This window comes from Neofelis nebulosa, chromosome 13 (genome assembly GCF_028018385.1).
Source record: "Neofelis nebulosa isolate mNeoNeb1 chromosome 13, mNeoNeb1.pri, whole genome shotgun sequence".
NCBI lineage: Eukaryota > Metazoa > Chordata > Mammalia > Carnivora > Felidae > Neofelis > Neofelis nebulosa.
Window position 1 is genome coordinate 24,320,821 of NC_080794.1, and position 144,179 is coordinate 24,464,999.

Genomic DNA, 144,179 nt, shown 5'->3' on the forward strand with positions numbered 1-144,179 from the left:
ATATTCTCAGCAATGTCAGTAACATTTATTGAAAGACCCCATGGTGATTACTTTGAAAATTATAAGCATTCTAAAAGTTCTGGTCTGTGGTAATAATATTAGGTGTTTGACAATGGTCAATCTTGCCATGTTAAGCACCCGTTCTCTTGAAGAAACCACTCTATCCTGTGAGAACAAAAATGAACAATAAGCAGCCTTAGTTTTCCTCCCTGATACATATGTTTTGAGAATTAAAGTGAAAAAATGATACACCTGAAACACTTTTAACTATCCAAAAAATAGGGGAAGTAATAGGAATATTTTAATCACAATGACAAACTCAACTGGCTTAAACAAACAAAAAAGTAAAGGAATTATTGACTGATGCAATTGAAGTCCAGGAATCTTTAGCTTCAGGAATGGCTAGATCACATGCTCAAGTGTTAACATAATCAGTGTGTGTACATGTGTATGTGTGTACTCCATTCTAGCATGCTTTCTGTATCAGTTTCTTTTTCAGACAGGTCTTCCTTTATGCTAATAAGAGCCTCAGATTCATGTTCTCACAGTTCAGCAACTGTAGTAGAGAGCTTCTCTTTCCTGTTAGTTACAACAAAAATCCCAGATTGCATCTCAGCCCAGTAAGGACCATGTAACTCTCCATGAACCAATTACTGAGGTCCACTAGATGGAATGTTATGATTGGTGAGACACAGCTCATACACTCTTCCCTGAAGTTGGGAGACTATCTCATCTAATCACATGGACACATATAGTAAAATTAGGGTGGTGTTTCCTGAAGGAACAAGAAATATATACTGAAAGTGCAAAAACACTATAGGGTGTATTGGTTAAAATTTTTTTGGAATGTGAGTGCAAGAACAACCCAAAATTATAGTGGTTTAAACAAAAATAGAAGTTTATTTCTCTCCTACTTTCAAGAATCCCAGTGGTGGTCTCATTAGAACTAAGATATTCAAAGGTGTAAGATATCCAGATCAGTTACCTCGTCATTGCACCGTATAGTTCCTCTGTTCTAAAGGTCACCTCATAGTCTAATATGGATGCTGCAGCTCCAGCTATTACATCTTGGAAATTATGACCAAATGACAACACAGCCATTTGGTCGTATCTAGCTAATATATGGCCTGGAGTCTTGGAATATACGGCCTTTGAGTTACCATGCACAAGCCAAAAATAGGGGGTTAAAATACGTGGTTTTCAGATGAGAAAGATGAATAATAGGGAAAATCTAAAAGTCCTTACTACACATATTTAAATAAACAGTACAAAATAAGGAATAAGTGCTAAGACAAAATAAGATAATGATGGGTTTGGCTTTATATTTTGGGAACATTAAGCAGCTATAATTCCTGCTTATGATATTCCATGATTTAATAATTGCTTTTATCTTTTTAATAATTTTCACACTGAAAACAAAAAAAACCTTATTAAGCTCCTTGCATGCTGTGACAAAATTTTTAATACTCTTCTGTATCAAGAACACAATCTCTGGTAAATGAATGAGCATTTGACAAATCAATTAATGGCTTAAATGAACACAGAGTATTTTCTTTATGGTAAAAGACTCTTTCCATTTGATTTTAAGCGGCATAATTTCTTCTCACAGATTACTTCCAGATATTTTTTAAGAAGCAGGATGACCCAGAGGTACCTGGGTAGCTCAGTTGGTTAAACGTCAGACTCACAACTCATGAGTTTGAGGCCCACATTGGGCTCTCTGTTGTCCACATGGAGCCTGCTTTGGATTCTCTGTCCCCCTTTCTCTCTGCCCCTCCTTTGCTCATTCTCTCTATATCACTCTCTCTCTCCCTCTCAAAAATAAACATTAAAAAAAATTTAAGTTTTTTTAATGCCTCACCCAACTATATGTGAGAAAAAGAAACTCTTCTTTCTTTAATGGCCTGACTAATGGGAGAACAGATGGAAATAAAAAAGGGAAGTACCACTGGCCAATACTCTGAAAGTGACTGGTTGGGTACCTATGACCCAGAAAGGATCACAAAAGAGACTGATATGATTCATTGCCATCATAACTAAAAGTAATAATAATGACAGCATTTGTATTCATGCAGGGTCTCCTTTCAAATTCATGATTCACCTACAAGACCTCAATTCTCATGCCACCTCCTATCAAAGCAGAGAATGAGGGCAACAAGGAGGTGATGGTCTTTGAGAGCTGTTTGTCAGAGTTCACTCAGTGAGTCATTTCCTGGAAGGTGAGTTCAGTGTTTGGAGGCAGGGTCACTGGCTGGCTTAGCAACTTATCCACTATGCTGATTTTAGCATCTTGCTTCTCATTGTCCTCATAGGGAGTCCAGGACAGGTCATGCTGTAGCTTATAGGTACCAAGAAAGTCATGTGGACAATTTGTCCCTTATCCCTTTAGATAATAATAATAAATAGAAAATAGATATAAATAGGGGCGACTCGGTGGCTCAGTTAAGCCTCCAACTTTGGCTCAGGTGATGATCTCGCAGTTCATAAGTTTGAGCCCTGCTTCAGGCTCTGTGCTGACAGCTCAGAGCCTGAAGCCTGCTTCATATTCTGTGTCTCCCTCTCTCTGCCTCTCCCCCACTCATGCTCTGTCTCTCTCTCTCAAAAAATATAAACATTTTTTTAAAAAGAGATATAAATATAAATTTATATTTATATAAATAAGAATATATAAGTATATTTATATATGTTTATGTTTATATAAAATATATATAAATAGAAAAATACTGCTGACTTCTCTCTAATTTATAAAGGTAGTAAATGTTGCCAGATTTTTTTCCCCTCTATATCATGAGCTACATGGTGCAAGTCAGCATCTGTTCAAGCATCTTCCAATACCTTCCTGGTTTATTCTTTTTTTTCAATTTCTTTTAATGTTTATTCATTTTCTGAGAGAGAAAGAGACAGATTGTGAGCAGGGGAGGGGCAGAGATAGATGAATACACAGAATCTGAAGCAGACTCCAGGTTCTGAGCTGTCAGCACAGGGCCCAAGGTGGGGTCTAACTCACCAACCGTGAGATCATGACCTGAGTGGTAGTCAGTTGCTAAACCGACTGAGCCACCCGGGCGCCCCTGTTTATTCTTGTCAATATTGGATTTGCTCAGCTATGACCATCAGCTTGTCGGTGTCATTTGCTTGGATGAATTCATCAGCCTTCTGCACATGGTCTGCTAGTGCTAGGATGTAAAAGGGGTCTCTGGCCCGTGGGTGTAGTGGGGGCTCACTAAGGCCAGGCTACTGGGGTTGGTGTGAGCTCCACCAGTGCCCCTGTCACCTGCTGAACTCTTTGTTTTGGGGGACTCCCTCCATCAGCCCCAGCATTGCAGCATCCTCCATTATAACACATGATCCTCCTGATCACTCCAGCAGCACGAGGCAGAAGACCATCAAGCCTAATTTCTTTATTCAGAAATATAGTCTCCAACCTTCAAGGCAAAATCTTAAGATTCTGTTAAACACTGAAAAACTCAGAAGATCTATTGAAATCTATGATTCATGATAGATAGAAGAAACCAGGAAAATAACAAATGGGGAGAAAAGTTAAAGCCAGGAGAGGGAGAATTTTGACACAAGACAAAAAGCTGTTACTCTTCAGGGACCACTATTAGGATCCAAGATCATTGAAATCACCTCAGAATTCATCATTTCAACACAGCAACTGAACAGGTTAAATACCACTTTTGGTTATAACTTCCTCTCCATTCTCCCCCCACCCCATTCAAAGAAATGTATATACATGACTAAAATTTACAATTGTTCAGAAATATACATAAAAGGGAGAAGAATATAGGAAGGGGCATTACTATTTCTTTTTTTTCTTTTTCTTTTTTTTTTTACATTTATTTATTTTTGAGAGACAGAGAGAGCGTGAACAGGGGAGGGGTATGGAGAGAGGGAGACACAGAATCAGAAGCAGGCTCCAGGTTCTGAGCTGTCAGCACAGAGTCCAACATGGGGATCGAACCCACGAACCGTGAGATCATGACCTGAGCCAAAGTCAGACGCTTAACCGACTGAGCCACCCAGGTACCCCAACACTATTTTTTACCGGGGTGCCACTGACTGTCAGAGTCAATGACCAATACCAGGTAAGGGATTTATTATACCCTATGGTTGGATCTAATTGTAGCCATTAGAAATTAGCTTCTTTCAGATGACAGGTATACTTTCTTATGTCCCAAGTTTTGAAACGTGTTTGTGTTCTTGTGTTTGTCCCCTTGCCTACTCCAGAAGTCTTGGGAGAGGTTTGTCAGGAATGAGCAAGTAAACAAGATGTACAAAAATGGAAAGTGATTAATAGGGCCTATGAGGAAAAAAAAAAGAGGAGCTATGAGCACCGAGTGGACAAAAAAGGCGTAGTGAATTGAACTCTGTCCCACAAAAAGAATTGTTCACAGGATGCAGGCAAAAGATGGCAAGATACAAGGAGCTGAAATACAGATAGCAGTGCTCAGGAAATAAAAACTAAAATAAAAAAGAAGGTGTTTTCTGCGATCAAAGGGTTTTCTGTGAAATAAATAGGATGAAGGATACACAAGGACTTCTAAAAAATTAAGATTTCTAGTAAGACTTAGCACTTTAATCTATGTGAATGTATAATTTGATTTAAAAGTAAACAATTATTTAAAAACTAAAAAAGAGAAAGATATTTAAGTCCTAGCTCTTAGTATCTGTATATGTAACCTTATTTGGATAGAGAACCTTGCAAATGTAATCAAGGTTAAATGAAGTTATATGGATTAGGATAAGCCTTAAATCCAATGACTCATGTCTTTATAAGGAGGGAAAGATTTAGAAACACAGATACAGAGATACAGATATACATAGGGGAGAAAAGGCCATGAGCAGACAGGAGCAGAGACTGGAATAACACAGATATAGGCCAAAGAATGCCAATGATGGCCAGGAACTATGAGAAGCCAGAAAGAGGAAAGGAAGGATTCCATGAGCCTTAGAGGGAGTATGGCCTTGCCAATATCCTTGTTTTCAGAATTTTAGCCTCCAGAACTGTGAGATGATAAATATCTCTTATTTTAGGTTCATAACTTGTTACAGTAGCCCCAGGAAACTAATACAAGTGAAAACTATATGTCTGGGTCAAATTTTTGTTACATCACCAGGAGCAGGCAGTAGACTCTCCAGAAAATGAAAAATATGTCATTGATCATTTAACCTGAAGGCAGTGAAAATCAGGTTAATAGAAATGAGACTTTGCAGTCCATAGCATACTGTAGTGAATCACCTGATTAAACAACTCCCTGGGATCATCTGGAATAAATTGACTTTGGGGGGCACCTGGGTGGCTCAGTCAGTTGAGCATCCAACTTCGGCCCAGGTCATGAGCTCACAGTGAGTTCGAGCACTGTTTCAGGCTCTGTGCTTACAGCTCAGCACTTGGAGTCTGCTTCAGATTCTGTGTCTCCCTCTCTCTCTGACCTTGCCTTGCTCATGCTCTCTCTCTCTCTCAAATAAATAATAAACTTTTTTTAATTAAAAAAGAACTGACGTTTGAAGGACATTTAGGGGGAACTGAGCTCCTCTCTGGCCATATAAAGAGCATGAGAAATTCAAAATGTGGGGTGGATATTTCTGATGAAAACAGAAATTTTAAATAGAAGTTCAAATCCTTAAATTATCTGGACTAGGATGAACTAAAGAGTATTATTGTTTAAGCTAACTGGGGACCAAACTCCTTCAGGTTATTGAGTTGACAGTCCTGATTTCTTCTTATGTGGTTAATTACAGCATTGGTAAAAAAAGAGTGTGATATCAAGAATTTGAGGATTCATGGCAAGATTTAGAAGATGCTCCCCCAAATGCTCCCCTCCACCCTCTGCCATGAACTTTTCAGACAAATGAATCAGCCTCTATGCCCATGCCTGATGAGGCTACTCCCACCTTCTTAGACACTAACTCTCTTATGTGAATGAATCCTTTTGCCAAAGAAATTCACTTTCAGTGCCTGTCCCGAATCCTTTCTTCTCACCACTGTTCACAGTATTTGGATATAAACTGGAGGAAGTTACAGTCTAAATTTTTAATTGTAGTATGTGGTGGAAATTGCAGAAAAGATACTATATATATCATGGTGGTTAAGAATATAGGCACTAGTGCCAGACTGCCTGGGTTCAAATCTCCTCTGTGCACTGTGTGACCTTAGTCAAGGTCCTTTAGTTTCCTTATCTGTAAAATTGCAATAACAGTTTTACACATTATGGTTTTTGTCATAGAATGAGTTAACATATATAACATGCTTAGAAGAGCTGACATGTGCTCTTTAGTGCTATGTTAGTCTTAGTAATTATTGCATGCCATATTAAACTACCATTAGGATACAGTCCCTGAGAGCTCCAACCAAGAAACATTTCTTCGTGCAGTTAGACTTTTCTTGCACTGTTTCCAACCTGATGTTTTTCACACCTTTGGATCACTGTCACCCTCAGCACAGTCAATCCACACATCTATGTTGAGCCCACACATGTGGCTAAAGAAACAAAGACAACAACAAAGCCGTATGTGCTGCTACTAGATTCATCTTATGTGATCTGCAACATGGAAAGAAGTAGAGTTATATAGTGACACCCAAGTAGTAAGTCTCAGGTTAAAGCTTCCCTTTTATGTGTAACTACCATTTACTGAAGACCTTTGGTATGACAGACTATGTGCTTCCCACTTATAAGCTGTTATGCACTGAATGTTCCCCCCCCAAAATTCATATGTTGAAGCTCTGACTCCAATGTGATGGTCTTTGGAGGTAGAGTTGGCTTAGTGTCCTTATAAGAATAGACACCAGAAAGCTCTCTCTCCTTCCCTCCCTTCCTCTCTCCCCTTTCCCCTGCCCCGGCTTCTGCCTCCCTTTTCATTCCCCTCACCTCTCCACTTTTCTCTCTTCTGTGTGAGGACACAGCAAAAGACCAACTATGCTGGTACCCTGATCTCAAACTTCAGCTTCCAGAATTGTGAAAAATTCCTATTGTTTAAGCCACTCCATCTATGGCATTGTCTTATGACAGCCTGATCTAAGACACAGGGATTTATCTACTGTCCTTACAAGGGTGCAAGACACAGTCCCTGCCCTCAGGAAAACTTGAAGTTTAGTGGTTAGGTACTAATCTCAGTGTGAAGATACTCTAGTAGGGAAGTACACCAAAGATAGCTTGAAGAAGAAATATATAAGCTGCCCCCTAGACACACATAACTTTCTGCCAAATACAGAGTTTTTTCCTTTCTTGATGACACTAAGCCATGTAATTTGAAAACAATGTCAAACACTGTTTCTTCCCACCCACTCAAAACTAGGCCAACTTCTCAGGATCTATGCCTTTCTCCTTCTCTCTGTCTCTGCGCATGTGTGTGTGTTGGTGTGTACATGTGAAAATGCACATCTCCCTTCACTTGTGCTCCCACTTGCTTCAAAATTCTTGGAAGAAGTTGGACCAAGAATCACCAATGTCCTGGAGTTTTGAAATAGTCTTACCCTGGTTAAGTGATAGTGGTTTCAGAACCAAGGACAGCAGTTGTTGCCCCATCTCTTCTATCCTGTATTTTGTTTCTATCTACACCTGTAGTAGTGCTGTATTCGGATTTCCCCAGACACAGCTTAAGTCACACCACTCTAAGAAAATAATGCTACTAGTACAATAATAGTAGCAATACATAGCATTGATTTTAGAGCTTAATATATAGTAAACATGTATTATTTAATTTAATTCCCATAACAGCCCTGTAAGGTATTTTTATTATCCCGTTTAGGGTTGGGAAACAAATTCAGGAAAACAAGGTCAAGTGTCTTGCCCAAGGTTACAAAGATAGTATGAATTGGAGCCAGAATTGGAATAGAAATTAAGTATTTATTACTATTCAACTTGACATCTCTAATTACATAACTCTTTGCCAAAACTGTTTCCCTGAATAACTTTTTTTACAATACTGTAATATTTTGTTTACAATAAAATAACTGTTTTCTAGTAACACTATCATAATCATGAATATTTCACTATAATAACTCTGTTGATCATGATTTAATTAATCTTGGAATATGGAGCTCCCATGAAGCCAGGTAACATGTGGAGTCCCCATTAAGGAGTCATACTGAAATGTTGAGGCAAGAACTCCATAGTTAACTATTGCTTTCAGTCTCAACCTGTGAATGATGCAGTTACTGACACCTGTAGAGAGGAATCAAGAAAGGAAATGGTTATGAAAAAGTAGTGTCTTTCAGGGACTTTACTAGGCATTTTTGCAATATGTTGAAATTTAATGTTCACTTTCAAAAATAGAGCTTATTACAGTTTTTTTCAATTATAAATACATACGCAAAAGAAAAAATCAAAAGGAAAAATTAACTCATTTTCAAATATTTCAATATAACAATTCTATTTTTTGTGTATTTCTTCACAGTCTTTTCTTTATAAAGTAAATTGTATCAAGTCAGGGAGTAAGTGGGTTAGGATCCTGCCCCTCACAGTCCTGCCTCAAACAAAGCTGTTAAGTATTTTTCAATTAAACATATTGGGGCCCCAATTAAGTCTCATTTGAAGAAAATATATAAAAATTTAGTAAGAATTTTAGATAAGATTGTGGATATTTTCTAGTTGAGTTTCAATTATAAACCACAAATATTTGTAGCTAATGTCGTGACCCCATAGAGAAATCTCAAATCTGAAAGTTTCTAGAACTCTAATATCAACTTGCTATCTATGTAAACACCACTAGGTAGTACTAAGTGACTTTTCTTTTCTCTCCAAGTAGTAAAATTGTGTGTGTGTGTTTGTGTGTGTTTCCTTCTGCAGAATTGTTAAAAAACAGTGAAAAAAAGTGCAAATGGACTTGAAGAACAGTTTGGGGGTGATGGAAAATTCTAAAACTGGATTGTAGTGATGGCTCAGAAATTTAAATTGCAAATTTACTAAGAAGTTTTGAATTCTACCTCAATAAAATGGTTAAAAGCTAAGATAAAATTTTCCATATATAGTATATCTTGATAGCATTCATATACTTTGTCTATATACTCATGAGAAAGCTCTCTGCTTAGCTACAAGTAAAATTTTAAATTCATTTATATAATGTGAACATGTTTCCACCATAGTACTTTTAACTCCTTTAATCTGCATTCTTTAAAAATTGCTTAACAACACCAGAAGGCCATCATAATCCTGCAAATAACTAACCAGTGTAATTAAATACATATTTAAAACTTCTGTTCCTGGGTTATATCATACACTAAAATAGAAACCATTCAATTTTTAGTTCTGGCCTTTTAACATCAGCACAAGATGCAGGGCTTGATTCTGTGACCCATGAGATCATGACCTGAGCCGAAATCAAGAGTCAGAGCCCAGTCAACTGAGCCACACAGGTGTCCTTGCTTTTCAATTTCTTTGTGTCCTCTTCCATTTCTTTTCTAAGTGTTCTATAGTTTTCTGAGGCAGGTTTTTTACTTCTTTAGTTAGGTTTATTCTGAGGTATCTAATTGTTTTGGGTGCAATTGCAAATAGCATTGACTCTTTGTTTTCTCTTTCTGCTACTTTGTTATTGGTGTATAGAAATGCAACATATTTAGGTATACTGATTTTCTGCCCTGAGACTTTCCTGAATTTGTGTATCAGTTCTAACATTTTTTTGATGGGGTCTTTTGGGTCTTCTATATAGGGTATCGTGCCATCTGCAAATAGTGAAAGTTTGACTTCTTCCTTGCTATTTGTATGCCATTTATTTCTTTTTGTTGTCTGATTGCTGAGACTAAGACTTCCAACACTATGTTAAATAGCAATGGTGAGAGTGGACATCCTTGTCTTGTTCCTGACCATAACAGAAAGGCTCTCAGTTTTTCCTGATTGAGGATGATACTACCTGTGGGTCTTTTGTATGTGACTTTTATGATCTTATGATAGGTTCTATCTATCCCTACTTTGTTGAGGGTTTTTATCAAGAATGGATGCTGTGTTTTGTGAAGTGTTCTTTTTCTGCATCGAGAGGATCATATGGTCCCTATTCTTTTATTAATGTGGTGTATCATGTTGATTGATTTGCAAATATTGAACCAGCTCTGAAGCCCAGAAATAAATCCCACTTGATCATGATGAATAATTCTTTTAATGTACTATCGAATTTTATTTGCTAGTATCTTGTTGAGAATTTTTGCATCCATGTTCATTAAGAATATTGGCCTGTATTTCTCCTTTTTAGTGGAATCTTTGTCAGGTTTTGGAATTTAAGTACTGCTGGTCTGGTAGAATGAGTTGGGAAGTTCTCCTCCCATTTCTACATTTTGGAACAGTTTGAGAAGAAAGGGTATTAATTAACTCTTCTTTATCTGGTAGAGGTCTGAAAGGTGACAGGATATTTCAACATCCTGAATGGGAAAAATGCAGTCAAGCATTCTTTATTCAGCAAGTTTTTCAATCAGAACAGGAGGAGTGATAAAGAGTTTCCCAGACAAACAAAAACTAAAGGAGTAGTAACCGCTAAACAAGCACTACAAGAAATTTTAAGGGGGATTCTTTGAGTGGAGGAAAAAACCAAACAAAAGACCAAAAGTAACAAAGACTAGAAAAGACCAGAGAACATCACCATATTTTCAGATCCCAACATTATGAAACCTGAATCACCCACAAGAAAAAATTTGCAAGTCCCTCAAATACAAGGAGGTTCAAGAACATGCTACAAAAGAAAGAATAGGTTAACCAAAAAATTAAATAAGAAATAAAAATAAACATGGAAACAAATGAATATGAAAACATGACAGTCCAAACCTTTTGGGTGCAGCAAAGGCAGTCATAAGAACCAAGTATATTGCAAGTCAGGCCTATCTCAAGAAACAAGAAAGTCCTAAATATACAATCTAACCTTACACCTACAGGAGCTAGAAAAGAAACAGCAAATAAAGCTTAAGGCCAGCCATAGAAGAGAAATAATAAAGAGTAGAGTAGAAGTAAATTATACAGAAACAAACAAACAAAAACACAGAGAACAGATCAAGAAACAAGAGCTGGTTCTTTGAAAGAATAAACAAAATGATAACTCCCTAGCCAGACTTATCAAAAAGAAAAGAAAAAAGACCCAAAAAGATAAAATCATGAATGAAAGATGAAAGATCACAACCAGCACTACTGAAATACAAACAAATATAAGCAATTATATGCCAAAAAAACTGGGCAAGTTGGAAGAAATGGACAATTTCCTAGAAACACACAAAATACCAAAACTGAAACAGGAAGAAATAGAAAATTTGATCAAAGAAATTGAATCAGTAATTAAAAATCTCCCCCAAAACAAGAGTCCTCCAGATAGCTTCCTAGGGGAATTCTACCAGACATTTAAAAAAGAGTTAATACCTATTTTTCTCAAACTGTTCCAAAAAATAGAAATGGGGGGAAAACTTCCTCACTCATTCTATGAGGCTAGCAGTAGCTTGATTCCAAAACTAGACAAAGACTCCACTAAAAAGAAGTACAGGCCAATATTCCTGATGAACATGGATGCGAAAATTCTAAACAAGATACTAGCAAATCAAATTCAACAGTACATTAAAGGAATTATTCACTACAATCAAGTATGATTTATTCCTGAGCTGCAGGCCTGGTTCAATATTTATAAATCAATGTAATATTCCACATTAATAAAAGAAAGGTTGAGAACCATATGATCCTCTCATAGATGCAGAAAAAGCATTTGACAGCAAACAGCATCCATTCTTTTTTTTTTTTAATTTTTTTTTCAACGTTTTTTAATTTATTTTTGGGACAGAGAGAGACAGAGCATGAACGGGGGAGGGGCAGAGAGAGAGGGAGACACAGAATCGAAAACAGGCTCCAGGCTCCGAGCCATCAGCCCAGAGCCTGACGCGGGGCTCGAACTCACGGACCGCAAGATCGTGACCTGGCTGAAGTCGGACGCTTAACCGACTGCGCCACCCAGGCGCCCCAGCATCCATTCTTGATAAAAAAAAAAATCCTCAACAAAGTAGGGATAGATGGAACATATCTCAACATCATACAGGCCATATATGAATGGTCTACAGGTAATATCATCCTCAATGGAGAAAAACTTTCCCTTATGGTTAAGAAAAAGATAGGGATACCTACTCTCACCATTCATTAATATAATACTGGAAGACTCAGCTTCAGTAATCAGACAACAAAAAGAAATAAAAGGCATAGAAAATGGCAAGAAAGAGGTCAAACTTTCACTATTTGCAGATGACATAATACTCTAGGTAGAAAACCTGAAATACTCCATCAAAATTTGCTAGAATTTTGAATTGAGCAAAGTCACAGGATATAAAATCAACATTCAGAAATCTGTTGCATTTCTATACACCAATAATGAAGCAGCCAGAAAAGAAATCAAGGAATCAATCCCATTCACTATTGAACCAAAACAATAAGATACCTAGGAATAAACCTAAATAAAGAGGTAAAAGATCTGTACTCTGAAAACTATAGAAGACTTACAAATGATATTGAAGAGAACACAAAGAAAAGGAAAAGCATTCCATAGTTATGGATTACCCAAAGCAATCTACACACTTAATGCAATACCTATCAAAATACCACCAGCATTCTTTGCAGAGATAGAAAAAACAATCCTAAAATTGGTATGGAACCACAAAAGACCTCAAAAAGCCAAAGCAATCTTGAAAAAGAAAAACAAGGCTGGAGACATCATGATTCCTAATTTTAATTAGGAACATATAGTATATATACAGTATATATATATATATATATATATATATATATATATATATATATATATACAGTATATAAGCTGTAGTCATCAAGACAGTATGGTACTGACACAAAAACAGACACATACATCAATGGAACATAATAGAAAACCCAGAAATGGACCCATAACTATGTGGTCAACTCATCTTCGACAAAGCAGGAAAGAATATCCGATGGAAAAAAAGATAGTCTCTTCAACAAATGGTACTGGGAAAACTGGATGGCGACATGCAGAAGAAGGAAACTGGACCACTTTCTTACACCAAACAAAAATAAATTCAAAATGGATGAAAGACCTAAATGTGAGACAGAAAACCATTAAAATCCCAAAGAATAACACAAGCAGCAACCTCTTTGACCTCAGCCACAACAACCTCTTACTAGACACTTCAATGGTTTCAAGGGAAACCAAAAGCAAAAATGAACTATTGAGATCTCATCAAGATAAAAGGCTTTTGCACAGTGAAAACATCAACAACACTAAAAGCCTATGGAATGGGAAAAGATATTTGCAAATGACATATCTGATAAAGGGTTAGTTTTCAAAATCTCTGAAGAACTTATCAAACTCAATACCCAAAAAACAAATACTCCAGTTAAGAAATTGATAGAAGACATAAATAGACATTTTCTCAAAGGCATCCAGATGGCTAACAGACACATGAAAAGATGCTCAACATCAGGGAAATACAAATCAAAACTATAATGAGACACCACCTCACACTTGTGAGAATGGTTGAAATCAACAACAAAAGAAACAAGTGTTGAAAGGATGCGGAGAGAGGGTTGCACTGTTGGTGGGAATGAAAACTGGTGCAGCCACTCTGTAGAACAGTATGGAGGTTTCTCAAAAAACTAAACATAGAACTACCTTACTATCCAGCAATTACACTATTAGTTATTTATCCAAAGAATTTAAAAATACAGATTCAAATGAGTACATGCATCCTGATTATTATAGCAGTATTATCAACAATAGCCAAACATAGAAAGAGCCCAAATGTTAATCAACTGTTAAATGTATAAAGAAGATGTGGTGGATAGATAGATAGATAGATAGATAGATAGATAGATAGATAGATAGATAGATAGATAGATGATAGAGACAGAGAGATAGAGATAGAGATAGATATATAATAGAATATTACTCAGCCATCAAAAATAATGAAATCCGGGGCGCCTGGGTGGCGCAGTCGGTTAAGCGTCTGACTTCAGCCAGGTCACGATCTCACGGCCCGTGAGTTCGAGCCCCGCGTCAGGCCCTGGGCTGATGGCTCGGAGCCTGGAGCCTGTTTCCGATTCTGTGTCTCCCTCTCTCTCTGCCCCTCCCCCGTTCATGCTCTGTCTCTCTCTGTCCCAAAAATAAAAAAATAAAAAGCGTTGAAAAAAAAAAAAAAAAATAATGAAATCCTGCCATTAGCAATGACATGGATGGAGCTAGAATGTATTATGCTAAGTGAAATAAGTCAATGAGAGAAAGACAAATACCATATGATTTCACTTATAAGTGGAATTTAAGAAACAAAACAGATGAACACACGGGAAGGTGGGGGGGAGAGAAGAGAGGGAAACAAACCACAAGAGACTCTTAATGATAGAGAATCAACTGACAGTTGATGGAGGGAGGTGGGTGGGGAATGGGCTAAATGAGTGATGAGTGTTAAGGAGGGACTTTTTATGATGAGCACTTAATGTTGTATGTAAGTGATGAATCACTGAATTCTACTACTGAAACCAATATTGCACTGTATGTTTACTGAAATTTAAATTAAAAAAAAAAAAATGCCTGGTAGAATGCCCCTGGGAAGCCTTCTGGCCCTGGACTTGTGTTTGTTGGGAGATTTTTAATTACTGATTCGATTTCTTTGCTGGTTATTGGTCTGTTCTAATTTTCTATTTCTTCCTATTTCAACTTTGTTAGTTTGTATGTTTCTAGGAATTTATCCATTTCTTACAGATTGTCCTGTCTGCTGGCATATAATTTTTCTTAATATTCTCCTATAATTGTATTTATGTGCTGTTGGTTGTGATCTGTCCTCTTTAATTTTGATTTTATTTTTTTCAGTCCTTTCTCTTTTCTTTTGATAAGCCTGGCTAGGGGGTTATCAATATTATTAATTCTTTCAAAGATGTAGCTCTTAGCTGTTCATCTAGTCTACTGGGTTTTTTGTTGTTATTTCTATATTGTTTATTTCTGCTCCAGTCTATATTATTTCCTTTCTTCTGTTGGTGTTTAGGCTTTATTTGCTCTTTCTTTTCTAGCTCCTTTAGGTGTCATTAGGTTGTGTATTTGGGTCGTTTCTTGCTTCTTGATGTAGGCCTGTGTTGCAATATACCTCCCTCTTAGGACTGCCTTTTCTTCATCCCAAAGGGTTTGGACTGTCGTGTATTCATTTTCATTTGTGTCCATGTACTTTTTTATTACTTCTTTAATTTCCTGGTTAACCCATTCTTTCTTTAGTAGCACGTTCTTTAACCTCCATTATTTATGGTCTTTTCAAATTTTTTCTTGTGGTTGATTTCAAATTTCATAGAGTTATGGTTTGCAAATGCACATGGTATGATCTCAATCCTTTTGTACTTGTTGAGGGCTGATATGTGACCCACTATGTGATCTATTTTGGAGAATGTTCAATGTGGACTCAAAAAGAATGTGCATGGATTCTGCTGCTTTAGGATGAAATGTTCTGAATATATCTGTTAAGTGCCTCAGGTCCAGTGTGTCATTCAAAGCCATTGTTTCCTTGTGATTTCCTGCTTAGATGATCTGTCCATTGTTGTAAGTGGGGTGTTAAAGTCCTCTACTATTATTGTGTTATTATCAATGAGTTTCTTTATGTTTGTTGTTAATTGATTTATATATTTGGGTGTTTCAAGTTTGGGGCATAAATATTTATAATTTTTAGATCTTCTTGATGGATAGACCCCTTAATTATGATATAATGCCCTTCTTCATCTCTTGTTACAGTCCTTGGTTTAAACTCTAATTTTTTTCTGATATAAGTATGGCTACTCTGGCTTTCTTTTGTTGTCCATTAGCATGATAGATGGTTCTCTATCCTCTCACTTTCAATCAGCCAATGTCTGTAGGTCTGAAATGAGTCTCCTATACGCAACATATAGATGGGTCTTGTTTTTTGGAGCGTTTTTTCGTTTGTTTGTTTTTGTTTTTAATCCATTCTGCTACCTAATGTCTTTTCATTGGAGGATTTAGTCCATTTATTTTCAGGGTGATCATTTAAAGATATGAGTTTAGTGCCATTGTGTTACCTTTAAAGTTGGTGTTTCTGGTGATGTTCTCTGGTCCTTTCTAATCTCTGTTGCTTTGGTCTTTTTTTCCCCCACTCAAGGAGTCCCCTTTAATATTTCTTGCAGGGCTGGTTTAGTGGTCATGAACTCCTTTAGTTTTTGTTCATCTGGGAAACTCTTTCTCTTTTTATTCTGAATGGCAGCCTTTCTGGGTAAAGTATTCTTGGCTGCACATGTTTCCCATTCAGCACATTGAATATATCTTGCCATTACCTTCTGGCCTGCCAAGTTTCTGTGGAAAGATCTGCTGTGAACCTGGTATGTCTTGCCTTGCATATTAATGACTTTTTTCCTTTGTTCTTTCAGGATTCTTTCTTTGTGTATTTTGGGAATTTGACTATATGTTCAATGATGCTTAACTTTTATTGAATTTAGTGGGAATTATCTCTGCTTCTTGGATATTAATCTGTGTCTTTCCCCAAATTAGATAATTTTTCAGCTAATATGCTCAAATAAAACCTCTGCCTCTTTTTCTTTCTCTTCATCTTCTGGGACTCCTGTTATATGAATGTTATTCCTCTTATATAAGTCGCTGAGTTCCCTAAATCTACCATTGTGATCCATTACCTTTGTTTCCCTCTTCTTTTCAGCTTTATTATTTTCCATAATTTTATATTCTGTATCACTAATTCGTTCCTCTACTTTATCCTCACTGTTATGCACTTGAGTGCATTTCAGTTATAGCATTTTTAATTTCAGCCTGACTAGATTTTAGCTCTTTTATGTCTGCAGTAAGGGATTCTCTAGTGTCTTGTATGCTTTTTCAATCCTTATAATTTTTGTTTTAAATCCTCAGATATTGTGTTTTAAATTATATCTGTATTGATTAAATCCTGACCATTACTTCTTGTTCTTTTTGGGGGAGTGAATTCCTCCATCATGTCATTTTGGAGGGAAAAAATAATAGAAATTTAAACTTAAAAAATAAAGGAAACTAAATACTAAATGTGTTTGGGTCTGCTTGTTAAGCTTGATAGGAGAAATAAAAAGAGATAAAAAATTAAAAACTTAAATAAAAGTTGTTCTTTCTGTATCCAAGGGAGGGTGGGGGAACCAATAAACAACAACAACAACAACAACAACAACAACAAAGGAAACAAGATTCTGTTTCCCCTAGAGCTGAAGTTTTGCAGCACTCTATGATCAGTAAACTACTGCATGGGAGGTGTTTGTGCTGGTTTTCTGGGGTTGGGGCGTGTTGCTCTGATCCTTAGGTGGATTTGCTCTAGTGGAGATGGGCCTGGAGGGCTCAGAGCTCAGGAAGGTGGGATTGGTGTAAGAAAGCTGTTTGGCTCACTGAGGTTGATCAGTGCAGATGGACTAAGGGTTAAAATGGCTTAGCTCCACTCTCTGGTCTCTGGAGGGGGAAATTCAAGTGTTAGCAGATGTGCAGTCACCCCCCCCCCCCCAATCTGACCTCTGCCTTCACCCTGTGTCTGAGCTGACTGCCAGGCAGCACAGCCCTCCTGGGGTTTATCTCAGGCATGGCTATGTTTCAAAATCCCACACTTCAGGGACCCCCACAGTATGGCCCCACTGATTCTCTAGAGGAGGATGTCACTGTGCGGTGGCCAGTGTGGACTTGTCACAGAAAATAGGTACACAACCCGCAGTGGCAGTGGATCAGAGTTTATGGTAAATTGCAATACACAGGCTACACCAGGGTTTGCTGCCCTTAGTCATTAGTAGGGCAATTCAATGGCACCCATAGGGTCTTTTGCCCATGAAGAGGCCATATCACCTCTACAAAATGCACTCCAACCAGGGCAACTACTTCTCCCCAAGGAGCCCAGGAGATCCTCAGACTGTGCTACCCATTCCTGAGGCTCTCCCCTCCTTCCTTGTTGGAACACTACCAGGCACTGACCTCCCAAACTTCAGACTTTGCACTCCACTGTTTATAAAAAACTGGTGGTATTGAAACCCTCTCCTTTTTCCCATTAATGGTTTCAGGGAACAATTTTCTTGTGCAGTTCCTTGCATGAGTTTTCACTCTTTTTCCTTAACTTTAAAAAAAAAAAAATTTTAACGTTTATTTGAGACAGAGACAGAGCATGAACAGGGGAGGGTCAGAGAGAGGGAGACACTGAATCTGAAACAGGCTCCAGGCTCTGAGCTGTCAGCACAGAGCCCGACGCGGGGTTCGGACTCATGGACCAGATCATGACCTGAGCCGATGTCGGACGCTTAACTGACTGAGCCACCCAGGTGCCCCTTTCCTTCACTCTACCTGCTTGTGATCAGGGATCCTTCCCCACCAAGCACCCATGTCTCTTTTCTCCCACAAATCAACTCTCTGTATAGTTCCTACCTTCCACAGGTCATTTTTTTCTGTTGTAAATGTGCAGCTTTGTTCTCTAAGACTTCCAATCGATTTCTTGGGAGTCAGAATGATTTGATATTTATCTAGCTGTTCGGGGGAAGGGGCAAGCCTAGGGCCTCCCTATTCTTCTGCCTCTTAACCCTCTCCACAAGAGATGTTATTATTTTTTTTAATGTTTATTTCTGAGAGAGACAGAGTGCGAGCAAGGAAGGTGGAGAGAGAGAGAGAGGGAGACACAGAATCCGAAGCAGGCTTCAGGCTCTGAGCTGTCTGCTTCCAGACAGACCTGGGGCCTGACAGTCCTTTTCAGCAATAGGAGTTCCTACAGAGATCCTCACTTGCCCTGCTCCTTCCTAGCTCCCTGCAATAAAATTGAGCCACTTTTGTTGGAAAAATAAAAATAAAAACAGAACAAAAAGTACTAGTTCAATTAAAAAAATAGTTTTAACACCAACTAGGGAACTGTATCTATAATATGCAATAGAAATTACATGTCTTTTGCATAATTTTTGTCATAGAAACATAACAATTCATATATACACTTGAAAGAAAACTGACATTTAAGTCATCTCTAAGTAAGTCCGTTAAGACAAGACTGTTTAGGATACTATTGTTTAGGATACTATACACACACTACACAGCGTCATATTATTCAGCCATAAAAAAGAATGAGTCTTGACATTTGCAACATGGATGGAACTAGAGTGTATTATGCTAAGTGAAATAAGTCAGAGAAAGACAAATACCATATGATTTCACTCATATGTAGAATTTAAGAAACAAATGAACAGAGAGGGAAAAGAGAAGAGAGGAAAACCAAGAAACAGATTTAACTATAGAGAAAAAAATTGATAGTTACTGGAGGGAAGGAAATGAAGGATGGGTTATATGAGTGATGGCTATTAAGGAGTGCACTTGTGATGAGCACCGGGTGTTGTATGTAAGTGATGAATCACTAAATTCTATACCTGAAACTAACATTACACTGTATGTTAACTAAATGGGATTTAAGTAAAAACTTGGGGGGAAAAAGATTGCTTAAGACACCAACCAACCCCCAAATGACAACATAGTACTACAAATTTAAGATGGCAACACTGTGAGACTACCCAGAGGGTTCCACCTTGGGAAAGCAATGAGAGGAAACCGGGGTGAAATTTTAAAAGAGGGAAAACAAACGAGATTTTAAAATTTGCATATACTGCTTATCTTGCTGCCCCTATTCTGATCAACACAATTAGTGCCCATATTGTCCACTTAATCTGACATTGCTGCCTGATGAAAACATAGACCATGACAAGCTAAAACTCCATATTTTTGTGCCCTATATGAATTGATCTAAGATTGGAACACATGGTTGATTGCATTGTGTCCTTCTTCCATATCTGCCCAAACTGACTCTGAATTTGGCAGTAGTAGCAAACTTGACTCAAACAAGCTTGAAACTCGTTTGCACATTTCAGCATCTTCTCTTGAAGCCTACCACCAAAAGAAAATACCAGGGCTAGCCTACTGGAAGGATGTGACATGTCATCCCAGCCATCCTAGACTAATTCACAATCCAGCCACCTTCCCAGCCCCCAACTCAGCTGACCTGCCAGCTGATTGTAAAAACATAAGTCTAGCCAAGATCAGCAGAATCACCCAACTGACTTGCAAATCCATACAAATGATAAAGGACAGTTGTTAAGCCACTTACATTTTAGGCTGTTATGCAGCAATCATTGCTGACAGAGTGGTCAGGTTAGCCCATTACTTTGATTGTTCTGTCTCTGGCATAAGCCCGATGAATTAGTCGACCATAATAGGGAGTGGCAAATGGAAGTTAAGATTCATGAGACCTAAAAGTAATGACATAGTTTCTTTACAAATTCACAAAAATAAGGATATTCTTTGAACTGGATCCAAACCCTATAAGCTATAAATTAAGCCTATTTATTTATCTTAAGCTTACAATCTTCAAAATGTCTGAAATAATACTGTTTACTCTTCCATAGACTTAACAAGTGTCTACATGATACTTCCACATTCACCATCTCTTTTGTGCTCATCCCAAAGCACTTTGTCAAATTATATTAGCTTAATAATTTTAAAGACCTACTTAACTTCTTTTAGAAACAAAGAGATTTGACTCAAAACATTTCCGAGCATCCAAACCAATTGTACCACGATTTCTGCCTTTAGCAGTACAATGTAATTAACAAGCATGTGCAGACTGTTTTCTTTAATTGGCAACGTAGGCATCATTCACACCCATGAAAAGCTAATGGCACAAATAGAAAAAGATTAGTTTATTATTAGAGAACTATTTAGACCTGTAGGAGGAAAGTTTAGTGGCCTGACATAGCTGATGAACTTTTCTTCCAATTGAGAATGGTCAGTTTTAACTTGAGCCATTGCTGGCTGCATTTTCTCACATTTCTTTTCTCAGCACTCTCTTGCCTTTCAAACAAGAAAGATGCACTTTGCTTGCATCAAAGTGATCCAAGTTCTACTGAACACTCTATGACTAAAGAACTTTTTGAAAAATCTTGCTACTAAAGAGTGTTCCATGACCCAGGAGCATCACAGACCCCATCCAGTTCTGCTGAATCCAAATCTGCATTTTTAATGAAATCCTCAAGTGATTATTTTCACTTTTATTTTATTACTATTATTTTCACTTATTTCATTTCAGCTTTTATTTAGTTCTTAACATTTTTAAATTTTTGATAGAGACAGAGCACAAGTGGGGGAGGGGCAGGGAGAGAAGGAGACACAAAATCTGAAACAGGTTCCTGGCTCCGGGCTGTCAGCACAGAGCCTGACACGGGGCTCAAACTCACCAGCCGTGAGATCATGACCTGAGCCGAAGTTGGACGCTTAACCGACTGAGCCACTCAGGCGTCCCTATTTAGTTATACTTAGCTATAACTAGGAGACTATGGCGGTGGGATTCCCTGTTATTCTCAGTAGTTAGCAGCTAATCTTAAACTACTTCCATAGTATTGCTTCTTCTCACAGTTCACAGTAGCAGGCATAAAAGAGGAATGCCATACAGTCTTCTGGAGCCATGACTCACAATTGCAACCAGGCTACAAATCACTCTTCCTCTTGCATTTTATCAGACCTGACTTCTCTTTCACAGCCCTGCTGGATATTGATAAGAATCAATTATAGTTCCAAAAATATTTTATTCCATATTTACATTTTTTTCTACCAGACAGTATATATCTTAAGAACATGTTCTGAAATCTCTTATGCAGCTTTTCAAAATCTCCAAAGGTAAATATAGTGCCTAGTACAGGATAGGTATTTGATAGTACCCTCTCTTTTTGATTAACGAATGAACATAACTAGGTCACTGATTAAGTAACTGATTTGTGAAACTTCAAATACAAGCAAAACTATCTTATCTACTTCTAAAGTTTTATAATTCTAGTATATTTTTTTCACAGCCAAGTCAACTGGTGTCTCTTATAGTCCACTTCTCCTGTAAGGTTGGTTCTAAAGATTTTAGTACATCTGATAGAAAAATAAATATTCAAGCAAAAAGTTTACATACTTTTTCATTTGCAATGAGTATGCTTTTTTCTGTTAACATCTTGTCTTAATCAGTTTTGAATCCCTAATGATTTCTGCAGTTTCTGATACATAACATGCACTCAAATATTTGTTGAGTAAATTATTTTTAAACTACCATGAGTTTGTTAGCATATTACAATTAATAAAGAAAAGCTCCAATGCAAAACATTTTAATAGGTTGTCAAATATACAGTTATTAGAATTATCTAAGTATCACTTATCAAAATCGGTATACCACATTAGATGACTCTATGAAATAAAAACACAAATCACACATTGACAATAACCCCTGCAGTCCAAGAATACTCCCATCAATAATACAAATTACAAACACATTAAAAAGAGAGACATTGTTTAGACATTTAAACCAAAGTAACTTTGACTACACTAAATACATTCACTCATCAAGTACAATAAATTTAGCATAGTCACTAATACAATTTTAGGTGCAATTTCACATGCTTTCATAAATCTTCCAGTACAGCTCCCTACAGTAAAGTGTCTTTGTGCACGCCAATTTCATTTATATGCAGGTGCATTCCACATCTTACTTGAAACTATTTCACTTCATAATTAAACTTAATATACGCTGTAAGTGAACACCAGGCCAAACTTTAACCCCATGATGACAAAGTTTAACAATTAAAAAAAAATTCTTCAAAGTACATTCTAATTTATTTAATCACATGAACACTATTTCCTCTCATTAGACACTATCAACATTAACAAGAATTTAAACATCAAAAAGCCAAAGATTCCAATCTTCCTAAAATATTAACAAGTAGTTTAAGTAATAATACAAGCATTCTGTAAATCAAAAAGTAATTTCATATTCATTGCCAAATTTAAAATACCAGTGATTTCAAGATGAAATTGAGGCCTAAAATATTTTTAACTAAATTGTAAAACACAATTTTAAAAATGTGCAGTAAGTTGCTTGTGAATACGTAATGGAATATTTTTCACAGTAACGCTATTTTAAAACACTACTCTAAATGGACGGCCTAAAAATAAACGTACCTTTACTGGCAAGAAAAGTGAAAAGAAAAATTAAGGCCTTTTTATGCTATCTATAATTGCTACCTGAACCCAAAAGTCAAATAGAGGTTATAATGATGCAACATATTATTTTTAACCTTTCTAACATATTGTCAGTTGCTTTAGCTCAGCTTAATAATTATCTTTACACAAATTCAAATGCTAGTGAACTTTATCATTAAATGCATATTTCTCTGTATCTCTATTTTAATTAAGTCCCCAACCCCACCCCATCTAGACAGAATGCTGAAAATGTTTAGGGCTTTGTCTGATTGGTTCACAACGGTATATTCAGGGGCTAAAAATGTTTGGCACATGGTAGAAATCCAGTAAATATTTTTGAATGAATTAAGAAGCCTGGCCTCCATTGGCAACTCTACTTGTCTTTCCAAAGCATCAATAGACAATTGCTACCTCTTTACGTGATAAAATTGACACTTTTTTTTTTTTTTTAAAAAGAAACTGATGCCTAGGCTATAAAAATATTACAGGATGTAGTGGAAGGATAACTGAGGCTACAAACATATCAAATCAAGGTTAAAGGCACAGGATAAGGAAGATTATTACAAAGCATTGTAAACAATTTTAAGAGCAAATCAAGTTTTAAAGTATCAAATGCCTAACTGCTAAAAGAGTACTAAAATGATGACAATGTTTTAAAAATAGTGGACAAAATTTCTGTAATATCACAAATAAAACAGTTACATACCTTCTTTCATCCCATATCTTCTCAGTATTCCCAATCCTAGAAACAAATGTTTTCAGTTGCATGAAATATGAAAATTACAACTGAAATATCTCTGAAAATTAATTCCTTTTTCTTAAGTTATATTATTATAAATTTAATATATAGACTTTACAGAGATAATATGAAGAACATCATTTTGGAAATCATAAAATAGTAAGTTATACTCAATCAAAATCATATAAAAAGTCCTTATTCAGTTGAATACAATCTAAAGCTCCACAATAGCAAATTGTAGTGTAAAGAGGCATAGTAAGTACGATCTTTCCAGACACGTAAAACAAAGAATAATGAATACTGAGTTGAAAATACAAGTTCCACGTTAGAGCCATTTAATATACACATTTTCACAACTGTTTCTTGAAAAACTATTTAGATAAAATATTTAGCATTTATCATCAATTTTTAATTTACTTGAATTTATGCAACTTCCATCCATATTAAAATATTAGTGTAAATACTTTATTATAAAACTATTACACAATTTAAATTTTTATTAGAGAAATGTATTATTCACTATCCACCATTTCTTAAAGTCCTTTTCATGAGTGCATTCCAAAAGAAATACACTAAAATCATTATTTATATTTCCTAGGGGGAATAAACTATGGTAATCCTATTAACCCAAACTATATCCTTATTATGCTTATTTATTAATCACGTACATGTTTAAACATGCTTGGTGAATAGTGATCATTCTTCCCCACAGTGGTAAATTTCAGCATAATGTTAAGTGACTGGGCTAGATAGATAGTAAAATATTCGCATGTAGATTACATAAACAGAGACTTATTCCGTGACATGTAAGTTTACTTATAAAATAACATAAAATGGGCACTGGGTAACAGTGATAAAAAATGTAAACAAACAGAATTAAATGTTAATCTCTTCCCTGAAAAATAAAAGACAAAAGCGCTTCCTGTTTTATTTAAAAAAAAAAAATATGATCTATTGTATCAAAAAGGTAAGACATTGATTTTTACAAAACTATATTTCTACATATGGATAAAGAAAATCTAGAACAGTTGATTCACACTTTATTGAGCTAAAATGTGCAAAAAATCTGGTAATATTTAAATTTATTAAATTCATTGTACATAGCCTGATACCATCCCATTCAAAACAACCCTCTTGTTAAGACTCAAAATTGTTAATTATCTGAGCTTCAGACTTATGAACCCCTGTCCAAATAACAACAACAACAACAAAAGTCTATGTTGTGGGAGAAAAAAAATTAGAATAAAAAATTTTTGACTATTAGGACTTGAAATTCATCCCCACAAAGAAAAGCTACAGCCAATACCTATTTAGGCAGTAGAGAAAAATATGCAGTCTCTATAAAAAATACTTATTCTCACTCTAAATAAAAAATTAAAACCAAATTTTGCTGTAACAAAATGTATATGAATTTTAAAGTTATTCAGGTTTACTAGAGTTACTAAGCATAGAATTCATAGAGCATTTGGTACTTCTGTTTGTGCTCAGATATTTGTGAAAAACACAGACTGGGAAGGTGAAATAAACACAAAATTGTGATACTTCACACTAAAAAAAAAAGACGTTAAGATTTAAAAGTTTAATTTGTAATTCTAGGGGAAAAAGAGGGGAGAAAGTTCAACAGCTCACAAATACAAAACATCTTCCAAGAATACAGCAAAACTGTTAACTGCTTAGATGTGTTAGTGAATCAAAGTGCAAGTAATGCTTTCATAAATATCTAACATATTTGCAAATTTAATTTCAAAGTTTTAATGTTTTCAATAACAAGTAACTACTTATTTTTTAAAGGGTAGTAGATGTGAAACACAGATAATACAGATGATAATTTTTCCACTCATTACAATTTAAATTGTTATTTCTATCTGGAATAGGATATAAAACTGTTTTGAGTAAGAGTGAAATAGAAGCATGGATTTAGATATGCACCAAACTTATAGAGGTGCACTAATTACCCATGGTACTTTTGATACAATACTGGGTGGTGTCCTTCACTGCTTATTAGAATTCTAAGAAACACTTTTTAGCAATATATACTACTGTTTAACTAAATGAAGACATATAAATACATGCATTTTAAAAGAGAAAATTCTCAAAAGGTCTTTAAAGGAAAAATAAGACAATCATCTACCTTTTGAAAAGGTAGGAAAAGGTATTATATGGTTTATAACATTTTTCACAATATAGTAAATACTTTTTCTAATTTTTGCATCAATTTAAGAGTTTAAAAGAAAACATTTTGCTCCTTGCAAATGCCCTTTTTCTTCTCCTAACCCTGGCAAGAATAATTATTAGTGAACTTAATTCCAAGAAATTTGTTGTTGTTGTTGTTCACTTCAATTATCTTTATATAATATTTTGAAATATGCAAATAAATGGAAATTAAAGAGAAAATCTGCTTTTGGAATGCAATAATTCTAAATCACTTTACTAAGAAGCACCTTTTGATATGCTGGTCTGAACTTTTAATATAACACCTAAACAGTACTTAACTTTCTGAAGTAGAATTTTCTCCAGTTTTAATAACTTCATTCATAGCAATACTAAGGACATCAACCTGTGCTTTCTAGATTTTTTAAAGTGTTCTAATAAATTAATGAGTTTAGATATGGCTCATTGTCAAGGTTGGGTGGGCAGAAATTTCATGACAAATTGGCTACAGAAAGCTAAATAAACTCTTAATGACTGAATAATGGTTTGCATTTTGCTTGAGCCAAATAGATGTTTAAGCCATGTACCACCACATTCCCTGCTTAACATTCCTAAGTTTTTTATTCTTCATAGTTTTCTAATGAACAGATAGTTTTCCTGAGTAAGATTATAAAAAAGATAACCCTTCTACCAAAAGTATAAAGCCAAAATGTAGACTCACAATATAAATTTTTTACATAGCTTTACAAGTATAGAGATATTGACTGCTGCTTTTGTTATGATTGCCCCATCCCTTAAAAAGACCACAGCAAAGGATTCAATTGTCTAAAATACTTTGCAGTACAGTAATTAAATGCTTCAGCCCATAAACATATCCTTCATCTACTGTGTTGCTAGGGAACACATGAGCAAAATCTATCATTCGCACTTCTGCTTCTGAAATCTCCTGGCAACCAGTGGGAAGATGGCAGAAAACTTTTTCCAGTTGGGAAAGTACATTTCCATTTAAACGTTCCTGTGACATGCTTTTCCACCCATTGTCTTGCTCTGTATTTTCAGCTTTCAATGAAGTATGACTGTGATGCTTTTTTGAACACATTTTTCTGTGACAAGCATACATCTTGGACAAGCTTTTGCCTACTGAAACATCTATTTTTCCATTCTCTGTGGAATTTAACACATGAAAGTTATTATTGTACTCCAGTACATCTGTGTCTGACAGTTGTCCTTTGGACAAAAACTTTTCTACCAAAGTTCTGTCATTTGATTTTGTAGTAGTTGGCCGAGATGAGCCTTCATAAACAAACAGTAATGAACTTGCATAAAAGTTAAGTTGCTTCTGATTTTCAAACCATTGCAGAATATTCTGAATCTTCTGAATGCTGGCAGCAACAGCATCTTTTCTTAAGCAGAATCCATTATGAAAAAACCTGGAGACCCCTATAAAAAGGAAAATATTAGGATTATAATGAAATTATAAACTAGTTATCCCTTGGGAAGTAAACTCATCTTAGATACAATTCTTCAAATTTCTCCCCCATTACCCCTTACAATAAACTGAACCGGCAAAATTCTAGTCAGACATAGCAACTTGGACCTCAATTTGATTTCTAGTGAAGATTCTCTTACTAGAAAAAAATGACACTTATGTAAAGTGAAATATACTATTTAGATTTAAAAAATTATTACACACAGACTGGTAGTTTAATTCTCTCTATATATGTTCTTTTAAGGAATGTGATTCCAAGATCTGCTTCATTTGCCAGTGTGAGAGATTTTTTAGTAAGATTTCTTATTTGTTAGAATCACAGTCAGGAGCTAATCTAAAACCTAGAGTCAAATCATAACCACTTGTAATGGTGTCAACAGCCCATTACCAAATACCAAATCATACTATAATACTGTTTTCTGATCTTAATAATGTTGATTAAATCAGTCTTCACAAAAGTTAAGCTCGCTTTGGGTATCAACAATACTTCAGGTTGAATATGTTATTCAAAATGGAGACTTTTACATGTTTTAACCTATCAGATTATTAGGCCTCTTTTAAAATTATTTATGCGTATTTAAGTATTTGAGAATTTCTAGGTCTATGCAATTTGATTTGTTTTTAAATAGCTTGTTCCCCCTACTTTGGAAGAGAAATTGCTAAAAAGTATATTCACATCAGCCTGTAAAATATTTTAATAAAGAGCCAATCTGAATATTATCTGTATTATATATTATTATCTGTATTATCTGTATTAATATTATCTGTATTATATGTATCTATACATATAATGAAAGTTTTTCTTCAAACTATTTACATTACACATAAGCTCCTTCCTATCTTACGCAGAGCTAAGAATAAACTTCTAATAGAATATTATTTCCAGAAATCTATTAAGATATCATTGCTTTTGTAATATTTTGGCTATAAATATTTTAGAGGCATGTTAACAGATTTTATTTAAAACACTTCTAATGCCATTTATTATGTAGTACTAGAAGCTTATAATACACAGCTCAACTATACATGGGAGATTTTGATAAAAATGCATTACATATGACAATACACATTTTAAAGTCTCTTATGTAAGAAGTAGTTTTAATATACTATACTCTGCGTATTTGGATTTTAAAGACAACCTCTAGTTCTAAGACTTGGGCTCTATGGCTGGTTCACAGATGTTCATTTTTAAAAATATATTATTAAATAAGAAATGAAATACAATGTAAAAGAAGGCATTCATGGATCCAGGGTTTTGGTGTAATACAAACCAGAAATTATGATTAGTACAATTGTGTAAATTTAAGGTTCTTTTATTTTTTTTAAGTTTATTTATTGCAGAATGAATCATTATACCAAAGAATTAAAATTGAAACTACTTTAGAATTATTTTGATAACTGTACATTGAAATATGGTTTTTCAACCCTTACCATCCTTTAGAGTTTCTTTCGTTAAGCTTCTTCCATAGTGCTGGTTTTGTGTCTCATAGCTGTCAGAATGAATTTGGTAAACCTGTGACAAAAAGCACTGAATATTAAAAACTAATAGCCCTTGACCATGTGGTGCTTATCCAGCAAAGCAAGGATAATTAAAGATGGGAAAATCTACTCATATTTCATTCTAATGGATTTAAGAAGAAAAAAGTCATTATCATCATGTCAGTGGTTGCTAAAAAGGCATTTAACAGATTTATATCTTTTATTGATGAAAATTCTTTAAAAGGACAAATGAATATTTCCAATATGAAAGAATCATATTGGTGGATCTGTATCAATCCACCAAAAGTTAGCATCAAGTTTAAAAAGGAAATTAAGGCGGCGGGGCGGGGGGGGGGGGGGGGGGGGGTGGTGCCTGGGTGGCTGAGTTGGTTGAGCATCTGACTTCAGCTCAGGTTGTGATCTCATGGATCGTTGAGTTCGAGCCCCACATCGGGCTCTGTGCTGATGGCTCAGAGCCTGGAGCCTGCTTTGGATTCTGTGTCTTTCTCTCTCTGTTCCTCACCCGCTCATTCTCTCTCTCTCTCTCTCTCTCTCTCTCTCTCTCTCTCTCAAAAATAAACATTAAAAAAAATTTTTTTAGGGGCGCCTGGGTGGCGCAGTCAGTTAAGCGTCCGACTTCAGCCAGGTCACGATCTCGCGGTCCGGGAGTTGGAGCCCCGCGTCAGGCTCTGGGCTGATGGCTCGGAGCCTGGAGCCTGTCCGATTCTGTGTCTCCCTCTCTCTCTGCCCCTCCCCCGTTCATGCTCTGTCTCTCTCTGTCCCAAAAATAAATAAATAAATAAATAAATAAATAAATAAATAATTTTTTAAAAGGAAATTAAGGAAGCAACCATCCTAAAATACAAGAAGCTTTTAGAAAAAGTATTCTACCACAATGTCTTTTATCATCATTACTATCTAATATTGTTCTTGGAATTTCTACCAAATAGAAATGGACAAGACAAAGGGGTAAAACAATTTGGAAAGGAGATAAAAAATATTACTTTTTGTAGATAATGGTTGTATACTGGGAAATCAACTGAAAAATACAAACAATAAAAACTTCAAATGGTGAGTTCAAATTGGTAAATAGAATATGTTTCCATATATATAAATAACCAGTTAGAAAATATAATGGAAGACCCCACTTACAAATGCAAAAACAAAGCATAAACTAAGTGTAAGTCTATATAAAAACACCTTTAAAACATTCCTAAGACATACACACACATACCCATGTTCTCAAAGACGAAATTCAACGACTTGGGGTGTCTGGGTAGCTCAGTCAGTTGAGCGTGTGACTCTTGATTTTGGCTTAGGTCATGATCCCAGGTTCATGGGATCAAGCCCTGAGTCAGGCTCCGTGCTGAGCATGAAGCCTGTTAAGATTCTCTCTCTCTCTCCCTCTGCTCTTCTTCCCTGCTCACTCTCTCTCTCTCAAAAATAAAAATAAAAAATAAATTTAAAAAAGATATCAATTCTACTTAATCAACAACTAAAATGAGATTATAACAAAACAATTTCTTAAATATAAGCTAAATCTGAAGTTCACATTAAAAAGAACAAGAATAGGGGCACCTGGGTGGCTCAGTCGGTTAAACGTCTGACTCGATTTCAGCTCAGGTCATGATCTCACAGTTTGTGGGACTGAGCCCCACATCAGACTCTACACTAAGCATGGAGACTGCTTGGGATTCTCACTCTTCCTCCCTCTCTTTGCCCCTTCCCTGGTTGTGCTCTCTCTCTCAAAATATATTAAAAAAAAGAAGAGGCAGGAAAAATCTAAGTAAGAATAATGAGGGAATAAACTTGCCACCCTACCAGATACTAAAACATATTTTATTTATATTTTTTTCCAACCTTATTGAGGAATAAATGACAAATTATACACACACACACACACACACACACACACATATGCTGTACATTAAATCCTCAGAACTTATTCATCCTATAGCTAAAAGTTTGTACCCTCTGACCTGTATCTCCCCACTTCTCCTCTTCCCTAAACCTCTAAGAACCACAATTCTACTGTTTCCATTAAATCGGCCTTTTATTTTTAATTTACACATTTAAGTGGTACCATACGGCATTTGTCTTTCTTTGGTTTACTCCACTTAGCAAAATGCCTTTAGGTTCCTTCATACTGTTGCACAGCAGGATTCCTTCTTTCTTGTGGCTAAATAATATTCCATTGTGTGTGTGTGTGTGTGTGTGTGTGTGTGTGTATACATACACCACATCTTCTTTATCCATTCAATTAGGTGACACTTAGGTGGTTTCCATATCTTGGCTATAGCTAATAATGCAGTAAACATGGGAGTGCAGATATCTCCAAGATAGTGATTTCATTAAAACATATTTTTAGAATCAAATACATGAGAAGTTAGTATGTGATAAGTTTGTATTTTAAATCAGTAGGAAATGGATTATTTATTAAATGGTGTTAGTATGATTAAGTACTGATAAAAAAAAAACTGTATTTATACCTTATACCAGGATAAATTCCAAATACATCAAATATCAAAATACACAAAAGGAAATGATAAAAGTGTCCCCCAAAGATGGAAGAATCCTTGAATAACTGATAACTAGAGAAGGTATTTCCAACAAAAACTCAGAATTTCCCTTCATATACAGTATGTCTTAAAAAATGTTCACAGTGTTTTTGCCATGCAGAAATCAAAAGGCAAAAAGACACAGAGAAAAGGTTTGAAAATTATATAATGAGCAAAGGGCGTGATTACTCAGGGGAAAATGAACAAAGGGTGTGAATACTTCACATAAATCAAACAGCTGTCGCACATATCAGGAGCACAGCCCTTCCCCAAATTGTAAAAAAAAAAAAAAAAAAAAAAAAAAAAAAGTGTCCTCAGATTTTGCCAAATGTCTCCCTGGAGCAAAACTGCCCCTCATTCAAAACCACTGCTCTGTATGAGGTAGATTGCCAATATCTACTAAGATTACAAATTCATAGAAGCCTAGCAATTCCCCTCCGGGAACTTATCCCTCATATAAGTATGCTAGCACATGGGTGGAATGAGGTAGGTCTCTGTTTAATCATTTATTTATTATTCTTTAAAGTTTTTAAAATTTCATTTTAACCCAAGTTAATTAACATACAGCGTAATAATGGTTTCAAGACTAGAATTTAGTGATTCACCACTTACATATAACACCCAGTGCTCATCCCAGCAAGTACCCTCCTCTTTAATGTCCATCACCCATTAGCCCATCTCCCTACCCAATACCCCTCCAGCAACCTTCAGTTTGTTCTCTGTATTGAAGAATCTCTTATAATTTGCCTCCCTCTCTGTTTTTATCTATTTTTCCTTCCCTTCCACTATGCTCATATTTTCTTAAATTCCACATATGAGTAAAGTCATATCTGTCTTTCTCTGACTTATTTTCCTTAGCATAATACCCTCTAGTTCCATCCACCTTGTTACAAATGGCAAGATTTCATTCTTTTTCATCACCGAGTAGTATTTCATTGTGTATGTATGTATATATATGTATATGGATATGCCACATTTTCTTTATCCATTCATCAGTCAATGGACATTTGGGCTCTTTCCATAACTTGGCTATTGTTGATAGTGTTGCTATGAACATTTGGGTGTATGTGCCACTTTGAATCACCATTTTTGTATCCTTTGGATAAATTCTTAGTAGTGTAATTGCTGGGTCATAGGGTAGCTCTATTTTTAATTTTTTGAGGAACTTCCACACTGTTCTCCAGAGTGGCTGCACCAGTTTGCATTCACACCAACAGTGCAAAAGGGTTCCCATCTCTCCACATCCTCGCCAGCATCTGTTGTTTCCTGAGTTGTTAATTTTAGCCATTCTGACAGGTTGAGGTGGAATTTCACTGTAGTTTTGATTTGTATTTCCCTGATGATGAGTGATGTTGAGCATCTTTTAATATGTCTGTTAGCCATCTGGCTGTCTTCTTTGTAAAAGTGTCTATTCATGTCTTCTGCTCATTTCTTCACTGGATTATCTGTTTTTTGGCTGTTGAGTTTGGTAAATTCTTTATAGATTTGGCATACTAATCCTTTATCCGATATATCATTGGCAAATATCTTTTCCCGTTCTAATGCCTTTTAGTTTTGTTATTTCCTCCGTTTATTCATTTGAAACATTATTTGTAATAGCAAATGACTGAAAACAACGGATTCATGAGAAGGAGCTGGTTAAATCATGGTACAATAACAGTGTGCACTGTGGACAGATCTCTGTGATATGTAAACTGGGAAAAAAAGCAAGATATAGAACAGTGTTCAAAGTAGGTTTTGTGATAAAAGAACACATATGTACAGTATTTGTGTATGTTAAAAATCTCCCTGAAAGGATACACTGGGGAAAAAGTATAATATAGTATGCTGTGTGGAAAGTTACTTCTCACTGCTTATGTTTCCATACTTTTTTATGTTTATTATGTTTTTCATTAAAGAGAGCACGAGTGGGGGAGGAGAGAGGGAGAGAGAGAGAGAGAGAGAGAGAGAGAGAGAGAGAGAGCAGAGAATCTCAAGCAGGCTCCACGCTATCAGCACAGAGACTGATGTGGGGCTCAATCTCACAAAGTGAGATCATGTCCTGAGCTAAAATCAAGAGTAGGTGCTTATCTGATTAAGCCACCGAGGTGCCCCTATTTCTATACTTTTTGGAGTCTGAACCTTACAACTATGTACTTTCTCAAATTTTAAATAAGTATTTTTAAAGAATGAATAAGAATATACTGATTTAGAAACTGATATTTTAAAACTTTTAGTCTGTTATAGCTAATTACCATCTACCTCAAATGCTACAATTCGCTGAAAAAGTTTAATTACAACCATGTGCTTAAACACATATTGCCTATGAAAGAAATATAGTTTATCTTGAGCAAAGTGTTACTATAAATGGAAGAAGACACTTTTATAAACATCAAAAATTACAGGTGACTACAGAAAAAATCATTTTTATAAGAACAGTTAAGTATACTCAAAATGTGTTAACAACAAAAAAACCACTCATGATCTCTATACACATAAATAATTTTTAAAAAGGATTCTCAAAATGATAGAGATGTTAGCTAACCTAATGCTTAATCATACTGCAATATATAAAGGTATTAAATCATGTTGTACACCTTAAAACTACACAATGTTATACATTAAAACCTTAGTTTGTGAGCGTAATTCATTCCAGAAACATGCTTGTAATCCAAAGCACTTGTAAATCAGAGCGAATTTAGAAATAATGGAAACTCAGATGATTTGTTCCACAACCCAAAAAATGTTCATAGAAAAATGATTATAATACTACAACATAATACAAAATAATAAAGAAAATACAAAATATAAAGAAAAATAAACAAGTTAACCTGCACTTACCTTTGAAAACCTTCGTGGCTGCTGTGAGGGAGACGAGAGAGGGTTATTGTGTAGGACTTTTACTCTCACTAACGGAATCACTGCCATCTATTGGCTCAATGGAATCTTTTTCTTTTTGCGCAACTTTAAAAAGGAAACTAACCAATGACACTTGCTGTTGCCTCCTTTTGAAGATTTTGCAGAAATGTGACAGTGCATTGTTGTTAAACAGATTCATCACTTGCACGCTTACAGCCTCATTCGGGTGGTGCTTTTCTACAAAATTTTGCATTGTTTCCCCCATTTTACAGATCTCCCTTAACCTTATGTGAAGTGAGGGATTCCACCTTTTTCTCCTCCTCCTGTGCAGACAAGATGCAGATGTAAACTTCTTATAAACTCTTGCAGTTTCAGCCACTCACTCACATACTTCATTCCTACTTCTCAATGATTTCCTTGTTAACTTCCATCGTAATGCTCTCCTTCTCACTGCCTTTCTTTTCAACCTTTTTCTGCATGGGGGCCACTGTATATGCTCGCACAGGTGTTGACTAAGTACAATATTAATAAACTCTTGTCGTATACTGTATTTAATGTAACTGGCAATAAAACAGCAGAGGAAAGGGTTGATATCTGCAGGCAGCCTGACCTAGAATGAAGTAAAGCATTCCTAAGCTTACTGTTATATGGGAAAGCAAAGGACTGTCCATAGGTGCTTTCAAGTGACAAAAAATACACTAGCACCAGATGTGGGCACCTTCCAACATTCTGAAAAATCACTGGTTTCTGCCAAACACCGTGGCCTGAGACTGAGCATCCGAGCATGGGAGATGATCACCCATGATCCCACAGCGAGAGAGAGAGAGAGAGAGCGAGAGCGATTGCCTCACTTGTGATGTGACGTTTGGCATCACATACTGCTCATATTGCAAGACATCACTTGTTTATCATGTTAAAACTTAGAAATGTTCACTCGTCTTGTGGAACACTCGCAGAACAAGTTATGCAAATACAAGGTTTTACTGTATATAAACTGTACTGCAATAAAAAGGATGAAAATGAGTAAATTAATCTGAGTAAATTAAATACAAAAATATGAGAATTTTCAAATACATAGTTATGTAAACCACAAGTTAGGAAATGTACCCAAGAAATGGGATTTTAAAAATAAAAACTATCACCATTCTATTAAATCAGGGGTGTATTATTTCATCTAAATTAAATTTCACATATGAGAATCTAAATTTCAAATACAGACTAAAACGAAGTTGTTTCTGTGGAACTCCTTTACTGATATTCTCTCTTCTATATATTTCTACTTTACTACCTAAAGCTAGAATGGGAAGAGATATGAGAACTTCTCCATCGCTACCACTGACCAGTCTTGGTCAGTAGCAAAGATCATTGTAAATCAAAGGTACACCTTAAAAACATCTAAAAATGTAGCGCGCATGTGCGCGCGCGCACACACACACTTTAATGGAAAGGAAATCTGCGAGACATGAGTAGGGCAGAATAACAAGCAAAGGCTGAGGTGCTTGGCTGGCTCTGTCAGTGGAGCACACGATTGCCTTTTTTTTCCCCTTATGATTTAAATCCAAGTTAGGTAACATATAGTGTAATAATGATTTCAGGAATATAATTTAGTAATTCATCACTTACATAACACACCCTGTGCTCATCCCAACATGTGACTTGACTCTTGATCTCAGAGTCCTGAGTTCAAGCCCCACGTTGGGCATGGGCGCCTTTGAATTGCTCATTTTATGTGAACTTATATCAGGAGCAAACAAATTCAAATATCTTTAGCAAAACACCTTTCCTAGTTAATCAATTCATGGAAAGAGATATTTGAAGAGTTACTATCATCCAGTATTATAAAGAGAAAAAAGATATACAGAGTCTTGATTTTTAGACAATATGATCAATAAAGATAAAAAAGAAGTATCTTTTTCCCCAAATAAAGAGGAATCAGTGATTAGGAAAAGGTACCTCTCTCAAAAAAAGCATTTCTTTGTAAAAACTTTAAGCTGTTGCCAACAATACACTGGAACAACTGAAAATTAAATCATTTAAATATTTTTAAATATTTATTTATTTTTAAAATTATTATTGTTTAATTTACATCCAACTCAGTTACCATATAGTGCAATGATTTCAGGAATAGATTCTAGTGATTCATCACCTATATATAACACCCAGTGCTCATCCCAACAAGTGTCCTCCTTAATGCCCCTTGCCCATTTAGTGTATACCCCCACCCAAAACCCCTTCAGCAACCCTCAGTTTGTTCTCTCTTATGTTTTGTCCCTTCCCTGTTTTTATATTATTTTTGCTTCCCTTTCCTTATATTCATCTGTTTTATATCTTAAATTCTATATATAACTTAAGTCACATATTTGTCTTTCTCTAATTTCACTTAGCATAATACACTCTAGTTGCATCCACATTGCTGCAAATGGCAAGATTCCATTCTTTTTGATCATTAATATTCTATTGTATATGCATGTATGTATACATATGTATGTGCATATATATATGTATACACACACACACACACACACACACACACACACACACACACACACCAACTCTTCTGTATCCATTCAACAGTCGATGGACATTTGGGATCATTCCATACTTTGGCTATTGTTGATGGCACTGCTATAAACATTGGGGTGCATGTGCCCCTTTGAAACAGCAGACTTGTATCCTTTGGATAAATACCTAGTAGTGCAATTGCAGGGTCATAGGGTAGTTCTATTTTTAATTTTCTGAGGAACCTCCATACTGTTTTCCAAAGTGCCTGCACCAGTTACCATTCCCACTAGCAGTGCAAAAGGATTCCTCTTTCTCCACATCCTTGCCAACAAGCCATTCTGACTGGTGTGAGGTGGTATCTTACTGTGGTTTTGATTTGTATTTCCCTGATGATGAGTGACGTTGAGCATGTTGTCATGTGATCTGTGAGCCATCTGGATGTCTTCTTTGGAAATGTGTCTATTCATGTCTTTTGTTCACTTCTTCATTGGATTGTTTGCGGGGGGGGGGGAGGTTGTTGAGTATGCAAGATTCTTTACAGATTTTGGATACTAACCCTTTATCTGATATGTCATTTGCAAATATCTTCTTCCATTCTGTTGGTTGCCTTTTAGTTCTGCTGATTCTTTGCTGTGCAGAAGCTTTTTATTTTGATGAGGTCCTTGCCTCTGCATACGTGTTGAGAAAGAAGTTACTGTGGCCGACATCAAAGGATTTTGCCTGCTTTCTCCTCTAGGATTTTGATGCCTTCCTATCTTAACTTTAGGTCTTTCATCTGTTTTGAGTTCATTTTTGTGTATGGTATAAGAAAGTGGTCCGAGTTCACTCTTCTGCATGTCACTGTCTAGTTTTCCCAACATCATTTCCTAAAGAGACTCTCTGTTCCCATTGGATATTCTTCTCTGCTTTGTCAATGATTACTTGGCCATACATTTGTGGGTCCATTTTTGGGTTCTCTATTCTCTTCCATTGATATAAGTGTCCGTTTTTGTGCCAGTACCATACTGTCCTGATGATTACAGCTTTGTAATACATCTTGAAGTCTGGGATTTTGATGTCTCCAGCCTTGGTTTTCTTTTTCAGGATTGTTTTGGCTATTTGCAGTCTTTTCTGGTTCCAAAAAAATTTTAGGATTGTTTGTTCTACCTCTGTGAAGAATGCTGGTGTTATTTTGATAGGGATTACATTGAATGTATAGATTGCTTGGGGGAGTTATCGACATTTCAACAATATTTGTCCTTCCAATCCATGAGCAAGGAATGTTTTTCCATTTCTTTGTGTCTTCTTCAATTTCTTTCAAAAGCTTTCTATAGTTTTCAGTGTATAGGTTTTTCACCACATTTGTTAGGCTTATTCCTAGGTATTTTATGGGTTTTGGTACAACTGTAAATGGGATCGATTCCTTGATTTCTCTTCTCCCTCATTATTGGTGTATAGAAATGCAACTGATTTCTGTGCATTTATTTTATATCCTTGAGACTTCACTGAATTCATGGATCAGTTCTAGTAGTTTTTTGGTGGCAAGTTTCAGGTTTCCCATGTAGAGTATCATGTTGTCTGAGAAGTGTGAAAGTTTGACTTCCTCCTTGCCAATCTGGATGCCTTTTATTTCTTTGTGTTTGTCTCATTGCTGAGGCTAGGACTTCCACCACTGTTGAATGAGTGGACATCCTTGTCGTGTTCCTGACCTTAGCAGGGAAACTCTCCGTTTTTGCCACTGAAGATATTAGCAGTGGGTCTTTCATATACAGCTTTTATGATCTTAAGGTATGATCCTTCTGTCACTACTTTCTTGAGGAGTTTTATCAAGAAAGGATGCTGCATTTTGTCAAATGCTTTCTCTGCATCTACTGTAATGATCATGTGGTTCTTATTCTTTCTTTTATTAATGTAATGTATCACATTGATCGATTTGTGGATATTGAACCAGTCCTGCATCCCAGGTAAAAATCCCACTTGATTGTGAATAATTCTTTTAATGTATTGTTGAGTCCAATTGGCTAGTATCTTGTTGAGGATTTTTGCATCCATGTTCATCTGGGAAATTGGTCTGTAGTTCTCCTTTTTAGTGGGTTCTTTGTCTGGATTTGGAATCAAGGTAATGCTGGCTTCATAGAATGAGTTTGGAAGTTTCCCTTCCATTTCTTTTTTTTTTTTTTCTTTGTTTTTGCTGTTTTGTTTTGTTTTGGAGCAGCTTCAACAGAATAGGTGTTAAGTCTTCTTTAAAAAATGTTTGGTAGAATTCCCCTGGAAAGCCATCCGGCCCTGGACTCTTGTATTTTGGGAGATTTTTGATTACTGATTCAATTTCTTTACTGGTTATGGGTCTGATTAAATTTTCTATTTCTTCCTGTTTCAGTTTTGGTAGTTTATATGTTTCTAGGAATTTGCCCATTTCTTCCAGATTGCCCAATTTATTGGCATACAATTGCTCATAATATTCTCTTATTATTGTTTGTATTTCTGCAGTGTTGGTTCTCTCCTCTTTCATTCATGGTTTTATTTATTTGCATCCATTCCTTTTTCTTCTTGAAATTGGCTAGGGGTTTATCAATTTTGTTAATTCTTTGAAAGAACCCAGTCCTGATTTCATTGATCTGTTCTGTTTATTTTAATATCATTGATTTCTGCTCTAATTTTTATTATTTCCTATCTTCTGCTGGTTTTGGTCTTTATTTGCTGTTCTTTTTCCAGTTCTTTAAGGTGTTAGGTTAGGTTGTATATCTGAGACCTTTCTTCCTTCTTTAGGAAGGTCTGGATTGCTTTATACTTCCCTCTTATGACTGCTTTCACTGTGTCCCAGAGGTTTTAGGTTATCGTGTTTTCATTTTCATTGGCTTCCATGTACTTTTTAATTTCCTCTTTAATTTCTGGGTAACCCATTCATTCTTTAGTAGGATGTTCTTTAATGTCCCAGTATTCGTGGTCTTTCCAAATATTTTGTAATTGATTTCAAGTTTCATTGTGTTGTGGTCTGAAAATATGTATGGTATGATCTTGGTATTTTTGTATTTGCTGAGGGCTGATTTGCGTCCCAGTGTGCGATCTATTCTGGAGAATGTTCCATGTGCACTCAAGAAGAATGTATATTCTGCTGCTTTAGGATGAAACGTTCTGAATGTATCTGTTAAATTCATCTGGTCCAGTGTGTCATTCAAACATTGTTTCCTTGTTGATTTTCTGCTTATATGACCTGTCCATTGCTATTAAGTGGGGTGCTAAATACACCTACTCTTATGGTATTATTACCAATGAGTTTCTTTATATTTGTGATTCACTGATTTATATATTTGGGTGCTACTATGTTGGGGGTATAAATGTTTATAATTGTTAGATTTTGGTGGATAGACCCCTTAATTATATCCTCAATTATGACACAATGCCCTTCTTCATCTCTTGTTACAGTCTATTTTAAAAATCTAGTTTGTCTGATATAAATGTGGCTACTCCAACTTTCTTTTGGTGACGATTAGCATGATACATGGTTCTCCATCCCTACTTTCAGTCTGAAGGTGTCTTTAGGCCTAAAATGGGTCTCTTGTGAACAGGATATAGATGGATCTTGTTTTCTTAACCATTCTGATACCCTAGGTCTTTTGATTGGAGCACTTTTCCAGTGACATTTAGAGTACTGAAAGACATGAATTTATTGTCCTTGTGTTGTCTGCAGAGTTGGGAATTTCTGGTGGTGTTCTCTGGTCCTTTCTAGTCTGTGTTGCTTTGGGTCTTTTTTGTTTTGTTTCATCTTTTCTCCCCTCAGAGTGTCCCCCTTAAAATTTCTTGCAAGGCTGGCTTAGTGGTCACGAACTCCTTTAGTTTTTGTTTGTCTGGGAAACTCTTTATCTTTCTATTTTGAATGACAGCCTTGCTGGATGAAGAATTCCTGGCTTCATATTTTTCTGATTCAGTACGTTGAATATATCCTGCCACTTCCTTCTGGCCTGCCAACTTTCTGTGGATAGGTCTGCTGCAAACCTGATCTGTTTTCCCATAATTATAGGTTAAGGACTTTTTTTTCCCCCTTGCTGCTTTCATAATTCTGTGTGTATTTTGTGAATTTGACTAAGATATGCCTTGCTGATGGTCGGTTTTTGTTGAATCTAATGGGAGATGTCTGTGCTTCTTAGATTTTGATGTGTGTCTTCCTCCAGATTAGGAAAGTTTTCCACTATAATTTGTTCACATAAACCTTCTGCCCGTTTTTCTCTCTCTTCATCTTCTGGGACTCCCTATGATTCAGGTATTATTCATTTTTTAAGTCACTGATTTCTGTAATTCTCAGATCATGCTCTTTTGCCTTAGTTTCCCTCTTTTTTCTGCTGCATTATTCTCCATAATTTTGTCTTCTATATCATTTTTTCTCTGCTTTGCTTTACCCATCCTTACTGCCATGGCATCCATTCAAGATTCCATCTCAGTTATAGCATTTTAAATTTCATCATGACTCGATTTGCCTTCTTTTATCTCTGTAGAAAAGGATTCTATGCTTTTTTCAACCCCAGCTAGTATTCTTAATACTATGGTTCTAAATTCTAGTTTAGACAACTTGCTTATATCTGTGTTAAGCCTCTGGCTGTCATTTTTTCCTGTTCTTTCTTTTGGGGTGAATTTCTTCATTTTGTCATTTTGGAGAAAGAAAGAATAAAAATTTTAAATTTAAAAATTAAAAAAAAAACAAAAATTACATAAAGGAAGCTAAATCCTAGGTGTTTTTGGTCTGCTTGTTGAAAGAAGTTTGGTAGAATAGAGAAAAAAGGTAAAAAAAAAAAGTTTAAAAATTAAAAAAAAGTATACAATAAAATAAAGTGAAATGAGGTGAAATAGAATTTTAAAAATTTAGGGAAAAAAACATAGTTAAAACAATAACTTTTTTAATGAAAGGAAGATAAAAATAATGTTTTTTTTTTCTGTAGCCAAGAAAAAGAATGGAAAGGAGAAAAAGGTGGACATTTGGGCTCTTTCCATAATTCAGCTATTGTTGAAAGTGCTGCTATAAACATTGAGGTACACGTGCCCCTATGCATCAGCACTCCTGTATCCTTTGGGTAAGTTCCTAGCAGTGCTATTCCTGGGTCATAGGATAGTTCTACTTTTTATTTTTTGAGGAACCTCCACACTGTTTTCCAGAGTGGATGCACCAGTTTGCATTTCCACCAACAGTGCAAGAGGGTTCCCATTTCTCCACATCCTCGCCAGCATCTGTAGTTTCGTGATTTGTTCATCTTAGCCAATCTGACTGGTGTGAGGTGGTATCTCAGTGTGGCTTTGATTTGTATTTTCCTGATGATGAATGACATTGAGCATCTTTTCATGTGTCTGTTGGCCATGTGGATGTCTTCTTTAGAGAAGTGTCTATTCATATCTTCTGCCCATTTCTTCACTGGATTATTTGTTTTTCGGGCACTGAGTTTGGTTAAGTTCTTTACAGATTTTGGATACTAGCCCTTTATCCAATATGTCATTTGCAAGCGTCTTTTCCCATTCTGTCAGTTGCCTTTTAGTTTTGTTGATTGCTTCCTTTGCAGGGCAGATTTTGATCTTGAAGAGGTTCCAATAGTTCACTTTTGCTTTTAATTCCCTTGCCTTTGGAGATGTGTTGAGTAAGAAATTGCTGCAGCTGAGATCAAAGAAGTTGTTGCCTGCTTTCTCCTCTAGGGTTTTGATGGCTTTCTGTCTCACATTTAGGTTTTTCATCCATTTTGAGTTTATTTTTGTGTATAGTATAAGAAAGTGGTCCAGTTTCATTCTTTTGCATGGTGCTGTCCAATTCTCCCAGCACCATTTGCTAAAGAGACTTTTTCCATTGGATGCTCTTTCCCGCTGTGTCAAAGATTAGTTGGCCACACATTTGTGGGTCCAATTCTGGGTTCTCTACTCTATTCCATTGGTATAAAGAAGATGTGGTTTATATATACAATGGAATACTACTTGGCAATGAGAAAGAATGAAATTACGCCATTTGCAGCAACATGGATGGAACTGGAAGGTATTACGATGAGTGAAATAAGTCAGAGAAGGACAGATATGTTTTCACTCATGTGGATCTTGAAAAACTTAATAGAAGACCATGGGGGAAAGGAAGGGCAAAAAAATAAAAGTTACAGAGAGGGAGGAAGGCAAACAACAAGAGATTCTTAATACAGAGAACAACTGAGGGTGGATGGGAGGGGTGGGGGAGAGTGGAAATGGGTGATGGGCATTGAGGAGGGCACTTGTTGGGATGAGCACTGGGTATTTTATGTAAGCTAATTTGACGATAAATTATATTCAAAAGAAAAAGAAAAAGAAAAAAGAAAGGAGAAAAAGAAAAAAAAAATTAAACAAAAGCAAAAAAAACCCCTGAACAGATGAACTAGCAAACAGAATGAAATCCAGATGAAGTTACATCCAGTTTTCCCTACAGCTCAAACTATTAAACACTCTATCATCTGTACACTAGCCAGGCAGAGAGACTTGTGGTGGTCCTTTGGGCCTTGTGCTTGGGAGGTACAGTTGGCTGGGGCTTAGTGTAATGACTCCATTTTCCACTAGGTGGCACTGCTTACCTTACTGGGATGTATCGGTGTGGCGTGTGTTGGCGCATATGAGCATGAGTAGAAGTGGCGTCACCCAGCTTCCTAGTTTCTAGAGGGCACAGGAACCCTGCCCTCTCACCAAACCGCAATCAAGCAACCCTCCTTTGTCTCTGGCTTCCGTCCACTCCCCACTTCTACACTGTCTGTATCTAAGCCATTCAGCCTTCCAGGCAGCACCCTTCCCCCTGAATCGTATCTCAGATGGGGCGGAGTTTCCAAACCCCTTGGTTCCGTGAATTCTGTGGCTTGGTCCTGCTCCGACCCTCTGGAGTAGGGTCTTGATGAGTAATGGTTGGGTGCCAGCTTGTCCTGAGAATGTTCATATGATTATGTAGCAGCAGAGGTTCAGAGATTATAGCAAATCACAACACATAGCTGGCACCAGGTTTCACTGCACTCCGTGATCTTTGTTCCAATACCAGCAAATGTGGCTATTCTCCAGGGCCCACTGGGACCTTTGCCTGTAGGGAGGCTGTATGGTCTCTACCAAAGGCACTCGAAGCAGGGGAACCCTTCTCCCCATGTGGCCCACAGACCCCCTGTACCTCATTGCCTACTCCTAGGACTCGCCCTTCTTCCCCATCAGTGCACCACCAAGTATTGAGCTCCAGAATTTCCAGCTCTGTGCTCCCCTATTTATAGAGTCCTAATGGTATTGGAACCGTCTCCTTTCTCACCATCAATGTTTTTGGGGAACAGATCTCTTGTTCAGTCCCTTGTCTGTGTATCCACTCTCTCTTTCTCTTCAGCTTTTAGGGGGAGTGCTTTTCCTGTACTCTCCTGATGTGCCATACTCTATCCCCCTTTCTCTGTCCTCTCTCCACAAAAAACAGCTCCCTGCCCTCCATGGCTTCTCTCTCCCTCAGTTCACCTCTCCACACCATCTCTCTGCCTAGTTCTATGGCTCAAGTTATACAGATTGTTGTGTTAATCCTCAGATCAATTTCCTAGGTATGGTGCTGATCTAGCTGCACTTCAGTGACCAGAGAAGCTGAGAACTTCCATGCTACTCTACCATCTTGGCCCCTCCCAAAGTACTCACCTAAATCACTTACAGTCTTGAACTACATGTTTTAAAGAAATTTCACATATATTTCTATAAATTGTATTTTAATTAATTTTGGCTAATAAATGTAATAAATCCCTGTAACTATATAGCACTTGTTTTCAGTCAGTACACAACTGGGAAATTAAACAAGAATATATAGAACAGTTAACTGGTAAGGTCACTATTTCAAAAACCAGTAAGTCCCAAAGCAAGTTGCTGATACTAACTTCTCCAGTCTGGTAGTTTAAGATAATATACACCCTACATACCTATATACGGTATGTTCCAGTCACCTTACATAAACTTGTTTCACAATATGCTTACTTCATCGTTTTCTACCTGTTACTTTCCCCTATTGTTAGTTCAAAATACAGGTATCCCCAGCTTTTCAAAAGCTTGTGTTATGCCACTTTACTTTTACAAAAGAACTACAATAATACCTGTTTTTGCTAACCAAAAGAGATCCTAAGAGGATTTTCACCTCTATGGGAAAAAAGGGGAAATTGTGTGCAGTCTTTGTTTTGTAGTAAACATTATAGACACAACATGAACACCAGCAGCAAGACTGGCACTGCCAAATTCCATCCCAGAGAACTGCTCTCAGCATTCTAGCATTAAGCCACCATAACTCTGAATTGTCTGTGAGCATCTGTGCTTTATCTTGATTTATTTTATGCATCCATTAGCAAGATGTGGCCTAAAGTATCAGAAAAGCTTAAAAGAGGTTATTGTTTGGGTCTGGGAACACTCAAAAAAATTTCCATACAAATTAATGGTAAGTGCGTTTTCACTTTACACCATTTTCAGATTACAAAAGGTTTTACATGAACATCTATCTACTTTCAGATAGCAGGGGAAACCTGTACCACCTATTTCAAAGTCACTCTATAGCCCTCCTCTCTTGACCCCCTTGCAATTACAGGCTCTACTCTGTTTCTGCCTTTTTTGTAACACATATTCCAATAAATCTTGTTATTAAATCAATGATGAGTCTTATCATCTATACCATCTTGGGATCAAGGAAATATAGTATAAGTACTGAAAGTCATTAAGAATTCCTAAATCAGCACAGAAAACTGGCAAGTTATTCAACCCACCAAACCTCTTCTACCACTGGTTGAACACAACAGAAAAATATTTAAATATATTTTAAATATTTGGTATATTTGATATATAGTAAAACCCTGGATAGCAAATAACTTGTTCTGCTAGTGTTCTGCAAGATAAACATTTCTAATAAATTTTAACGTGATAAACAAGCGATGTCTTGCAATATGAGCAGTATGTGATGCCAAACGTCACATCACAAGTGAGGCAATCGCTCTCGCTCTCTCTCTCTCTCTCGCTGTGGGATCATGGGTGATCATCTCCCATGCTCGGATGCTCAGTCTCAGGCCACGGTGTTTGGCAGAAACCAGTGATTTTTCAGAATGTTGGAAGGTGCCCACATCTGGTGCTAGTGTATTTTTTGTCACTTGAAAGCACCTATGGACAGTCCTTTGCTTTCCCATATAACAGTAAGCTTAGGAATGCTTTACTTCATTCTAGGTCAGGCTGCCTGCAGATATCAACCCTTTCCTCTGCTGTTTTATTGCCAGTTACATTAAATACAGTATACGACAAGAGTTTATTAATATTGTACTTAGTCAACACCTGTGCGAGCATATACAGTGGCCCCCATGCAGAAAAAGGTTGAAAAGAAAGGCAGTGAGAAGGAGAGCATTACGATGGAAGTTAACAAGGAAATCATTGAGAAGTAGGAATGAGGTATGTGAGTGAGTGGCTGAAACTGCAAGAGTTTATAAGAAGTTTACATCTGCATCTTGTCTGCACAGGAGGAGGAGAAAAAGGTGGAATCCCTCACTTCACATAAGGTTAAGGGAGATCTGTAAAATGGGGGAAACAATGCAAAATTTTGTAGAAAAGCACCACCCGAATGAGGCTGTAAGCGTGCGAGTGATGAATCTGTTTAACAACAATGCACTGTCACATTTCTGCAAAATCTTCAAAAGGAGGCAACAGCCAAGTGTCATTGGTTAGTTTCCTTTTTAAAGTTGCGCAAAAAGAAAAAGATTCCATTGAGCCAATAGATGGCAGTGATTCCGTTAGTGAGAGTAAAAGTCCTACACAATAACCCTCTCTCGTCTCCCTCACAGCAGCCACGAAGGTTTTCAAAGGTAAGTGCAGGTTAACTTGTTTATTTTTCTTTATATTTTGTATTTTCTTTATTATTTTGTATTATGTTGTAGTATTATAATCATTTTTCTATGAACATTTTTTGGGTTGTGGAACAAATCATCTGAGTTTCCATTATTTCTAAATTCGCTCTGATTTACAAGTGCTTTGGATTACAAGCATGTTTCTGGAATGATTTACACTCGCAAACCAAGGTTTTACTGAATTTGGTAAACTTCAGTATAGTTTAGTGATATTAAAGGAATTTTTTGTTCAAAGGCATGATTTTCCTGGAGGGGAAATTTTTTTTTTTTAAGTTTACTTATTTATTTTGAGAGACACAGAGACAGCCCAACGCAGGGCTCAAACTCACCAAACCATGACATCATGACCTGAGCTGAAACCAAGAGTGGGACGCTTAACTGACTGAGCCACCCAGGTACCCCATAGAGGGAAATTTTTAAACTTTAGAATATCAATTCTAAAATTATCCAACTCTAACCTTATTAGTCTACAAACATATTGTGACTAAAAAGTTCAATGAATTTACCACCTTCCAAAGAAATAAACTATTTGAAAATTTTAACCCAAGCATTACTTTTATTAAAATTCAATGTTTATCTCCTAATTTTAATAACCTAGATTTGTATAACTTACCTATATTCACATCATTTTCATTTATCTCATACTTCAATCATACACTTTCTCAGATTACTAAACAATATATTAAATACTATATAAAGGGAGTTCTAAGAACAAAAATAACAGGAATTCAAATTGATCTACAAATCCAATACGATCCCTACCAAAATCCAAACCAGCACGTTTTTGCAGGACTGATGATTACAACTTCATCCTAAAATTCACGTGTAAATTTAAGGAGGACCCAGAATTAGTCAAAACAATCTTGAAAAAAGAAGAACAAAATCAGAGCTGTCACAACTTCTGATTTCAAAACTTAAGGCTACATTAACAGTGTGGTTCTGAAAAAATATCTGTGAATCATGTATTTGATAAGGGATTAATATCCAAACTATATAAAGCACTCATACAATTTAATACAGAAAATCTAATTAAAATATGGGCAGTGGGACTGAATAGACATTATTCCAAAGAAAACATCTAAGCAGCCAAGAGGAACATCAAAAGGTGCTCAAGGTCACTAATCTCAGGGAAATGCAAATCAAAACCACAATGAGATACTGTGTTAGAATATCTCACACCTGTTAGAATGGCTATCATTCAAAAAGATAAGAGATAACAAACAAGGATTGGCCAGAATATGGAAAAAAGGGAAATACACTTAGCATCTTAGCATCAAACTGCCAGAGGTTTGAAGTATATAGGTCAAATGGTAGGAATATAAATTGAGTATAGTGAGTATGGAAAACAGTATGGAGATTCTGCAAAAAATCAAAAAACAGAACTATCATATGGTCTAGCAATTCTACTTCTGGGTATATATTCAAGGAAATGAAAACATCGTAGAGATATTCACATTCCAATGTACACTGCAGCATTATTCACAATAGTCAAAATACGGAAGCCAAAATGTCCATCAAAGGATGAATGAATAAAGTTATGGTGTATATATATACATATATATAAAATGGAATTATTTATTCATGAGAATAGAGAAAATCCTGCAATTTGCAATAACTAGGATGCATCTTATTGGCATCATGCTACATAAAATTAGCCAGACAAAGAAAGACAAGTACTTCATGGCATCACTCATATGAGTAATCTCAAAAAAATAAATAAAACTCATAGAAACAGAGTAGAAAAGCAGTTGCCAAGGGCTGTGAGGTGCGGGAAATAGGATAACGTGGTTAAAAAGTTACAAACTATCAGCTATAAAATGAATAAAGTCTGAGGATCTAATGTAAAACATGGTGACTATAGTTGATAACACTGTATTGCACAATAGAATTGAAATCTGCTAAGAGGGTAGAACTTAAATGTTCTCTCAGACACAAATAAATGATAAACACATGAGGTGATTGATGTGTTAATTAACTAGCTGGGGGATATTCTTTCAAATGTATATCAAATCACCATGAGGTACACTTTAATTACCTTAAAATTTTAAAGGTCAATTATACCTCAATAAAGTTTAAATTAAAAACAAAAAAGACAGTATGATACTAGCATAAAGATAGGTAATATGGATCAAGAAAACAGAACTGAGAGTCCAGAAATAAATTCTCACATTTATAGTCAACTTATTTTGAATAAGAGTGTCAAGACCATTCAATGTGGGAAAGAATGGTCTTTTCAACAAATGGTGCTGCAACCACTAGATATCCATATGCAAATTTGTTCCCTTCCTCAAACCACACCCCCAAAATCAAAATGAATCACAGATCTCAATGTAAGAACTAAAACTATAAAACGTTTTGAAGACAAATAGGAGTAAATCTTCAAGACTTTAGGTTAGGCAATGATTTCTTAGCTATAACACCAAAAGCATAAGTAACAAAAGAAAAAAATAGATTTCAAAATGAAAACTTTTGTGCTTCAAAGGAACTGTCAAGAAAGTTAAAAAGGGGAGGGGAGGGAGAAAATACCTGCAAATCATGTATCAGGGATTTGTATAAAACTCATTAGTAAAAAGAAATAAAATATCTGCAAATCATATATCAGGGATTTGTATAAAACATTAGTAAAAAGAAATATGGGGGTGCCTGGGTGGCTCAGTCAGTTAAGCGTCCCAACTTTGGCTCGGGTCATGATCTCGCGGTTTGTGAGTTCGAGCCCTGCGTCGGGCTCTGTGCTGACAGCTCAGAGCCTGGAATCTGCTTCAGATTCTGTGTCTCCCTCTCCCTCTGCCCCTCCCCTGCTCACGTTCTGTCTTTCTCCGTCTCTCAATAATAAGTAAACGTTAAAAAAAAAAAAGAAAAAAAATATGACCCAATGGGCAAAGGATCAGAATAGACACTTCTCCAAAGAAGATATACAAATGGTCAGTAAGTGCATGAAAAGAAAAGATACTTAATATCATTAGCCATTAGGGAACTGTAAATCAAAACCACTGGAGCACCTGGGTGGCTCAGTTGGTTAAGCATCGACTTCGGCTCAGGTCATGATCTCGCGGTCCGTGAGTTCGAGCCCCGTGTCAGGCTCTGTACTGTCAGCTCAGAGCCTGGAGCCTGCTTCGGATTCTGTGTCTCTCTCTCTCTCTCCTTCCCCCCCATTCCCCACACTCTGTCTGTCTCAAAAATAAATAAAAAACATTAAAAAAATAAAAAAAAAACATAATGACATACTGCTTCACACCCATTAGGATGGCAGTGGTTTAAAAAAAAAAAGACAATTAACAAGGGTTGGACAAGGATGTGGAGAAACTGGAACGCTAATACAACACTGGTAGGAATGTAAAATGGTGCAGTAACTGGAAAAAGACTTTGGCAGTTTCTTAAAAAGTTAAACAAACTTAACCACAGGAGCTGCTAATTTCAAACTTAGAAATCTACACAAAATAAGAACATATGCACATGTAAAAACCTGTACATTCATGTTCATAATAGCATTATTGATAATAGCCAAAAAATGGAAACTCAATGCCTATCAATAAATGGATAAAGAAAATGTGGCATATATATACAATGAAACATTACTTAGCAAAAAAAAGGAATACAGGGGCGCCTGGGTGGCGCAGTCGGTTAAGCGTCCGACTTCAGCCAGGTCACGATCTCACGGTCTGTGAGTTCGAGCCCCGCGTCAGGCTCTGGGCTGATGGCTCAGAGCCTGGAGCCTGTTTCCGATTCTGTGTCTCCCTCTCTCTCTCTGCCCCTCCCCCGTTCATGCTCTGTCTCTCTCTGTCCCAAAAAATAAAATAAACGTTGAAAAAAAAAAAAAAAAAAAAGGAATACAATTCTGATATATGGATGCACTTTGAAAACATTAAGTGGAAAGAATCCAGTCACCATAGACCATCCAGTGTATCACACAGTTTCATTTATATGAAATGTCCAGAAGAGGCAAATCTATAGGACAGAAAGTAGATCAGAGTTGCCTAACGCTAGGGGGCATTGAAAGACTGGAAGAAAATGAGGGGTGACTATAGGTATGGCATTTCTTTCCGGGGTGATGAAAATATTCTAAAGTTGAACATGGTGATGGTTGCCCAACTCTATAAATATACTAAAACCAATGAACCATATATTTTAAGTGAGTGAATTGAGTGATGTATAAATTATATCTCAATAAAGATTTTATTAAAAAGATACAAACACAGGGAGCCTGGGTAGCTCAGTCGGTTAAGTGTCCGACTTCAGCTCAGGTCATGACCACATGGTTCAATGAGTTAGAACCCCGTGTCAGGCTCTGTTACTGACAGCTCAGGGCCTGGAGCCTACTTCAGATTCTGTGTCTTCCTCTCTCTCTGACCCTCCCCTGCTCTCACTCTGTCTGTCTCTCTGTCTCTGTCTCTCAAAATAAAACATTAAAAAAAAAGAGAGAGATGGGAATGCAAGCTGGTGCAGCCACTCTGGAAAACAGTATAGAGGTTCCTCAAAAAACTAAAAATAGAACTACCCTACGACCCAGCAATTGCACTACTAGGCATTTATCCACAGGATACAGGTGTGCTGTTTTGAAGGGACACATGCACCCCCATGTTTATAGCAGCACTATCAACAATAGCCAAAATATGGAAAGAGCCCAAATGTCCATCAATGGATGAATGGATAAAGAAGATGTGGTATATATGTACAATGGAGTATTACTTGGCAATCAAAAAGAATGAAATCTTGCCATTTGCAACTATGTGGATGGAACTGGAGGGTATTATGCTAAGTGAAATTAGTCAGAGAAAGACAAAAATCATATGACTTCACTCATATGAGGACTTTAAAAAAACAGATGAACATAAGGGAAGGGAAACAAAAATAATATAAAAACAGGGAGGGGGACAAAACAAAAGAGACTCATAAATATGGAGAACAAACTGAGGGTTACTGGAGGGGATGTGGGGGGGGGATGGGCTAAATGGGTAAGAGGCATTAAGGAATCTACTCCTGAAATCACTGTTGCACTATATGCTAACTAATTTGGATGTAACTTTTTAAAAAAATAAAATAAAATTTAAAAAAAAAAGAGAGAGAGATACAAAAAGAAGAACCTCTATTTGTCTGGAGAAGCCACATATCCCAAGAATGCCAAATCATGCAATGCCTTATTTATCCTGTATACGTACCCTAAAGGTAATGGAAACCCACTAAAGAGTTTTTAAATAGGGACATGTGATAAATAGACCTTTTGCAATGTTTGATGAACAGACTGGAAGAGAGCAAAATTGAACTTGAGATATCAGTTAAGAGACTAGAGTCTGAGAAGAGATAACTGGACTCAAGAGGTGTTTGGGAACTAAGATCAATAGGAATGATGGATGGTTCTAAAATGTGACAGTACTACAAGCTTTCTCCTTTGTAAAACTTTGTATGGTGATGCCTTTATTGGGATAGGGAATAACAGATGTTACTATTTATGTGGTTGTAGTTTGTAAGAGGGATGTGTGTCTGTTTTTTATGTATTCATTCTAGATGTCTTTACATTATCCCAGTATCTAGCTATACAGATTAGGAGAGCAAAGAAAAACCAGAGGCAGAAGATATATATTTGGGTGTTATCAGTATAAGTGAAAAATGAATCGGTAAGAACAAAGACACTGCTTAGGAAGAAACAGAAAAAAGGAGGCAGTAAAATGGAACTGAACAAAATACCTCAATATTTAAAGAATAAATAAAAAGAAATGAGTTGGACAAGAAGACTACAAAGTGGTCTTAGGAAAAAGCCAGGAGACTACGTAGTGTCATGAACACTAAGAGGACAGTTTCAAGAAGGACTTAGCACTGAAAGCTGCTTTTCAAAGCGAAGTAAAGTGAGTAGAGGGAGGGAGCCAAAACATAAGAGACTCTTACAAACTGAGAACAAACTGAGGGTTGATGGGGGTGGGAAGGAAGGGTGCTTAGGTGATGGGTATTGAGGAGGGCACCTGTTGGGATGAGCACTGGGTGTTGTATGGAAACCAATTTGACAATAAATTTCATATTTAAGAAAAAAAAAAGAATGCCATTTGAATCTATTAACAATGGAGATGTCTTCAGGGATCTTAGGGACGTGCAAATCTGGAGGCAGGATGGAACAGAAGCCAGATTGGAATGAGTTTAAGAATACTAAATGGAAATAACTAGTTCAGTTGTAAAGGGGAGCAAGTCTCTCTGCTGGAGAGCAGAGCACAGTAATTATGGGTTTTGAGGTTTTGTTCCTGAAAAATTTGAGTAATTTGATCATATTTAAAACAAAAGTTAAAGAGTCAATAGAGAAAGACAGAGAGAAGTTGAACATATAAGAAAAACAAGTGAAAATCAACAGTATTTGGTTCCTAAAGAGGTGGAGAGGACTGAGATCCAGAGAACATAGGAAGAGTTATGCTTAGACAGAAGGATGGAAAATTCTTCAACGTGACAGGAATAAAGAGGGAATGAAAGTACTTGCAGGTTAGGTATTTATATCTGTCAGCAGAAAATTAAAGGAAATCCTGTCTGATGGCTTTTATTTATTTATTTTGAAGGCAAAGTCATCAGCTAAAAGTGGGAATGGAAAGTAGGAGAGAAAGGGATTTGACAACAGTGAAGGTTAAAAAGTTGCCCAGTTAGATTCCCATGGGATGTTTATTCCTTGTTTGTTTTAATATTATTCCATTACTCTTTTTTTCTTTACCATATACCCATATTTAATTATAGTTTTCTATTCTAATTTCTTTGGTCTTATTTACAATCAGAATACCAAATTCAACTGTGCTGTTATTACCATCACATTAACAATTCATCTATAATGCTTCCTATTAACTTTCCTGTTTAAAAGTCAAAAGGAAAACCTATATATCATCCTACATGATGATATTAACTTACCTGTTTAAAAGTCAAAAGGAAGACCTATATATCATCTTACATGATGAATTTCAAAACTACCCATTATGCTTATAAAGGTAAGCAATCATTTATCATATATACAAATTTTACCTCCACACATTTAGAAGGCATACCGTTTGCTTAGAGGATTTTATTCCACATCACTTTTTAACTGTGGCATATTATTTACAAAGATAGCCTCAACAATCCTTCCCATTCTTGTATGCACTACCATTTGTATGGCGACTTCTCTATTCCTACAATCAGAAGTGGAGTCTGTTTCTTTTCCCTATCAATACAGGCTGGCCCTGTGATATACTTTGACCTATAAAATTCCATAGACATGACAGTAAATGACTTTCTAATGTAGCTTTCAAGAGCCCTTTTAGCTCTCACTCTTGCATTCTTGGACTGTGATACATGAAGAAGCTCCAGTTAGCCTTCTGGAACATGAGAGATCACAGGGAGAAGGATCCAGCCAACAGTACCATTTCCCAGACATGAGAGTGAGGTTGTTTTAGACTGTCTAGCTCTAGCTGACCCATCAGATGAGCATAGCCATATGTGTCCCTGTGTGAGATCAGCAAATTGACCACCTGAGCCCAATTCAAACTGCCAACCCACAGAATCATGAGCAAATTTAACCATTTTAAATCACAGCTGAAGCAATAGCCTAATTTTTAATTTTCCTTTTCTATTTAAAAAAATATAGAAAAATAACTGAACATATAAACTTAGCACTTTTCTCATGGCAAAATCATAATAATATCACGTTTACTTATGATGCTATTTACTTTGCACCTAAACTTAAGCTTCCTAAAAACAAAATTACCTGAGCGAGTCTTACAGTTCAGCCATTTATTCATTTATTAATTACATACTGTGTGTCGGAATCATTCCAGACACTGATCATATATTAGTGAACAAGAGATAAAAATCTCTACCCTCATTGGGGGAAATATGGACAACCCAAATCCAAAATATATTATCTTCTAATATATAGCTATTATAATAACATCTATAATTTTCAAGGGAAGAACATGTAAAAAGAAATGTTACAAATAATCACTCTTACCCTCATGCCAAGCACCAAGAACCCAATCTCTTCCATTAATGGGTACTTGCTGACCTGTTGCTTAATCTTCTCAGATGAGGCAAAAGGATCATAACTCTTTTGCCCTATCTTTACATCCATTATACAGGGCTTATTAAATTTATGGGTCACATCTTCCAGTTTTAGGTATAAATCTGTTATTAAAGAAAAACTTTAATTAGTAATAGGCAAACATATTACTACTCAAATAACTACCAGGGGAAAACAAAATGAGGAAATCTTAAAACTGAGAAAACAGTTAAAACAAATCCAGAGTCAACAATTATTATCACTCCATCTGGGGAAAAAAAAAACTGACCAACAAATTTATAACAAGTGTAAATATCACTCAGAAACTCTTCAGGAGGTTATTAAACAATATTCATAAGCAAAGGCATGAAATAGATATAAGGACATTAAAAATAACTTATTTTAAAAGCTATTCCAGAAATGTATTCCCCTTTGAGAATACAGTTTATGTCATCTATGCCTCACTAGATCTCTCAGTATTTTAATAATTTTTAAAATTCTTCATTGAAAATTAGTAATAGGAGGGGCACCTGGGTGGCTCAGTCAGTTGAGCGTCTGACTTCAGCTCAGGTCAAGATCTTACAGTTCATGAGTTCTAGCCCCATGTCAGGCTCTTTGCTGATAGTTCTGGGCCTGGAGCCTGCTTCAGATTCTGTGTCTCCCTCTCTCTCTGCCCCTCCCCCAACTCATACTCTGTCTCTCTCTCAAAAATAAACATTAAAAAAATGTTTAATTAGTAATAGGAATAAATCCTTCGCACAGAGTATACAACAGAACTATAGCTTAAGAAAGGTAAGTCAATTTAAAATATGGTCACTGCCAAATACACATTTTAGTCTTAATACTCTAAAAAGGAAAATAAATATCTTGTTTTTTAGAATATAGGCATTCATCAAAAAGTTCATCTGTAAACCACTTTGGCATTCTGCATACATCTTCCCATAGAAAACTATTATAAATGGAGATTCAAGTAAAAGATTATAGAAGTCCCAGTTATTACATACTATAGCTGAACTAATTATAGCTTTAGCCTGAAAGTAGAGATCTAGCTACACTAAAGGAATGGAGGAAAGAAATTCTTCCCCTTTTTATTTGAAAGAATCTTCCCAAAGTTCTGAATGAGATCATAATTTTCACTTATGAACATGAGAAGCATTTCTCCTAAAAACTTTTTCTCAAAAACAGAATTTATCTGCTTTTTAAAAAATGTATATTTATTTATTTTGAGAGAGCAAGTGAGCGAGAGCACAAAGCGGGGCAGGGAAAGAGAGAGAATCCCAAGCAGACTCCATGCTGTCAGTGCAGCATCTGATGCTGGTCTGATCCCACAAACCCTGAGATCATGACCTGAGCCAGATGCTTAACTGACAATGCCACCCAGGCACACCTCTGCTTTTCACCAAAGTGACAAAGTTAGAAAAGGTATGTATTTTCGATTAATTAAATAAAAGGCCACCAGACAAAAAAGACTTCACCCTTTTTTCTTTTACCTTGACCCACCAAGACTAGCATAGTTATTAAATTATAACAAAGAAGACTGCATTGAACCAAAAAGGAGAACAACCCTGACAGGGCTTGAGAAAGTACTAAGCCCCTCAGATTTAAGAGCCATAAATCTTTTCATTGAAAGGATAAAAAATAAAGACATAAATTTTATCCCTTAGTCAAAGGAAGACTGGGGAAAGGTCAGGACTGTGTAGAAGTAGGTTAAGTCAAGCCCAAATATGATAAAAAGCTATAGCGTAAGAGACCAGCACTGGCACACAAGGAGTATGACACATTTTAAAGAAAGCCTCTCACAAACAGACTTGTTCAATAAGAGAAAACAAAAGGTCTGGACACAGACATGGATTGTTGATAGTGAAAGGTAATGGCACAGTGAGACTATCCTGTTCAAGACTGGAACCCACCCAAGCTTCTGTGCTTTAAAAAATAACCACAGTCGGGGCGCGCCTGGGTGGCTAGGTTGGTTGAGCGTCCAACTTCAGCTCAGGTCATGATCTCACGGTCTGTGAGTTCGAGCCCCGCATCGGGCTCTGTGCTGACAGCTCAGAGCCTGGAGCCTGCTTCGAATTCTGTGTCTCCCTCTCTCTCTGCCCCTCCCCTGCTCAAGCTCTTTCTCTCTGTCAAAAATAAATAAACATTAAAAAAAAAAACAAAAAAAAAAACCATAGGATGGGGTGAGAAGATGGGGGAAAAAAGCACAGAACAGGCCCCTTCTGATTCTCTCCTCCCATCTCCAGCTACCTTGAGAGAAAGTACACAGATCCATCCCTCTTTCCGTAGCTGTGTAAAAATTTTAGCAACAAGGTTTATATTTCAAATATAATACTTACATTGCTTTTAATACATTAAGCATAAAAAATTCCTATAGCAAGTTTTCTACTGCTGGAATATATTTCCAACCCTCTAAGAAAGAGGCAGAAAATTCCCAGTGTCAAAAGAGAAAAAAATAGACATATGAAATATTGTGGAAAAATTGAAAGACCTGTATTAACTAAATAGTAAAGATGAGATAATTAGTTCCTTTAAAGGAAAGACAAGGCAGAACACATTTAGGGAGCTGAAGAAAAACTTATTTAGACCCCTTACTGAATATTATTGATTGTATAAATTATGAGAATACAGATTCCAAGTTTCATCAAATTCTTCCCTGCCATATCTAGAAAATCTACTAGGTATTGATTACCATCTTCATTTCTGAACCTCTCAAAAAGGGGAAAAGGCCACATAAGGAACCCCTGGCCAACTATGAAGCCATATGGAAAATCAGAGAAGGCCTTACTTCTGCCTTCCACTTCAATCATCAGTCATTTCCAAGACCAAAATAAGCTGAAAGTAGAATTATAAGCAGAGATTTTGAGCCTCCAAATTTGATTTAAGTGTAAAGGAGAGAACAGACATGTATGCCAACTTATTTCAGTCCACGCTTCCTAAAATTTGACTAGTAGCTAGATCCAGAAACCTAATAATCAATAAGGCTGACTGAGATTACAATTGAAAACTCTCAATTTGTTCAAACCTACTTGAAGATACACTTCTCTATTTCCCTAAAGAACTATCAATAAAAGGCTTTTGACAGTACATGTACTAGGCATATGTTTATACACAGATACAAATGTAATTTAATATATATAACTAGTTCAAAATCTTTAAAGATAGTATCAGCAAAAAATGTTTTACCTTTCAAAAAAATCCCATTAGTCATGCTCTAAAATTAACTAATGGTGATGACTGTACAACTCCATAAATATACTAAAAACTACTGAATTGTATAGTTTAAATGGGTGAGTTTTATGGTACATAAATTACGTCTTGATAAAGCTATCATAAAAAATCAAAAGAAAAAAACCTTATCAATCAGCACATTCTTAGGCTTCTCTCAAAGTTACAATAATTTGCTGAGCAAACTGGCAGTACTTTCTACATTTTACTACTTTGGATTGTAAGAACTGTATCAAGTTTTATAAATCTCTACTCTGAGCACCTAAAAAAAAGATGCCCAAAGGGGGAATAAAAGGCCAGTTATTTCATATGTAAAATAAAGTAATGCTAACCACAGTATTCTACTAAAATTTTTAAAATATTTATTAATGTTTGAGAGAGAGCACCCACAATGAGTTGGGGAGGGACAGAGAGAGGGAGAGAGAGAATCCCAAGCAGGCTTCACACCAGCAATGCAGAGCCCAACATGGGGCTCGATCCCATGAACTGTTAAGACCATGACCTAAGCCAAAATCAAGAGTCGGACACTTAACCAACTGAGCTACCCAGGCGCCCCAGTATTCCACTAAAATTTAAGAGAATTTGTTTTCATGACCCTGTTGGCTAAACATGTACAAAAGTTTCCCATTTTATATTAATTTCATTTATAATCAAAAGGATAAAAACGGAAAAATGATTCCATAAACTCTATTAAAATCAAAGCTAAGCACCTGCATGGTGCAGCAGTTCTCATCTAACTGCTTCCAGAGGTAAAAAATTGAAAAGGAATAGGAAATTCCCTGAGGCAGTTGTTGCTAGTACTGAGCCACTCTGTACATATACACTTTTTATTCCTGTTCTTTTACTCCTTTTATTTGCATTTTCTCCTCTCTTCTTTCATTTTCCCTACTTCATCTTCTCATCTCAGTAGCACCAAATTTCCATTTATATTCAAATAAGAATACAGAGTTTTCAAAGCATTCTCACATAACATGCATCTTCTCAACTCTCTGTGGTATTTTCAATTTATAGTAGAAAAAGTAGAGATCAGAAAGGTTAACGAGTTAGCCAAATTTCTATTTAGTTGTTCTTTAATTCACATATTTAGCAGTTTCTTAGTTCTCAAAATTTGGACATAATCAAGGTAGAAACCAAGTGTTTGACTTCAAAGTTACTGCTCTTTCTATAGATGCATAGATGGCCATTTAGTACTGAAGATGAAAAGGCTGTTGATTGTGAGCAAGTCCTTGATTTTTAAATCATATGCTAGTAATCACAAACTATAAAATGTCATTTTTAATTAAAATATTTCTCTCACCCAAATTCTTTCTGTATACCTACTTTTCAAAATAATGATGCCATTTGCTCAGTATTCTACTCCTTCTTAATAATCTTTTTAAACTGAGTATTTACTTTCTAGATGTTGAATCTAGTCCCATCCTCAGCAACCTTTGTTAATCTTTCAATGTCACTTTACTGAAGAGTCATGATTTGCTCAAAATTAAATAGCAATTAGTAGCAAAGTTTAATGGAATCCAGATATCTTACATTACAATGGAAATCTCTATAAAGTAAAGGTGGTCATAAAGATTTGTGAAACAATTTAAGGTGCTGATCTGAATCAGGGATATATGTATGTATAACATATGTATTATATGTATATGAAATATATGTATATTGGACTAAAGACAAGAAAGAAAGAAAAAAAGAAAGGAAGGGAAGGAGTAAGGAACAAAAGAAAAAAAGAAGGGAGAAAGGAAAAAGAAAAGCTAGGCTCACTCTTTTCATATAACTGAAATACAGAATTCCCAGGGAATCATAGATTTACTATTACCTAACTTAGGATACTCACAGGGAGATACCATGATTCCCCTAAAAATGAAACATGGCACACCTAGTAAGTTAGTAGAAGGAAACCCAGTCAAGTTTAAAACTCTTCCTCCATTCATGAACCTTCTTCAATTTTTAGGCAGTCATGTTACTTGTTTAAATAAAATTTGTTCTGTCAAAGGCCTTGAAAAGGCAAACACTGCTTCAAGCATTCACTAAGAAAGAAATGTTGTAACTTTACATAGATCATTTTGTCCTCTAACCATGAAACTTAGCAGTTTTTAAAAGACTGCAATTTAGAACCTAGAGATGGGGATAGGAGATACAGAGACAAAGTCATACAAAGAAAATATTTTTTTTTCCTACTCAAAATGGGAAACTGTCCAATAAATTAGGAAAAAAGAACATCTATAAATTAATATAGTACTAAGTATGTAGATTTTTTTATTCAATTACAACAAATTGGTCATTAATGTTACATACCATTTAAGAAACTGGTTATGAAAAGCAAAAGTATTAAGTTTTCCTTAATGAAGTAGAAAAAATACTAGAAAGAAAAACACACATATATTGTTTGTATAATACTAGGCTTGATTTTATATACAGACTTTTAAAAAGCTACTCTCATGAATTAATACTAAAGGATGGATTCTTAAGAAAAGGTTACCATTTGGTGCAGTTGGAGGTGACCAGATGCCATAATATTTTGGCAAATATTTTCGTAGCTCTAAAAGAACACCATCAGTACAATCAGCAGCATAAACCTGAAATATAGATAAATAAAACATTTGCATGTTGGTTTCTTATAATGCTTTATAATTGCCCTACATATTTCTCAAAAAAAAAACAATACTGTTGAATCATAATTTATCTGGTATGAGTTTCAGCTGGAAATACATTTGGAAGCAAAAAAAGATTACTGTGTATCTCCAAGGAAAAACTGCATATTGTTTACAGCACATTCTTCTTCATCTAATTCTAGCTTTTCACTGTCCTTGAACTATTTTACAACTAAGTAAAATGTAGATAAAGCTTTACGCAAATACAAAATAATTCCTGTCCACAGAAACATAAATAAATTCTGGCCAGAGGAGGTTCAACTGACTTCCCTCCACCCTCTACCCACCATGGGAGGGGGGAATTCAGTATCCACACATATATACTTATTTTAACTTCCCTTATTCCTTATAAATTTGTTCTTCTTTGGCTTCTCTTCTGAACCAGTTTCAATATCTGCTTGGTTCCCTCATTAAATAATGAGTTCAACAAAATCTTTAACAACTATTTATTTCATGTCTACAAGGGAGTTGTGATTTTACCTTTAAAAAAATTATCCTTTAACTTAATTAAGTCCAATTATTGTGCATTTAATTCCTTGATTTATAACCAATAATAATTCTAGAAAATACTAAAATGTTCCTGTATCCTGGAACTAGATTGTTTGTTTCCTAAAAGATGAGGGAAAGAAACTATTTTTGTTTAAAACACAACTTATAAGACATTTTATCCAACAAACTCTCACAATATGGTCTACCTAATTATCCAAAACCATTAAAGTTTATGGGTGTAAAATGTTTATGAAATCTTAGTATTACAATTCTAATTATATTTGTCAAGCCATATTCATGTCAAGTAGTTACACCTACAAGCCAATTCTACAGAATGAACTCAAGTGTGGCATACACTCACCAAATATCCATGTGATCTACTGAAATGTGAGCAGAAGTGGTATTAGTCACTTCTAGGCCAAGGTAATTAAGAGAAGGGTGTACCTTATCATCTCTCTGTTCCTGGCCTAAGGAACAGAGGGCAGAGTGTTCATGATGACATAACAACAAGATGGAGGAACTAGGTATATCTCTATGTACTTAGTAGTTAAAGAAGTTGATGATATTTTTATTCATGAAAAAGATAAAAGAACTGGAAGAGTAGAGAGATAAACTTTCCCTTTTTACTTTAAATATTTTTTAAAAGTACTAGGCCTGGTATTTACTTCAACACACCGGACTAGATAACCTAAAAAACTTTTCTACTAGAGAGAGGTAGGATAAAATATAACAAATATTTTCTTAAATGCATAGCTGAGCTCCCAAGGAAAGAAAGGAAATTCATAGGGGTCTATATAAGTAAAGAGGAAATCAAAAGCAGTAAGCTAAGAAGTGATGTTTGGGCTTCATAAAGATCCACTCCAAAGACTTCAACCAAAGGATCTCTGAATTTAGGGTCTAGGCATAAAGGTGGACACAGAGGAGGTCAGAGTTACTATCCTAAAACAGGGAGAGTAAATGAAAGTCTAACTACTGAACAGTAAAAACTTTGGCATCTTCTCCCTTCCCCTACCATTGTACTCCAAAAATGCTGGGGGCAATGCTGATATAGAAAAAGATAGAAGCAACAAATAAACAACATCAGGAATAAAAAAGGAGTCATAAGTAGATTATAAAAATATAATCCAACTATATTTTACTATCACATTGACAAAAATTCAAGATATTTAAGAAACTGAATCAGTGGTTACAAATCTATCCTTTCCCAGGAAAGAGAATGAAATGAAAAAAGGATAGGAAAAAAGGAAAGGGAAAAAGAAAAGACAGAGACAGACATTTGGCTACTCTGATGAATTTAGTTAAGTTCTATCAGGACTTTAAGGAACAAAATCCTTATCTGATACAAATTCTTCCACAAAACAGAAAAATAAATGCTCCTCAACTCATATCATGAAGCTAAAAGAAACCTGATATCAAAACCAGACAAAGAAAATATGTGACAAAAATAATAGTTCAGATTGAACAGATTAAAGGAGGAAACTCATAAAATCATTTCAATAAATACAGAAAAGGTAGGTGAAAAATATTCAATACCCATTCATATTTTAAATTGTTTCTTGAAATAAAGATAGAAAAGATGCTATGTATCTTCCTCTTTTTCCAAGAAGCTAATTTGACTCAACTGTATCAATGGGGGTCCCTTGTCGCTTAATGGAGCAAGACAGTGGAGGGCAGGAAAAGAGTTGAGGTCAGGTTATTTACTTCTCTAATTCCCTCCTTCTCAGTACAAGACTTCTGCTAAAGTTAACTTCCCTGGGTTCTAGTAACCACTCCCTTTCTTTGCCCTTTTAGGCCCAGGGATAGTATAGCATTATCTCTTGCAAGTGGCCTTAAACTCTAACCACACCCTGGTAAATAAACAAAGTGTACCATTTGTTTCTTGACTCACACAACAGGCAATTTCCTTAACCTGAGAAGAAATTTGTAATCAGAAACTTAGAAAGTCATACTTAAATGGAGAAATGTTAACTGAGAGGAAGATGCATTCCCCCCTCCCATCATTGCTTCTATATAGCACAGAACTGGAACTACTTGACAGAAATATATGGATTCAGGAGTGCCTGGGTGGCTCAGTCAGTTAAGTGTCAGCTCACATTATGATCTCACAGCACTTGAGTTCAAGCCCCAAGTCAGACTCTGTGCTAACAACTCAGAGCCTGGAGCCCGCTTCAGATTCTGTGTCTCCCTCTGTCTCTCTGTCCCTCTCCCACTCATGCTCTATGCTCTGTCTCTCTCTCTCTTTCAAAAATAAACATTTAAAAAATGTATGTGTATATATATATATACAAGGAACAACAGCAACAAAAAACCCTTCCAATCACAGAACTGCTTACATAGAAAACAATTAGAACTGTTATAGTTCAACAAGATTACTAGATATAAGAAACACTGTACAAACGTTTTCATTCTTATATTAGCAATCACTGGGAAACTTACCTCAAAAAATATTATTTACAATAATAAAAAATAAGGTACCTAGAATAAATTATGTACAAGACTTTTACAGAGTGAATATAAAATACATTCTTCAAACAAGAGACAGTGTGTAGCAGTTAAAAGCACATATTCTAGAACCAGACTGCCTAAGTTCAAATCCTGGGGCCATTGTTAACTATTTAAACGATCTTGGACAAAAAAAAAGTTTTTTTTTTAAATTGAAGTTAGTTAACATATAATGTACTATTGGTTTCAGGAGTAGAACCCAGTGATTCATCACTTACATACAACTCCCAGTGTTCATCCCAACTAGTGCCATCCTTAATGCCCAAAACCCATTTAGCCCATCCCCCCACTCAACACCCCTCCAGCAACCCTCAGTTTGTTCTCTGTATTTAAGAGTCTTTCATGGTTTGCCTCCCTCTCTGCTTTTATCTTATTTTTCATTCTTTTCCCCTATGTTCATCTGTTTTGTTTCTTAAATTTCACATGAGTGAAATCATATTTTTCTCTTATTTCACTTAGCATAATACACTGTAGTTCCATCCATGTTGTTGCAAATGGCAAGATTTCATTCTTCTTCATTGCCAAGTAATATTCCTGTGTGTGTGTGTGTGTGTGTGTGTGTGTGTGTGTATACAGACATATACATGTGTGCATCTTTATCTGTCATCAGTTGATGGACATTTGGGCACTTTCCATAATTTGGTTACTGTTGATAGTGCAGCTATAAAAATTGCTTCAAATCAGCATTTTTGTATCCTTTGGATAAATTGCTAGTACTGCAATTGCTGGGTTGTAGGGTATTTGTAATTTTTTGAGGGACCGCCATACTGTTTTCCAGAGTGGCTGCACCAGTTTGCATACCCACCAGCAGAGCAAAAGGGTTCCCCTTTCTCCACATCCTTGCCAACATCTGTTGTTTCCTGGGTTAATTTTAGCCGTTTTGACAGGTGTGAGGTGGTACCTCATTGTGGTTTTCATTTGTATTTCCCTGATGAGGAGAAATGTTGAGCATCTTTTCATGTGTCTATTAGCCAACCGGCTGCCTTCTTTGGAAGGCCCCTTTATCAGATATGTCATTTGTAAATACCTTCTCCCATTCTGTCAGTTGCCTTTTACTGTTGTTTATTGTTTCCTTTGCTGTGCAGGAGCACTGTATCTCGATGAGGTCCCAATAGTTCATTTTTGCTTTTGTTTCCCTCGCATCTGAAGACATGTCTAGTAAGAAGCTACTGCGGCAGAGGTCAAAGAGGTTACTGCCTGTATTCTCCTATAGCATTCTGATGGTTTCCTATCTTACATTTGGGTCTTTTATCCATTTTGAATTTATTTTTGTGTATGGTGTAAAAAGTGGTCCAGTTTTCCCAACATTTGCTGAAGAGACTTTTTTCCATCGGGTGCACTTTCCTACTTTGTCAAAGATTAGGTGGCCATACATTAGTGGGTCCATTTCTGGGTTTTCTGTTTTGTTCCATTTATCTATGTGTCTGTTTTTGTGTCAGTACCATATTGTCTTGGTGATTACAGCTTTGTACAGCTTGAAGTCCCAAATTGTGATGCCTCCAGCTTTGGTTTTCTTTTTCAAAACTGTTTGGCCATTTGGGGGGGTCTTTTCTGGTTCCATAAAAATTTTAGGATTGTTTGCTCTAGCTCTGTGAAGAATGCTGTTACTTCAATAGGGATTGCACTGAATGTGTAAATTGCTTTGGACAGTATCAACATTTTAACAATATTTGTCCTTCCAATCCATGAGCGTGGAATGCTTTTCCATTTCCGTTTGTCTTCTTCAGTTTTTTTCATAAGCATTCTATAGTTTTCAGTGTATAAATTTTTCACCTGTTTGGTTAGATTTATTTTTAGGTATCTTACAGGTTTTGGTGTACTTATAAATGGGATCGATTCCTTGATTTTTTTCTGCTGCTTCATTATTGGTGTATACATTCGCAACAGACTTTTGTATGTTGATTTTAAACCCTGTGACTTTGAATTCATGTATCAGTTCTAGCAATTTTTCAGTGGAGTCTTTTGGGTTTTCATGTAGAGTATCATGTCATCTGCAAAGAGTGAAAGTCTGACTTCTTACTTGCTGATCTGGATGCCTTTTATTTATTTCTGTTGTCTGACTGATGAGGTTAGAACTTCCAGTACTATTTTGAACAACAGTGGTGAGAGTCGACATCCCTGTTGTGTTCCTGACCTTAGGAGGAAAGCTCTGAGATTTTCCCATTGAGGATGGTATAAGCTGTGGGTGTGTGGCTCTTTTGCACGTGGACTTTATGATGTTGAAGTATGTATGTTCCTTCTATCCCTACTCTTTTGAAGGTTTTTATCAAGAAAGGATGATGTATTTTGTCAAAAGCTTTTTCTGCATCTATTGACAGGATCATGCGGTTCTTTCTTTCATCTGTTGATTTGTGGATATTGAAACAGCCCTGCAGCCCAGGAATAAATCCCACTTGATCATGGTAAATATTTATTTTAATCTATTATTAGATTCAATTTACTAGTATCTTGTTGAGAATTTTTGCATCCATGTTCATCAGTGAAACTGGTGTGTAATTTTCCTTTTTAGGAAAGGTTTGGTTTGGTTTTGGACTCCAGGTAATGCTGGCCTCATAAAATGAGTCTGGAAGTTTTCCTTCCACTTCTATTTTTTGGAAGAGTTTCAAAGGAATAGGTATTAATTCTCATTTAAATGTTTGGTAGAATTCTCCCAGGAAGCCATCTGGCCCTAGACTCTTGTCTATTTGTCTTGTTTGATTTTTTTTTAAGTTTATTTTTTTTTTGAGAGACAGCCCCAAAGAAAGGGAGAGAGAGAGAAACCCAAGCAGGCTCTGTGCTGCCAGCGCAGAGACTGATGTGGGGCTTAAACTCATGAAACTGTGAGACCATGACCTGAGCCAAACCAGGAGTCAGATGCTTAACTGACTGCGACACCCAGGTGCCCCTTGTTAGTTTGATTTTTTATTACCGATTCAATTTCTTTAGTGGTTATTGGTCTGTTCAAATTTTCTATTTATTCCTGTTTTAGTTTTGCTAGTTTATATGCTTCTAGGAACGTACCCATTTCTTCCAGAGTGTCCAATTTGTTGGCATACAGTTGTTCATAATATTCTCTTATAGTTGTATTTCTGTGGTGTTGGTTGTGATCTCTTTCATTCATGATATTTATTTGGGTCCTTTCCTTTTTCTTTTTGATAAGTCTGGCTAGGGGTTTATCAATTTTGTTAATTCTTTCAAAGAACCAGCTCCTAGTTTCATCGATCTGTTCTGTTTTTTTGGATTTCGATATCATTGATTTCTGCTCTAAACTTTAATATTGCTGTTCTTCTGATGGTTTTCAGCTTTATTGGCTATTCTTTTTCCAGCTCCTTTAGGTATAAGGTTAGGTTGTATATTTGAGACATTTCTTCCTTCTTTCAGAAGGTCTGGATTGCTATATACTTCCCCCTTATGACTGCCTTTGCTGCATCCGAAAGGTTTTGGAATGTCTGTTTTCATTTTCATTGGCTTCCATTCATCTATTTGATATGGGACTTTTATCTATACATAAAGAACTCCTACAACTAAATAAAAAAGACAACTCAATGAAAAACTAAGCAAAGGATCTGAGTAGATAGGACTCCAAAGAAGAAATACACATGGCCAGTAAGTATATGAAAAGATGCTCAACATCATTAGCCATTAGGGAAATGCAAATCAAACAAACCGCTGAGATTAACACTTTACCACTCACTTGGATGGTCATTAAAAAAACAAACAAAACCCTAACAAATGTTGGTGAGGATAAGAGAAATTGGAAACCTCATATATTGCTGGTGAAAATATAAAATGGTAAAGCCACTCTGGGAAACACCGACAGTTCCTCAAAAAGTTTAATGTATAATTATCAAATGACCCACCAATTCCACTTATGGGTCTATATCCAAAATTGGAAACAGGTGGAAGATGGCGGCGTAGGAGGACGCTGGGCTCACTGCGCGTCCTGCTGATTGCTTAGATTCCACCTACACCTGCCTAAATAACCAAGAAGACTAGCAGAACAGAGTCTCCGGAGCCAAGCGCGGACAAGAGGCCCACGGAAGAGGGTAGGAAGGGCGGAGAGGCTGTGTGCTCTCCACGGACTGGCGGGAGGGAGCCAGGGCGGAGGGGCGGCCCGCCGGCCAAGCAGAGCCCCCGAGTCTGGCTTGCAAAAGCGGAGGGGCCGGACGGAGTGTGTTCCGACAGCAAGCGCGACTTGACATCTGGAAGGTTATAAGCTAACAGCTCTGCTCGGAGAACGGGAGGGCTGGAGGACAACGGGAGGGAGAGCTGTTGAGCACCGGACGACAGAGCTCAGCTTGGTGGGGAACAAAGGTGCTCACCAGCGCCATCTCCCTCGCCCATCCCCCAGCCAAAATCCCAGAGGGAACCAGTTCCTGCCAGGGAACTTGCTTGCACTGCGCAAACACCCAACGCTGTGCTTCTGCGGATCCATCCCTCCGGCGGGTCTGACTCCCTCCCGGTGCGGCAGGGCCCCTCCCAAAGCGGATCACCTAGGGAAAAGCGAGCTGAGCCTGCCCCTCCCGCCCCTGTGCACCTTGCTGATCCACCCTAGCTAATACGCCAGATCCCCAGCACCACAAGCCTGGCAGTGTGCAAGTAGCCCAGACGGGCCACACCACTCCACAGTGAATCCTGCCCCTAGGAGAGGGGAAGAGAAGGCACACACCAGACTGACTGTGGCCCCAGCGGTGGGCTGAGGGCAGACATCAGGTCTGGCTGCGTCCCTGCCTACCAACACAAATAATTCAAGACAGCACAGGGGAAGTGCCCCAAAGTTCCACACCACTCCAGGGACTATCCAAAATGACGAAACGGAAGAATTCCCCTCAGAAAAACGTCCAGGATATAACAACAGCTAACGAACAGATCAAAAATGATTTAAACAATATAACAGAAAGTGAATTTAGAATAGTCATAAAATTAATCGCTGGGCTTAAAAACAGTATAAAGGACAGCAGAGAATCTCTTGCTACAGAGATCAAGGGATTAAGGAATAGGAGGAGCTAAAAAATGCTATCAATGAACTGCAAAATAAAATGGAGACAACTACAGCTCGGATTGAAGAGGCAGAGGAGAGAATAGGTGAACTAGAAGATAAAATTATGGAAAAAGAGGAAGCTGAGAAAAAGAGAGATAAAAAATCCAGGAGTATGAGTGGAAAATTAGAGAACTAAGTGATGCACTAAAGAGAAATAATATACACATAATTGGTATTCCAGAGGAGGAAGAGAGAGGGAAAGGTGCTGAAGGTGTACTTGAAGAAATAATAGCTGAGAACTTCCTGATCTGGGGAAGGAAAAAGGCATTGACATCCAAGAGGAACAGAGAACTCCCTTCAGACTTAACTTGAATCGATCTTCTGCACGACATATCATAGTGAAACTGGCAAAATACAGGGATAAAGAGAAAATTCTGAAAGCAGCTAGAGATAAACGTGCTCTAACATATAAAGGCAGACCTATAAGACTCGTGCCTGATCTCTCTATTGAAGCTTGGCAGGCCAGAAAGGAATGGCAGGAGACCTTCAATGTGATGAACAGAAAAAAATATGCAGCCAAGAATCCTTTATCCAGCAAGTCTGTCATTTAGAATAGAAGGAGAGATAAAGGTCTTCCCAAACAAACCAAAACTGAAGGAATTCGTCCCACTAAACCAGCCCTACAAGAGATCCTAAGGGGGATCCTGTGAGACAAAGTACCAGAGACATCGCTACAACCATGAAACCTATGGACATCACAATGACTCTAAACCCATATCTTTCTATAATAACACTGAATGTAAATGGACTAAATGCGCCAACCAAAAGACATAGGGTATCAGAATGGATAAAAAAACAAGACCCATCTATTTGCTGTCTACAAGAGACTCATTTTAGACCTGAGAACACCTTCAGATTGAGAGTGAGGGGATGGAGAACTATTTACCATGCTACTGGAAGTCAAAAGAAAGCTGGAGTAGCCATACTTCTATCAGACAAACTAGACTTTCAATTAAAGGCTGTAACAAGAGATGAAGAAGGGCATTATATAATAATCACAGGGTCTATCCATCAGGAAGAGCTAACAATTATAAATGTCTATGCGCCGAATACAGGAGCCCCCAAATATATAAAACAATTACTCACAAACATAAGCAACCTTATTGATAAGAATGTGGTAATTGCAGGGGACTTTAACACTCCACTTACAGAAATGGATAGATCATAACCTGAACAGACCCATAACCAGCAAAGAAATTGAATCAGTCATCAAAAATCTCCCAACAAATAAGAGTCCAGGACCAGATGGCTTCCCAGGGGAGTGCTACCAGACGTTTAAAGCAGAGAATATACCTATCCTTCTCAAGCTATTCCAAAAAATAGAAAGGGAAGGAAAACTTCCAGACTCATTCTATGAAGCCAGTATTACTTTGATTCCTAAACCAGACAGAGACCCAGTAAAAAAAGAGAACTACAGGCCAATATCCCTGATGAATATGGATGCAAAAATTCTCAATAAGATACTAGCAAATCGAATTCAACAGCATATAAAAAGAATTATTCACCATGATCAAGTGGGATTCATTCCTGGGATGCAGGGCTGGTTCAACATTCGCAAATCAATGTGATACATCACATTAATAAAAGGAAAGAGAAGAACCATATGATCCTGTCAATCGATGCAGAAAAGGCCTTTGACAAATTCAGCATCCTTTCTTAATAAAAACCCTCCAGAAAGTCGGGATAGAAGGAACATACTTAAAGATCATAAAAGCCATTTATGAAAAGCCCACAGCTAACATCATCCTCAACGGGGAAAAACTGAGAGCTTTTTCCCTGAGATCAGGAACACGACAGGGATGTCCACTCTCACCGCTGTCGTTTAACATAGTGTTGGAAGTGCTAGCATCAGCAATCAGACAACAAAAGGAAATCAAAGGCATCCAAATTGGCAAAGATGAAGTCAAGCTTTCACTTTTTGCAGATGACATGATATTATACATGGAAAATCTGATAGACTTCACCAGAAGTCTGCTAGAACTGATACATGAATTCAGCAAAGTTGCAGGATACAAAATCAATGTACAGAAATCAGTTACATTCTTATACACTAATAATGAAGCAACAGAAACACAAATAAAGAAACTGATCCCATTCACAATTGCACCAAAAAGCATAAAATACCTAGGGATAAATCTAACCAAAGATGTACAAGAGCTGTCTGCTGAAAACTATAGAAAGCTCATGAAGGAAATTGAAGAAGATATAAAGAAATGGAAAAACATTCCGTGCTCATGGATTGGAAGAATAAATACTGTCAAAATGTCAATACTACCCAAAGCTATCTACACATTCAATGCAATCCCAATCAAAATTGCACCAGCATTCTTCTCGAAACTAGAACAAGCAATCCTAAAATTCATATGGAACCACAAAAGGCCCCGAATAGCCCAAGTAATTTTGAAGAAGATCAAAGCAGGAGGCATCACAATCCCAGACTTTAGCCTCTACTACAAAGCTATAATCATCAAGACAGCATGGTACTGGCACAAAAACAGACACATAGACCAATGGAATAGAATAGAAACCCCAGAACTAGACCCGCAAACGTATGGCCAACTCATCTTTGACAAAGCAGGAAAGAATATCCAATGGAAAAAAGACAGTCTCTTTAACAAATGGTGCTGGGAGAACTGGACAGCAACATGCAGAAGGTTGAAACTAGACCACTTTCTCACACCATTCACAAAAATAAACTCAAAATGGATAAAGGACCTGAATGTGAGACAGGAAACCATCAAAACCCTAGAGGATAAAGCAGGAAAAGACCTCTCTGACCTCAGCCGTAGCAATTTCTTACTTGACACATCCCCAAAGGCAAGGGAATTAAAAGCAAAAATGAACTACTGGGACCTCATGAAGATAAAAAGCTTCTGCACAGCAAACAACCAACAAAACTAAAAGGCAACCAACGGAATGGGAAAAGATATTTGCAAATGACATATCAGACAAAGGGCTAGTATCCAAAATCTATAAAGAGCTCACCAAACTCCACACCCGAAAAACAAATAATCCAGTGAAGAAATGGGCAGAAAACATGCATAGACACTTCTATAGAAGACATCCGGATGGCCAACAGGCATATGAAAAGATGCTCAACGTCGCTCCTCATCAGGGAAATACAAATCAAAACCACATTCAGATATCACCTCATGCCAGTCAGAGTGGCCAAAATGAACAAATCAGGAGACTATAGATGCTGGAGAGGATGTGGAGAAATGGGAACCCTCTTGCACTGTTGGTGGGAATGCAAATTGGTGCAGCCACTCTGGAAAACAGTGTGGAGGTTCCTCAAAAAATTAAAAATACACCTACCCTATGACCCAGCAATAGCACTGCTAGGAATTTACCCAAGGGATACAGGAGTACTGGTGCATAGGGGCACTTGTACCCCAATGTTTATAGCAGCACTCTCAACAATAGCCAAATGATGGAAAGAGCCTAAATGTCCATCAACTGATGAATGGATAAAGAAATTGTGGTTTATATACACAATGGAGTACTACATGGCAATGAGAAAGAATGAAATATGGCCCTTTGTAGCAACATGGATGGAACTGGAGAGTGTGATCCTAAGTGAAATAAGCCATACAGAGAAAGACAGATACCATATGGTTTCACTCTTAGGTGGATCCTGAGAAACTTAACAGGAACCCATGGGGGAGGGGAAGGAAAAAAAAAAAGAGGTTAGAGTGGAAGACAGCTTAACCATAAGAGACTGTTAAAAACTGAGAACAAACTGAGGGTTGATAGGGGGTGGGAGGGAGGGGAGGGTGGGTGATGGGTATTGAGGAGGGCACCTTTTGGGATGAGCACTGGGTGTTGTATGGAAACCAATATGACAATAAACTTCAAATATTGGAAAAAAAAAATTGGAAACAGGTACTCAAACAAATACTTTTACAGGAACGTTCACAGCAATACAATTTATGAAAGCCAAAAGATGAAAACAACCCAAATATCCATCAATGGGTGAATGGATAAACAAAATGTGGCATTAAGTAAAATTGAGTATTACTCAGCCATAAAAGGGAACAAAATACTAATGCATACTATAATGTAGATGAACTTTAAAAACGTTATGCTGGGGTGTCTGGATGGTCCGGTCTATTGAGCATCAGACTCTTGATTTCAGCTCCTGTCATGATCTCAAGGTCGTGAGATTAAGCCTCATGTCAGACTCCATGCTGGCCATGGATCCCGCTTAAGATTCTCTCTCTCCCTCTACCTCTGCCCCTCACCTGCTTGTGTGCACACGGTCTCTCAAAAAAAAAGTTATGCTAAACGAAACCCAGACACATATTTTATAATTCCATTTATATAAAATATCCTAAATACATAAGTCCATAAAAAACGGATTAGTGGTTGCCAGAGAAGGCTTAACATGTACAGGGTTTTCTTTTCTGTGATGAAAATGTTTTGTAATTAGACAGAGGTGGTGGTTGAAAAAATTGTGAATGCACTAAAAAGTATTTCCAGTCATAGAGTTAAGTGAATGTTAAGTATGCCCTTTTCCCCCTCCCTCACTTAGGAGATTCACAATGCACATTAGCACATTTAAGATTCTAAAAAATTCTGTAGTGAAAATAAAAACATTTAAACTCAGCATTTCTGAGAAATACAAATAGTCCCTCAGTTAAGTGTTTTTTAAAATGTAGGTCAAAACCCCATTCATTGAAATCAATCTAGTGGATCAGAATAAGGATCTTTAAAAAATGAAGTAGAGTAGGGGTGCGTAGGTGGCTCAGTCTGTTAAGCGTCCAACTTTGGCTCTGGTCATGATCCCATGGTTCGTGGGTTCGAGCCCTGCGTCGGGATCTGTGCTGACAGCTTGGAGCCTGGAGCCTGCTTCAGATTCTGGGTCTCCCTCTTTCTCTCTCTGCCCCTCCCCTCCTCACGCTCTGTCTCCCTCTCTCTCAAATATGGATAATAAAACCTTTAAAAAAAATTTAAAAAAAAGAAAAAGAAAAAATGAAGTAGAGTAGAAAATACAAGACTGTATCAGTAAAGACAAGCATTTTGCTTCTTGAAGATTTTGTTTCAGTGACATATACAATATACCAGGACATGCTGTTAAATGTATTTCTTTTTTTTTTTTTTTAATATTTATTTATTTTGTGAGAGAGAAAGAAAGCATGCATGAGGGAGAGGAGCAGAAAGAAAGGTAGAGAGAGAATCCCTAGCAGGCTGCAAGCTATCAGCACAGAACCCAATGTGGGGCTCAATCCCACAAACTGTGAGGTCATGACCTGAGCCAAAATCAAGAGTCAGATGCTTAACTGACTGAGCCACCCAGGCACTACTGTCAAATGTATTTCTTACCGAGTCATCATCAGAAAACTATGAAAAACTCTTTGAATACAACAAAACAAATCTTACCTCACTTACCATATTATAGAATTCCAGCTCTCTTGGACCCCTGGGAGGTGGCTGTAACTGTTTCAAAACTGTGCCATCCGGATGTTGCAGGATACCTATAGGACAAAATTTAGGTATTTTTTAATGCTTTGATAACAGTATACCTTGCATCACAGAATAGATATGTTCCTAAAGTTACAGATAAATCACATTCATAAAAATCAGGGGTCTGTCTTCCTTACTTCAGAAATTTTAACATTTAACCGATACATTTCAGTGCTTGTTATATGCAAAGCACCAGAACACAAATTCCAAATATTATGGTTTTATTGTCTCCAACTACTACTCCCCTTAGAGAACCTCTCAAAAATTCTAATAAATAGAATATATTCCTAAATTTTTATAGAAATTCTTCAGTAACAGTCTTTCTGGGAGATGTTAATTTATAGTTAAACAAGAAGTTAAAAGCAGTAGCATAAATTGATTATACTCTTGTAAACAGAAAAAAAATACACGTTAAATGTGGAACTATATGAAGGTTCTATTGTGTAACTTTTTAAAGTTTCTCTTGTTATAAGAAAGCAACTAAAAACTTTTCCTGATTCAGATGTACAATGCACAGATAGTATGAAGCTACCAAGCCACTGGGAAAAGTGGGGTCTGAAATCAGACACCAAGCCAGGAGCAGGAAGGGACAACTTTTCATAACCAGCTCACTCAAAGGAGCAGCCCTTACCTAAAGTCATCACATATGTACCAGCACTGGCCCTGTCTCTATACCATGAAGAATCATTCCCAAATGTATACATTAAACTCTTAAATTTTCAAATACTAAGATTTCACAAAATCATGCCTGTTAAAACACAATAGGGCTCAAATAACCTATTTATTTTGAGAAAATATGCCACTTAGGCTTCTATTTCTTTTGGCAAGTCAGGAATTTTGAATCATTACAAAAATACAGAATTTAATCAACAGAAGCAGAAAATCTGAAGAAGTACAGTTATCAAGTTTATTTAACACCTAGATATAGAATAGAAGAAAGGTAAATATTCAGCCATATGTTAAGACTGGTTGGTAAGTAGTTGAAAGATTTTGGGAATTTAAGGAGTAATCTAATATAACTATAAATTACTGAAGAGAAATTCTGTTCCTGAAGTTTGGGATGTTGAACAAAAAAGGCCTGCATTCCCTTGGCAATAAGATATTTTCTACGGGCTAATGAGGAGTGGTAGAGGCAAAGAAGCCCTGATGAACTAAATTCCACAGGGTCAGAGAATGGAGCATTCATATATGGGGAGTGAACCATGCTGCTTCCCTACCTTGGGCCAGGGACCTACTCTAGATACAGGTGAACCTACCATTAGGCAAATACATTTTATCAGGCAAACAGAAATCAGCTAGACTGTAGACAACAGTGTGGTGTAGCAAAGTGGTTTAGAGACAATAGTCCTCTAACACAAAAAAAGACTACTTGGTTCAACAATTCAACACTACTCACTCTAAAACACATACCCTCCAAGTTTTTTAAAGAAAGTAGCTGTGGAGGGGAAAATGGTAGCTCCAGACATTGCAGAATCCAAAAGTAAACCAAAACAGCCAAATCACTCCAGCTGAAAAACTGTCAAGATACAAAAGAAAGCATCTTGGAAGCCTGGGTCAATAACAGATTAACTGGTAAAAATGTCCATACTACCCAAAGCAATCTACAGATTTAATGCAATTTCTATCAAAATAACATTTTTTACAGAACTAAAATAAAGAATTCCAAAATTTGTATGAAGCCACAATAGCCAAAGCTGAATAGCCAAAGCAATCTTGAAAAAGAAGAAACCAGGAGGTATCACAATCCCAAGTTTCAAGATATATTATAAAGCTGTCATAATCAAAACAGGATGGTACTTGCACAAAAACAGACACATAGATCAATAGAACAAAACAGAAAACCCAGAAATAGGCCCATGATTATATGGTCAAAGAAGGAAAGAATATACAATGGAGAAGTCTCTTTAACAAATGGTGCTGGGAAAACTGGACAGCAACATGCAATAGAATGAAACTGGACCACTTTCTTACACCATACACAAAAATAAACTAAAAATAGACTAAAGAGCTAAATGTGGGACCTGAAACCATAAAAATCCTAGCACAGGCAGTAATTTCGCTGATATTGGCTGTAGCAACTTCTCTCTAGATATGGAAACAAAGGAAACAAAGGAAAGGCAAAGGAAACAAAGGCAGAAATAAACTATTGGGACTACATCAAAATAAAAAGCTTGTGCACAGTGAAGGAAACAACCAACAAAACTAAAAGACAAGCTAATGAATGGGAGAAGATATTTGCAAATGATATAGCCAGTAAAGGATTAGTATCTAAAATACATAACGAACACACACAACCAACATCCAAAAAACAAATAATCCAATTAAAAATTGGGCAGAAATTATGAACAGACATTTCTCCAAAGACATCTAGATGGACAGCAGACACATGAAAAGATGCCCAACATCACTAATCATTAGGGAAATGCAAATCAAAACCACAATGAGGTATCACTTTGCACCTGTCAGAATGGCTAATATCAAAAATACAAGAAGCAAGTGTTGGTGAGGATGTGGAAAAAAGGGACACTTCTGCACTGTTGGTGGGAATGTAAACTGGTGTAGCCACTGTGGAAAACAGGATGTAGTTTCCTCAAAAAGTTAAAAAAAAAAAAATTACCAGGGGCGCCTGGGTGGCTCAGTTGGTTAAAAATCCAACTTTGGCTCAGGGTATGATCTCACAGTTTGTGAATTTGAGCCCCACATGGTGCTCTCTGCTGTCAGGGCAGAGCCCATGTTGGATCCTCTGTTCTCTCTCTGCCCCTACCCCACTCACACACTCTCTCAAAAATAAATAAACATTTAAAAAAATATAGAATTACCATATGATCCAGTTCCACTAATGGGCATAAATACCCCCAAACTACAGCAACACTAATTTGGAAAGATATATACACCGCTACATTTATTGCAGTGTTATTTATAACAGCCAAATAATGGAAGCAACCCAAATGTTCACTGACAGATGAATGGATAAAAAAAAAATGTGGTATATACAAACACACACACACACACACACACACACACACACACACACACACACACATACACAGGAATATTACTCAGCAATAAAAAAGAATGAAATGTTGCCATTTGCAACAACACAGATCAAGCAGAAGAGTGTAATGCTAAGCAAAATAAGTCAGAGAAAGACAAATACCATATTATTTCACTCATATGCAGAATTTAAGAAAAAAAAAACAAAAAGACAAGCAAATAGATGGGGAGTAAATACACTTGTAATTGATCCAGGGATCAAAATTCACAAGGGGGGGCGCCTCGGTGGCGCAGTCGGTTAAGCGTCCAACTTCAGCCAGGTCACGATCTCGCGGTCCGTGAGTTCGAGCCCCGCGTCAGGCTCTGGGCTGATGGCTCGGAGCCTGGAGCCTGCTTCCGATTCTGTGTCTCCCTCTCTCTCTGCCCCTCCCCCGTTCATGCTCTGTCTCTCTCTGTCCCAAAAAAAAAAAAAAAAAAAAAAAAAAAAAAGTTGGAAAAAAATTCACAAGGGAAATTAAAACACACTTTTAATGAAATGATAATTAAAACTAACATATCAAAATTTGTGAAATGTACCTAAAATAGTACTTAGAAGAAAAATGTGTAGTTTTAAGTGCTTATATTAGAAAAGAAAAAAAAAAAGATTCCAACTTATGATGCTAGAAAAAAAGGTAGTATATTAACCCCAAATAAATAGAGCCAAAAAAACAAAACAAAAACAAACAATGAAATAAGAATGGACAACAGAAAAAATTTAAGACTCTGAGAGGCACCTGGGTGGCTCAGTCAGTTAAGCTTCCAACTCTTGGTTTTGCCTCAGGTCATGATCTCACAGTTTCCTGAGTTCATAATTTTAAATATCCTGAGACAACTGTAGGCCAAAATGAGGTGAACATTAAGTTCTATCAAACATTTACAGAAAAAAAGAATACCAATCTTATCAATTTCTTTTCAGAAAACAGAAAAGGAACAGTTCCCCACTAATTTTATGAAACCAGCATATTCTTTTTAAAAATCCCAATGAGGACTTAAAAGAAAATTGTAGACAATTATCTCAAATGAACAGTCACAGAAATCTTTAATGAAACATCAGTAAATCTAATTAATCCAGCAATATACATAGGATAATTTATCATGACCATGTGGACTTATTCCAGGAATGCAAAGTTGGTTTAAGTATTTCAAAATGAGGAAATATATTGATATTTTGGGTGAGACAGAATTCTCAATGAGAAAGAAGGGATATAAAAATATAGAACAGGTGAAGGTAAAGAACAATCCTGTGGTATTAGGTTTGAATTATAGGTATTTAAGTATGATCTCAAAATTTTTAAAATATGAAATTATGTACCTTTTAGTCCAATCTGCCAAAAGGACAAACAGCAACCACACCAAAGGAACAATGACTACACCTGGTGCCCATAGTTTGGTTTTTAAATACCATATATCCCTAAAGGAATCAAGTTCTTGAAAAAAAATTAGCTCATTCCAGGCCTGGAACAGAGAAAGTACATGATGAACATAGAACATATTTTTTATGCCAGAAAGTGAGAAAACGCTTTAAAAGGAAAATGGGAAATGTTGAAAAGACCCAGGAGCCAGCTTGAAGAAGCTTCCACTGCGCAAATTTGGGACAATCTGAGCATCAAAATAAGCAGTAACAATAATGGATAAGATCCATCTATCAAAGTTTCCAAAATCCATTAGTCTATCCTTATAATGAAAGAAAGCAAGAGAGAGAAAAGAGAAACCTACAATTCCCTAAAGAAGAATGCAACTAAACAAATTTAAGAGGAATGACAGAGTTAGAAAATTACCATTTTGCAACTACCATATAGTAGTGGGTTGGTCAAATACTGTCAATGGATGCTTATGATGCTGGGTGAAAACTGATGAGGAACAGGATTTGAACAGTCTCAGTCTCTTTATTCCTTTCAAATTACTTAATTACAATAGGAAAAATGAAAACTTTACAGTGGAAAATCCGGCAGATATCACCTAACCAGGTGATCAAAGTCACAACACCAGTAATGAAATTGACATTCTGTGCTTTATGATATGCTTCAAGAACTCAAAATAACTAATACAGTATTCTGACCAAAATGCCTTAATCTGAATCTAATCATGAAGAATTAGGCAAACTTAAAGAATATTACAAAAAGCCATGCATATACTCTTCATATATTTCAGTTATAAAAAAAACATAAAGAAAAAACTGAAAACCTGCTCCAAATGACAGGCAACTAAAGAGTCCTAATAACTAAATGCAATCTGTAGTCTTAGATGGGGGAAAATTGCTACAAAGAATATCATAGAAAAAATACCAAAAACCTAAAGTTAAATATTCTCAGTTTGATCATTTTACCATGGTTAGGTAAGAAAAGTTCTCATTTTTAGGACAGACTTAATTATTTAGAGAAAAGAGGTCCTGATGGTCTGCAATTTAATCCTAAATGGTTCTGCAAAATCATTATCAAATACAGAGAGTGATAAAGCATATGTGGCAAAATATTAATAGGTAAACCTAGATAAATGGTATACATTAGTTGATTGTACCATTCTTGCAACTTTTAAGTTTAAAATTTTTCCAAAATAAAATAAAAATTCTTTAAAAGGCAGTACAATTTACAGTAGCATCAAATACTTAGAGAAAATCTAATGAATGCTGTGTAAGATCTCTACACTGAAAACTATGACTAAGAGAAACTTAAGAAGGCCTAAATAAATGGAGAGATATACCATATTCATGTATTGAAGACTCAGTATTATAAAGAAACCAATTTTCACCCAAGCAACCTACAGACTCAAAGCAGACACAAAACCTTACCTTTTCTCGGGGAAAAATGACAAGTTGATTTAAATTTTATATGGAAATGCAAAGGACCAGAAACTGTCAAGACAATCTTGAAAAAGAAAATGGGATGTAATCAAGATTCAATACCTCACTGAATTAAAACAATGAGATATTACTGCTAGGATAAACAAATAAATCAATGAAAATAAATAAAAGTCCAAAAACAAATCCAGGAAACCTGATTGAAAAAACTGGGGTACATGCACAATGGAGTATAGCAGAGATGTAAAAGTGGATGAGGAAGCACTCTATGAACTGATACTACTGATTTCTAAGACATACTAAGTTTAAAATGTGAAGTGCAAAACAGTATATATAGCATACTACTTTTTGTGTCAGAAAGAAAAATGTGAAAATTTATACATATCTGCTTATTTTTGCAACAAGTAACTTAGAAAGGATAAATCAGAAAACAATGACATTATACCTACAAGGGATGCTAAGAAATGGGTGGAGTGACAGAGAATGGAGTGACACTGTTTTTAAAAAAATTTTTTGAACATTTATATTTATTTTTGAGAGAGAGAGTGTGTGTGTGTACATGCTAGCAAGTGGAAGAGGGGCAGAGATAAGGAGACAGAGGATCAGAACCAGTCCTCACTGCGAGTGCAGACCCCATTGCGGGGTTTGAACTCACAAACTGGGAAATCATGACCTGAGCCAAAATCAAGAGTCAGCCGCTTAACTGACTGAGCCACTCAGGCTCCCCTTGAGTGACACTTCTGATAGACCTTTCTGTAAACCTTTTGAAAGCATGTTCATTTTACAAGCATTCAAAAATACATAATTAAATAAAAAATGAAGGGAAGGAACTGAATTTAAACAGAAACAAATAAATCCAACTGTATTTCAAATAAATAATATTACCTTAAAGAAGGGGTAAAAATAACCAAAAAACAAAACAAAACAAAAACAACAAAACCCTAATCCAAAAAACTTTTACAGAGTTTCCAACCACACACCCTTGGTAAAAGGGAACTTCATTTTGAATTCTTTATTCTAGGTTTGTTTTCTACAGTAGGGTGTGTATAGAAATTCTGAAAATTATAGGATCAAGCAAAAGAACAACAACAACAGGAAAACCCAAAAAACCCACAAAAAACATTAACAATGTTGGGAGCCAGAGTTCTCACTGAGGAAGATGGGAAATATAAATTTAGAATCGGGAAAGGAAAGGAAAGGAAAGGAAAGGAAAGGAAAGGAAAGGAAAGGAAAGGAAAGGAAAGGAAAAGGAAGAACTCTGTGAAGTTGGAATGACATCGGAAGTATTAGTAGGAAATTAGAATTTCTAAAATATTTACACATTCTTTTCAGTTACGTTTACTGAAAAGGCCAGGAAGCAGTAACACTCCAATGGCACCCAGATCTTGGTTTCCAAATACGATTTCTCACTGAAAATGAACCAGGGCCCCTGAGAGAAATTGCTAGTTCTAGAACTGGGAAGGGAAAGTAGGAGATGAGTCTAAAATAACTTGTGACATAAAGAAAGGAAGTGCTCCCACTAACCAAATATGGAACAATTTGAACAGCAAAATAAATACGTTCTATAAAGGGTCATGACACTTTATAAAATAAGAATCCATGGGTCCAAACTGACAGTATAAATGACAGGGGAACCTGGGTGGCTCAGTCGGTTAAGTGTCCAACGCTTGATTTCAGCTCAGGTCATGATTTCACAGTTCATGAAATCCAGACCTATGCTGGGCTTTGCACTCAGAGCACAGAGGCTGCTTGGTTGGGATTCTCTCTCTCTTTCTCCCTGCACCCTCAATTCCTTCCACATGAGCCCTCTCTCTCAAGATAGTAAACAAACTTAGAAAAAAAAGGACATACATATACAGGAGTAAAGGGAGGGCTATTTCTCAGACTGCTGTTAAAATAGGAGTGATAGAATTGGGAAGAAAAAAAAAATCACAATTTTTCAACTCTCAGAGTAAAGATTGCTTCAGGCAAGAATCATCCATAAATGCCAAATCTAGGGCTAGAATATGATGAACATCTGGATATATCATGATCTCAAAGTGTCTCTTCACAAACAGCTTATTAGTTGCAAAGGGAAAAATATTAACTACATACTGGAGAAGCCAGACCACAACTGGACAGGATGATCAAAATTAATATTACTAATAATGGGCAGATGCACACTATGAGCCCCCAGATGTGATACCTTAAGGAGAACACACTTGTATAATGCTCAAATCAGAAATGCATCACCTGAATCTCATCCTGACAACCCATCAGAAATTCAAATTAAAGAACATTTCATAAAATAACTAGCCTGTACTCATAAAGAATGACAATGTCATAAAAGACAAAGGCTGAGGAATTGTTATAAATTAAAGGAGTCTAAGAGACAGGACAACTAAATGCAATAAATGATCTTGAACTAAATCCTGGACTGAGAAAAACAAATACGATAAATGTGATAAAAGGCATTGGAACAGTTGCCAAAATTAGATTATGGACTACAGGTAACAAATTAGATAAAACGCTGTATCACTGTTAAATTTCCCATATTTGATAAACATGCTATGGTTACAGAAATACACACTGAAGTATACTCCTAGAAAACACACACTGTTATCCAAAGGATACAAAAATACTGATTCAAAGGGGCACATGCACCCCAATGTTTGTAGCATCACCATCAACAATAGCCACATTATGGAAAGAGCCCAAGTGTCCATCAACTGATGAATGGATAAAGATGTGGTATCTACATACAATAGAATACTACTCAGTGATCAAAAAGAATGAAATCTTGCCATTTGCAAAAGCATGGATGCAACTACAGTGTATTATGCAAAGCTAAATAGATCAGTCGGAGAAAGATAAATATAGGATTTCACTCATATGTGGCATTTAAGAAACAAAACAGATGAACATAGGGGAAGGGAAATAAAAACAAGATAAAAACAGAGAGCCACAAGAGACTTAAATACAGAGAACAAACTGAGGGTTGCTGGATGGGTGTTAGGTGGAGAGATGGGCTAAATGAGTGATGGGCATTAAGGAGGACACTTACTGGGATGAGCACTGGTGTTCTATGTAAGTGATGAATAACTAAATTCTACTCCTGAAACCATTACCACACTATATGTTAACTAGCTTGGATTTAAATAAAATTTAAAAAAAGAAATAAAAACAAAAATAAAGAAAATACACACTGAAGTACTGCTGTGTAAAAGGGGCAAGATATATGCAACCTATTCTCAAATAGTTCCCCCAAAATAATGGGCATAAAGAGAGAAATTCCACAAAATGTTAAGTTCTCTGTATTGTTCTTGCAACTTTTCTCTAAGTCTGAAAGTATTTTAAGTCAATTAGTTTCAGGGCATATCTAATAAAATAGACCATAAACCAAAATAAATAACATCACTTTAAATTCTTTTACCTATAGACTACCTCATTTCTATATCCTTAGTTGGATCAAGAAACAAATACCAGATTTCAAATATTTGTTTGAAAGTTTAAGGACCTTTGAAAGAAATTAATGGTACATGTTATATGTCAAAACAAAATGAAGATTTCATGCTAACTTTGGTGAGCTCTGGGAGTTTAAATTGATCGCATTTACACTTTTGTGAAACCTCCCTATAGAAAATGTTGCACGATGTATAACATACACTATACTATAATGTACAAAATGCTTAATACATATTTATAATAGCAAAAATATAGTGAAAATATAAAAATCCACCACTAGAGGAATAGTTAAATTATGAAATACTGTAGAACACAATAGTTTTCTAAAAGAATGAAGTATATTATATATAAGCATATAATGAGGTGTATTTTTAAAAAATGAAGTGTATTATAAGTACAAAAATATGGATATACTACATAATACAGAATTAAAACAAAAAGTTGCTGATACATGTTTTCGTACAAAAAATCAGAGTTGTATTAATGTTCTTATGTATGTGCCCAGAAACAAAAACCTCAAAGGATACAGGAGGAATAGTTACCAGTGACTACCTCTGGAAGATGGAGAGGAGGGGAAAGGGTACAATTATGCTGTTTGAATTTTTTTTCCGAAAAGATCATGTACTACTTTAACAATTAAAACACACACACACACACACACACACAACTTTGTATTGTTAGAAATGACTGAAATGTTCTTCAATGAAATATGATTCATGAAATCTTATTTCATCGAAAAATATAAAATATAACTGATAACAAAACTATAACATATTCTTATTACTCAACTGTAACAAAATCTATTTTTGTGTTCAAGTGCCTTTGTGCAATTGGTTCCATGTTCTTAATTTTTAATTTAACAAAGCCAACAACTCCTTTTTGGAGATAGGTTTATCAATCCTAAACTGATAAACCTTTACTTAATGACAGTAACAAAAATTTTAAAAAGCAAAACAAATATCCACACAATGTCTTTAAGAAAGTTTATTCTGAGAATTTCAGTTGACAGGCAAACTGAAGTATGATCTACACAACGTACTTTACAACTATAAGTGATTTATGATAGTAGAGAGACACTCTTGAACTTTGAATTACTGACTATCTTGTTATCCATTTTATGAACAGGGAAGATTATCATCCTCAGGTGTCCTTCCACTAACAATATATGTTAGGTTGTGTACATAATTGAGAATTAAATACAACAAAATATTTATTAGGTTGTTAGTACAGTATGTTTGAAGCTACCCCTCGTCAAGAGAACCTTACAAAATTGAAAAAAAAAAGCTTATTTTACATTGAATGCAACAATAAATAAAATTAACAATTATTTAGAATCTCAACTACTTTAATTAGGTAATTTGGGTGACAAATTAACTCTCTCAGCCACTGTTTTGAAAGGTGGCTTAAAGTCACATTTAGAGTACATTTGTAATTAGTGAACAGGCAACAGGCTCACTATTACATACTTTGATAAGCAATGGTTACAATCTCAAATGACAATCACCATTGAGACTGTGTTTATGTTGGGATTTTTTGTTTATCCATATACTCTGTTGCACATGAGCCGATCTCTAGGGACCCTGAGGGAAACAATTATTTTTTTCAGCTTCTAAAACATTATTAGGAATATTATCATTACAATTCATTAAAATAAATCAATAAGTATGTAATATAAGCCTATTAACACTAATTCCATAATTACTCTCAAACTCTCATTACCAGAAGAGACACACACAAGAATGCATTGTTTCCTTCCATTTAGGCTAAGCATCTTGAGAACTGTATTTGTTTCCTTACCTGTGTGTACTAAAAAAAAAAAAACTGTCATTTTTCACCCTTTCAACATTTCCCAATTCTTTTTAAAGTCTTATTTTATTTTTATTTTTTTATATTTTATGTTAGAGAGAGAGGAAAAGGGAGGGGAGGGGAGAGGGAGAGAGAAAATCTTAAGCAGGCTCCTCACTCAGCAAAGAGTCCAACACTGGCCTCATCCCACCACCCTGGGATCATGCCCTGAGCAGAAACCAACAGATGCTCAAACGGACTGAGCCACCCAGTCACCCCTCAACATTTCTCAATTTAATCTCTAATACAAGACTATGAGGATAAACATATTTGGTCTCTAACTTCAAGGAACGCACAATTCAGGGGAGAAAGGCATGCAATCTACAGGATATGATCATTAATGCTTAACTTTCAACAAGAGAAAAGAAAGGTTAGGTAAAGATAAAAGCAGGAAGAAATGTTGCTCTTTGAGAAATAACATACATACATTCAAAAGAGTACTCATCCATTTTCAAATACCCTTGTTGAGTTGTTAATCTGTAAGAACAATACACAGTGGAAAAATACAGTACTGAGGCAGGACCCCTGGTTTCCCAATTCTAACACAGGGTAGCTTGTGTGCCTTCAGGCTTGTCACATAACCAGGGTTGGTCTCAGTTATCTCATCTAAAAAGGTCAGTATTATCTTACCAGCCTAAACCCGAATCATTTTACTAGCATAAACCAAAGTACCTAGTGGTTTCCAAGTCTAAGACCCCCACTACTCACATTCTCATATATCAGATTCCCCAAGTAATCATGGCACAGAGTACCAGTGTGAGTAAGCTAGGTGAATTATGGTTCCTAAATTGAACTTTTACATCACCAAGAGAATAAATTATGATAGGTCCTGTATTGTACTTCGAATGTGGTAGGCTCACAAAATGCGTTACACAGGCCATGACATAGTCTTAAAAAGATAATCAAGAATAACTGAATGTCTATAACTGTGTACCATTCTAGTACTACAGCAGGGTTTATTTCCTACCCTGAATTCGAGTTTCTGCACTACCGGAACCACGCCTCCTGAGAACCAGGGGATAGCAGAAAAACCTCTCTGCGGGGCAGGGAGAAAGATCCCGGGTAAGTCAAGACAAGCGTTCCCAAACAGTCAGTCAGTCAGTCAATCAATTAATGAAATAAGCCATATATTTTTTCTTGCCCTCAATGAATCAATGAAATAAGCCCTGTATTTTTTCTTTCCCTCCAGCTATGCAGCTGCACAAAGAAGAGAAGCACCAGATTAGCATCATCTGCATTTCATTCCTTTTCTTGTGCAATAGCTACCCGCCTATAATAAACAGACCTTGTGCGCAGGGGAGAATTTACTTCCCCGTCCAGTGAAAATGAAGTTCCTTTTTTCCCCCCCCACTAACAACGCCGTCTCCAACCAACATCCACCCTCCTGAAGAGACCAGGCACTCCTCTCCCCGCCACCTCCTGCCGCTAGTCTGACGCCCCCAACCCTAGAAATCGCCCCCCTTTCGAGTCCTTGCTGCAAGGGTCGCGAGGAGAGCTCTGGGTGACAGCGGAAGAAGCCGGCGGGGGGGGGGGGGGGGGGTAGGTGATCGCCCAGACCGCAGGGAGTCCAGCCCTGCCGGTGAGCGCCAAGCTGCCTCTGCCGGCCGGGGGTTCGCGGAGGCGGAAGGGGAGCGGCGAGCCCCGCGCTACCCACACTTACCCACTTTGTCCTTTCCGTACATGTGCCCGGCCACCTGATGCGAGAGGGGCACGCAACCATTGAGGAAGCGGAGCCTGCCGCCTGCCGGCTTCGGGATGCCCTCGGGGGGGGGCTCGCTCACGGGTGGGGTCCGCATTTCTGGGGGGCCAGGAGCCTCGAGTCGGAGGGGGGATGGCGGCTCCGTTGCCATAACACAGAGCCGAAGCGGTAGCTGCAGCGAGAGCAGGAAAAAAATAGGGCGGAGGGAGGGGGAGCCGGAGAACCCGGGGGTCGCTCAGGCTTGGCCGCGAGGAGGCCCGGGGGTTCCCGCGGCTAGTGCCCGTTGAGGCCCGGGAAGGGGGCCCATGACGCCGCGGAGGCGCAGGCGCTCCCCTGCCCAACTCTCGGCGGAGCGCAGCTCCTGACTCCCGCTGCTCTGCAGCTGCGGCCACAGTTACCGCCGCAGCCCTGGAGACGGAACCGAGACGAGGAGAGGTGGCGGCGGCGCCCCGCGCTCCCAGGGGCCCTGACGGCGACGGCAGCCCCACCTCCAGCGTTCCCGCCCCCTCCCGCCGTCCTCCAGTCCCCTCAGCTGCCGCGCGCGTCAGCGCCGCCTGCACAGCCGCCGCAGCCGCGAGCTTCCGACTGCGCGACCCGCGGCTGCCGCTGCTACTGAGCATGCCCAGAGGCTGCCCGACGGGACCCCCCGCAGCGGGGCGGGAGCTCGGCGCCACCCGGGAGAGCTGATGGATACCGGGTGGGGCGAGCGCGTTCCAGGTCTTTCTCACACACACTCCTCAGCTGGCGTTACAATGCCAGCGGAGCTGTTGTACCTTCATTCAGTCAGTGGGAGTTTCAGCGCTTATTGGGGTCCAGCTCAAGACGCCAGAGGCTCCCAATGATGAAGAGCAATCAGTCAAGTGTTGAGAGTTGGGAGGCAGTAGTTGTGCCAAGTATGGCTTCGGAGGCTACAATCAGCTCCCTCCAACTCCCACCCTGCATAGAGACAATAGGAGTTATAAACAGGCAGCTTCTTTAAAAACGTATCTCCAAAACATCCATTGAGTCAATTCCAACCCCCCTAAACTGCTTTTATAAAAAATATTTTTTAACCGACACTAATTTCAGACTGTAGAAGATAGAGAATAATCTTGGGGGGAGGGGGGCAGTACATTTTTCTGCAGAAATAAGCCGCTCCCCCCCCCCCCACTCAACCCTTAGCTCAGGTTCCAAGGTTCCCAGAGATAATTGACTCAAAAGCATTAGAAAGTGATGCACGCCAGGAGTGAGGTTTTGAAATAGCACTCCACAATTGATACCTGTGTGTCTGCCACTGGCATTTTCTACTTAGACTGGACCTGGTCTTGCAGGTGCAGAACTGAGCAAGAAAACTGTGGATAAGATCTTAGATACCTGATTATGGCAAGTGTTATTACAGCACCTGTCCTTTGCCCAGAGAAACCCGCACACCTGGAAGAGACTAAACGTCTGGCCTAGCTTGTCTATTCTCAAAGCCCTGCCCCCAGGCTCCAGGACTCCGCCCCTTAGGGTTGCGCACACTCAGTTGCTACCTCTCTAAGTCTCTTCCTGCTCCCCAGTATTGGGGCTGTCAAAATCCCGACTGAAGACTTAAGGCCGGGACGCAGCTCCGCGCATGCTCATCATCAGCCAGGGTGGCAATACACACGTGCTTACGGCCAGCCGCGGCGCCTGCGCCGTAGCGGCCTGGAGTTGGTGCACGCAGGACGTTTCTCGCACCTTGACTCCTGCCCTCCGTGGGAGCCTGTTTGTGCTTAGTGTCCTGTGCATACGCCTTGCAAGCGACGGCGCCATGAGTCTGTCTTCCAGCGTACGAGGTGAAGTGGGACCTGGGAACGGGTGAGGCTGGAGGCCTGCGCACCGATTGCAGCTTCCTCAACTCCTGTCTGGGCTGTTACCGCTGCCATGCGAGCCCGCGAGTCCTGTAACCTTGAGATGTAGAAGGGCAAGGGCTGGGCGGGCCTGCGAGCTTCCTGGGCAAGACCGGGAAAGGGGGCGATGTCAGGGTAAGGATTGGTTATCTCTCCAGGCATGGGGTCCACGGAGGCATCTACCCGTCTGGACCAAGTATTCCTAAACTAGCCAAACCCTAAAACCTAATGGTCCCGCCGCTAGCTTTTTTTTCTTATTCTCCCATGAGACACTTCTGTGTTAAGTCACAGGGCCTGGAAAAGAGGAAAGGTTAAAAAAAAAAAAAATCGGTTCCCCCTTCTCAGGTTTAAATCACCGTCAGACTGTCGATTTCCTGCATGCCTGAAGCAATGTTTGAGTAATCACATCCCAGTTTTGCATATTTCTTTTTTTTTGTTTTTGAGGAAAGAAAACCAATCCGAGTTCAGTTTTCCCAGTTTTTTTGTTTTTGTAATTATAGCCCTCTGGCATCTGGCACTCAACATCAGCAGTAGTCCAGGAGAGAGGATTGAAAACGGAGTTCTTTGAGTTTTCAGCTTTCTCAGCCATGCTTTCCTTGTGCTAGTCTAGCTTTGGAAACATAGGTCCAATTAAAATTAAGAGACTTTTCTAGCAGTCGATTAATGTAGACCTTCACATTGTAATAATCCTTAGTGGTGGTATAACTGTTAATATAATACTGTGTGCACCAGCTACGTGATACACGCGATCTCTCTGCCCAGGTATAAAATGCCATGTCTCATAGTTTGGTTGTCTGTAACAGTAGTTAAGTAAAGGTAAAGAGATTGTCCAGAAGTTAATTTAAAAGAGCCCTATTGATTCATTTAGTAAATATTGGGCATCTAGAGTCAATGCCAGGTTCTGTAAAGGCTCCTTGTTAACTTGAGACCTAATTTTGTAATCCACTCTTTAAGTTGGAGAATTCCACTTCTGTTGCCAAAAGTTACCTGGCAACCTGGCAGAGTTACGGTGGATAACCCATGACATTTTTAAGTTAGTAATGAAGTATGTAGGAGGTGATTATTTGCAAAAATTGTTTCAAAGGATGCTCATCTTGAGAGTCCTTTAAATAGAGGCACCTTGGTGCATTTAAAATAGGGATTTTTGTTTTTGATTTAAAAAAAACCCAAACCTGTATTTTCTCAGGAATAAGACTGTTGTGTAAAATAAGATACTTGTGTGACTTAAGCCACTGATAATTCTATAGGAAGACAGTTTGCACTTACGTGATATAGGCTGGAAGGTTCCAACATGGGTTTTTAAAATGTGGAGTCATTTGGTGTAAATGGGCACTAAACCATTGAGATAGCATACTATTGAAATGTGAAGTAGGTGAACTCTAGGACTTCTTAACACTATCTGCAGGCTAGTCTTTCTTGGAATCAAGACAAGTTTGTGGTTGCTTTTTTTTAATCTAACCATAGGGGAATCCAAAGGTGACTTTCCCATTAACTTTCCCTTCTCTAAGGGACAGGAAATTGCTTGGTGAAGAGGGTGATCAGCTTAAACTTGAAGTACTCAACTTTGTTAGAAGTAACTACTTTTTATTTCACCTAAAAACATAAAGGCTGTTAGGAGGACTGCCAAAAGACACAAAACCTTTGTAAAACTCTTTAACCAGCACCTTCTTACTTCCTCAAATGTAGTATAGTAATTTGGCAAGGTAGGGACAGATAATGTCTTAGGAATCCACCTTGTAATGTTTAGATTTCATTTTTTTCTGAATTTTTAAACCACACTAAAAAAATCTGCATTTTTGAGTTTGGGGAAGATGAATTAAGATACTTGTTTTCAACTAAATAGGTTAATAATTATAAAGGGCTTAGAAAAGTATTTAGCGAGGTAAGCTGTTTTTAAGTATATGTTAAATAAAAAATAAAAAGATGTGTCTATGCATGCAGAATTCTCCTTTATATTCAGAAGAAAAATAATGGGTGGTGGGTTATAAATAAAATTAATGGGGATCAGGCCAGGACATGAATCTGGGAGAGGCAGTGAAGATAAGTGGAATTAAAATCCTAAGATCCCATGCAGTGAGATGATTCTTAATACCCATTTGGTGAATGATACCAGCCTTTTTTTTTTCCTTATTGAGGCATAATCAACATACATATACCGAACTTATTTTTTATTTGATACCAGATACTAGTTTGTTATAGTCACTACTATGGAGTCCCCAGTCTAGTGACTCCTCCTCATACCCAGTATATGACTTTTAGGAAGTTTACTAAATGTCTTGCTCCTTGATACCTCCAAAACTCATTGAATCTGCTCCTTCAGGTTATAAACAATAAACAAATATTGGGGTTGTTGGGGTCTATAGATGAAATAGGACTGGTAGTGAGTTGATACTTGGTGGAGCTGGGTGAGGGTACATAGGAGTTCATTATAGTAATCCCTGTATATATGTCTGAAATGTTCCATAATACAGGTTTATATTTAATCTGAAATGTTTAAATCCCACACTTTGATACAGTAGTTAAGATGAGGCCAAAGATAAGTCATTTGGTATAAGAGCAATGTGATGGTAAGATGGACAGATGGAGTTGCAAATTCAAATTAATAATTTATTATTTCTTTTTACCCAGCTAACATTGAACACCACCTGTGTGCCAGGCCTGAGAAAAAAACATTACCAGGCACACCCTACCAATCTGGGGAAGAGACCTAGGGAGGCAAAGATTTAAACACAGCTCCCCTTCCCCTCTCCCAAGAAGAAAAGAACATTCTGATTCTGTGGCAGTTGACACTGGGCAAGAGAGGACCATTTTGGACAGAAAAGAGGTTAAAGGAACAGAAAGGGTGAGATTTCTAAGTTAAAGCAAAATTATTCCCACAGTAGAGAAAAGCTGAGGAATGGGTTATAAACAAAGGATTTGGAGACAAGTTTATGTTTTCTCAATCTCTGAATAATGCTGAAAGAAAACCAGTATTATGTTATACAATCCAGGGTTATACAGTAGTAAACCAAGGGAAGAGTAAGAATGGGAGGGATTATATAGAAAGGTATTTTCTGCATTTTGTTCTTTATATTGGCCTATCAGTTGTATTTCTTTGTGTACATAGAAAGCACTGTTAAGCAAAATTGGGCAGAGTGGAGTTTGATCTAACTGTAGAAATACTGTTACCTGTAGAGAGCTATCTATAGAGAAGGGAAGTGAGGATAAAATCCAAAGAGGCAGAAGTAGTGCTCAAGATAAAGAGTGTCTGAGAGGTGCAACTGAAATGTCTTTAAAAATTGAGTCTTGGTAAAATCTCTTTTTGCCTCTGAGATTGTGTTTATTCTTAATAGAAGATACCTGCTACCAAGAACTAAGTATCACTTGGGTTTTATTGTTTTTATTTGTTTACTATCTTGGGTTTTCAATTCTTTCTCTATTCTAATTATTGACTTTTAAATCCATTGTCATTCTTGACTATCTCTACATTGTTTCCTTTTCCTTCTTTTCTCTAGAGTTGCCAGTGGCATCCACAGCTTTTTGCCAGGAAAAAAACTGATTCAGGCTGCAATAAGGAAATGATAAAACAAATTTCTTATTCTGGAAACTTTTCCATTTGTCTCTAATGAGACAAATTAGAGAATTAGGATTTGTGAAGAGGGGAAAGGGAAATTCTTAAGAATTTATCTGGCTCTATGATTCTGAAAAATCAATTGGAGCAAACGCAAAGCCATTTTCCTAGCACACATGGTACTGTGACATTTATATAGGGTCAAAAGTGACCCTTGTTAAGGGGTAGGGTTACAGTGCATGTTTTGATTCCCCATGGGGCAGCTACTTTTCAGTAATATCTAGAGTCAGTTCCCATTTCTTTCATTTTCTATTGCCTCTTTTCTGTGTCAGTTATTCTGTCATTTATTCCACTGTCAAAAATTCCAGGGAGGTAAAGTTTTAAAAGAAAAGTCACCATTTGGATTCAGTGGCTAATATTGGATTCAGAGGAAAGAGACTACAAGAATGTTTTCATGGTTAAAGATTCTTTTAACCTATCATTAGCTTCAGACAGAAATTCCTATAGGACTCCCTCTTTATGTCGAGACAAATTAATCTTAACCAATTTTAGTTGTTCCTTGGATCTCAGGCCTTTTTGTAATATGTCAGCACCATTAAAATAAATCGTTAGTGATTACTTCATAATTCACCTAAAAAGTAAGGTGTAACTAAGATCAACAGTATCTAGGGAGTTGTGTTATTTTATTCTTTTGGGATATTTCCTCCTTTTAAGTTTATACTAATGATAAAATTTAGCCAACATAATTGAGCATATACCAAGCAAAGGAATATTTTACCCCATTTTGTGATAGGTACATTAGCTGTTCAGAGTGACTTTCCATTAGCTTAGAAGTGCATTGCTACAGCTCCTGACATAGAGAATACTTTCTCAAGAGAGTTCCATGGTAAATAATACCATGGTTGTTCCTTCCCATTACAGTTTTGTAAGAATGAGCTTGCTCCAATTTAATGTAGGGCACTATTAGGAATGGTGATTAATCATATAAGAAATTTGACTCTAGTGCAAGTAAGCCATACAGTTAATTATTCATTATATGTTTTTATTTGGCCTTGGAATATGTTTTTTGTACTTATCTCTCTAGGGCTTTATTCGATAGTCTGGGAATTTATTTGAGATACTGTAAAGATCTGACTCAGGAAGTGCTGGGAAGCAGTCCAGTGTGTTTACCCTGACCCCTGTTCAACTTCTTCCTTGCAGTCCACTCCATGCTGGGAATAGACAACTCTCCTCTGAGGCTGAGGCTAACCAGACTATGCAGAGCTTTCTTCTCTCCAGCGTTCTGTGGAATTGGGGTAGTTAAGTGCTTGGGTTTCTAAGGGCTCCTTGAAGGCAACATGAAAACATGGCCTGTTAGTCAAGCAAATAATTGAGTAGAAAAATGTCATTAAATTTAAAATGAAGTTTGTAGAGAATTCAAATCCTTATACACTGGTGGATAATGGAAATTTAGAATATATTAAGTGAGAATATTATATTCTCTGTAATTAGAGACTAATTATATTCATCTTTTATATGAAATTAATACATTCTGATTTTTATTCTAATGAGAAAGCACTTTGAAATTTAAAAACAAACACTTTTGAATGACTTTGAAGCCCAGAATCCTACTGGATATATTTCTTTGAATGTTTAGTGTTAAGGGGTGGTTTTGTTTTATTTGTCCTTTATTTGTTTTTTCTTCAGATACCAGTTATGTTTTGTTTCATTTGTCCTTTTTTTCCTTCAGATACCAGTTCTGTTTTACATTAAAAAAATTTTTATGATGTTTATTTTATTTTTGAGAGAGAGAGACAGAGAGTGAGGGGGGAGGGGCAGAGAGAAAGGGAGACACAGAATCTGAAGCAGGCTCTAGGCTCTGAGCCATCAGCACAGAGCCCAGTACAGGGCTGGAACTCACAGACCAGGAGATCATGACCTGAGCAGAAGTCAGATACTTAACTGACTGAGCCACCCAGGCACCCCTATTTTACATTTTAAAATCACTAAAGGACCTACTATTTAAATGAACTCTGATTAGTCATTTTATTAACATAATCACCTCCTGATTTTTTGGGGGAGGGGAGTCTTTGTAATCTGAATTTTTTTTTTAACATTTATTTATTTTGAGAGACAGAGAGAGGCAGAGCATGAGCAGGGGAGGTGGAGAGAGAGAGAGAGATACAAAATCTGAAGCAGGCTCCAGGCTCTGAGCCATTTGTCAGCACAGAGCCCAACGCGGGGCTTGAACTCACGAACTGCAAGACCATGACCTGAGCTGAAGTCACACACTCAACCACTGAGCTACCCAGGCACCCCGTCATCTGAATTTTTTAATGTATCAGGGTTTGTTTGTCTGTTTTTAAGCAATAGGTATCTACAGGCTTACGTGTATTTTAAATCTATTTATGAACAGTTTAAAAATTATTAAGCATGGTTTTTCCTTGTCCATCTATAAAATAATCTTTAAGTTTCCTTCTACCTTGATTTAGCCATCAGCATTCAATAGAAAATACACAATTACCTCAGTAAAGGCTGGGGAAAGTCTTAACAAGAACTATTACACCAATGTGTTGTGATCATTTTGTTAACAGTAAAAACCTTTGATTATTGGGATGCTTAACTCAAAAACTGGATTTCCTGAATATTCATGTTAGTAAAAATACACATTATTAGCATATATTTTGGTTTTGATAATTATTCCTGTTTTCCTTCCTTACTCTAGTTGAATGGATCGCAGCAGTTACTATTGCTGCTGGTACAGCTGCGATTGGTTATCTAGCTTACAAAAGATTTTATGTTAAAGATCATCGCAACAAATCTATGGTAAACCTTCACATCCAGAAAGACAACCCCAAGATAGTACATGCTTTTGACATGGAGGATTTGGGAGATAAAGCTGTGTACTGCCGTTGTTGGAGGTCCAAAAAGGTGAGGATAAACAAGTCCTTTATATTAGTGCCATCTTTAATGTTGCATTTCTTTTTAAACTATTTTATCAAACATATATCACCAGATATTGTTAGGATGTCCCCCCCGCCCTGTTTTTAAGTAATCTCTGTGCCCAACATGGGGCTTGAACTCACAACCCTGAAATCAAGAGTCCCATGCTCTGCTGACTGAGCCAGCCAGGTATCCCTTTTCCTTTTCTTTCTTTCTTTCTTTTTTAATGTTTATTTATTTTTGAGAGAGAGAGAGAAACAGAGCCTGAGTGGAGTTGGGGGACAGAAAGAGAGGGAGACACAGAATCCGAAGCAGGCTCCAGGCTCTGAGCTGACAGCACAGAGCCTGACACAGGGCTTGAACTCATGAACCACAAGATCATGACCTGAGCCAAAGTCGGATGCTTAACCAACTGAGCCACCCAGGTACCCCTCTTTCTTTTTTTTTTTAATGCATCTTATTCTTCTCTGTTTTCCATGTACTCTTCAGGAATATATTTCCTAGAACATATAACTACTGTGCAATAAAATTCTATTTTCCCTTATTGAGGTCAGGTGAATGTAACTGTATTCTTGGCCAAGAAGAGAGAAGAAACCCTTTATTTATTCTTAGGATTTCCTCCCCACATGGATCTTTACCTCCACTATACCAGGAAAGAGAGTATGCGGCCTAAAACATTAAAGAGGCACAGAAAAAGTAAATTATTTTCTTGAGCTTTCAAGCTCATGGACTCTAGGATAAGTTTTTAAAAATTCAAGAGACACTTGGAAACTGCCCTTGAAAATTCTTATCTGGGGGCACCTTGGTGGTTCAGTGGATTATCAAGCATCCAACTTTGGCTCAGGTCATGATCTCGTGGTTTGTGAGTTCGAGCTGCACATCGGGCTCCATGCTGACAGCTTGGAGCCTGGAACCTGCTTCGGATTCTGTGTCTCTGTCTCTCTCTGCCCTTCCTCTGCCTGTGTGCGTTCTCTCTCTCTCTCTCTCTCTCTCTCAAAAATAGGTAAATATTTAAAAAATAAAAGACAAAGAAAATTTCTTATCTGGTAAATACATTTGCCCTGTATCTAAGCTTGCTTTTCTTTTTTTTTTTTTTTTAAGATTTTATTGTTTTAAAGTAGTCTCTCCACCCAATATGGGGCTTGAACTTACAACCCCGAGATGAAGAGTCACATGCTCTACGGACTGGTGCCTTTAAGCTGTAGCTCCTATACTTAAATATTGAACAGGACTTTTTAAAATCTTATTTCCTTTTGTGTTAATTACATTTCACCAGGCTTCCATTTGGAACTATCATCTATAATACCTGTAGCTGTTAGGCAGCTTTTAGACAGTGATGCCAGCTAGTGACCTAAAGATAGTAAAATGCTTTCCTAAGGTCATCTTGAAAAGCTTCATATATTGAATGACTTCAGAATTTCTGATATATTCTGAGAAATATGGTGAAAAAATACTGTATGTACTGCCACTATTAGCATTTAAATTAAACAGATTTCACTAAAGATAACCCTATAACGCATAAGAAAATAGACAATAAAAAATGATATATCTGTTTCGGAAAGCACTTCTCAGGAACTACCTTTTCCCACAGTGGAAAGCCATTACACAATTAAGGAAGAAGTCCCGTACTAAGTACTGGAAAATGTATTCTAACTCCCTCCCCCAATACAATGATACTGTATAATCCAGTGACACAGTACTTAGATAATGTCATTGTATCTGAAAACTGTTTGATGAATATATGGAATGTGCACCAAAAATTAATAGTCCCACTGCAAGTTGTACCTTAAAAAGAACACTGTTCATTTGGTGTGTGGGATTATTTATAAGTACTAGTAGGGTCTCTAGAAAATAACACTCAATAATAATCTATAGACTGCACCTGGTTTGTTTTTTTTAAATTATGCTCATACTAGGTTTTATTCTGTTACTCACCAGAATATAAAAACAGTATCTTTAGAAACTCAGGAATTTATAAGTCAGAGTGTGGTCGTTCTTTAGTCAGTGATCATTTAGTGTCTTCTATATATGCATGGGAAAAGTTAAATAGTAAAATAGCAGGTATCATAGATGTGTACAGTAGACTCACAGGTGATTTAAGTGGAAGAAAGAGCTTACACTGGGCTAGAATTTTCTGGGAAGGCATAGTGATAAACATGGGAGTTAAATTGCCCCTGGAAAGATTGGTGGTATTTGAATAAACTAGCAAGTTTGGGGAACTCTTTCTCAGAATCTGTAGGAAAGGACTCAAGTGATCAAAGCTGAGATCAATGTAGAATCTAGTCTGGTCCTTGCTCTCCTGAGTAACTGTGTAAGGAGTTTGTGCCTCCAGACATTGGGGAGCTTCTTGTCAGGAATTTAAAAGTCATGATACTTACACTGGGTGCTAGCTCTAGGAAAGGAGAAAAATGGGCAGATATTGGAAACATTTTGAGGGAAGGATCAGCCAAATGCACTGACTGATTTATATGGGAGATTGGGGGAGAAAAACAAACTTATTGAAATATCTAAACCTGTAGTATTAGAAGAGATGATGCTGTTAACAGAAATAAGAATTTAAGAAGAAAAGCTGATTTTCCAGGATGATGACAAGGAGTTCAGTTCCAAAGTGAATTTTGAGGTGACATTTGAATGGAAACGTCCAGCAGACAATCTGAAATGTGGGTCTAAGGCTGAGACATCAGAGTTCGAGATAGAGATCAGCAAAACTAAGCCAAGCATAAGAATGCCAGCAGATCCTTCATGCAGATGAAAATCAAGGGCTAAGTATGAAATCTTAGGGAATTATTTGCATTTTGGAAAGAGGAATAAGAGCCAAAAAGGAAAATGAAATCTGCCAGAGTTAGAAGAAAACTAAGAATATCATGGTTTCACAGTGGAAAATGGAAGGTTTCAAAGATTTGGCTGTGAATATCAGCTTGTGCAAAGACAACTAGGTGAATATTATAGTAAGAGTTGGGTTAAACAATTAGGCAATTGACCTTTTGGTGTCATTTCAATGGAATAATGCTAGAAGTCTGAGTGTATATCAGAATTTCAATAATATGACAGTGAATGGAAAGCAGGGGAAATACAATGACTGCCTGAGTGAACTCTAAAGCATAGATTTGGGGGGGGTCAAGTAAAAGATGTTTGCTTTGGTTTGGTTTTCCCAGAGGGTAAAGAAAAGGTCGGTAAAGCAAATAGGGACTTAAAAGGACTAAGACTGTAAGTATTTCAGGAAGAATCACAAATGGACACAGTGGTTTAAATGGTTTATTTATAAGCCTTTATAATTCAACAAAACATTCCAGGATTATTTTTTCATCATGCGGTTTAGAGTTTCTAGATGGTTAAACTAGAGGTGGTTATTCCCACAGGTAGACTTCAAGGAAAGGAATGCCAGACCAGTCATTTCCCCCCCTTTTTTTTAAAGCTTATCTTTTATACTGTTAGTGATCCCCTTTGCCTTTAGGATTTGTCAGTTATGAATTTTCACTGAATCTTAGAAACTTTTTATTCCCACAGAATCAATTAAGAATTTGCCTTTAATATTATTCATGTTAATGGATGTTCTTATTCTTCAGGTATCGTTGGAAACTCCCCATCTTCCTGAGGTACCTAAGGTTATCATAGGGGTGCCAACTCACACATTTACGTGTCAGTGCACAAAAGACTTGTAATTAATACCTTTGATTAGATGACTCTGTTGATTTCATTTTCAGTAATCTTTTCCTCATACAAACCAGTTGTGTTTATAATATGACAAAATTATACCTATCTCAAGAAAAGTTACATGTGATAGAAACTTTAATTCAATTCTAATTCATTCTTAATGTACAATCACTGGTAACCTATTGTGTGGGTCTAACATTTTTAGTGGTTTTTCCAGACCTCATGAATCAGATCTCTTAGCAGTGTGCAGAAATTACATTTTGCCTCATTAGTCTTCTCTTCCCCCCAGGATTGGTATGCCCTCTGCTGTTTGAGAAACTGGCCTCTTCATAGTATTTCACAAAAGGGCTATCCATATGTGACTTGAGAAAGAAAGGAGCCAATAGAGTAGAAACGATTAAAGTGACTGTAGGGAAGTATTATTTGAGACAGTGCCTTCTTGAAAGAGGGTGGAAGGAAATGAGAGTAAGAGTACAGAGGTGAAACTCAGGAAGGAAGGGAAAGCCTTATTTTCGAAATAAGGAAATGAGAGAACTTTGATGTCAGAGGGAAGAGTATGCAACCTAGTCTTGCTAATTCCCCCTCTCCCAGTTGTATTTTGGCCATCCAGGAGGCAGGAGAGGGTGAACAAGGACAGTAGAAGGATGCACACTAAGAAATGAAAAAAAGGAGGAAAGACATGCCAGTTACTATCGGAAGCTCAATTGAAATTGAAATGCAACTGAACATACTATATAGAATCATTTTGTTTCACTTACAACTTCATGATTTGAATTGGGTTTTTTTGTTAGTGGTGGGCTTGTTTTTGTTTTAGGGTATGTGTAATAGAAAGTCCATCCTATTAATGGTTTGGAGGTGGGTGCACTGAGCCCATTTCTTCATAGAAACAAAATTCTGAGTGTTGGTTACATAGCTTGTCCAAATCACATAAGGACAGTCTTATAAAATCTTAATTTCTCTTAACAATTTTACTGTTATATCTACTATCTAAAGTAAGTACCTAAAGTAAGTACCTAAGAATGGAATAAAATGTCATATTCTCTCAGTATCAGATCTTACTGCTTTTGTTTTCTTTCTCAACCAAAGCAAGACTATTTCTGAGAGCAGTTTATGATAGTGAGTCAATATAGCCCCAGGCAACCTCCTTGGGAAATAAAATCCAAACTCATTAAAAATACAAAGTTTGGAGAAGGAAGATAAATGTTTTTTTCTTTTAATTGTTGCAGAGAGAAGAGATATGGAGGAACATTTATTTATTATTTATCTTGAAAAACCCAAAAAACAGAAACATAATTTGAGATTGGGGAGATTGAAAAGAAACAAATCTTGTATATTTTACATAAGACTGATGATGTTGCTAGCTTTCCAAATCGGAAGCAAGAATCTCTAGTTTTATTTATCCTAATCATTTATTCTAGTCCCTTTTCTAAACCTTCTCTTCCCTAATTTTAAAAATAATTTGGGATTAGTTTTCTAATTTGGTTAACAAACATAATAGGATATTTTCTGGACATACAGGAAATTCAGCCAATTTAATTTACAAACTTTTCTCCAGGATTTGTTAAATAACAAACACTGGCATCTTTGATATTAGAATCACATATGAGCTAAACTTTTTTCCATCAATTATTTGATTCTTGAGGTTTTACTTTTATGTATTGATATATTGAGAATCATGAATTAATTTCAATAAGCATATTCCATTAATATGGACAATGTATTCTTAAGAGATTGCTAATCCAATCTTGAAGTAACTCATTTTGGTCCTTGGTTGAAAAAAAAAAATTTTTTTTTTGCTTTTTTCATTAACTTAAAATGAAAACTCTCTAATGAATAAATATAATCACATGAAGTTGGAAAGAGGATTCTGACTTAAGTCAGTAATTCCTGGGATTAGGTGATAAAGAAAGTACTATTAAAAGACATCTGTGTCTCTGAACAAAATGATTTTTAACGCTTAGTTTACACTTTAAAATCATAAAAAGCTTTATATATTATAAAAGCAGGAAAGTTTATTAAAGAAATAGGATCTACTATTTGCTGCTTTTTAAAGAAATACTTGTTTTTTTTTTCTTTTAAAACAGGAAACAGTCATATTTTAGTTTTTAGGCAGAACTAGATATTATATAAAAAGCATATTCTCATTTTAGATGTATGGCTTTCTTTCATTAGATTATCTTTGTATATTTCTCTATAGATTTCTCTCCCGTTCTTCTGGCATCTAGGCATGGTAGTTATCAGTGCCCACAGTGCTTTTTTTTCTCCCCGCCTTAAGCTGTGTGCCCAACATGGGGCTTCAACTCACAGCCCCAAGATCAAGAGCCACATGCTCCAGCTATTGAGCAAGCCAGGCACCCCGTCTCCTGTTCTTGAGTCTATATAGAGAGAAAAAAAATTTTTTTAAATAAGTTATTTTTCTAGTATTTAAGATGAGATTTAAAAAATACGCATTCTATTTCAGTAAGTTCTTTGAGGCTTTTTAATTGATAAATACTTCATTTTTCAGAAATACAATTTATACCATATATGTAAAACTACAGTAACATGTTTTGTGTGTGCTGTATATAAAAAATAGTGTCTTTTACAATGTAAACCTTTATTCTCACTGTAAAATCACCTGTGTTGATAACATACATCACTTTGAAATGCTGTTCTTTGCTACAGGGTACATTTTAGTTTGATTTTTTATGGATTGTTATGGCCTTTTTCCTCATCCATACCAAGAAAACAAGCTTAAGTTGATGTTTTTGCTATAAGGACTTGTTTTTAACACGAATATACTGTGTACCATATCTTACTGACCTAAAAGAAAGAAAGAAAGAGTGAAAGTTTTATATATGTTACATTGATGATGTCATCTACCCCAAAAATAGAATTTTTACTTGGAAATATTAGATATGCTGATACCTTAGGTTTTTCTGTAATTTTTAACTAATTTACTGCCTCTTGAAATTATATATAAATAGTAAAATTAAAATGGAATTTCCTTAACATCAATCAAATATTATTTTATTATTCGACGCTTCTAATGTCAGAGTTTAAGATTATATACCTTCACTGTCTGATTTCAGGTATCTAAAACTATACACCCTTCACTGTAATGAGGCAATTTTAGTCTTTTTTTTTTTTTAATGTTTGTTTATTTTTGGGAAAGAGAGAGACAGAGCGAGTGGGGTAGGGGCCTAGAGAGAGGGAGACAGAGACACAGAATCCGAAGCAGGCTTCAGGCTCTGAGCTGTCAGCACAGAGCCCAACACAGGGTTCAGACTCATGAACTGTGAGATCATGACCTGAGCCCAAGTCGGAGGCTTAACCCACTGAGCCACTCAGGTGCCCCGAGGCAATTTTAGTCTTAAAGCTAAGCCTCCTATTACTTTACTCTTCTAAATAGGCCTCTTCAATGCAATAGTGAACATTATACTAAATAGTGACACTTTAGATTCAGAGTGTAGGTACATTTAAGAAATCAAGAACAAAACCAAGATGCTAGCTATCATTGTTTATTGTGAAATGAAAATAAATGGTATAAATATAGGAGGAAACAAAAAATTCACTGGTGTAATTGGACCTTCTAAGTGTAAAAACCTGAGGAGACACCTAAAATATTGTTGAATTCCTATTTTTATCATTTAACAGTAGGAAAGATATATGGTACTTACAAAAACCATTGATAATATGTAGTATAAGTAGTTAAGTATGAAAATATACCTAATTATGATGACTTTTATAAAACCTATATGGAAGAAATAATGTTATCAGAGTATACATGAGACCTGAAGATGAAAATTATAAGAAAATCTAAATTGTACTTGGCAAAAGAAAATCCTCATTTGTCTGGAAGAGTAAATAGGTAACGTTTAATAAAGGTAGGTAGAGACTAAACAGGGAAGGTCTAACAAGAGTAATGTGAAGGAAACCTAGCCATATCAAATAGTGAAGCATATTTTTTAAACAGTTTTTATCCCAGCAGTGTAGGCAATGTAAAGCCTATAAATAGACATTTATGGGTAGAACTTACTTTGCTAAGATTATGAATAGAGGTATAACAATAAATGTACAGCCTCTAATACTGAAGCAACAGGATCTTAGAACAGCATTTTGTAAAGTGTGCTGTATAGAACACTAGGATAATGCATATCAAAGCTAAAAGTGTCCATGGTTTAGTCAGTCTCGGAAATTTTGAGTTAAAATAGTATTTTTTAATAGCAGGATTTCTTTTAAATAATAATGTATGCTACAAATCAGGAGAATTACCTGGTATGTTTTTAAAGCAGTGAAACCAAATCAGAACATCTTTCAGGACTTCTTTGGAGCATACTCTGAGAAGCACTGTTAAAAATTTACTTCTCTCACTTTTTCTCCCACTGGACCCCAAAATATTAGTTATATCTAAAATGTGAAATCATGGAGAGTAATGAAAATACCACATCTCTAAGAGAAAGATGTCTCCATGAAGTATGTTAAAAGGGGAAGTACTGGCATATGTGTATGAAAGTGAAGAAATTAATATGAAAAACTAAGCAAAATAATAAGGGTTGAGAAAAATTGCTACAAAGGTGATCAGAAAAGGGATAATAAATACACAAATTGATTTTAAACAAATGAACTTAGGCTCTTACAAATAAATGGGAAATGGACATAGTTCACTGGAAGGGAAATGTAACTGTAACTAGCTTATAAACATGAAAAAGGTATTCAGCATCCACAAATATCACAAATGGAAATGCAAATAATGATCTGTGTTATTATTCACAAGTTGATTTCTTCCTTCTACTTGGTATATATACTTGGTATATATAGGCTCTTTATAAGAACACCTAGATAAGGTAGTCTAGGAAAATCTTTTTAAGAGTTATCATGTTCTATATGAGACTTAAGCATCACCCCTACTCTACCAAATTAATACTGATGTTGCAATTAGACATTGACATTCTCTCTTTTCCTAGTTCCCATTCTGTGATGGATCTCACACAAAACACAATGAAGAGACTGGAGACAACGTGGGACCTCTGATCATTAAGAAAAAGGAAACTTAAATGAACAGTTTTGATGCTGCAAACCAACTAGTCATGATGTTACCTGATTGTTTAATTGGAATGGCTACCACTTCTGTCTATTTCACTTCCCCTGGGTTCTAGATGTGATACATTGCAAATTGCAGCTTTCATACTCACAGCATTTGCCTTACTTGTTGAACCATTGTGGTACACATTTGTTTAAACAAAAAAAGGAAAAAGTAAAAACGAACCTTATGGCCCATGGGTTATCTTGGTCTTGTAAGGATCTGTTTCTTTACGTTTAAAATAATTATATTAGAATATAGTTGTATGTTGAAGTTAATACATTAAATTATTCTCAGAATGATGTATATGTAGATTGTACTTTCAAAGAAAAATCATCACCTTTTAATATTACTTAGTTAACCTAGAAAGTAAATTGGGTGTGATTAAGCTATATTAATCTCTTAATATAGGAAAAACCTGTTACCTTGATTCTCTTCTTGACAGAGGTAATAAGAAAATATAGCTTTATGTTTTCATAGTTTTTAATCAAAATGAACTTTGAATGTTATTCTGCTTAATTATAAGTGGTCCAGGTCTAAAATGAAAGGGCACAGTAGCTTCTTTATTCATTTGCATGGATATTTAATTGACCCATTAAAGGAGCCGATACTGGAAATTTAGATCAAAGTGGTAATAGTCTTAAAGTAGTCATGAAGAAAGTTGTAAAATGTAATGCTCCAGAATTCTAGCCCAAGAAGTGTCAAGCACTTGAAGCGGGGACATTGAAGGAATTGGAACACATGATGTCCAGTCTCTTGAACACAAAGCTGCACATCCATGACAGAAATAGTAGTCACAAAGCTAGATCAAAAGGCACGAGAAGATTTATTTCCCACTCTTGATTCAGGCACATGCTAGTAAAGAAACTATTCGGGGAAGAAAAATAATTACATTTTCTTAAATTGTATGATTTTTAAAAGCAAAAAAATTTGAAGACAAGATCTTGTTTATATAATATTCTTTGAAGACTCAGATCATTGCATTCATTTAAAAAAATGCAAAAACTGAAAATACTAGGAGCAAAAAAATATGAAGACAGGAGTAGTAATACATGTATTTTTAAAGGAGATTAGTTCTTTGGGTTTTGTGAGTCAGAAGGAAAAATCAGGACAAGATATATACATAATACAGGCATACAATTGAAATTGACAAAGGTAATGAAAATATTCCCATCATTTCTTTTAGTATACATGAATTCTCAGTAGTAGTAGGTAACACGTTTCTACTTGATAAAATTCAGAATTACCTTGGAAATCACAGGAATCAACAAACCAACTATCAGCATTCCTATATTATGTAGGATCACTGATATTTTTTAATGTACAATTTTGTGTATTACAGCACATAAAGTTTATACCAAAATTGTGTATACTGGTTTTAAGCAGCTTATAGGACTTACTTAGACATGTCTTTAAGGCACATCTTCAATACAAAATCCAAAATACTACAAACTCTGATTCTACCTATAAGTTCCTTAAGGTGATTTTCTTTCCATGCCTCTTCCTCCTGTTTTAAGTAAGTACCAGTGGGTCTGCAAAAGAAGCACCATGCTTTTGTCAGACTGTGCTGACAGCTCAGAGCCTGGAGACTGCTTTGAATTCTGTGTCTTCCTCTCTTTCTCTCCCCACCCACCCCCCCAACCTTGTGCTGTCTCTCAAAAGTAAATAAACATTAATTTGTTTTTTTAATTTATTTTGAGAGCAGGTGAGAGAACAAAGCGGCAGGGAGAGAGAATCCCAGGCAGGCTCCACACTGTCAACACAGAGCCTGACAAGGAGCTCAAATCCATGAACCATTAGATCATGACCTGAGCCAAAATCAAGAATCAGAGGCTTAACCGACTGAGCCACCCAGGCACCCCAAGAATTGTCATGCTTTTAAATGTTAATTGTTTAAAAAGTAAGTCCATGAACTCGCAGTTTCTGATACAGGGACATCCTTTTAATAGACTAAACGGTTTCCTTAACTTTGAATTTGAAATTGCATTATCAGTCATGCACTTTTATGGCTAGTGGGAGAGAGGGGGAAGAAATTAGTGCCAATTCTCAAAACTTTTTCAAAGTGATAAGACTATGTGTATGTTTATGGTGAAATGAGAAGTGATCACCTAATTGAAATGCATATCTACTGTAGCATTTTGATCATCCAAAATATTTAGATAAATGTATTCCCAGGGTCATGTTAAAATTTTGGTACATGCTTTTGAGTTAGAATTCCTTTAGAACTTTCATGTTACTTAACCTAAAAAGATAAGTGGGTGTGGTTAAATTAATGTGATGTTTTTATACAAAAGTCCTTGTGTGCAAATACTGTTCTTATTTAAGCATGCTGAAGCTTCTGATTGCTTTTTCATTTGAGAAATCAGGCAAATAGGGTTCCTCCACACCACCACCATCTTTTTGTGTCTGTACATACATGTTCCAGTGATTTCCAAAATAGAAATTTGTGCGAGGTTGAGAGTTTTTAATGTTACAAAGAAATTTGTTTTGCAGTGACTTAAAGTGGCACTCATCTGTGCAACAGACATTTATTAAGCATCTTCCATAAACCATATAATTGAGAATGAACATTTTGGAGAATTAAAAGCTTACAGATAAGATTATATCATTTGTAACATAGGTTATATAATTATGAGAACTTATGTGTTGGGGTTTTCCTTCACAAATTGTAACAAGGTACAGTTGTGTATACCAAGACTTTATACTACAAAGTACATGGATTTATTTGATTTTTTTCATTAGTTATGAAGGATTTGGGTTTGGTTTGGTTTTAAGATAAACATTGATTTTGGTTCCTAATTGGCAACATGTTTAGTGCTTGTGTACTGTGAGAGTATGTTATCTACTGGTTGTTAGAAGCTATTCTTCACAAACTGATTTCAGGCAAAGCCACTCACCTCTCAGCCCCTAAAATGGTTGAACAAAATGGCGTTTTAGGCAATTTGTTTACAAATTCTAGGCCAAGCCTAAATTTTCAGCATCCACAAAGGAAAAAAAAAGGCTGATAGGTTATCAGTTTGAATTTAATTTTTATTATAAGATTATTCCCACTTTTGTGGTATTGAACTATCCTTTTATGAAATGTTGATGTAGTATTAGTTGCTTTAAATATCTTTAATTGGCAAAATAAAAAGTTGGCAGCCCTATATTGGTCCCCACTTTTTTTTTTTTAACTACTCCATGAAATCTAAAAGTCTGGGAACCACTAAGCCAAGGTCCTGAGACTTAACTCTTTTATTAAGGTATTAATACAGTTTTATTCATTTTGATACTTTGTATATTTGAATTTTTTTAATGTTTATTTATTTTTGAGAGAGTGAGACAGAGCGTGAGTGGGGGAGGGCAGAGAGAGAGGGAGACAGAATCCGAAACAGGATCCAGGCTCTGAGTTGTCCACCCAATGCAGGGCTCGAACTCACGAACCATGAGATCATGACCTGAGTCAAAGTCAGACGCTTAACTGACTGAGCCACCTATGTACCCCAATACTTCATATATTTGAAATTTTTCATATATGATGATTAGCACAATATTGAGGTTTTCTGCAAAGTTGTTAATGTATAAGAATACATTTTTATTTCTGTTCAAATGTACTATCATGGAATGGATCCAAACTGAGAGTTAAAACTATCCATCCTAATCCTTAAAGGATTAAATAAAATACACAACACAGAGATTTAGAAAGGATGATTGTTAATTGGGTTTATGCCTTTCCTAAGAAACATCTATATTTTTAGGGATTTAGGAAGTGTTTCATAAACAAAAGAATTGCATATGTTGACTAAAGTTGCCAGGAATTATGACAAAGGGGAAAGACTGGGAATAAGATTTTGATAAATTGAGGACTATCAATCTACCCTTAATGTAGATTAAGGGTATTAATATAGTGTTATCCCTAAGGTCTCTGAACAACAGAAAAGGCATTTCAACCTCAAACATGCAACAATAGAATACCAAGCTGAAAATGTCGGCTACACATTGTGTAAACTAGATGTTCTCTTTCAGTCATACCAGTTATCTATGAGGATATTCTATTTCTTTCCAGTTCTTACAGTATTTCTTTTACAGGTCAGTAGAAGTCAATTTCTGTTAAGACCTTGTTCTCTGAGTGCTAGTTCAAAAGTTGTTTTCATTTATAAGTACACAGAGTTGTATAGATTCCCAGCCTTATGTTTAAAATAAGGCCTACCTGCCTGCATGCTCACTACTGTGGGATAATTTTTTTTTTTTTTTTGCTAGTAATATGCCTACTAACATTTCTATTATTGGGTTAGGCAGTGAGTGGCTCATCTAATCCATATTCAAGATAGACATGAGAGATGATGTCTCTTACAGACTTACCATCCATTAAACTTAGCTAAATCTATTATATTTCAAAATCTCCCAACCCTGAAAGGTAGAGTTTCATTTATGTACTCCATCTGCACAGAAATCTTTTTTCTTTATCCTAAAATTTCTTGATACAGGCTTCCTCTCCTCATTTGAGACAAGACTGTGTGTTCACTTTAATACCCTTTATTTTATACTTTTAAAATTCCTCCACCCTCATCTTTCCAACTTGTAGTCTGCCCTGTAGCCATCACATGAAACTTTTCCTTATCTCTTCATCTCCATGTCCCTTCCAATGGAGAGCATTTTGGTCATCACTTAGAATAGCCAATTATCTTTTAATACTATTGCTCTTAGGATCCACTGGGAAACTGCTAGCACAGAAGCAAAAATACACTGGCTTTCCATTGCTGGTTACTGCTTTCATTCTGACCCTGGATGCCATCTAGTATAGAGTCTCCGATAATGAAAATATTAAATCATGAATTACGTTTCATAATTTAACACTACCATCCAATGTATGCACTTAAGTTCCTGTTCCTCCAGTAGATCTGTACCCCCAAAGTCTGGTCACTTGTAGGAGTTTAAATGGTTCTGTGCTTCCTTTATGCTTTTAGCATCTTGATTACCAAAGTCATTGGTCATGCTACATGGCTCACTTTTTTTTTGAAACCCTGAGAAAGAAAAATTTTCCAGTTTTGGTCAATACAATAGACCCAGTACCCAAAACAATTATAAGCACATAGCAGGTACTCAATAAACACTTGTTTTAATTAACAATGAGATTTGAATGTAATTTTAAAAGGATACAAAAGTCACTCCCCAAAGTCAGTATTTCTTTTTTTTTTTTTTTAATTTTTTTTTTTTTCAACGTTTTTTATTTACTTTTGGGACAGAGAGAGACAGAGCATGAACGGGGGAGGGGCAGAGAGAGAGGGAGACACAGAATCGGAAACAGGCTCCAGGCTCTGAGCCATCAGCCCAGAGCCTGACGCGGGGCTCGAACTCACGGACCGCGAGATCGTGACCTGGCTGAAGTCGGACGCTTAACCGACTGCGCCACCCAGGCGCCCCAGTCAGTATTTCTTTTTAAAAAATTTTTAAAGTTTATTTATTTTGAGAAAGAGCGGGGGAGGGAGAGAGAGAATCCCAAGCAGGCTCTGCACTGTCAGCACAGAGCCCAATGCAGGGCTTGAATTCATGAACTGTGAGATCATGATGTGAGTCAAAACCAATAGTCAATGTTTAACCCACTGAGCCACCTAAGGGCCCCTGAAAGTCAATATTTCTTGTTCTCCCCCAAATCCTGATTATCTTTTTTTCCAAGTTTTTCTCCTTTACATCCAGTATTATAAACTTTTAGACATACCTATTAGGAAAATTTACTGAGTAGCTAGCTATCTTAACCTGACATGATTGGCTATAATATAGTCTAATCAATATTTCTGTCCCTAAACTTCTAGTATAAAAATCAACACACAAATACTAATATCCAGATCAGCTTGTTTAAGCCAGTATGCACACAAATGCCTTATAATCAGGGGAAAAATATATAGCACTTGGAATATTTAAAATCTGTGTACATTGCTTTGGGAGAAGAGAAACCTGCTATAAAAAAACCCAAATGTTCTGGAGTTTGTCAACCTAAAAGGCTTTCTAATTGCATTTATTACCTCTTTGAGACCATGTGCACCAGTGCAGCAATCATAAGCTTCTAAATCACACCTGTTCAAATCCATGCTCTGCCACCTGAAGAAATAATTTTCCATTGGCCTCTCTGATGGTTAGTTTTATATGTCAACTTGACCACAAAGTGCCCAGATACTGGGTCAAGTTTTGAGGGTGTTTTTGGATGAGATTAACATTTAAATCGATAGACTAAAGTAGATTGTCCACCCTAATGTGATTAGGCCTTATCCAACCAGCTGAAGGCTTGAATAAAACAAAAAAGCTAACCCTCCCCGGAGGAAGAATTCTTCCTGTTTGACTGCCTTTGAACTGAAACATCTGTTCTTCCTGAGTCTCCAAAGCCTGCCAGCCTTTGGACTAGAACTAAAACATTGGATCTCCTAGGTCTCCAGCTTGCTGACTCACCCTGCAGATACTGGGACTTGTCAGCCTTCATAATCTCATGAGCCAATTCCTTCTAATCACACAATACAAACCGTCTTGGCTTCCTTACCATAAAATCAAGTCCCCTGCTAAAAGTAGTACAAAAAACAAAGATTCAGCGTTGTTTTGTGCATAAATAACACTGAGAAATGATTGAATTTGGCATGCTTTTGTCATCACTCCCAGATGTTTTTCTAAATAGTCCTGTTTTTCTGCATGAGGGAAAAGCAGATTTTTAATTATAGGGCCTTAATAATAATATTGGGTCTTTCTAAAGCAATTGCTACAAATAATTACTCAGCACTAGCTGTTTGCCAGACTGTAAGAGACTCAAACAATCCCCACCCTCACAGTTTATCAGCCCCTAACTCTTAGAAGGGGTGAAGGTGCTCTGTTAGTGCAGAGCCAGATATGGGGCTCAAACTCACAAACTGTGAGATTATGACCGGAGCCAAAATCCAGAGTCAGATGCTTAACTGACTGAGCTACCCAGGTGCCCCCCAATAGTGATGTTTTAATTTCTTTTTTAATTTTTAATGTTTATTTTTGAGAGAGAGACACACACACAGTGTGAGCAGGGGAGGGTCAGAGAGAGAGACACACACACAGAATCTGGAGCAGGCACCAGACTCTTAGCTGTCAGCACAGAACCTGACGAGGGGCTCCAACTTAGGAGCTATGAGATCATGACCTAAACCAAAGTCAGACACTTAACCAACTGAGTCATCCAGGTGACCCAATAGAGATGTTTTAAATTAAGCTACCCCATAATGTAATTTTGAAGAGGAAAAATAAGCGGGTATTTATATCAAAACCATTCTTAGTATTCACTGCCCATCAGTGAACACCCTAAAAAGTCCCTAACAAAGCTAAGAACTAAAGACTCCTCCTTTTCCACTGTGTGACCTTAGTCTGATCACTTAACCTATTTGAGTCCCTATAAAACATGTAATAAGACTATCTCACAGCACTGTTATGAAGATAAAATGCATGTGAAATGTGTATTAAGTCTTTACATAGTACCCAACACCTAGTAAGTATGCTCAATTGTTCTGTCTGTTGTTCGCCTGTTTAACAGCATATCAGAATGCTGTAGGAATCATTACTACTGCATAGCCATGACCATTTTAATTCAAAGAAACATTTTTCTTGATCAAACACTGTAGTTTGGTCCAAACTGTAGTCAACTAAACTATAGTTGGTTTGAGTATATAAGATTGCTTTAATTAATATACTCTTTGTTTGATTGATACTGTCTAAAGACCCAGAACAAGAAACTAAAAAAGAACAGAAGCAATAAACACACCACACAAAGTTTATGAGACTGGAAATTTAAACTGAAAGAAGTAACCCAAACATTACTAAATTTTATCCTTCTCCTTTCGTCCTTTGGCCTCTTACGTTAGTATCTGCTCCATAGAATAAAAGCCTAGTGACAAATGCAAAATTCTGAAGATTTCCATGTAGTTGTTACTATGACCACCAAGGGGAGACATGGGCACACCTTGCTGGGGCAAGGCAATAGAGTGGAGTAAAGTGTCTTTTTTGTAAAAGTTTCTCATTAACATTCAGTCAAGATTAGGAAAATTGTGGTACTGTTGACTAATGGAAGTGGACTACTCGATTTCAAAAAAGCAGTTCCAACTAGCTAAATTTTTATTACTAAGAAAAAAAGAGAATGTAAACCCTGAGGGCAGAATCAAACTCCAAACTGTAAACAGATCAAATTCAGCAATTTCAGACTGTTCTTTTTATCAGTAAGCACAGAAAAAAGTACACTTGCAGGGTAAGTGCTCCAAGAAACTTCATATGTAGTATCATATTTCTTTTTTTGTTATTGTTGTTGTTTTTTGTTTGTTGAGGTTTAGGTTTTGGGGGTATTTTTGTTTTTGTTTTTAATTTTCAAGTTAGTTGACCTACAGTGTAGTCTTGGCTTCAGGAGTAGAACCTAGTGATTCACCTCATACACCCAGTGCTTATCCTGGAAAGTGATCTCCTTAAATGCCCATCACCTGTACAAACCATTCTCCTACCCCCCCACCTCCCCCACCCCCCCCACCCCGCTCCATCAACCCTCTGTTTGTTCTCTATGTGTAAGGCTCTCTTATGGTTTGCCTCCCTCTATGTTTTTATCTTATTTTTCCTTCCCTTCCCCTATGTTCATCTGTTGAGTTTCTCAAATTCTGCATAGGAGTGAAATCATATGATCTCTGTCTTTCTCTGACTGACTTATTTCGCTTAGCATAATACACTCTACTTCCAAAAACATTGTTGCAAATGACAAGATTTCATTCTTTTACATCACCAAGTAGTATTCCATTCTGTGTGTGTGTGTGTGTGTGTGTGTGTGTGTGTGTGTGTGTGCATGCCACATCTTTATCCATTTATCAGTAGATGGACCAGTAGATGGGGTATTTCCATAATTTGGCTATTTTTGATGGTGCTGCTGTAAATATTGAGGTGCATGTGTCCCTTTGAATTAGCATTTTTGTACCCTTTGGATAAATACCTAGTAGTGCAATTGCTGGGTTGTAGGGTAGTTCTATTTTTTTATTCTTTTTAATCTTTTGTTTTTAATGTTTATTTATTTTGAGGGAGAGAGACAGAATGCTAGTGGGGGAGGGGCAGAGAGGGAGGGAGACACAGAAAACAAAGCAGGCTCCAGGCTCCAAGCTGTCAGCACAGAGCCCAGTGCTCATGGACCAATGAGATCATGACCTGAACCGAAGTCAGACACTTAACCGACTGAGCCCCCCAGGTGGCCCTCTATTTTTAATTTTTTGAGGAACCTCTATACTGTTTTTCCAGAGTGGCTATAACATTTTATACTCCCACCAACAGTGCAAAGGGGTTCCCCATTCTCCACATTCTTGCCAACATCTGTTGTTTCTTGGGTTGCTAATTTTAGCCACTCTGACTGGTGTGAGTGGTATCTCAGTGTGGTTTTGATTTGTATGTCCTGGATGAGAGATGTTGAGCATCTTTTCATGTGTCTGTTTGCCATCTGGATGTCTTCTTTGGAAAAGTGTCTATTCATGACTTCTGCCCATTTCTTCACTGGATTATTTGTTTTTAATGTGTTGAGTTTGGTGAGTTCTTTATAGGTTTTTGATATTAACCCTTTATCTGATATGTCATTATCCCATTCTGTTGGTTGTCTTTTACTTTTATTGATTGTTTCCTTTGCTGTACAGAAGTTTTTTTATCTTGGTGAGGTCCCAATGGTTCATTTTTGCTTTTATTTCCCTTGCCTTTGGATACATGTTATGTAAGAAGTTGCTGTGGCTGAGATCAAAGAGGTTGCTGCCTGTTTTCTCCTGTAAGATTTTGATGGTTTCCTTTCTCACATTTAAGTCTTTCATCAGTTTTGAATTTATTTTTGTGTATGGTGTAACAAAGTGGTCCAGTTTCATTCTGCTGCATGTTGCTGTCCAGTTCTCCCAGCACCATTTGCTCAGGTGACTATCTTTTTTCCATTGGATACTCTTTCCTGGTTTGTCGAAGATTAGTTGGCCATATGTTTGTGGGTCCATTTCTGGGTTCTCGATTCTATTCCATTGATCTGTGTGTCTGTTTTTGTCCCAATACCATACTGTCTTGATGGTTACAGCTTTGTAATACAACTTAAAGTCCGGGATTGTGATGCCTTCTGCTTTGGTTTTCTTTTTCAATATTACTTTGTCTATTCTGGGTCTTTTGTGGTTCCATACAAATTTTTGGTTTGTTTGTTCTAGCTCTTTGAAGAATGCTGGTGTTATTTTGATAAGGATAGGGATGGCATTGAATGTATAGGTTACTTTTGGTAGTATCGACATTTTAACAATATTTGTTCTTCCAATCCATGAGTATAGAATGTTTTTCCATTTCTTTGTCTCTTCTTTGATTTCTTTGGTAAGCTTTCTATAGTTTTCAGCTTTTACCTCCTTGGTTAGGTTTATTCCTAGGTATTTTAGGGGTTTTGGTGCAATTGTTAATAGGATCAATTCCTTGATATCTCCTTCTGTTGCTTCTTTATTGGTGCATAGAAATGAAACCAATTTCTATATTGATTTTATTTCCTGTGACTTTGCTAAATTCATGTATCAGCTCTAGCAGATTTTTGGTTGAGTCTTTCAGGTTTTCCATGTAGAGTACAACGTCATCTGTGAACAGTCAATTTGCATGCCTTTTATTTATTTATTTTTTTATTGTCTGATTGCTGAGGCTAGGACTTCCAACACTATTTTGAATAAGAGAGGTGAGAGTGGACATACCTGTGTGCTCCTGATCTCAGGGGGAGAGTTTTCAGTTTTTCCCCATTGAGGATGATTTTAGCTGCAGGTCTTTCATTTGTGGCTATTATCAGGTTAAGGCATCTTCCTTCTATACCTACTTTCTTGAGGGCTTTTATCAAAAAAAGATGCTGTATTTTGTCAAAAGTCTTTCTACATCTATTGACAGGATCATATGGTTTTTATCCTTCCTTCTACTAATGTGGTATATCATGTTGATTGATTTGCAAGTATTGAACTAGCCCTGCAGCCCAGGAATGGATCCCACTTGATCATGGTGAATAATTTTTTAATGTACTGTTGAATTTAACTTGGTAATATCTTGGTGAGAATTTTTGCTTCCAGTTTTATCAAGGATATTGGCCTGTAATTCTCCTTTTTAGTGGGGTCTTTGTCTGGTCTTAGAATCAAGGTAATGCTAGCTTGATACAATGAGTTTGGAAGTTTTCCTTCCATTTCTATTTTTTGGAACAGTTTGAGAAGAATAGGTATTAACTCTTCATTAAGTGTCTGGTAGAATTCCCCTGGGAAGCCATCTGGCCCAGGACTCTTATTGTTGGGAGATATTTGAAATCGATTCAATTTCTTTGCTGGTTATAGGTCTTTTCAAATTTCCTCTTTCTTCCCATTTGAGTTTTGGTAGTGTGTGAGCGTCTAGAAATTTGTCCACTTCTTCCAGATTGTCCAGTTTATTGACATATAATTTTCTATAGTATTCTCTAATAATTGTTTGTATTTCTGTGGTGTTGGTTGTGATCTCTACTCTTTCATTCGTGATTTTATCTATTTGGGTCCTCTCTCTTTTCCTTTTGAGAAGTCAGGCTAGAGGGTTATCAATATTGTTTATTCTTTCAAAAAACCATGTCGTACTTTCATTGATCTGTACTACTGGTTTTTTTGGATTCTATATCATTTACTTCTGCTCCAATCTTTATTATCTCCCTTCTTCTGATGGCTTTGGGCTTTATTTGTGCTGCTTCTCCCGCTCCTTTTGATGTGAGGTTAGGTTGTATATTTGGGACCTTTCTTGCTTCTTGAGACAGGCCTGAACTGCAATGTATTTTCTTCTTAGGACTGCCTTTGCTACATCCCAAAGAGTTTGAACTGTCATGTTTTCATTTTCATTTTCTTCCATGCATTTTTTAATTTCTTATTTAATTTACTGATTAAACCATTCATTTTTTAGTAGGATGTACTTTAACTTCCATGTATTTAGGGGCTTTCCAAATTTTTTTTCTTGTAGTTGATTTTAAATTTCATAGTGCTGTAATATGAAAATATGCATGGTATCTCAATCTTTTTGTACCTGTTGAGGGCTGCTTTGTGATCTAGTATGTGATCTATTTTGGAGAACGTTCCATGTGCACTCAAGAAGAATGTGTATTCTGCTGCTTTAGCATGAAATGTTCTGAATATATCTGTTAAGTCCATCTGGCCCAAGGTGTCTTTCAGAGCTGCTGTTTCCTTATTGATTCCTGCATAGATTATCTGTCCATTGTTGTAAGTGGAATATTAAAGTCTCCTACAATTACAGTATTATTATCAATAAGTTTGTTTATGTTTGTGATTAACTGATTTATATATTTGCAATGTTCCATGTTGGGGGCATAAATATTTACAACTATTAGCTCTTCTTGATGGGTGGACCCCTTAATTATTATATAATGGTCTTCTTTGTCTCTTGATACAGTCTTTGTTTTAAAACCTAGTTTGTCTGATATAAGTATGGCTACTCCGGCTTTCTTTTGATGTCCATTAACATGATAGATGGTTCTCCACCCCCTCACCTTCAATTTACAGGCATCCTGCAGTCTAAAATGAGACTCTTGTAGGCAGAATATAGATGGATATTATTTTTTTGTTTTGTTTTGTGTGTGTATGTGTGTGTGTTGTTTGTTTTTGTTTTTAATCCATTCTCATGCCCTATGTCTTTGTTTGGGACATTTAGAGTGTTTATTGAAAGATATGAATTTAATGTCATTGTGTCATCTGTAGATATCATGTTTATGTTTATGTTCTTTGGTCTTTTGTAGTCTTTTCTACGTTCCAATCACAGAGTCCCCCTTAGGATCTCCTGCAGGGCTGGTTTAGTGGTCATGAACTCCTTTAGTTTTTGTTTGTCTGGGAAAGCCTTTATCTTGCCTTCTATTCTGAATGACAGCCTTGCTGAATAAAGGATTCCTGGCTGCAGAGTTTTCCTACTCATCCCACTGACTATTTCCTGCCACTCCTGTCTGGTCTGCCAAGTATCAGTGAACAGGTCTGCTACTAACCTTATGTGTCTACCCTTGTAGGTTAAGGACCATTTATCTCTACCTGCTTTCAGAATTCTCTTTATCTTTGTATGTTGCCAGTTTCACTCTAATAGGTCATGGTGTTGACCTGTTTTTGTTGCTTTTGAAGGGAGTTTGTTGTGCCTTTTTGACTTGGATGCCTGTTTTCTTCCTCAGATTAGGGATGTTCTTAGCTATAATTTGTTCAAATAAACCTTTTGCCCCCTTCTCTTGCTCTTCTTCTCAAACTCCTAATGATACAGATGTTGTTTTGTTTCATGGAATCACTTAGTTCTCTAATTCTCCCCTTGTGATCTAGTAAGTTCCTTTCCCTCTTTTTGTCAGCTCATCATTTTCCATAGTTTTACATTCTATTTCATTTATTCCCTCCTCGGCTTCATCCATCCTCGCTGTCACTGTATCTAGTTTATTTTGCATCTCAGTTCATCATGGGTAGTTCTTAGGTCTTTGATCTCTGCAGCAAGAGTTTCTCTGGTATCTTCTATACTTTTTTTAAAGCTCAGCTATTAGTCTGATGACACTTATTCTAAATTCTTTCTCACACGATATAGTTTATGTCTGTTTTGAGCAATTCTCAGGCTGTGATTTCTTCTTGAACTTTCTTTCAGGGAGAATTCCTCCATGTTCTTATGTTGGCTGAGTTTCTGTCTTTTGCATGTTTTAGAACTTGTTATGTGCCCTGCACCTGAGAGTAATACTATATTAAAAAGGGGCCATGTACTGTCCAGGGCCTGGCACTTCAGAGATGTTTTTGTTGTATGTCGCATGCACTCTGTTGTTGCATTTTGGCTGCTCTGTCCCACTGGTCAGTCCTCTGCAGAGCTCTTCCTTGCTTATCGTGATAAAGTGTTTGGACCTTCAACCAGGTGTGCTTTGATTTGTTTGTTGAAGTAATCCTGGGAGAAAAAAGGAATAGTTGAGCGGGGAGGGGAAGGAGGCAGAAAGCCTTATCCCATAAAAAGACAAAGGGGAGAAAAGACCAAAACAGAGAATCAAAAAAACTGTAAGGCTAAATCCAGAGAAAGAGAAAGGAAAATAAAGAAGAAAGAGAAAATATGGAAAAAGAATAGGATAAAAATGCTTGATCAAACAAAAAACTATATATATATATATATATATATATATATATATATATATACACACACACATGTGTGCACAGATACACACACACACACACACACATATGTATAATCTATATCTATATCTATCTATTTATATATAAAATAAGAATTGACTAAATTCAAACTGACCAAAAACAAATCAGAAACTATGAGTCTGATTCAAAAAGAAAAAAGAAGAGAGTAGAAAGAAAAATAAAATAGAATAAAAGAAAATAATAAAAGAAAAAAACCACAGTTGTCTGTTGGTGCCTGGGACCAGTGACTGTGCTAGTCTGGAGGAGAGGCTGACTACATTGGCTCCCAGTCTTCCTCCAGTATAAGCAGTTGCCAGGCATGGAGGAACAGGGTTTGGTGTAAGTGTGTCCTGCCTCCACTGGGGGCCGCTGTGCTGCTCTCTGAAGTCCCACCATTTTGGTGTTGGGAGGAAAGATGGTGACACCCCAATCTCTTCTCCCCAGACTTTCTCAACCCACACAGTTCAGGCAGCCCTCACAGAATAGGGAGGGCGGTCAGCTTGCCCTGCTCCACAGTTCTCCCATGCCTTCTAAGCACTTGGCTGGGATTCAAAACCCAAAGCCTTCAAGGGACCTAGCTCATTGTGGCTCCTCTCCCCTGTTCCAGAGTAGAGCCTCTCCGCCCTGCTGATAAAAGGCCTTTGGCTGCCATCTGCAGGGTCTTTGTCTTTGGGGAGGCAATAAAGCTTCTTCCCAAATTACTCTGGAAAGGGGACTATTCTCTCCCAGTGCACCTGAGATTGCTACACCATATTATGCACTCCAGGGCCAGCTACCTCCTCCCCAGGAGCACAAGCCAAGGCTCCCGGTTTCACTCTAGAGAAAGTCACACACTTCTGAACCTCTGAGTTTCAGCTCCTAAAGCTGTTTGCAAAAAATAAATTGGCAATGTCTGTATTTCTCATTCCCCAGTCCAGGTCCAGAAAGGTTTTCCTCTTATGCTAACTCAATGCCATATTTTCACAACCCCTCTCTCTCTCCCTTTTTTCCCTTGATAGAGATTTATCTCCCCCAAGTCACATACATGAACCTTGATCCTGCCAAGCTTTCTCCCTCCAACTATGGAGATCCTTCTGCCACTCCACAGATTGATTTCCTGGTTATTCCAAGTGATCTGATCTCAATACAACTGTGTATGAGGGACGAGAAAAATCCTTGTCCCCTTATTCCCCACCATCTTAACTCCCTTCCTCCTCAAATTACTTTTTTTTAATGTTTATTTGTTTATTTTGAGAGAGAGAGAGAGAGAGAGAGAGAACACCAAGCAGACTCCACACTGTCAGAGCAGAGCTCAATTCAGCACTCAATCCCACAAACCAGATCATGACCTGAGCCAAAATCAAGAGTCAGGTGCTTAACTGAATGATCCATGCAGGAACCCCTATAGTATCAAATTTCCAACCTCCCATTGCCTTCAAATATATTTTTAAAAATAAATGTTTAAAATAATAAATTTCTTGAGTGAAGCACATTTCTCTAACCTTAATCTAATTTTTTTTGAAGAGTAATGAGATGTTTTTACCTTCTTGGTAAGGTTTCCATATATTCATAATTCTTTGAGAGAGTAAAATGAAGGGTTAACTATATCTATGTATATTTATGTATGTGCTAAATATTTATAATGTCTTGTAATATCAACTGCAAGCCAAAAAAAGTCACTTTACAGATATAAATAAAAATCTAAAAAATTTCAATTACAAAAAAAAGTAAACATGCCTTTAATGTTATAATTTATATTGGAAAATGTATCAGCAGAAAGTCCAGAGGGATTCAGAAAAAAGAAGGGAGTCCCTAAAGATTTCAATAATTGGAAAAGACTCCATTGAGAAAGTCAAACATGAACTTGGTATTAAAATACACACAGTAAGAAAAGAAAGACCTGTCATAGTTATCTGTTCAACTGCACTAACATAGGTAAACAAATAGCTTCACCTCTTCAGAAATGTTTGAACACAGGTCAAAGCAGTGGAAGAACTCAGTGTGAAATGGAATTTCATAACAACCTTCTTTTTATGCAAATGCCATCAAATTTGCTTGATCCCCACTAATCAATTGGGCAGCTAATTTAACCCAGTGACTTAATACAAAATATCTTTGCTCCTGCTATTCCATTTGTATGATATGGCCTTCCTCACTCTTCTTTTGTGTGTGTGTCTAATTTACTTATTCTCAACATCCTCCTCAAATGCTATTTTTTCTGAGAAGCCAATGACAATCCCTTGTTCCTTTTGTACTCCCAAAACACTAATATGTAGATATTTACTCATTCAAGGAATAAATATGAAGTATCTTACAGACCCTTTGGATACCAAGATGAACTTAAAAACAATAAACTTTAAAAACTTAAAATGGGGGCGCCTGGGTGGCTCAGTCGGTTGAGCGTCCGACTTCAGCTCAGGTCATGATCTCACGGTCTGTGAGTTCGAACCCCGCCTCGGCTCTGGGCTGACAGCTCAGAGCCTGGAGCCTGCTTCTGATTCTGTGTCTCCCTCTCTCTCTGCCCCTCCCCCGTTCATGCTCTGTCTCTCTCTGTCTCAAAAATAAATAAATGTTAAAAAAAAAAATTTTTTTTAAACTTAAAATGATTCCAGCCTAGCTGAAAAACTAATAATAATAATTATTATTAGATAATAATTAGATAATAATTATTATAGATAGATAATAATAATTATATAATAATAATAATTAGAGCTAAAATATAAGTATGTACAAAGTAAAGTGGTTCAGTCCATTCAAATTTTGTTCCTGGGAGTTGGAAGTTGAGACCATTTTTCCAGAAAAACTTGCATTTAACCTGGTATTTGAAGCATAAGTGAGATTTTGCCAGTCAGAGAGTTAGAAGAAAGAAATTATAGATGTGGGGAGAAAAACCCATTGGAAAAAAAAAAGCGAAGAGGCACATTTGCATTGTGTGCTGGTCTCACATGAAGTTATTCAATATAGTTCTGATGACCAACTTTGACTACCCTTTGGTACCTTCATTCATCATTCCCAGCCCATGCTCTGGAATCAGCTATTCCAATCTAATTCATACCCCATATCAAACTGCTCTCTCTTCTTGGAAGGCCTCCCCACAACTTTTTTTTTCTCCTGGATAAACCCAACTTCTTCTTCAAGAATCAAATAATTATTTTAGATATTGCCTCCTGTGAGGGCCATCTCTACTTCTTCATTTAGGATTAGGTGCCCCTTCTTTATAGCCTACAGGACTATGCTTATTTTTTGTCCAAGTCCATCTGATACTTATTATAAGACTGTTCACTTAAGTTATAGTCTTTTCTGTTTCTCTGCTATCTGACATATGTTGAGTGAATGAATCAATCAACAAATAAATGCATAACACCCATTAAGTACCAAAACTCTGGTAGGCAGAGGGAGTGGAGAGGGGATGCAATGAGAAGGGAAGGGATGCTCTGAAGGAGTTGACAGTCCATGTAAGTCATAAGTGGCATTATCAGTGGCTGAGGATGAAGGGAGAAGAGAAGGGAGCATTGGCCTGTAGGAGCTTATGTCTGACACTGAAGGGAGGAGACAATAAGGGCAATTTTCTTTATGTGTCCCCAGTACCTACTAACACAAATACTGAACACTGGTAGACTCATGGTCAGAAGAACCAAAGGCAGTTTTTGCTTGTCTCTTCAAGTTAACACTGAAAATTCAGAAGATTTTATAAAATGGATTTCTGGCTTCATTGGAATAATTTGGTAACATAGAGTCACATACTCAGAACTGAGGAGCAGGTCCCTTTTTCAGGTATTAAGGTATTAACTCTCACATTTACCTTTTATATTTTAAACTTATTTCAGTTAATAAATGTGTAATTAGAGGGGGGGAGCTAAAATGGTGACATAGTAGAAGGATCCTAGGCTTGCCTTGTCCCTCCAACACAGCTAGATTAACTATCAAAGCATTCTAACTACCCAAGAAATCAACCTGAGGACTGACAGAACAAACTGCACAACTAGAGGGAGAGAAGAGATCAGCCACAGGAAGGAAGTACAAAGATGTGGTTTGGGGGAGAAGCTGGATCATGGGTGGTATGGATGGGTTGGAGTCCTGGTCATGGAGAATGCCCATGGTATGCACAAGGAGAACACTTTCCCAAAGCCATTGTTTGGTAAATCAAGAGGGTCTGACTTTTTTGAGCTTTTGCAACCAGTGGGGCTGGTTCAAAGACTGGAGTTTTAAAGGTCCTTGGGCTTGGCTGGGATAGAGCCCTGAGGGCACTGCCCTGTTCCTGGAGACAAGGAGTACAAGCAACTACAGGGCAGATGGTGTAGTTTCAGGAATCTTAAGGCACAGGGGGAGAGACTGTTCCCTTTTATTGGAGTACTTCTGTTAGAGGTGGCACTCTCAGAGTCACGTCTCTTGTGACAAAAGAGCCAGGGGGCACCATTTCCTTCCCCTGCCCCTCAGCATAGGCACAAAGACACCTATTGAAGTCAGCTAACCTGGACACTGGCTGTTTAGCCTGTCTTGCTCTAAATCCCATGTCTTGTGCTCTGGTGCATCTTTCCTTCTCAGTCAAGCCTGCATTAGTCCCTGTGTAGCGAGATCGTCCCCCAGAAGACCAGCACAGGACCCAGCCCACAGCATGTCCCTAAAGCCTTGAGTATAAAAAGTCAGCAGGTTTGACTGGGATAGAGTCCCAAGTGCACTGTGCTGCTCCAGGCAGACAAGCAACCCAGAGACAGTGTGAAAACAATGATCTGAAAAATATGAGGGGAACTTATTCATGCTTCTGGGAGTGCTTCCCTGAGAGTGGCAAGCATGGAGAACTCTCTCCAGGGAAAAGGGATCTGTATGGGGCCATTTCCCCCCCTCCCCACCCCTCAGCATAAATGAAATTCAATAAGCAGCACATTCCCAGCACTGCCTGCCTAACCTGCTTACACCAAGTCCTACCCCCATGTGCTCTGGTGGTACTGCTTTTCTTAGGCAAGTGTGTCTAAGGACCAAAATAGTAGGCTTCTTCCCCAGATACCAACACAAACCCTTGCATGCACCACATCTGCTGACCATAGAGTTCTCCAAGGGTTTAGGTCTAGTGAAAGTAGCATAGGTCTACTTGTTAAATGCAGCATGAGAGTGTATGCAGCACACACCAGAAGCACCAGGGCCTGGACACCATGTGACCTCTTCTTCATAAAGCCATTACTCTCAGAAGCAGGAAACATAACAGGCTTTTCTAGCACACAGAAGAAGACAGAGACCTAGACAAAATACCAAGACAGAGGAATTCATCCCAAAAGAAAGAACAAAAAAAGTTCATGGCCAGAGATCTAATCTAAACAGATATAAGCAATATGCCTGATGCAGAATTTACTGCTTGGGGTTCTTTTTTTTTTTAAAGTAGACTTCATGCACAGCATAAAGCCCAAAGCAGGGACAGAACTCATGATACTGAGATCAAGACCTGAGCTGAGATCAAGAGTTGGCCACTCAACCAACTGATCCACCCAGGCACCCCTGCCTGATGGAGATTTAAATCAACAATCATAAGAAGGGGCACCTGGGTGGCTCAGTCAGTTAAGCATCTGACTTCAGCTCAGGTCTTGATCTCACAGTTTATCTATTAGAGACCCTCATCAGGCTCTCTTGACAGCTCAGAGCCTGAAGCCTGTTTCAATTTCTGTGTCCCCCTCTCTCTCTGCTTCTCACCAACTCATGCTCTGACTCTCTCTTAAAAATAAGTAAACATTAAAAAAAATTGAAGCAACAATCATAAGGATACTTCCTGGGCTTGAAAAAAGCATGGAAGAAATCAGGGAGACCTTAACCACAGAAATAAAATAGTTAAAAAACAATCAGGTAGAAACAAAAAATATAATAATTAGATTCAAAACAGATTTAATGTAATGAACACCAGGATGGAAGAAGCAGAGGAATGAATGAGTGGTATAGAAAACAAAATCATGGGGGCGCCTGGGTGGCTCACTCGGTTAAGCATCCGACTTTGGCTCAGGTCATGATCTCGTGGTCTGTGAGTTCAAGCCCCGCATTGGGCTCTGTGCTGACAGCTCAGATCCTGGAGCCTGCTTTGGATTCTGTGTCTTCCTCTCTCTCTGACCCTCCCCCATTCATGCTCTGTCTCTCTATGTCTCAAAAATAAAAAAAAATAAATAAACGTTTAAAAAAACAAAATTATGGAAAATAATGAAGCAAAACAAAAGAGAGAAAGAATTATGGATCATGAGAATAGACTTAAGGAACTCAGTGACTCCTTCAAACATAATAACATTCATATCATAGGAGTCCCAGGAGAAGAAGAGAAAGAAAAGAGGGCAGAAGATTTATTTGAGGAAGTAATAGCTGAAAATTTTGCTAATCTGGGGAAGGGAACAGACATCCAAATCCAGGAGGCACAGAGAACTCCCATCAAAATCAACAAAAGCAGGTCAACACCAAGACATATTGTACTTAAATCTACAAAATAAAGTGATAAAGAAAAAACCCTAAAGCAACAAGACAAAATAATTCCCTAACTTATAAGGGAAGACCCATAAGGCCAGCTGCAGATGTCTCCACAAAAACTTGGCAAGCCAGAAGGGAGTGGCACGGTATACTCAATGTGCTGAATGGGGAAAATCTTCAGCCAAGAATACTCTATCCAGTGTCATTTAGAATAGAAGGAGAGATAAAGAATTTACAAGACAAATGAAAACTAAGAGTTTCTGACCACTAAACCAGCCCTGCAAGAGATATTAAAGGGTCCTCTTTGAGTGGTAAGAAAAGACCAAAAGTTGGGGCGCCTGGGTGGCGCAGTCGGTTAAGCGTCCGACTTCAGCCAGGTCACGATCTCGCGGTCCGTGAGTTCGAGCCCCGCCTCAGGCTCTGGGCTGATGGCTCGGAGCCTGGAGCCTGTTTCCGATTCTGTGTCTCCCTCTCTCTCTGCCCCTCCCCCGTTCATGCTCTGTCTCTCTCTGTCCCAAAAATAAATAAAAAACGTTGAAAAAAAAAATTTAAAAAAAAGAAAAGACCAAAAGTGACAAAGACCAAGTGGGATTTATTCCTGGGCTGCAAGGGTGGTTCAATATTCACAAATCAATCATCATGATATTCCACATTAATCTCCACAGATGCAGAGAAAGCATCTGACAAGTTACAACATCCATTCTTGATTTAAATAAACCCTCAACAAAGTAGGGATGGGGGAATATACCTCAACATAATAAAGGCCATGTATGAAAAATCCACAGCTAATAACTCCTCAATAGGGAAAAACTGAGAAAAACTTTTCCTCTGTGGTCAGGAGTAAGACAGGGATGTCCACTCTCACCACTGTTAATTTAACACAGTACCAAAAGTCCTAGCCTCAGCAATTACACAACAAAAAGAAATAAAAGGCATCCAAATAGACAAGGAAGAAGTCAAATTTTCATGATTTGCAGATGACATGATACTCTATATAGAAAACCCAAGACTCCACCCAAAAATTGCTAGAGCCAATCCACAAATTCAGTAAAGTCACAGGATACAAAATCAACATACAGAAATCTGTTGCATTTCTATTCACCAATAATGAAGCAGCAGAAAGAGAAATCAAAGAATCTGTCTCATTTACAATTGCACTAAAAACCATAAGATACTTAAGAATAAACCTAACCAAAGAGGTAAAATATCTGTACTTTGAAAACTATAAAACATTGATGAAAGAAGTTGAAGAAGACATAAAAAAGTGAAAAGACATTCCACACTCATGAACTGAAAGAACAAATATTATTAAAATGTCAATACTACCTAAAGCAATCTACACATTTAATGCAATCCCTATCAAAATACCACCAGCATTTTTCACAGAGCTAGGACAATCTTAAAATTTGTATGGAACCACAAAAAACCCAAATACCAAAGCAATCTTGAAAAAGAAAAGCAAAGCTGGAGGCATCACAGTTCTGGACTTCAAGTTGTATTACAAAGCTGTAATCATCAAGACAGTATGGTACTGGCACAAAAACATATATACAGACCAATAGAACAGAGTAGAAAACCTAGAAATGGACCCACAACTATATGGCCAACTCATCTTCAACAAAGCAGGAAAGAATATCCAATGGAAAAAAGACAATCTGTTCAACAAATGTTGCTGGGAAAACTGGACAGCAACATGCAAAGGAATGAAAGTGGACCACTTTCTTATACCATACGCACAAAAAATTCAATTGTATGAAAGACCTAAATGTGAGACAGGAAAGCATCAAAATCCTAGAGGAGAAAAAGGCAGTAACCTCTTTGACTTCAGCCATAGCAACTTCTTACTGATATGTCTCCTGTGGCAAGGGAAACAAAAGTAAAAATAAATTATTGAAACTTCATCCAGGTAAAAAGCTTCTGCATGGCAAAGAAAATAACAAAGCTAAAAACAACCTATGGAATGGGAGAAGATATTTGCAAATGACATATCCAATAAAGGGTTTGTGTCCAAAATCTATAAAGAACTCACCAAACTCAACACATAAAAAACAAATAATCCAGTGAAGAAATGGACAGAAGTCATCAATAGACACTTTTCCAAAGAAGACATCCAGATGGCAAACAGATACATGAAAAGATTCTCAACATCTCTCATCATCAGGGAAATACAAATCAAAACCACACTGAGATACCACTCACACTGGTCAGAGTGGCTAAAATTAACAACTCAGAAAATAACAGATGTTGGTGAGGATGCGGGGAAAGGGAAACCCTTTTGGACTGCTAGTGGGAATGCTAGTGGGAATGCAGCCACTCTGGAAAACAGTACAGAGGTTCCTCAAAAAATTAGAAATAGAGCTACCCTATGACCTGGCAAGCACTACTAGGTATTTATCCAAAGGATAGAAAAAATACTAATTTTGAAGGGATACATGCATTCCAGTGTTTATAGCAACATTACCAACAATAGCGAAATTATGAAAGGAGCCAAAATGTCCGTTGACTGATGAATAGATGAAGAAGATGTGGTATATATGTATAATGGAATATTACTCAGCCATCAAAAAGAATGAAATCCTGCCATTTCCAAGGACACTGATGAATATGCTAAGTGAAATAAGTAAGTCAGAGAAAGACAAATACCATATAATTTCATTCATGTGTGGAATTTAAGAAATAAAACAGATGAACAAAGGAGGGGAAAAAAGAGAGGCAAACCAGGAAACGGACTCTTAGCTATAGAGAACAAACTGATGGTTACCAGAGGGGAGGTTGGTGGGGAGATGGGTTAAAAGAATGATGGGGATTAAGGAGTGTACTTGTTGTGATGGGCACTGGGTGATGTATGGAAGTGTTGAATCACTAAATTCTACCCCTGAAACTAATATTATACTGTTTGTTAACTAACTTCGATTTAAATAAAAACTTAAAGAAAAAGAAATATGTCATTTTAAAGAGAACATTATGGTAAATAACTAGACAATACTAGGATGTGACCCAAAAAGCAGAGGTGGCACTTAAATGATGGTTCAAAGCCACAGAAAGCAACGTGCAGGCCTCCAGATTTTCTGCCATTGCCCATTCCCATTCTCACCTACAATTTCCAGTAAGTTTGGTCAAATTGTCCATATAAGTTGGGCATATCATTAAACTTTTATTATATATTGAACTCTTTATAAAGTGTCATCTTTATAATTACTTCCCAGAATTTAAATCATCTGATATTAATATTGCAACCCCTTTCATTTATATATGTATTTTCGGGTGTCTGGGTGCCTTAGACAGTTAAGGGTTCGACTTGGCTCAGGTCATGATCTCACTGTTCATGAGTTTGAGCCCCACATGGGGCTCTGTGCTGACAGCTCAGAGCCTGGATTCTGTTTCAGATTCTCTGTCTTCTCCTGTCTCTGCCCCTCCCCTGCTTGCACTCTGTCTCTCTCTCTCTCTCTCAAAAATAAATAAACATTAAAAATTTATATATGTATTTTCATAGAATATCTTTGTTCATACTTTTATTTGCAAATTTTGAGTAGTCTTAATTTAGTGCTTTCTCTATGTATAGAATATACAATGTAGAATGTTCTTTGTTTTAAAATTCAACCAGTCTTTTTTCTGATAGGTAGGTTTTAGCATATTTACATCTATGAATATAATAAGTGAGTTTTAGTTCTATCATTTTTTAATGACTTCTTTCTTATTTTTGGCCTTTTAAATATAATTTTTCACAATATGTTCTGTGTTGGTTTTGTGGTGGTATGTGTATTTCTTCTGACAGTTTGGGAAGTTTGTATATTGCTTTTGTTGTTAACTTTATTATGAAATATACTCTATATTCTGTTTGTTTAGATAGTGTCTAGCTACTACCTATTCAGAAATTATAACAGGAGAATATCTGAACTTTTTTCTATCTTCCCTCTTTGCCACCAGCCTAAATAGATATCTGAAAGAACCAAGTTCCAGGTAGCAGATCAGCAAGTGAAAAGGTCTGGATAAATTATGCTACTTTGTTTGTTTATGTGTTTGTTTGAAGAATAGCAGGGAGACCCCTGTGGCTGGAGCTGAATTAAGGAAAGAGTGGGAGGTAAGGAAGTCAGAGAAGTCCCTGGGGCTGTGTGAGTATTTGTCTCTTACTCTGAATAAGATCAACTGCTACCAGAGGATTTTTGAGCAGGAGGCTGACATCTGACTTACATGTAACCCCACTTTAGTATGGAGATGAACTGTAGGGACATCAAGCACAGAGGCAAGAAAAGCGTTTGAGGGGCATCTGTAATAATCCGGATGAGAGAAATGAAGGCATCTTCAGGTAGGATGGAGCAGTAGAGAACAGATCAGATGCAGGCTATGTTTTGAAGGTAAAATGGATCAGGTTAGCTGATGGATTGGGTATAGAATGTGAGAGAAAGAAGAAGGGTCGTGGCAAGGCTTTGACCTGAGCATTTCTGAGATGTTCTCCAGAGTGCTATAGGAGGGTAGCAAAACCTATAACCTCAGATAGTTCAACCTATTATTAAACTATGATAATAATTGAAATGGTGTAATAATGAAGCATGAATTTACACTAAAAAAACTCTATTAAAAAGAATAGATGTTTAAAAAGGACCTTAATTCAAATTGGGATTTAAAATAAAAGTGTCATTTTTAATAACTTTAAAAATATGAGTAATTCAAAGGATTGTACTGAAACAACTAATAGCCATCTGGATATTAGATACCTGCCATCACCTGATACCTTACAATAATTGATAATCCTACCCCCAAAATATAAAGGCAGGGGGAGATTATAAAGTTCTGAAAGGAAAGAGAACAATATTTTTAAACACATAAAGTAGGAAAAACTTTTATAACATAAAACTCAGAAGCCATAACTTTTGACTTCATTTTAAAAAACAAAAAAAAATATTGGGCAAACACCCAATAAATAAAAGAAACAATAAACTGGTGGAAGGGAGCTATATTTGCAAGAATCATAGACATACATGCTGTTATTTGTCAATTTTCTGTATTAACAAAAAGTTTTGTTTTTAAAATCTCATAATAAAAATAGTAAGAAGAAAAATAGAATTATATAGAGATTTAGGAATTGGGGTAACTGTGAACATGGGGGAAGGGGTACAGCTCTGAAAACAAGCGGATACATTAAATATCTGACTAGCAAGCTATAAATGCCCTCCACCAAATTCCCTGTCAGACAGGCCCACATAGGCAGTTAACTGGCCCTTCCCCCACCCTTGGAAAGATGACTTGAGCCTTACTCTGAGGAAGGACTGTCATGGGTGGTACTGAATTCCAAGACTCTAGAATTGGCAAAAAGCTGGATTAAAAACAGGAGGGCTAAGAAAAAATCTGTATATTTAATAGCAAGACCTTGCTATTAAATATTAAAGGAAAAGGGGTGATTAGCCCCTTTTCCTAATAAGTTGCTTATAACTCCTCTCCATATCTCTTCCCCACCTTATTTAGTTCAGGCTACTGTAAGAAGAATAGCCATCATCTGGGTGGCTTAAATAACAAACATTTATTTTTCACACCTCTGGAGGCTGAGAAGTGGAAGATCAAGTTGCTCAGTAGATCCTGTATCTGATAAGAGCCCACTTCCTGGTTTGCAGATGGACATCTCATTGTATTCTTACATGGCAGAGAGCAGAGAGCAAGGACTAACTCTCTTCCTCTTCTTATAAGGACACTAATCCCATCATGGAGTGTCCATTCTCCATCCTCATGAATGAATTACCTCCCAACAGGCCCACTTTCAACTGCCATCACAGTAGGACTTCAACACAGGAATTTAGGTGGAGACACAAATATTTGGTCCATAGCACCAGCCCAGCCAATAGAATAGTAAAGGGAAAGTACTGACATTTGTAACTCAAATAGACAACCCTAGAGTAATACACATTGTCAGTAAATCCTACTTATACATGCAAAGACTGAAGCCAGCTTTTTAAGTGCCTCCTCTTAAAAATGAATTGATATGCAATGATTGGCAGACCTGTGAGGTAAACATCTAATGTAGAAAATAGAAGCAAATAACAGCGAAAATAATTTGGGAATTAATAGATGCATTATAAACTCCAGCACAAGTAAATGTAACAAAGGAAAAGAAAAAGTCTTGTGTGGCTGTGCTGTGAATAATATTTATCCAGTTATAATAATTAAACCATTAGTTTTGATTTTACCAAAACTAGATAGGTAGGAAAGGACAGCTGCTTTCTCTTCAGGACCTTGTTGTCTACTTGGCTATTAAAACTATGTTCAGATGAGTCTCTGGAAGTCCTAGTCAGTTTAAGAGGAGATGGGGAAAAGAGAGAGAATAAGATACTCAAATAAGAGAAAAAGGGATTGAAAAGAACAAACCCAATTCTAGGTGGTCTATTTGTTATTTGGTGATTTGCGGAGTCTTAAATGTGACTTTATAATTAGTCTGGACTTTGGGGTACACTTTGACGTACACTTTGACTTTGATGCCCTAAAGATTATCAACATGAAAGTCATGGAAAAATTAAAATACATAAGATCATACAGAGTTCTGAATACAAGATTATGATAAATCAATTATATTCATATAAACTAGCAACAAATAATGACAAAAACGCCAAGAAATTAATTTAACAAAAGATGCAAAGATCTTTATCGAAAAAAGTATACCAGTTTCAGTAAAGGAACACTTAAGAAGACATAAGTAAATGGAGACTATAGCATGATCAAGAATGGTAAGAATGGCCATTACAAGGATACCAATTTTTCCCCCAAATTAATATTTACATTTAATGCAATTACAATTGAAATAACTATAGGATTTTTCATGGACTTTGACAGGCTCATCCTAAAATTCATATGAAAGGGTAAAGAATAGGAACTTACTTTTCAAGGCAAATAAGAAAAGGGTACTTGTCCTATAGGAAAGTAAAACTTATTATAAAGCTAAGGTAATGGAAATAATGTGGTTTGGTACAAGACAAAAATACCAGTGAAAAAGAACAGAGAGCCCATACCAGATCTACATATAAATGAACAGTAGCGGAGCAATTATCTAACCTTTGGAAAAAGATAAAATTAGATTCCTGTATCCTTCTATATAAAAACAAATTCCAGGTAAATTAAAGAACTAAATATAAGATATGAACTTTAAAATGTTTAGGAAAAAATGCAGCAGACCATTTTAAAGAGATAAGGAGAGATTTCTTAAACAAGACCTCAAAAGCATGAACTTTGAAGGGGCGAAGGTCTGATTATATAGACCATATAGATATTTGATTACACAGATATTTAAACATTTGACAAAAGACAACCAATCTGGTATCCAGAATAACTTCCATAGACTCATGAAGAAAGAAAAGAGAAAAATTGACAAAAGATGTGAAAAGGCAATTCATAGACAAGGACACCCAAATGATCAATAATCAGGTAGAAGACACTTAATCTCTTGAGTAATTAGTGAAATTCAGATTTTAAAATAATAATAATTTGACAATTACCTGATTATTAAAAAAGACTAGCAATACTAAATATTAGGAGAGAATGAGGGAGTACAAATTGGCACAATAGTTTAGACAGCAATTTGGCAATATCAAGTGAAGTTAAAGATGTGTAAACTCTATGACACAGCGATTTCAATTATAGAATTTAACCCAGAAAAACTTCTGCTTAATTTTAAGATCCAAAAAGCAATAGCCATTAGGGACACATTATTAGTAATAGCAAAAAATGGGAACAATCTAATTGTCCACTGACATGAGCTAATGAATAAGTTATGGTATATTTATATATAATATACAATAATTAAAATTACTTAGCTCCTATATGCATCAAAATGAATAAAACTCAAAAACACTTACTTTGAGCAAAGAAAAGATATTACAGATTAAGTATGATATCATTTGTGTACAATTTTAAGACAGAAACCAACATGATATACAAAACAATATTATATATATTTAACATTTTAATATCTATATAGCTACATATCTAATATTATATAAAGCTATATATTCATAAATGTGTGATCAGGTTATAAAAACATGCAATGAGAGTCGCAAAATTTCAACAAAGGAGCCACCTCTTCAGGAAGAAGTAGGGGAATTAAACAGCTAACTTTGTCTTTAATAGTAAATATTTCAAAATATAAATATTCATTATATCTGGGTGGTGGACACAGGAGTGGGGGAAGCTTCACATAATTTTGGCATTTTCTACATGTTTAAGATATGTCATAATTTAAAAAGAGAAAAAGAAGCAGACAAACTTAATCTAGTACTAAAGCCTTAGTTATCACTGGGAAGGAATGATTTTAAGTAACACATGATTTTTCTTTTTTTTTTTTTTTTGTTTATAAGGTTTTATTTATTTATTTTTTAATATATGAAATTTATTGTCAAATTGGTTTCCATACAACACCCAGTGCTCATCCTAAAAGGTGCCCTCATCAATACCCATCACCCACCCTCCCCTCCCTCCTACCCCCCATCAACCCTCAGTTTGTTCTCAGTTTTTAACAGTCTCTTATGGTTTCGCTCTCTCCCACTCTAACCTCTTTTTTTTTTTTTTTCCTTCCCTTCCCCCATGGGTTTCTGTTAAGTTTCTCAGGATCCACATAAGAGTGAAACCATATGGTATCTGTCTTTCTCTGTATGGCTTATTTCACTTAGCATCACACTCTCCAGTTCCATCCACGTTGTTACAAAGGGCCATATTTCATTCTTTCTCATTGCCACGTAGTACTCCATTGTGTATATAAACCACAATTTCTTTATCCATTCATCAGTTGATGGACATTTAGGCTCTTTCCATCACTTGGCTATTGTTGAGAGTGCTGCATAACCATTGGGGTACAAGTGCCCCTATGCATCAGCACTCCTGTATCCCTTGGATAAATTCCTAGCAGTGCTATTGCTGGGTCATAGGGTAGGTCTATTTTTAATTTTCTGAGGAACCTCCACACTGCTTTCCAGAGCGGCTGCACCAATTTGCATTCCCACCAACAGTGCAAGAGGGTTCCCGTTTCTCCACATCCTCTCCAGCATCTAAAGTCTCCTGATTTGTTCATTTTGGCCACTCTGACTGGCGTGAGGTGATACCTCAGTGTGGTTTTGATTTGTATTTCCCTGATGAGGAGCGACGTTGAACATCTTTTCATGTGCCTGTTGGCCATCCGGATGTCTTCTTTAGAGAAGTGTCTATTCATGTTTTCTGCCCATTTCTTCACTGGGTTATTTGTTTTTCAGGTGTGGAGTTTGATAAGCTCTTTATAGATTTTGGATACTAGCCCTTTGTCCGATATGTCATTTGCAAATATCTTTTCCCATTCCGTTGGTTGCCTTTTAGTTTTGTTGGTTGTTTCCTTTGCTGTGCAGAAGCTTTTTATCTTCATAAGGTTCCAGTAATTCACTTTTGCTTTTAATTCCTTTGCCTTTGGGGATGTGCAGAGTAAGAGATTGCTACGGCTGAGGTCAGAGAGGTCTTTTCCTGCTTTATCCTCTAGGGTTTTGATGGTTTCCTGTCTCACATTCAGGTCCTTTATCCATTTTGAATTTATTTTTGTGAATGGTGTGAGAAAGTGGTCTAGTTTCAACCTTCTGCATGTTGCTGTCCAGTTCTCCCAGCACCATTTGTTAAAGAGACTGTCTTTTTTCCATTGGATGTTCTTTCCTGCTTTGTCAAAGATGAGTTGGCCATACGTTTGTGGGTTTAGTTCTGGGGTTTCTATTCTATTCCATTGGTCTATGTGTCTGTTTTTATGCCAATACCATGCTGTCTTGATGATTACAGCTTTGTAGTAGAGGCTAAAGTCTGGGATTGTGATGCCTCCTGCTTTGGTCTTCTTCTTCAAAATTATTTTGGCTATTCTGGGCCTTTTGTGGTTCCATATGAATTTTAGGATTGCTTGTTCTAGTTTCGAGAAGAATGCTGGTGCAATTTTGATTGGGATTGCATTGAATGTGTAGATAGCTTTGGGTAGTGTTGACATTTTGACAATATTTATTCTTCCAATCCATGAGCAGGGAATGTCTTTCCATTTCTTTATATCTTCTTCAATTACCTTCATAAGCTTTGTATAGTTTTCAGCATACAGATCCTTTACATCTTTGGTTAGACTTATTCCTAGGTATTTTATGCTTCTTGGTGCAATTGTGAATGGGATCAGTTTCTTTATTTGTCTTTCTGTTGCTTCATTGTTAGTGTATAAGAATGCAACTGATTTCTGTACGTTGATTTTGTATCCTGCAACTTTGCTGAATTCACGTATCAGTTCTAGCAGACTTTTGGTGGAGTCTATCGGATTTTCCATGTATAATATCATGTCATCTGCAAAAAGCGAAAGCTTGACTTCATCTTTGCCAATTTGGATGCCTTTGATTTCCTTTTGTTGTCTGATTGCTGATGCTAGAACTTCCACCACTATGTTAAACAACAGCGGTGAGAGTGGGCATCCCTGTCGTGTTCCGGATCTCAGGGAAAAAGCTCTCAGTTTTTCCCCGTTGAGGATGATGTTAGCTGTGGGCTTTTCATAAATGGCTTTTATGATCTTTAAGTATGTTCCTTCTATCCCGACTTTCTCAAGGGTTTTTATTAAGAAAGGGTGCTGGATTTTGTCAAAGGCCTTTTCTGCATCGATTGACAGGATCATATGGTTCTTCTCTTTTTTTTTTGTTAATGTGATGTATCACGTTGATTGATTTGCAAATGTTGAACCAGCCCTGCAGCCCAGGAATGAATCCCACTTGATCATGGTGAATAATTCTTTTTATATGTGGTTGAATTCGATTTGCTAGTATCTTACTGAGAATTTTTGCATCCATATTCATCAGGGATATTGGCCTGTAGTTCTCTTTTTTTACTGGGTCTCTGTCTGGTTTAGGAATCAAAGTAATACTGGCTTCATAGAATGAGTCTGGAAGTTTTCCTTCCCTTTCTATTTCTTGGAATAGCTTGAGAAGGATAGGTATTATCTCTGCTTTCAACGTCTGGTAGAACTCCCCTGGGAAGCCATCTGGTCCTGGACTCTTATTTGTTGGGAGATTTTTGATAATCGATTCAATTTCTTCGCTGGTGATGGGTCTGTTCAAGCTTTCTATTTCCTCCTGATTGAGTTTTGGAAGAGTGTGGGTGTTTAGGAATTTGTCCATTTCTTCCAGGTTGTCCAATTTGATGGCATATAATTTTTCATAGTATTCCCTGATAATTGTTTGTATCTCTGAAGGATTGGTTGTAATCATTCCATTTTCATTCATGATTTTATCTATTTGGGTCATCTCCCTTTTCTTTTTGAGAAGCCTGGCTAGAGGTGTGTCAATTTTGTTTATTTTTTCAAAAAACCAACTCTTGGTTTCGTTGATCTGCTCTACAGTTTTTTTAGATTCTATATTGTTTATTTCTGCTCTGATCTTTATGATTTCTCTTCTTCTGCTGGGTTTAGGCTGCCTTTGCTGTTCTGCTTCTATTTCCTTTAGGTGTGCTGTTAGATTTTGTATTTGGGATTTTTCTTGTTTCTTGAGATAGGCCTGGGTTGCAATGTATTTTCCTCTCAGGACTGCCTTTGCTGCGTCCCAAAGCGTTTGGATTGTTGTATTTTCATTTTCATTTGTTTCCATATATTTTTTAATTTCTTCTCGAATTGCCTGGTTGACCCACTCATTCGTTAGTAGGGTGTTCTTTAACCTCCATGCTTTTGGAGGTTTTCCAGACTTTTTCCTGTGGTTGATTTCAAGCTTCATAGCATTGTGATCTGAAAGTATGCATGGTATAATTTCAATTCTTGTGAACTTATGAAGGGCTGTTTTGTGACCCAGTAAATGATCTATCTTGGAGAATGTTCCATGTGCACTCGAGAAGAAAGTATATTCTGTTGTTTTGGGATGCAGATTTGTAAATATATCTGTCAAGTCCATCTGATCCAATGTATCATTCAGGGCCCTTGTTTCTTTATTGACCATGTGTCTAGATGATCTATCCATTTCTGTAAGTGGAGTGTTAAAGTCCCCTGCAATGACCACATTCTTATCAATAAGGTTGCTTATGTTTATGAGTAATTGTTTTATATATTTGGGGGCTCCTGTATTCGGCGCATAGACATTTATAATTGTTAGCTCTTCCTAATGGATAGACCCTGTAATTATTATATAATGCCCTTCTTCATCTCTTGTTACAGCCTTTAATTTAAAGTCTAGTTTGTCTGATATAAGTATGGCTACTGCAGCTTTCTTTTGGCTTCCAGTAGCATGATAAATAGTTCTCCATCCCCTCACTCTCAATCTGAAGGTGTCGTCAGGCCTAAAATGAGTCTCTTGTAGACAGCAAATAGATGGGTTTTGTGTTTTTATCCATTCTGATACCCTATGTCTTTTGGTTGGCGCATTTAATCCATTTACATTCAGTGTTATTATAGAAAGATACAGGTTTAGAGTCATTGTGATGTCTGTATGTTTTATGCTTGTAGTGATGTCTCTTGTACTTTGTCTCACAGGATCCCCCTTAGGATCTCTTGTAGGGCTGGTTTCGTGGTGACAAATTCCTTCAGTTTTTGTTTGTTTGGGAAGACCTTTATCTCTCCTTCTATTCTAAATGACAGACTTGCTGGATAAAGGATTCTCGGCTGCATATTTTTTCTGTTTAGCACACTGAAGATCTCGTGCCAGTGCTTTCTGGCCTGCCAAGTTTCAAAAGAGAGATCAGTCACGAGTCTTATAGGTCTCCCTTTATATGTGAGGGCACGTTTATCCCTTGCTGCTTTCAGAATTTTCTCTTTATCCTTGTATTTTGCCAGTTTCACTATGATATGTTGTGCAGAAGATCGATTCAAATTACGTCTGAAGGGAGTTCTCTGGGCCTCTTGGATTTCAATGCCTTTTTCCTTCCCCGGTTCAGGGAAGTTCTCAGCTATTATTTCTTCAAGTACCCCTTCAGCACCTTTCCCTCTCTCTTCCTCCTGTGGGATACCAATTATGCGTATATTATTTCTTTTTAGTGTATCACTTGGTTCTCTAATTTTCCCCTCATACTCCTGGATTTTTTTATCTCTCTTTCTCTCAGCTTCCTCTTTTTCCATAACTTTATCTTCTAGTTCACCTATTCTCTCCTCTGCCTCTTCAACCCGAGCCGTCGTGGTTTCCATTTTGTTTTGCATTTCGTTTAAAGTGATTTTCAGCTCCTCGTGACTGTTCCTTAGTCCCTTGATCTCTGTAGCAAGAGATTCTCTGCTGTCCTGTATACTGTTTTCAAGCCCAGTGATTAATTTTATGACTATTATTCTAAATTCACTTTCTGTTATATTATTTAAATCCTTTTTGATCAGTTTATTGGCTGTTGTTATTTCCTGGAGATTCTTCTGAGGGGAATTCTTCCGTTTGGTCATTTTGGATAGTCCCTGGAGTGGTGAGGACCTGCAGGGCACTTCCCCTGTGCTGTGGTGTATAACTGGAGTTGGTGGGCGGGGCCGCAGTCCGACCTGATGTCTGCCCCCAGCCCACCACTGGGGCCACAGTCAGACTGGTGTGTGCCTTCTCTTCCCCTCTCCTAGGGGCGGGATTCACTGTGGGGTGGCGTGGCCCATCTGGGCTACTTGCACACTGCCAGGCTTGTGGTGCTGGGGATCTGGCATATTAGCTGGGGTGGGTAGGCAAGGTGCACGGGGGCAGGAGGGGCAGGCTTAGCTCGCTTCTCCTTAGGTGATCCACTTCAGGAGGGGCCCTGTGGCAGCGGGAGGGAGTCAGATCCACTGCTGGAGGTTTGGCTCCGCAGAAGCACAGAGTTGGGTGTTTGCGTGGAGTGAGCAAGTTCCCTGGCAGGAACTGGTTCCCTTTGGGTTTTGGCTGGCGGATGGGCGAGGGAGATGGTGCTGGCAGCGCCTTTGTTCCCCGCCAAGCTGAGCTCTGTCGTCTGGGGGCTCAGCAACACTCCCTCCCTTTGTCCTCCAGCCTTCCCGCTTTCTGAGCAGAGCTGTTAACTTATGACCTCCCAGACGCTAAGTCGCGCTTGCTGTCGGAACACAGTCCGTCTGGCCCCTCCGCTTTTGCCAGCCAGACTTGGGGGCTCTGCTTGGCCGGCAGGCTGCCCCTCCGCTCCGGCTCCCTCCCGCCAGTCTGTGGAGCGCACACCGCCTCGTCGCCCTTCCTACCCTCTTCTGTGGGCCTCTCGTCTGCACTTGGCTCCAGAGACTCCGTTCTGCTAATCCTCTGGCGGTTTTCTGGGTTATTTAGGCAGGTGTAGGTGGAATCTAAGTGATCAGCAGGACGCGCGGTGAGCCCAGTGTCCTCCTATGCTGCCATCTTCCCTGGAAACTCCTTAATGGTTTTGCCTTATATTTGTGTTGAAGAATTCATATAACTTTGCCACGTCACTGTTGTTGATTATATTTGTTAGCTTCAGCATTTTCCTTGTTGTTAATAGTATTAAAATGCTTTCTGAAAAGTCTCAAAGGAAGGGTGTCTGTGAATTTAGGGGAAAAAAGAAGAAAAAAAGAGGAAGAAATAGTCTACCTGTCATAGGCTTCCAAGAGGGTGCAGGAGAACCACAATGAGGATGAATGTCCAATGCTAGGTATTAAGATGGGGATAGGGACTATTCCAGAAAGTGATGTCTAGGGTATAGAATCTTGTGTGATTCACCAGTCAAAATTCCTACCTCTCTTGTGCAATGGGACTGTACTGTTTGGCCAAAACTTCATGCTCAATATAGCACCTATTATTACATCAACTCTGATGAAATGAGGGAGGAATCAGGGTCTTTCCTGAATATATATGGTTTCTTAGATATAGTGCTAGTAAATGTAATATGCTCTCTCCAATCAATGTACTCTAATAAAATTATAAAGATTGAGATTGGAGAATGTGGAGAATTCAAAAGGAATTTCCCCACTACTAGCAACTATGACTAAAAGGCCCTAAAAGGAGAGTTTAAAGAGTTGGAAGAAAAGCAAAGGAATGAAAATAATCTTTTTAGATGATTACCAAGAGCTGGATCCTTTATATAATTTGTTTTGTTTCATTCATTCTCTGGAATAGTATTATTACCATCATATTATACATGAAAAAAAAAATCAAGAACTTAGAGAGGTTAAGAAACTTACCTAAAATATAAACAACTAACATTCTTGGAATCAAGATATAAAATCCAAGTTATTTTATTCCAAGGTTATGTTCTTTCCACTGTTATATTATTTCCTGAAGAAAACAGGCTTATTTTTCATTAAGTCTTCAAATTTAGTTGTCACTAGGCCTTCTCTGAACTAACTCAATGTGGCAGTCACTTCCTTTATAAGCACTCTCTGACTTTTCCCTTAAGCTCTGTCATGAGACTCACTTCCACCCTTTTTTTTTCTCCTACAGAGGATGCAATTTCCTTCTCTAAAGCCAATCCTTATTCCTCTACTTTGCATCAGTGTTTCCCAAAATGTAATTTGCAGATAAGCCACCTGAGGATCTTATAAAATGCAAATTCTGATTTGGTAGGCCTGAGATAGGATCTGAGCTTCTATACTTCCAACAATCTCCCAAATTGTAATGCTCCATGAACCATACTCTGTGTAGTAATGGCTTAGCCCCATCCCTTAATTCCAATTCTATTAGCTTTTCCTTTCTCCCTGAACCAGCCTCCAAGATGCTCCCCAATGATTGTCACCTCTTGTGTCCACACCTTTGTTTACTTCCTTTCCACACTGAGTAATATTGACAGTGTGACTTCTTAGGTTTGTTTGTAAACGTCATTGTGACTTCTACCTTGCTCTTTCCTCGAAAGAATGAATAAGGTGAAGCTAGCTGCCATGTGTGAGGATACTTAAGGAGCCCTATGAAAAAGTCCCGATGGCCAAAACAAAGACTGTGGTGCTATCCATGTGAGTGAGCCATCTTGGAGGAACCATTCTCTGTCACTAGTAAAACTTTCAGATGACTGCAACTCCTGCTGACATTTTGACTGCAATCTTACGAATGTTCTCAAGCTAGAACCATCCAGCTAAGAGGCTCCCAAATTCATACTATAGAAACTCTGAGATAATAAATGTTGATTGTTGAGTTAAGCAACTTTTAGGTTGATTTGTTTGAGAGAAATAAATAATAGACCTTCACGTCTACCTTCAAGCATGAAAAGATTTTATTTGGAAAAAAAACCCCAAAAACACCAGGCCTCAAAAATTTCATGCCCCTTTCTCCCTCACCAGCACACTTCTCCAAAGTGTAAGTATTGGCTGACTCCATTTGATTTCTTTTTCCCCCAACTATATTGAGATACAATTCACAAAATTCCAAGATATTTAGTGGACATTGTTGTGATTTGCTATACATACACAGTGTAAAAGTATTCCCCCATCTAGTTAATTAACACATCCCTCACCTCACATATTTATCTTTTTGGTGAGAACCCTTTCTATTCTCTTTTTTTTTTTTTTTAATTTTTTTTTCAACGTTTTTTATTTATTTTTGAGACAGAGAGAGACAGAGCATGAACGGGGGAGGGGCAGAGAGAGAGGGAGACACAGAATCGGAAACAGGCTCCAGGCTCCGAGCCATCAGCCCAGAGCCTGACGCGGGGCTCGAACTCACGGACCGCGAGATCGTGACCTGGCTGAAGTCGGACGCTTAACCGACTGCGCCACCCAGGCGCCCAAAACCCTTTCTATTCTCTTAACAAGTTTTAATTACACAATACAGTGTTAACTATAGTCACCATGCTGTACATTAGATCTGCAGAATGTATTTAACTTAGAGCTGAAAGTTTATACCCTATTACCAGCCTCTCTCTATTATACTTACTCCCTAGCCTCTGACAACCACTTTTCTACTCTTTGTATCAGTTTGAATTTTTTTCTTTACATTACACATGTAAGTGATACCATGAAATATTTGTCTTTTTCTGTCTGGGTTATCTCACTTAGCATAATGCCCCCAAGATCCATCTTGTCACAAAAAGTAGGATTTCCTTGTTTCTTGTAACTCAGTGACATTCCACTGTATGCACCACATCTTCTTTATTCATTCATCCATTGATGGACACTTAGGTTGTTCCCATATCTTGGCTATTATGAATAATGCTGCAACAAACATGGGAGTGCAGGTGTCTATTTGCTATCTTGTTTTCATTTCCTTTGGATATATATCCAGAAGTCGTATTGCTGTATCACATGATAGTTCTATTTTTAGCTTCTTGAGGAAGCTCCACATTGTTTTCTACAGTGACTGCACCAATTTACACTCCTACAAATAGTGCACAAGGGTTCTTTTTTCTCCACATTCTTTCCAACACTTGTTATTGTCTGATTTTTTTTATAGTGGCCATTTATTTGGTTTTGATTTGCATTTCACTGATGATTAATGATGTTATGCATTTTTTCATGTTTGTTGAAAATCTGTATATCTTGTTTGGAGAAATGTTTATTCAAGGTCTTTTGCCCATTTTATAATTGGGTTATTTGGGATTTTTTGTTGTCAAGGTGTAGGAATTCTTTACATACTCTGGATATTGACCCCTGATCATATATATGGGTTGCAAATATTTTTTTTTTTTTGCCATTCTACAGGTTGCCTTTTCACTCTGTTGATGGTTTTCTTAGCTGCACAGTTTTTAAGTTTGATGTAGATCCATTTGTCTATTTTTGCCTTTGTTGCCTGCATTTTTGATGTCATATTCAAGACATTGCTAAATCCAGTATCATGAATGTTTTCTCCTATTTTTTCTTCCAGAAGTTTTATAGTTTCAGGTATTACATTTATGTCTTAAACCCATTTTGAGTTCATTTTTGTATATGGTATAAGGTAAGGGTCCAACTGCTATTTATGCAGACTTTCAATCCTTTCCTTTCAACTCCTTACCCTCTCCTTCCAAGGAACTGGAGTTTCATTATCTGAGCCTTTCTGTAAGAGTCAGCTGACTTTTCTTTGCTTCTCTTGGCTCCCACTACACAGAAGTTTCTTGGTTTTCTACCACCAATCCTTCCTTTCCCCTTTACTCCTTTACTATAGCTATCCCCCAGAGTTCAGTTTCTAGTATCATACTTTCTTTTCTGTTTTCTCTCTATTACTTTGGGGAGCAATTTATATTTTCTAGTTTCAAATCCATACACTCACATGATTTCTCTCAGATCTGTATTTTCAGTCCATGTCTCTTTCTACCATTAGGTTAATTTACCTTGGATACCTCATTCATTTGATAGCTTCAAATTGTATATGTCCTAGCCTCGGTTTACCATCCCTTCTCTAAAAGGTTTGTAATGTTAGCATCTTTATTTCAGTAACCCATTCTCATAAATTTGGAGTTCAAATTTACTCTTCTTTTTCAATTTCTTTATCTAGTTGTAGTCAGGTTCCATGTCTTCTTTCTTCAAAACCTTTTTCATTGTATTTCTAGTGCTGCCATCCTTGTATAGGCCCTCATTTTCTTGGCCCTAAATACTGTGGTAGCAACTGAACTTGTTTTCCTCCCCCTATTTTCTCCTCATCTAGTCCATCCTATGTCCCTCTACTAGACTAATTTTCTAATTAATATATCACTCCTATAATCAAAACCTCCCTTGTTACACTTAGGCTCAACTCTATGTTTCTAGACCTAGCAGTCAATATCCTTCACTATCTGCTCCCGATCATTGATATAGCTAGTTGTATCTCCTTGCTAGTCCCCAACAGGAAACTTGGCCTCCCTGTGGAACATTTCATGCTCATTTCCATGTGCATTTTCTTATGTTAAAAAGCTCTTCACCTATTGCTCTCCTAATCCAAATGCTTCACTCCATTCAAGTTCTGTTATTTCTACAAAGATTTTCCTTACTCTTCAGTCCATAGTAATACCATTTGTGAATACCTTCAATTCTTATCCTCTGCACCATTTATTTGGTTCTCAGGAAATTTTGTTGTTGAATGAATGAATGACATTATCTTGTGCTGCTACTTACTCATTCCATGTTTTTTGACATCTTTCTTCCATGTAGATTTTAACTTTATGAAGGGTAGGAACTCATCTAATTTTTCTTTTGCATAATTCTTATCACCTAGCATGGTGTAATGCCCCAAATAGATGTAATCCTGGGGGCACAGATTGTTTCTTGATAGTGTGGGCTGATGGCCAGAAATCTGTATTTCTAATAAGTCTTTCATCCTTCTCTCCATCTCATAAGATTTTGATGTACTGTTTGAGGATAGAGATCTTATCTACTTTCTTCATCACATATCTTTAGTGCCTGGGATATAGTAGCTACTAGGTAATATTTTTGAATTGGTTATGCATTTGACTACAAACCACATTTGGAAACCATGGGGTAGGAGAAAGAACAAGAGACTAAATTAAAACTTTGAACTACATATGAAATACAAATGTTGCATATGTATTTGCATGTTGGGAAAATGTATATGAAATGTTTTGAAAAGTTGAAAGCAATTCCAAAGTGTAAACTATTATTTTAAGATGCTAAAGTTTTGTTTTAAGTGTGATTTCTTTCTGGTGGGTAGCAAATTTGCCCTGTAAAAGATAAAAATAACTTCATAAGTTTTATTTTTAGGTTTCTTATTTCTTATAAAGATAAGAAAAATTATCTTTTTTGGGGAGTACAAATCATAGACCTTTGAGTTGGAAGAGCACAAAAAGTTTAAGCTCCATTCACTTTAAACAAATATACCATTTATTGACTTCATTATAAATGAGGAAATTGGGGACTTAGACAGATTTAAGGATTTACCTAAGGTGGAGATTCTCTCAAAGTGTTGTCTACAGATGCCTCAGGCACTGTAATACACTAGGAAGTTTGTTCAAAAGTATAGACTCCAGAGCTCTACCCACGACTTAGTAAATTAGAATCTTTAAAGGAATCTGCATTTTTAGAGGCTTCTTGTATTATCTGTGGTTTTTGGCATAGTGCTTCTCACACTCTAATGTTCATCTGT

The 144,179-nt window shown here is 37.0% G+C and overlaps 2 protein-coding genes and 1 pseudogene across 4 annotated transcripts; 1 reads left to right on the forward strand and 2 right to left on the reverse strand.

Annotated features, from left to right (window-relative positions):
- Positions 1-2,084: 2,084 nt before the first annotated feature.
- Positions 2,085-3,336, reverse strand: LOC131492678 (uncharacterized protein C1orf50-like; annotated as a pseudogene).
- Positions 3,337-22,078: 18,742 nt separating this feature from the next.
- On the reverse strand, positions 22,079-87,007 carry IPMK (inositol polyphosphate multikinase). 2 transcript variants are annotated; one of them, XM_058696365.1, is made up of 6 exons: positions 86,686-87,007; positions 73,832-73,917; positions 60,261-60,357; positions 54,512-54,684; positions 28,776-28,857; positions 22,079-27,295 (listed from the first exon to the last, which is right to left on the reverse strand). In XM_058696365.1, the coding sequence occupies exons 1-6, from the start codon at positions 86,873-86,875 to the stop codon at positions 26,673-26,675; spliced, it is 1,251 nt and encodes a 416-aa protein (XP_058552348.1). In that variant the 5' UTR covers positions 86,876-87,007; the 3' UTR covers positions 22,079-26,672. The 2 variants fall into 2 exon arrangements, with proteins under 2 accessions (XP_058552348.1, XP_058552347.1); XM_058696364.1 differs by having other exon boundaries at positions 73,823-73,917.
- A 1,280-nt stretch (positions 87,008-88,287) lies between these two features.
- CISD1 (CDGSH iron sulfur domain 1) lies at positions 88,288-106,908 on the forward strand. 2 transcript variants are annotated; one of them, XM_058696366.1, is made up of 4 exons: positions 88,288-88,542; positions 93,325-93,419; positions 94,829-95,034; positions 103,647-106,908. In XM_058696366.1, exons 1-4 carry the CDS (start codon positions 88,319-88,321, stop codon positions 103,734-103,736), a joined length of 615 nt encoding a protein of 204 aa, XP_058552349.1. In that variant the 5' UTR covers positions 88,288-88,318; the 3' UTR covers positions 103,737-106,908. The 2 variants fall into 2 exon arrangements, with proteins under 2 accessions (XP_058552349.1, XP_058552350.1); XM_058696367.1 differs by lacking the exon at positions 93,325-93,419 and having other exon boundaries at positions 88,309-88,520.
- The last annotated feature ends 37,271 nt before the right edge of the window (positions 106,909-144,179 follow it).

Bases quoted from the DNA above. Each gene is read 5' to 3' on its own strand.
- IPMK (XM_058696364.1), bottom strand. From the start codon at position 86,875: ATGGCAACGGAGCCGCCATCCCCCCTCCGACTCGAGGCTCCTGGCCCC. The intron at 28,858-54,511 runs GTAAGAGTGATT...TTTTTGTCACAG, and splicing joins TCTTGGTGCTTGGCATGAGG to GTTTACCAAATTCATTCTGA. The intron at 27,296-28,775 runs GTAAGGGTTGAA...TCCTTTTTATAG, and splicing joins GAAAGAAACTCTAAAGGATG to GGGTCTCCAGGTTTTTTCAT.
- CISD1 (XM_058696366.1), top strand. From the start codon at position 88,319: ATGCTCATCATCAGCCAGGGTGGCAATACACACGTGCTTACGGCCAGC. The intron at 93,420-94,828 runs GTAGTTAAGTGC...TCCTTACTCTAG, and splicing joins CAGCGTTCTGTGGAATTGGG to TTGAATGGATCGCAGCAGTT. The intron at 95,035-103,646 runs GTGAGGATAAAC...CTCTTTTCCTAG, and splicing joins GTTGTTGGAGGTCCAAAAAG to TTCCCATTCTGTGATGGATC.